Here is a 144,179-nt window from a genome sequence, read left to right on the forward strand (position 1 = left end):
TCACTTTATGTGGATCATAAGAAGCAGGGCAGAGGACCATAGGGGAAGGGAGGGAAGACAAAATGGGAAATCATCAGAGAGGGAGAAAAAACCATGAGAGACTCTTAACCATAGGAAACAAACTGAGGTTGCTGGGGGGCAGGGCATGGGTGTGGGGATGGGGTAATTGGGTGATGGGCATTAAGGAGGACATGTGATGTGATGAGCACTGGGTGTTATACGAAACTGATAAATTGTTGAATACTACATCTGAATCTAATGATGTACTATAAGTTGGCTAATTGAATTTAAATAAAAAAATAGAGCTAATATCTGTTCCAAATACATTCTATGAGGCCAGGATTACCCTGCTACCAAAACCAAAGACACACAAAAAAAGGAAACTATAGGCCAATATCCCTGATGAACACAGATGCAAAATTCCTCAACAAAATGTTAGCAAACTGCATTCAACAATACATTAAAAGGATCACTGGGGTCAAGTGAGATTTATCTCAGGGATGCAAGGATAGTTCAGTATGCTCAAATCAATCAATGTGACATACCACTTCAACAAAATGAAAGATAAAAATCATATGGTCATCTCAACAGATGCTGAAAAAGAATTTGATAAAATTCAACATCCATTCATGTCAAAAACTCAACAAAGTGGTTGGAGGGAACATACCTCAATATAATAAAGGTCATATATGAAAGATCCACAGCTAACATCATACTCAATGCTGAAAAACTGAGAGAGCTTTCCTCTAAGATCAGGAATAAGACAAGGATGTCCACTTTCACCTCTTTTATTCAACATAGTACTGGAAGTCCTAGTCATAGTAATCAGACTAGAAAGAAAGAAAAATAAGAGGCATCTATATTGGTAAAGAAGTTAAACTCACTATTTGCTGATAACATAGTACTATACGTAGAGAATCCTAAAAACTTCACCCAAAACTACTAGAAGTAATAAATGAATTCAGTAAAGTTCCAGGATACAAAGTTAATACCCAAAAATCTATAGCATTTCTATATGCTAACAACAAAGTAGCAGAAAGAGAAATTAAGAAAATAGTTCCCTTTACAACTGCACCAAAAAGAATAAAATAACCTGGGAATAAACTTAACCTAGGAGGTGAAAGACCTATATTCTGAAAACTATAAAACTTGCATGAAATTGAAGATGACACGAACAAATGGAAAGATACTCCATGCTTGTGGATTGGAAGAATTAATAGTTAAAATATACCTACTACTCAAAGCAATCTAGAGATTCAATGCATTCCCTATCAAAATACCAAGAACTATAACAAATAATCCTAAAATTTGTACAGAATCACAGAAGACCCCAAATAACCAAAGCCATCTTGAGAAAGATGAACAAAGGTAGAAGTATCACACTCCCAGATTTTAAGATATACTACAAAGATGTAGTTATCAAAACAATATGGTACTGGCACAAAAAAAGACTTATGTATCAATGGAACAGAACAGAGAGCCCAGAAATAAATACATGCTTATGTGGTCAATTAATTTATAATAAATGAGGCAAGACTACACAATGGGGTAAAGACCATCTCTTCAATAATGGTATTGGGGAACACTGGACACCTACATGCAAGAATGAAAGTGGACCACTTTCTTACACCACACACAAAAATAAACTCAAAATGGATTAAAGACCTAAATGTGAGACCTGAAACTATAAAAGTCCTAGAAGAGAACACAGGCAGTAATCTCTCAGATATCAGATGTAGCAACATTTTTTCCAATATGTCTCCTAAGGCAAGAGCAAAAATAAATTACTGGGACTGCATCAAAATAAAAAACTTTTGCACAGGGAAGGAAACCATCAACAAAATAAAAAGGCAACCTATTAAATGGGAGAAGATATTTTCAAATGATCTATCCAATAACAGGTCAATATTTAAAATATACAAAGAACTTATACAACTCAACACCAAAAAAACAATCTGATTAAAAACTGGGCAGTCAATTATCATATGGTTTCACTTATTTGTGGAACATGAGGAATAGCAGAGAGGACATTAGGAGAAGGAAGGGAAAAATGAAGGGGGGAAATCGGAGGGGGAGACGAACCATCAGAGACTATGGACTCCGAGAAACAAACTGAGGGTTTTAGAGGGGAGGGGCCTAGGGGGGATGGGTTAGCCCGGTGATGGGTATTCAGGAGGGCACGTACTGCATGGAGCACTGGGTGTTATACGAAAACAATGGATCGTGGATCACTACATCAAAAACTAATGATGTATGGTGACTAACATAAAATAATAAAATAAAATTTTAAAAAATGGGCAGAAGCCCTGAATAGACATTTTTCCAAAGAAGACATCCAGATGGCCCAACAGATACATGAAAAGATGCTCAACATCACTCATCATCAGGGAGATGCAAATCAAAACCACAATAAGGTATCACCTTATACCTGTCAGAATGGCTAAAATAAAAAGGATAAGAAATGACAAGTGCTGGCAAAGATGTTGAGAAAAAGGAACCCTTGTGCACTGTTGATGGAAATGCAAATTGGTGCAGCCACTGTGGAAAACAGTATGGAGGTTCCTCAAAAAATTAAAAGAGAAATATGATATGATCCAACAATTCCACTACTGGGTATTTTCTCAAAGAAAATGAAAACACTGCTTTGAAATTTGTAGCATTATTTACAATAGCCATGATATGGAAGTAACCTAAGTGCCCATCGATAGATAAATGGGTAAGGAAGATGTGATATGTACACACACACACACACACACACACACACACACACATACACACACACACAGGAATATTATGTAGCCATACAAAAGGGTGAGATTGTGTCATTTGGGACAGCACAGATGGACCTAGAAGGTATTGTGCTAAGTGAAGTAAGTCAGTATGAGAAAGACAAATATGACTTCAATCATATGTGGAATCTAAAAAACAAATAAGTGAATAAACAAACAAAAAGCAGAACCAGACCTATAAATACAGATGGTTGCCAGAGGAGAGGGGGAAGGAGGGTTGGGCAAAAATAGGTGAAGGGGGGGTGCCTGGGCGGTTCAGTGGTTAAGTGTCTGCCTTCAGCTCAGGTCATGATCCCAGGGTCCTGGGATCGAGCCCCGCATCGGGCTCCTTGCTCAGCAGGGAACCTGCTTCTGCCTCTGCCCCTCTCCCCAGTTCATGCACTCTCTCTCTCTCATTCTCTCAAATAAACAAATAAAAAACCTTTAAAAAAATTGGTGAAGGGGAGTGGGAGATTCCCCTGGAATGTTATGGAATGAATAAGTTATGGGAATAAAAGGTATAACATGGGGAATATAGTCGATGCAATTGTAATAGCGCTCTATGGGGACAGATGGTCGCTACACTTGTGGTGAGCACAGCATAATGTATAAACTTGTCAAATCACTATGCTGCACACCTGCAACTCATGTAACATTGTCAACTATACTCAAATTTAAAACAATTTTAATTAAATAAAAAGTAAAATTTCTACAAATGATTTGGCACTTCAAAAAGTGGAGCCTAACTCTTTTTTGAGTTGCAGATTGACGTAACGAGTCACTCCTGATGAAGAGAATAAAGTGTAAGTGATGGCTTGTGACTTCCAAGCTTTGGTTGTAAGAGATCTTGCAGTTCCTGCCTTGTCTCACTCTCCTGGGTCTGAGAGAAGCCAGCGGCCATATTGTAAGCAGCCCTGAGGAAAGGTGGTGAGGAACTAAGACCTCTTGCCAATGGCCATGTCGGTGAACCACCTCAGACGTGGCACCTCCAGCCTCAGCCAAGCTCCAAACTCTACTTCAGCCCCAGCTGACATCTTGACTGCAACTCATGAGAGACCTAAGCCCAGCCATGTAGCTTGGCTGCTCCTAAATTCTTAACAGACAGTAACTTGTTTTAAGCCACCTATAGGGACTGGGGCAATTTGCTATGCATCGGTAGATAACTAATACAGCCCTTGAGCCTAATCATGTCTGGGGAACTTTGAGAACCTGACAACAGCAAACATACTACTTAGTGTCTCTTACGGCCATAGTTCTGCGCTAGCACGAGGTGGTGGTGGAGGTGTCACCTGAGAAAAATACTGCCCTTTTTTTTTGGATCCTAACCACCAATTTGGAGAGACAGAAAGATACAGAATCAGCTTGAATAGTAACTACTGACTATTGACCCTCTGGCTTTAGCAACATTATCTCCTGACAGCGATACTTACAAAGTTACATAACCTAGATGCCAACTGAGGTCCCTTTACTTTCAGCCCTGGATAAGATGGCCAGAATCCTCCTTCTACTTCCTCCTGAAGACAGTGTCCTCCCCAAGATTTCTGTGAATTGTGGGAGGTTAAAGGGCAAGGTTCACATTTTTATGGTCTCTCTCACTTATTTTCCCCTGTCATATTTCAGTTCATAGATGATCTCACTCTTGCATTTCTGACTTGGGTTATGCTACAATGCAAGGTAGAGAGAGTGCATTTAATGCACCTAGACAGTGCCTGGCACTCAGCAGGTGCTCAATATTTCCCAAAGTTCTGGGGAAGCAGATCGACACCGACAGCAAGTGCCACCTCTGTACTGTGACAAGCAAACATAGAACTCGATTCTTCCCTTGACTTCCTCAAAACCAAGTGGGTAGCATATCTTACTGAAGATCTTAGAAAGACAGAGAGGAGTTTACATTATAGAAACCCAAAACACTTTTAAACAGAATAGATATTCCTTTGTTTTATAAATCTTTTGTATCATCCACATCATAGAGTTTAGGAATCTCCCTCTTAACCGTCTCTGGTTTCCACATCTACTCCACATATCTGTTAATTTCTAATGCAGATCAGATTATCTCTCTTAGTCTCCTTCTTACTCATCAAGCTCTCAGGACCTACTTACATCTCACAGGGCTTATCCAAGGTGGAGATTTCAATACTCCTCTTTCAGTAAGTGACAGAATAAGCAGGAAGTTTGAACAACACAGTTAAACTTAACACAGTTAATGTATAGAACAGTGCCCCAAAGCAACTTCAAATTACTCATTCTTTTCAAGTGCACATGGAATATTTACCCAAATTGATCATGTACTGGGCCAAAAAAACAAAATTCAACAAATGTCAAAGTATTGAATTAATACAGAATATATTCTCTGATGACAATGAAACTAAGCTAGAAACAAAAAGATAATGAGAAATCCTTAAATATTGGAAAGAGAATAATAAATTTCTAAGTAACCCATGGGTCAAAGAAGAGCTCACAATGGAAAATATTTTGAACTAAATAGTAGTGAAAATATGGCATATCAAGAGATACAGGTAACTTAAATAGACCATTGACCCTCTATTGAGCCAAATGTTTTACCAAAATTATTTCCTATTAATGAGCATCATCCAATCCATACAGATAAAACTGTATCTGTCGCTATCTATATCCATGTACCTATCTATCTAACCTCTCATCTTCATCTATTGTTCTGTTCTCTGGAGAGCCCAGACTAATACAATATCAAAACTGAAAAGAATGTTAAATGAAAGTAAAATTATAGGCCAATCTCTATCATGGGCATGGATGCAAAATTCCTAATTTTGCAAAACCAAATCCAGCATTTTATAAAAAGATAATATGTTATAACTAAGTTAGGTTTATTCCAGGGAAGCAGTCTCAGTTTAACATTTGAAAGTCAACCAATATAATTCTCCACCTCCGCAATATATGCAAAGATATATCGAAGAAAGCATTTGATAGAACTTGATACCCATTCATTATTTTTTTAAAGATTTTATGTATTTGAGAAACAGAGAGTGCAAGCAGGGGGAGGAGCAGAGGGGGAGGGAGAAGGAGGGGAAAGAATCCCAAACAGACTCCACACTGAGTGTGGAGCCCCACATGGGGCTTGATCCCATGACCCTGGGATAATGATCTGAGATGAAGCCAAGAGTTGGACGCCCAACTGAGCCACCTAGGCATCCCCCATTCATTATGTTTTAGAAAACATCTTAGCAATCTGGGAATAAAAAGAAAACTTAATAAAGTAGATGTACAAAATCTTACAGTGAACATGACAACAGTGAACTACTGAAATTTTTTTTCTTGAGATCAGGCATGGCTTTTTTGATGAGATCAATGAATGCCTGCTATGACTACTTCAGTTGTACTAGAGGTCCTACCCAGTGCAATAGGGCTAGAGAAACAAAAGATATAAGAATTGGAAAAGAAAAAATAAAATTGTCATTATTTCAGACCACATGATTGCTTATGTAAGAAAATCCATCAGAATCTACAGATAAACTTTTAGAATTACTGGAAGCAGAAATCAAATGGAAAACACCCATGTTAGGAGAAACTGGAAATAAGTCAGCACTCAAAAGAACTGCAAGCCTGCTTCAAGTCATTCTAAGTCCTTGCTCCTTAAAGTATGGAACCATGGACCATCAGCACTGTACTAGGGTTCTCCAGAGAGACAGAACCAATAGGATGGAGATTAGATAGATAGATAGATAGATAGCTAGCTAGCTAGCTAGCTATAGATATATCCATCTATATAAATGGATTTATTATATGAAATCTGCTCATTCAATTACAGAGGCTGAGAAGTCCTATAACCTACTGTCTGCAAGCTAGAGACCCAGAGGAGCTGGTGGTATAATTCAGTCTGAGTCTGAAGGCCTGAACCAGGAAACCCAATGATATACATTCCAGTCTGGGTTTGAAGGCCTGAGAACCAGAAGTGCTGAAGGCAGGAGAAGATCTACGTCCTAGCTCAAGCAACTGGGCAGGAAGAAAGAAAGGGTGAATTCCCCCTTCCTCCACCTTTTGTTTTACTCAAGCCCTCACTAGACTGGATGATGTCAACCCATACTGAGGAGGCAAATATACTTTACTGAGTCCACAGATCTAAGTGTTAATCTCATCTAGACACACCCTTGTAGAAATACCCAGAAATGATGTTTAATCTGAGCATCCCATGGCCTGTCAAGTTGACACATAAAATTAACCATCACAAGTACTGACATCGCTGGGGGGGGGGGGGGCGGTGCTTGTTAAAAACATGGGAGTCTCAAGGTTTGCCCCAGTTCCACTGAATCAAAATTTGCACTTTAACAAGATCCACAAGTTATGTCAGTTTGAGAAGCCCTGATCTTGATGGACCAAAAAAATCTCAAGCCCTGAACTGAGGTTGAGATGATTCTGGATGGCTGATGCCCGTAGACACCTGGTAAAATAAGTAAATACAATACAATACAATAAAATGAATATAAATAATGAATAAATAATGAATAACATGAATATGAATAATCCTCTTAGGAGGGAGATAACAGATCTCAAATGATTTCTACAAATAATTTTCATACACAATGTCCACTACACAACCAAAGATGACTGAGCACAATAGGAGATAAGACACCATAAACCATGATCAGCAGAAACAATAGAAACAGACACACTGAGGCTTCAGTATGAATTTATCAGATATAGACTATAAAAAATTATGCTCACTGGGCTCAAGGACATAAAAGCCATGCTTGAACATTCTGACAGGGAATGAAAACTATAAAAAGTGACGTGGCAGTTTTGAAAAAAAGAAAAATTCTAGAATTCCCAAAAATACTATAACTAAAATTAAGAGTTCAGTGAAATGTTTTTTTAAAAAAAGATTTTATTTATGTATTTGAGAGAGAGAGAGTGTGCAGGGGGATGGGAAGAGGGAAAGGGAGAAAAAGAATTTCAAGCAGATTTGATACTGAGCAGGGAGCTCCATGCGGGGCTTGACCCTGAGATCATGACCTAAAATGAAACCAGGAGTCAGAAGTTTAACTGAGCCACCTAGGTGCCCTCAGTGAAATGTTTTAATACCAGAATAGAAAAATAGCAGAACTGGAAGACAGGTGAGAAGAAACTCAGATCCAGAGATGGAAGTCTCCCAGGAAATAGAGATAAGGGGAAAATTCAAATGCATAAGTTTTATTTTTGCAAAGACACTATCTTTTGTCTACATATAAAGAAAAAGATATTTAATAATCTCTTTACACCTTTACAGTAGTGTGCTTCAAAGTAGTGTGCTTTATGCAAGTCTAAGGATACACCTTTCATTAGTTTTAACAGAAAGTACACGGAGCATTGGTATTATGTAATCCCCCTTAACCTGATGGTTATTATGCTATCGCAAGTTTAGTAATTCAGAGTGCCTCGAACCATGTGGTATGGCACATGCTTGCGGTTGCTGAATCCTGAGGTAAAATAAAGGCCTTGTTGTTTGGGTGGGCTGAGGGTGTGACTGACCACAATTTCTCTGACTGCTGGGCCCTCTGAGCAGACCCGCTGGCCTGCCTTGGAGTAGGAGGCTTAGGCCTGTGGTAGATTGGGGGAAGGGAGCTCAAGGGGACTGCTCTGGAGACTTTGAGAAGGTGGCTAAACTTAATAAGTTTAATAAGATTAATAAGCTGGCGACCCAGCAAAATACAACATGCTCTTTGCTCTCCTTATTTTTAGGGGTTCTGAGGAAATCTATGGATTAGAGGATGTCTGGGTGGCTCAGTTGGTTAAGCGACTGCCTTTGGCTCAGGTCATGATCCTGGGGTCTCAGGATCTAGTCCCGCATTGGGCTCCCTGCTCAGCAGGGAGTCTGCTTCTCCTTCTGACCCTCCCTCCTCTCTCATGTGCTCTCTCTCTCATTCTCTCTCAAATAAATAAAATCTTAAAAAAAAAATCTATGGATTAGAAATTAAATCAATTCTATGGAAATTTGGGGTTCCTGTTAATGATAACACCAGAGTTCATATTCTATAATTGGATACCGGATGACTGGGAGTCATTCCTAATGACTAATTAGGGGACCTAATTCCTCAATTTTTTTTTTAATAGAAAGTACACGGAGACCTAATTCCTCCTCAATTTTAGCTTACTTTGTAGAGAAGGAAAAGTGTAGAGATTCCTCATGTTTGCACTGCTTCCTGGCAGAGTAAGATACTATATAAACATTTTTTTTTTCCATAACAGAAACTTTCTAACAATATCCTTGTAAACATTTTCTAACATTTCTGGCAGTTTTCCATTTAGATTTATTTTTTCCCCTTAAAAAATTTAGCTAGCTAGCAATATGTTGAATCTGGCTTTTGTTTTCTTTCTTTTTTTCCAGATTCCTTTTAAATTTAAGATGAGAATTCACTTGTTTCTTGAGTATGCCTCTAGGGGAGCAGGTATTATGGACTGTGTATGCCCCAAAATCTGTACATTGAAATCCTCCCTAAGGTGATGGCATTAGGAGGTAGAGCCTTTGAGAGGAAATTAGGTCACAAGGGTGGAGCTGTCATGAATAGGATTAGCGCCCTTGTAAAGAAGAGACTCAAGAGCTTTCTCTCTCTCTCTCTCTCTCTCTCTTTCTCTGCTCTTCACTATGTGATGATACAGGGAGGAGACAGCCATCTAACAAACCAGGAAAAGGGCTCTCACCAGATACTGGATCTGCTGGCCCCTTGATCTTGTACTTCCCCGTCTTCAGAACTGTGAGAAATATTTGTTGTTTAAGCCACCCAGTCTATGGGTCATTGGTTATAGCAGCCCAAATTGACTAGGAGAACAGGTCTGATAATCCAGTGACTCAACCCGCGGTGGGGGTGGTTGGTAAAGAGAGGAAGGGAGTCCAGTGGGGAAAAATGGAAACATCCCAATCTCTGTCCCTACTTTACAGTGGACACACTCATAATAGCTGATGTCTCCTCTGTTCTGGAGACCAGGCTCTCCTTTCTTCTCTCTTTGCTCTCCAACCAAATTTTCACTTAGTGGAATTTGGCAATTCAAGAGTGGTATTCTCTTGCCTCCCGTTTCTTATTTGCTTTTTTAATTCCAGTACACTTTTTAGATGATCAGATGGATTCTGGGAACAATGGAAAAGACAAAAAAAAAAAAAAAAAAAAAGGAAAAGGAAAAGTGCTTATCTGCTGCGGAGTAGAAATTTATCTTACTTTAATACAATTGGGTCAGTAGCTGGTTTCATTCCTGTGCATTTGGGAAGCATCTGATTACTTTAGTTATAGCTTCCTATGAGCTAATAATTCCATCTCTTACTCTCTTTTTCTCACTCTCAGACTACCTAATCTCTATTACGGAGCTCTAGAAGAATTAATGCTTTGAGCTGCCCTCAGGATGTGAACAGCAAGTAGGAGCAGTAACATAGCTGTTACTTCAGAATAAAGACATTGAAGAAGACTCTAGAACAGGAAACAGTCAAACACTGGTAAATAACCAGATACGCTTAATAAGCTGTAATTCTTCCCTGTGCTCAGTTTTTAGGCAGAAGAGGCAAATCGTAAGAGAATATGCCCATTTCAGAATCCTGGAATTCACAGTCACAGGGCTGGAGGGGACTCCCGGGACCAGGTAAATCAGCTCTCATTCTTTATGGGAGAAAATGGAATTCAGAGGCACTAGGTGACTGATAGAAGGATACAGCTAAATAATAGAAAAGCCAGAAAAAGAATACAGTTTTCTTGACTCCCTGGCCCAGCATTCCATCTTCCTCATAATCCTGCCCCTTATTAAATTTGTTGGGGGAAAACGTTTCTAGGGAGTATCATGAAGATCCGATAGACAGTCCAAACCTCTATCCTATAAAGCTGATGTTCCAAATTGAGTTATGTCTGCCTGTCTTACACACGTCTCAAATACACAGATGGCGCCCTAGTCCTGGATTCACCACCCTGCTAGGGCAGAGCTGATCTCCCCACCCACTGCTTGCCTTTCCGCCCAGGCACTAATGCAGGGCCTACATCTCCGGGGCAGATTTCTTTCCCAGCCACCCCCTGTCCTCATTTGTCTCCTCCACTTTGTCAGACCCAGTGTCAGCAGCCCTGTGGAAGTTCTACTTCCTCCATCTCGTGAGGTTCCTTGACCAGAGGGAACCCATGTCCACTGACTGGCTAACTTTGTCACCAATGGATTACCTAGCCGGCTGGCTGTTAAAGAGTTCATCCCACTTTCTCTTACTTTCCCTCTCTCTTCTGCCCCTCCAACATCACTCCTGCCTGAAGAAGGCAGGATTTTGCCTCTGCTGGAGGCTGGGGGATAGAGACTCAAGAGCCCTCTTGTGGCTAAGGACATTAGCTCCCTCTACCCATTGCTAGGCTCCTTCTTTGAGGTCAGGGTCTACCACTGCCCTTGCTTCTGTTCCAGTGACTTATTTGAAGGATCAGGCCAGTGCTCTTCAAACATTTTGATGTGTACAGCTGTATTATTTAAAATTTAAACACTGAGCAATGCAGTGTGTACTCTCAGTGTATCTCTTTATAACTTACATATATGCACTCCTATAAATCCATATATCAAATATAAGTAAAGCTTAATTTACCTCCAATATTTTGGGGTAAAAAGAAATATACATAGAAGTTGTAATAGTTTCTCCTTGCACTTCCTCCCTCACCCGCCACTCCCCAGAAATGCTGAAGTAGGCAGTGGATGGAGACACAAATGGGATATGTGGGCATTCAGTAACAGTAATAATTGCTGCCCCTTTTGGAGGACTTCCTGTGTGCCAGGCATGGTACAAGCCTTTCGTCAAAATGTTCCATGGAATTTTTGCAGGAGCACCATGTGGTTGGCATTACTGATTCTCATTTTATTGTTGAGGAAACGGAGGCTTACAGATGCTGAGCTCTGCTCATGGTTGCCACTAGCAAGAGGCAGGGCAGAGTCCAAGCTTGGTCTCTCTGATTTGAACCATGTTGTAGTCTCTATACCCTGCTGCTTCAGGGATCAACAGCAGACAGCTGCCGAGTGCTTCCTGGGGATGGGCTCTGTGCTGAGCTCTGGACAGACCCAGGCAACAGGACACAGACGCCACCTTCCTAAAGCTGTTGCCCTCCTGGGTGGGCTCTGACATCCTGCACACTCCCTTAGATCTGACAGAAAAGGGTTTGATAAGGTGGAGCATATTTTATGAGGTTTAAAGAAATCACTACATGGAGTTGGCTGGGGGCATTTTTTTTAAACCTTAAAATATATAATTATGCAGCATTATAAAACATTTGTAATTCTATTGGCGTTGTGTCTTGGAATCTTATTATCATTTGTAGTGTTGTTTCAGGGGGAAAATGCATTTGAAGTTTCAAACACTCAACTTATGAAGTAACTTTTCACAATCTTTTCAAAGATCTTTGATTTCCTGAACAGCTTACTAAGGCAAGAAAGTTATTATGGCATTTTGGAAAGATTTTCAACAAGAAGCATTGATGGCATTTTCAGATACAGTACCACGTTTTTGAATATTCTGGCTAACTGATTTTATTATTTCAAAATACTCTAAGGTGAGTATAATCATAGAAGAAGAAAAGAAATCATTGTTCCAAATTCCTTTATGAAATAAATAACATGAAGCCTGATGGTATATTCTTTGCTTAGCTGGAGTTTGCATTAGTATACCTTACTTACAGAGCCTTGGACCTTATCAAAATAAATATCTAGATGTTGAATGTATTTCTCTTAATCTCCACTACTGTCACCCGATGGCAAGTGACTGCATCCTTAAGTAGTAATGGCAAATGTCACCAAAATTAATCCTTAGTAAATGCCTGTGTTCAGAGACTGTACTTGTTCTTTTATCAACTATTGACAAAACATGTTGCTTTGCAGTCTACAAGTCCTTTTCCATCTACAATCTCTTTTTGAGTCTCACAATCGTCTAATGTGGATTACCTATTATTATATAATAAACTATGTCTCATGATTTTGCAGGTTAGAAATTTGGGCAGAACTTGGCTGGGTAATCGTTCTATGTGGCACTGACTGGGGTCACTTGCTGGCATGTGGATGGTGGCTGGGCTGGACTGGGGAGTCCAAGTTGGTTTTACCATGTGACTGTGTCCTGATGAGGACAGCCGGAAGGCTAGATTTAGCTGAGCCCCTTAGCTGTGTTCTCTATGTTGTTGGGTAGTTGGACTTTATATACGGTGGCTCAGGGCTCCCAAAGTAAGTATTCCAGGAGATAGAACATGGAAGCTTCCAGAAGAGTAAGGCCTAGGCTCAGAAATTAAACAATGTTACTTCTGGCGCATCCTATTCACTATTCCAAGATGGTGAACCAGGACTCTACCTCTCAATTGGAGAGGTGTCAAAAAGTGTGTGGCCATCTTTAATCTGCCACAGCTAGATTTCAGGAGGCCTTATTTGCATTCTCTAGCTGAGAAAAACAATACTCGGGCTAATTCAGTTGACCTGCCCAGAATAGCACATTTAGTAACTGCTGATTCTAAGACTGGCATACATATATTGCAGGACACATCACTGGACTCAAGTAAATATTTTCTGAGGGGCATAATATGCAAACACTGCTTCTTGTTTTGCTCCTCCTCTTTTAAAAGTCATCAGACATGTCCAGGGTATCCGAGGCCCAGATGGGCCTTCTGTGTCTGCTTCTGATGGCACATGTCCCCGGTGCCTCTCTTCTCCCATTTGACCTTTTCCTTTCTGAGGCAGGAATGAGGTGAGGGGCAAGGGGGGAAGGTGGAAGACCTTCTGTGGGAACTGGATAATTGCTCTGTAAGAACTGGATATTGTAGTTGTGCCAGATGATGCCCTTAGTGTACGCTGCTGGATTAACATTACTCTAAGTTCTGAGCCAGCAAGGGCTTAACCCGTGGAAGAAGCGCCATTTATTTGAGATTAATGGGGGTGGAAAACTAGGGAGGAAATAAATAGCTGGGGCAAGAAATGTGCATGAGCCATTTTGTTGATCCATATGCATGAGGCCTTTGGAATCTGGTTTGAAATCGAGACTTTATTCCACAAAAGCCAGAGCATGGGTCACAGCAGTCTTCCCGTACAGTACAAATGGCTTTTTGCAAAGCACCTCTCAGTCCATGACATTTGCTCTATTGCTCAGATTTGGTCACAGGAAACTCTGGGGTTATCTCTGGGAGAAGGCACTTTGTCTTTACTAGTAAGTTACGCTTCCACTTGCCTTTATGTTGAAATTTCAAAAGATGCTTCTTTTCTCATCCACTGAAGCAATGGCTTTTTTTTCGTTTTTCTTTTATAGTACAGCCTATTGCTATAATTTATAATATTTATAATATATCTTAACCATATCATACATTATTTTATTTATAATATAATTGTATTGCTACAATAGCCTCTTGCTACTATAGCCCATTGCTATAATAACCTTTAGATTTAAATTTATGCACCAAGGTTTTGCAAATACCTTGTCTCTTCTCTTTCAAAGTGCTGGGACTGGTTTTATTTACAGCATATAAGCCTGCCTCATTTTTCACCCAAACAGCAAAAGCACTGAAGAAATCTACAAGACCACCCTGGAAATCTACATCATATGTGAGTAGGGAAAAAATCCCCTTCGGAGTGCTTCTGAAAGTAACCATGCTGCACAGCACATCACTTATGCAGAGCCAGGACTTCAAAGCGACAGCAAAATTAAAGTTCAATCAAAGCGTCATTCACTCAGAACATTTTTGCTTTGTGGATATCAAGTACCACATGTACTTGCAGTGGCTAGAATTTCCATAAAAGGAACAACAGGGGTGCTAGATTGTATTACCTGAAAGTGATGGTAGCTGTTATCACAAAGGGGAAAAAAATTAAGGCAGAGGAAAGATGATAGGAGTAGAGTGTGCTGAAAATGAAAGGCAGGGTGCTTGAGCACAACGGGGGGATGTTAGTGGGACCAAGAGCTGTGCCCATCTGATGTGTCCCTTTATTATCTCCTTTATTCGCAACGTTTGAGGTTTGGGAAATTTCTGTGATTTCTGAAGTGCTACCTAGCCTTCCTCTCTGACAAGGAAAGCCAGTGTGGCTCAGTTCAATGCACTGGTATCCAAAATGGGATCTTCCACTCCTGGAGCTGCATACGACAATTATCTGGTGGAAGGAAAAATATTAATTAGATTTGCTATTTTATTCCATCATATTTTAGTGCTTCAAATGTCTGCCTTGGGGTTATGCTGATGGCAAAGCTGTTGAAAGCCAGGTCCGTCAGAGGCTGCATCGACATCCCCTGGGAACCTGTTAAAAGTACAAATTCTTGGGTCCCATCTCAAACCTACAGGATGTCTGGTGCTCTGGGGATGGGGCCTGATGAGCTGTGCCGGAATAAGCTCAGCGGGTGATGCTGGTACCCTCTAAGGTGTGAAGAGCAAACTGGTTTCTAATGTATAGATTTATAAATAAATACATAGGGGAGACACACTCAGATGCTTTTCCTGCTGGGATGCGCAAACACAAATGTTTGAAGATGCTCTGTGGTGGAAATGTGTTCATTCAAGAACCACAAAGATCCTTGTCGCTTTTCTTCTACTTTGCTAATTGACCCTGAGTCAAGGAGGGTCAGTTAGCCTCTTTTACTTCCTGGGTGAGCTTAAGCAGGTTCCTTAATTACTCCGGAGAATGAGAATAAAGGGAGATGTCACTCTCCCGCGGGACTGTTATGAGCATTACTTGAGCTTGTGTACACCAGAAGCACGTGGTGAGCCCTGAGCATAGAACAGAGGCTCACTTCCTCTTTCCCCGTATAGCTGTGGACCCCACAGCACAGCAGGTTATGCTCTTCTGCCTCCTAGGGTAGATCTCTCCGTCCCCAGCCCATCAGTGTATGTGTGGAAGCCAAAAAAATCTCTTACATCTACAGACTACAGCCTGGTATATTACACTTTGGGAAGCCTGCACAATAAAGACGGGGGGAGAAGGCAGCAAATGAGTTTATTTGACATATTGACCTTCCAAGAGTTGCTTATAATCTTCCGTTGAATTTCAAGCCACAAAGAATAGCAGTGTTGGTGATGCAGAGGTAGATGGTAGCAGTTCAACGTCACACTGTTGTGAGGGACACTTGGTAAAACCACATCACTGATGATCATGATAGAGCCGGTAGCCTGTGCCTCCAGCTGCACCAGCAGCAGCCCAGCAGCCAGACGCGGCTGAATGTGTCCACGGCAGCCTGGGAAAAGTGCTGGCCAACGCTTTTCCCTAGGACACCTGGAAGTACTCCCAACCTCCAGTGTCCATAGGAATCACCTGGAGAGCTTGTGCCATTGGTACATTTCTGGGCCTCACCCCCAGAGATTTTTAGTCTACGGTATGGAGTGGGCCTAGGACCCTGTATTGTGAACAAGCTTCCCAGGTGCTAACACTGCAAGTGGTTCATGCAAAAGAGAATTTATATGCCCTGAATCACACGTTTTCAAGCTGATAAGCACTTTTCGAGCTCATTTGGTGTAAGACTTCTTAACTTTTTTCCCTTCGTAAGAACCAACATGATTGCCATTAAGATAAATGCATGACGCTTTCTTACTAATATATTCACACCGGACAGAACCACAAACGTTGGTAAGGACTAACTATTAGCAGCAGTAATTCCCTGCAGACCGAGGCACTGAAAAGACTGTGTTTTACTCAATTCCCTACTGTTGAATTAAACACTGCCTCAAAAAGAAAACTCATCAAAATATAAGGAAGCAAGAATAGGTGTTAATATAGGGATGACCTTGAATCCACTCATGGTTCTAAAATAATTCATTAGGAATCCTGAGTACTTACTTAGTAACAAATACAAATCACCACTGAGGCACACCACCTTGGCAGAGCCTGTGGTTGTCCCCTGATGTTTCTTTTCCTCTGGCCTCTGTAAGAACCTTCAAATTTTAGCTGGGCACATGGACACCCAGAAAAAAAAGACTACATTTCCCAGCCTCTCTTGCAGCTACAATGATCATTGTAGGGGTTAGAGACAAGTTCTTGGGGACAGGATATAAAAGGAAGTGGTGTGTGAGGCTTCAGACAAGGTCCTGAAAGGGGGTCATGGCCTTTCCACCCTTCTATGGCTGAAATGTGGAGATGAAAGCTAAAGCAGCCATCTTGGATGATGTTGCAGAAAGTATATGTTGGGGATGGCAAGGGAAAGAACCAAGTAGGAGAAGCCTGGGTCCCTGAAGATGCTGGGGCTGTCATGAGATCCTTGGGCTGTCTATTTACATGTAGAGAGTTTTACTTCTATCTTACTTAAACCATTGTTATTTCTGGCTTTTTGTCATATGTTGTGACTCCAAGGTTGACAGCCCCTAATCTGGCCAACCCTCTTGGTTTTCAGATGAGAACAAGAAGCCTGGAGAAGTGAGTGGCTCAGCTAAAATTACAGAGCTAGTGAGGCACAGACCTGGGAATGAAATCTAGGTCTCTTGGGTTCTGGATCAATGCCCTTTTTTTACCACCCCAGGCTTTCTCAAAGTCACTGTTAGAAGCCATGCCTAGAATTGAGATCAGAGTTCGGCTATTGAACCGAGATGAGTGACTAAACACATGTGCCTACCTATCTCTTGTCCAAAGTCTTGCTGTAAAGTCAGAGAAAACATTTTTAAAAGGGTAAGTCCAGAGTAGTGTGGGAATACAAGAGATAGTACTATTAGCAGATCAAAGATTTGAGCGTTCCTGGAAGGAAAGCAGAGGAGTCCACCTTCTGTCTCAATCTGCTCAGGCTGCTATAACAAAATACCATAGACCGGTGGCTTCGAGCAACAGATATTTATTTCTCACAATTCTGGAGGCTTGGAAGTCCAAGATCAAAGTACAGGCAAATTTGGTTCCTGGTGAGAGCCCTCTCCCTAGCTTATAGACAGCTGCCTTCTCACTATGTTCTCACATGGTGGAGAAACAAGCTCTGGTGTCTCTTTCTCTTTTGTAAGGACACTAATCCCATCATGGGGGCTCCATCCTCATGACCTCCTCTAAACCTAATTATTTTCCAAAAGCCCTATCTCCAAATGCATTGTGGGTTAGGGCCTCAGCATATGAATTTTAGAGGGACATAAACATTCAGTCCCTAACAATTCCCCATGCTAGAACTAAACTCAGGGAGATTTGAAAAAATGTTATATCCATAAAACAAGGGGAGAAAACCCTTCGCTAATGGGTTATTAAATAGCACATAGCTGACAACTGAATTACTGAGTTGGAAGATGAACCCAAGAGGTTGGGTTAGAACTCAAAATGAAAATAGCTAAAGAGGGAAAAGAGTTAAGACGCATGGTGGATAGATCTAGAAGTTTATGCATTTGTGTAGAAGTGAATAATGAAGAGACTAGAGGGGAAGAAATAAAGAAATAGTAGAAGAAGAAAAATTTCCAGGGCTGAAAGAAGAGGAATCTTCTGACTGCACATATCCTCTAAATCCTGAATAGGATGAAGGAGACTAAATCCACATCAAGAGACACCCTGGCAACATTTCAGAAATCACAGTCCTTGTTGCTACAGGATCTAGACACACTTCAAATTGCTTAAGACTGTGGGATTGTTACTGCTTCAGTAACCTAACTCCTGAAATAACTCTCCTATACTCTGTTCTCAAGGTGTATAGAACAAGCAGCCAATGGATGTGTCTTGATTGAAGTGCCTCAAGAGGAAAATGCCCAGAAACACTATAAATTTAGATTCTAGGGAGAGTATCACATAAAACAGAATGCAAAATAACAGTAAGGGAGATAAACAATTATTCATAGAAGAAAATAACAATTTTATATCTGTGCCTGCTGTTGAAGTCCTACAAAAAGAACACCAAGGAAACCTGCTGCTTATAAAGCTGAGTTTATTGAAATTGCTGAGCAAGGGAAAACATGACCTGACAGTCTCGGTAGGGTCTCCAAAGAGGGAAGTTAGGGAAGGATACTTATAGAGTGTGTAGGACTGGAGTTAGGTCAGAATTGACAGAATTTGTAAATTTGGCAGGTTGCTGGAACGTCCGTGGTCTTTGGAACACATAAATCCATGTGATGTTACTGTGACTATAGTCTTATCTTGAAATATATGGATCTGAATGAGCTAGTGTTAAAATGATTTGAGTTTAGATAGTTTATATTGCATAGTATGGTTTGGTACTTCTGAAAATCAAAGTACAGGTTTTTTGATTTTTTTGTTTATATGTTTGTTGTTGCAAATTGTGGTTACCATTCCTTTCCTCACCTTAGTATCTAGGCTACTGCCTGGATGGGCACTCAATGTTGAATGAATTAGTAAATTAACTATTAGAGAAGAATCCAGAACAAAGGTAAAGGTCTTAAATGTCTACGTGCAAAAGCATATGGCAATGCTTAATAAAAATGCAGATTCCTGGGGCTACCCCCCAGATAATTTGATTCAGTAGGTCTGGATTTTGGGTGAGGTGATTCTGATGCAATTGGTCTACAGCTTTCACTTTTGAGAAACTAGTGTAGTGGCACGGGGACAGACAAAGTGGGCTTGAGATGTTAACAAGTACAAGGAAGTAAGACCTACAGGTACCTCTGAGACTTGGTCAGATAGGATGGAAAAGTGAACTAAGGTAATCAAGAGCTATGTCCCCCTCAAAACAAGCCAGCCGATAGAAAAGGGAGCAGAATGAATCTGTGCAGCTATAAGAACACGCCTACCTACCAATCCACGCATCTCCATGTGATACACAGTGGCAAGCGTTTAGCTGAGTGTTAAGGGGAAATCAAAGTAGATTACTGGGGGAAAAAAAAAAAGAAATGGTATTGCTATGGTAGAGCATTTTAGATTACAGTGTCTTAACAGATATGTTACTAGGTTATTTCTTATTAATAATAAAAGGCCTAAATTTGAATGTGTTATTATGGTTTTTTATTGAGGTAAATTAAGATCAAATTAACCGTTTTAGAGTGAACAACTCAGCGGCAGTTGGTACATTCACAATGTTGTGCAACCACCACCTCCCTCTAATTCCAAAACATTTTCATCATCCCACAGTTAAAACTCTTTCCCATTAAGCAGTTACTTGCCCCTGTCTCCTACCCCCAGCTCCTGGCAACTGCTGATCTACTCTGTCTCTATAGACTTACCTATTCTGGATGTTTCACATAAAATGGAATCATACAATATGTGACCTTTTGTGTATGGCTTCTTTCATGTAGCACACGTCTCCCAAGTTTCCAAGGTTCATCCACGTTGTAGCACGTATCAGTACTTCATTCCTATTATTAGCTATTAATATTCATTCCTATTATTAGTTATAAGCTAATAATACTCCATTGTATGCATATGCCACAGTTTATTCATCCATCCATGAACATTTGGGTTATTTCCACCTTTTGGCTATAATAAATAGTGCTGCTATTCATGTGCATGTATTTGTTTGAGTAGCTCTTTTCAGTTGTTTTGGGTATATATACCTAAGAGCAGATTTGCTGGGTCATATGGTGATTCTGTTTACCTTTTGAGGAACTGCCAAACTATTTTTCCCAGTGCCTGAAACATTTTACATCCCCACCAGAAATGGACAAGTGTTCCTGTTTCTCCACATCCTTGCCAACACAGTATTTTTGTGGGGTTTTTTTAATTTTTAAATTATAGCTATTTTAGTGGGTGTAAAGTGCTATCTCATTGTGACTTTTATTTGCCTAATGACTACTTTTTTTGTTTGTTGGTTGGTTATTTGTATATCTTCTTTGGAGAAATGTCTAGTCAAGTCCTTTGCCCATTTTAAAATTTGGTTGTCTTTTTTTTTTTTTTTTTGCCTTACTGTTCATTCTGTCAACAGTATTTATTGTGAACCTAGTGAATGTGGTACATTTGGGTACAATGCAGAGTTACAAACCCAGTAGAAAATATGTCCTTTTCTCCCCTTAGGTCTCAATGGTATCAGTTAAAAAAAAAATCTGAATATAGTTGACATGGTTGTCTTTTTGTTATTGAGTTGTAAAAGCTCCTTATATATTTGGGATCCCAGGCCTTTATCGGACATATGATTTGAAAATACTTTCTCCCATTCTGCAGGTTGTCCTATGTTTTTAAAAAAATAAATTGAATAGATCCAAAATTATCTTTATACTAACATTAGTTTCACTCCCTTTCATTCTGATATACTTTCTTGAGTGGAAGACTTAGTTAGGACTGTGTACCTATATGCAAACCTATGGTCTATGTTACCTCGCTCCTAATCTTAATGTCTGTGGGAACAAATTGCTCATGGGAACATATTTTTCAGGAGTATCAAGGCAGAAGAAAGATTGAGAATCACTTTCCTAGGCCAGGTGTCCAGGTTCAAGAACAGGATGATGTATTCCTGTTTCCTATGTACCAAAAACTGGTATAAGGTATAAAACAATATTAGGAAGGACACCAACTAACCTAACATATATAGAAAGTCTCCACAGCCACACTGACTTTGCTGTTCATACATATGATTGGGATTTTCCTGCCTCAGGGCTTTTGCACTTGCTGTTTCCGCTGCCTCGAGCACTCTTTCTCCAAATATCCACATGGCTTATACCTTCATCTCCTTTAGGTCTCTGCTCATATGTAACCTTCTTTGTAAAGCCTTCAACAATACTCTAGTTACAACTGCAGCCCCCACCCACCCTCTGAAACACCCTATCCCCCATTCTGCTTTATAATTTGCTTCAGCAACACTGAAAATATCATATATTTATTTATATATTTGTTTGTTTTCCTTATCTCCCAATAGACGTAAGCTCCACGAGGGCATGGATTTTTGTTTAACATTGAGATATAATTCACATACCACACAATTTATCTACTTAAAGTATACAGTTTAATGGATTTTTTAATAATCAGATTTGTCTAACCATCATCACAATTTTAGAATATTTTCATTCCCTCCTCCCCCCAAAATACATTCCCATTAGCAGTCACTCTCCTTCTTGCCACCCCCCATAGGCAATAATTAATTGACTTTTTGTCTCTATAAAGTTGCCTATTCTAGACATTCCATATAATTGAAATCGTACAATGTATGGTCTTTTGTAACTGGCTTCTTTTGCTTAGCATGTTTTCCAAGGTCAATGTTGTAGCATCTATCAGTATGTCATTCCTTTTCATTGCTAAGTAATATAAAAATAGATATACACATTTTATCTATCCATTCATCAGTTAATGGATGTGAATAATGCTGCTATGAACATTTGTGTATAATTTTTTTGTGTGTATATGTTTTCATATCTCTTGGGTATACAGCTAGGAGAGGAATTACTGGGTCTGGGTCATATAACAACTCTATGTTTAACCTTTAAAGAACTGCCAAACTATTTTCCAAACAGCTGTACAGTTTTACATTCTTACTGGCAATGTATGAGGGTTCCAATTTCTTCAACACTTGTTCTCCAACACTTTTGCTGAGACTTGTTATTATCTGCCTTTTCCATTATATTCACCCTACTAGATGTTAAGTGTCTTTCATTGAGGTTTTGATCTGCATTTCCCTAATAGCTAAGATATTGAGCAACTTTTCATGTTCTTCTTGGACATTTGTATATCTTCCTTGGAGAAATGTTTAACAGATCTTTTGCCCATTTTTTGATTGGGTTATGTATCTCTTTTTTTTGTTTGTTTGTTTTTATTTAAATTCCAGTTAGTTAACATACAGTGTAATATTAGTTTCAGGTGTACAATATAGTGATTCAACAATTCCATACATCACCCAATGCTCCTCACAAGTGCACTCCTTAATCCCCATCACCTATTTCACCCTTCCCTCCACCCACCTCCCCTCTGCTAACCATCAGTTTGTTCACTATAGCTAAGAATCTGTTTCTTGGTTTGCCTCCCTCTTTCTTTTCCCTTTGCTCATTTGTTTCTTAAATTCCCCATATGAGTGAAATCATATGGTATTTGTCTTTCTCTGACTTATTTCAGTTAGCATAATACTCTCTAGCTCCACCCATGTTGTTGCAAATGGCAAGATTTCATTCTTTTTGTGGTTGAGTAATATTCCATTATATATATATATACCACATCTCCTTTCTCCATTCATCAGTGGATGGACACTTCAGCTGTTTCCATAATTTGGATATTGTAGGTAATGCTGCTTTGAATTAGTATTTTTGTATTCTTTGGCTAAATACCTAGGAATGCAATTGCTGGATAATAGTAGTTCACATCTAGAAAGAAATTGCTACAGCTGATGTCAAAGAGGTTTCTGCCTCTGTTCTCTAGGCTTTTTATGGTTTCCTGTCTCACATGTAGGTCTTTAATCTATTTTGAATTCATTTTTGTGTTTGGTGAAAGTAAGTGGTCTAGCTTCATTCTTTTGCATGTTGCTATCCAGTTTTCCCAACACTATTCGTTGAAGAGGTTGTCTTTTTTCCCATTGGACATTCTTTCCTGCTTTGTTGACGATTAGTTGACCATAGAGTTGTGCGTTCATTTCTGGGCTCTCTATTCTGTCCCATTGATCTACGTGTCTGTTTCTGTGCCAGTACCATACTGTTTGGTCACTACAGCTCTGTAATATAACCTAAAGCCTGGAAATGTGATGCCTCCAGCTTTGCTTTTCTTTTTCAAGGTTGCTTTGGCTATTGGGCATCTCTTGTGGTCCCATACAAACTTTAAGATTGTTTGTTCTAGCTCTGTGAAAAATACTGTTGGTATTTTGATAAGGAGTGCATTAAATGTGTAGACTGCTTTGGATAATATAGACTTTTTAAAAAGATTTTATTTATTTATTTGACAGAGAGACACAGCGAGAGAGGGAACACAAGCAGGGGGAGTGGGAGAGGGAGAAGGAGGCTTCCCGCGGAACAGGGAGCCCGATGTGGGGCTCGATCCCAGGACCCTGGGACCATGACCTGAGCCAAAGGCAGATGCTTAACGACTGAGCCACCCAGGCGCCCCGGAGAGTATAGACATTTTAACAATAATTGTTCTTCCAATCCATGAGCATGGAATGTTTTTCCACTTCTTTGTCATCTTCAATTTCTTTCATCAATGTTTTATAGTTTTCCGAGTACAGGTACCTTTTTAAAGGTGTGAGAGTTCTTTATGTTGTTTAGATACAAGTCCCTTACTAGATAAATGATTTGCAAATATTTTCTTCCATTCTGTGGATTGTCTTTTTACTTTCATGATGGTGTCCTTAGTAGGAAAAAGTGTTTAGTTTTGATAAAGTCCAATTTATCTGTATTTTTCTTTTGTTGCTTGTGCTGTTGGTGTCATATCTAAGAAAGCATGGTCTAATCCAAAGTCACAAAGATTTATGCCTATGTTTTCTTATAAGAGTTCTATAGTTTTGGGGCACCAAAACTGGGTGGCTCAGTTGGTTAAGCAACTGCCTTTGGCTCAGGTCATGGTCCTGGGGTCCTGGTCTCAAGCCCCACCCCAGGCTCCCTCTCAGTGAGGAGCCTTCTTCTCCCTCTCCCCGGCCCCTGCTCATGCTCTCTCTTGCTATCTCTCTCTCTCAAATAAATAAAATATTTTAAAAAAAAGTGTTCTGTAGTTTTATCTCTTACATTTAGGTCCATGATTCATTTTGAGTTCATTACTATATATGATGTGAGGGAGCAGTACAAGTTTATCCTTTTGCCTGTGGACATCCAGTTGTCTCATACAATTGTTGAAAAGATTATCCTTTTTCCATTGAATTGTCTTGGTACCCTTACTGAAGATTACTTAAACATAAATGTTCATAATTTTAATTTATACACTCTCAATTCTATTCTATTGATCTGTCTATCATTATGCCAGTACCACACCGTCCTGACTACTGTAGCTTTGTGTTAGGTTTTGAAATTGGGAAGTGAGTCATCCAACCTTATTCGTATTTTCAAGATTGTTTTGGCTATTTGGGGTTCCTTGAATTGCCATAGATGAATTTTTATCTGTTTTGTTAATTGTAGCATCCCCAGAGTTTAGCACAGTGCTTGATACACAGTAAATGCTAAACAGGTACTATTTGAACAAATAAATAAATTCTCATAAAATTACAACAATAATGATTACAAAGTAGACATCTCTAAAAAATACCCTGCTTAGCATTCCTTCCCTCCATTCTTTGGGAAAGAACACTCATACTGTCTTGGAAAACTGCCGCTTACTAACTTCACGTTGTTCTTTCGGGGCTTCATACCATAGTATCCCAATACCCCCTTGCCCCAGAAGACAGTATATGATTCAGAGCTGGCCAATTCCATTCAGTCTCCTGCCATACTGATAGGCTTTGACGATCATGTGAGTCAGGCCCTGACAATTAGAGTTCTCTCCTGAGATCACACGTTTTAAGGAGTGACCCCCCCCCAACTGTAAGAGAGTGCATCCTGCCAAATTGGGAAACATGCAAAACAACAAACAAAACCACCACCATAATAAAGACAGGTCAAAACAGATGGGAGTGGCAACAAGACAGAGTTAGGGAGAGCATCCTGCTGAGTTCTAGTTTCTGAATACAGTGGACCCTGAAGCTATACTATCTCAGTTGAGCTTAACGGGGTTCTCAGCTGCACACAATGCAACTACTCTGGTTAACTTATGCAGACAAGGAATTCAGTGGGAGAGCATTGGGACGCTCACAGAATGCATGGGAAGTTTGAAAAACCTAGCTGAAGCAAGAGCCAAGTAGGGTAGAGCATGATCCAGATCCTGCCACAGAAGTTGTGTGCTTAGGATGCCAGAGCCTTCCTGTTTGTGCTAGACTCTGCTACCCCTGAACTCTTTGTTCTGCCCCTGGACTCAACCTTGCTGCAGTCAAGAAACTATCTCTAATTCATCTTTGTACCTCTGCACCATTCTCTCTCTCTCTCTCTTTTTTTCCCCAAGTAGGCTCCACACTGGGCATGGAGCCCAACACAGGGCTTAAATTCACAACCCTGAGATCAAGACCTGAACTGAGATCAAGAGTTGAATGCTTCACCAACTGAGCCTCCCAGGCGCCCCTGCACCATTCTCTGAAGAGGTAAAGTCTTGGGCAGGAGCATTTTCTTATGTGGCCCTGGGTCAGCCACCAGGGCCCCCCTTCTCAATGCCAGGACCAGCATTCAATAAATAAATTTGCTTCTATTATTACATTTGCTTTGCCTTTTTTTGATTATAGGAGCCAAAAAATCCCCCCTCTCCCTTTTTGGCCTAAGCTACATTGGCTGAATTTCTGTCATTTACAACAAAAGAAATCTGATTCAAGGAAGCAAAAATAATAGTAACAGCCACAATGATTTATGGTATTTTAGCAGGTCCTGAGATAAATGCTTTACAACCTGTATTAGTTTCCGATGGCTGCTGTAACAAAATGCCATAAATGTAGTGGTTTAAAACACACATATTTAGGGACGCCTGGGTGGCTCAGTCAGTTAAGTGTCTACCTTCGGCTCCGGTCATGATCCAGGGTCCAGGGATCGAGCCCCGCATCGGGCTCCCCACTCAGCAGGAAGTCTGCTTCTCCCTCTGTCCTCCCTGCCCCCCAACCCCCCATGCGCTCTCTTTCTCACTCAAATAAATAAATAAAATCTTTAAAAAAAACACACATATTTATTGCAGTTCTTGAATCAGAAGTACAAATGAATCTCATGAGGCTATAAAGTCAAGGTGTTGTTAGGGCTGTGTTCCTTCTGGAAGGAATTAATTTCCTTGCCTTTTCTAGCTTCTAGAAGATGCCAGCATTCCTTGGCCCTTGCCAGTAACTTCTTCACTCGGACCCCATCACATGTCCTTCTCTGACGCTGACCCTCCTGTCTCCCTCTTTCGCTTATAAGGACCCTTGTGATTACACAGGGCCCACTGGGAGAATCCAGGATAATCTCCCCATCTCAAAATTCTTAGTCATATCTACCAAGTCCCTTTTGCCGTGTTAAGGAACACATTCACAAGTTCCACAGATTAGGGCATGGACATGTTTGGGGCACCACTGTTCTGTCTACCACACATGTATCATCCGTTGAGTCCTCACAACACTCCTGTGAGGAAAGTGGTGCTATTGTGCTCATTTTAAAAATAAAGAACTCTTGCACAGAGAGTTCGGACAATGTGTCCTGTGTTCAGCAGAAGAGGCCATGTTCAAGCCTCGGCTGCTTTTCCAAAATCTGGTGTGTTACTCTTTTGCAACCCTACCACCTGGCTCTTTGATAGACTTGCTGGTTTGGGAGTCTTGGTGAAGAAAATACAGATAGGATCTGATGGATGCATCATCTTTGTGTTTCCCTTCTAAACTGATGAATTGTGAAAAGAATGGCAGAGTCTCTTGAAACCCTTGGATCTTGAGATACACGTGAAGAAAAGCAACCTAATTCTATGAATCCTATTTCCAAACACTGGCTTATTCAGCAGCCTCCATAGGACAGCCTGCATCTCAAGCCAGTAGAGCTTGACTTATTAAAAGGGGACATGAGTCCCAAAAAACCCTCAAATACCAGCTTCTCTAACAAAACTAAGAGCAACAGTGGCATGAGATATAGTATGAAGCTGAAATACTTCAGGTCCTGGAGTTAGAGGGGAAGGATATACCCAAAAGAGTGATGGTCCTTAATTTGGGAATAATATAAAGATCAATGAAGAAAGTAGACTGTTTTCGGCTGACAAAACCACAGAGGACCTCAAGTAGCCTGACACCCCTAGACTGGGCCTTAGTAGATATTAAGCACAGGGTGAAAACCATCTTTTTTTTTTTTTTAAAGATTTCATTTATTTATTTGACAGAGAGAGAGAGCACAGGTAGGCAGAGCAGCAGGCAGAGGGAGAGAGAGAAGCAGACTCCCCGCCAAGCAGGGAGCCCGATGTGGGGCTCGATCCCAGGACCCTGGGATCATGACCCAAGCCGAAGGCAGCCACTTAACCGACCGAGCCACCCAGGCACCCCGGGTGAAAACCATCTTTAATATTCAGCTCTAGACTTTCAGATCTGGAAAACGCTTTACCTTAAAGGTAGCCCACTAGCACTCAGCATGCAGTGAGAGAATAAAAGCTGCTGACTTTTCCTTATGAAATCATTCCCGGGGTGCCTGGGTGGCTCAGACGGTTAACCTTCTGCCTTCGGCTCAGGTCATGATCCCAGGGTCCTGGGATCGAGTCCCGCATCGGGCTCCCTGCTCAGTGGGGAGAGCCTGCTTCTCCCTCTGCCTCTCTCTCTCTATCTCTTACGAATAAATAAATAAAATCTTAAAAAAACAAAAAAGAAATCAGTCCCATCAGCTCTCCACAGCCAAATTCTAAACAAACCAGAGCCATTTATTAACATAAGCATAAGCTGGAGTCTGCATATGCTCAGCGCCAGTAGAAACCATGGGTGAACTGGTAGAGATGAGAGACGTACAGAAAAGCTACTCTGTACTCCAATATTCACACTTCATCCAGGCCCAGTGGGCAAAATGACTGCTGGTAGAGAGTTAATCAAGTCTTGATTCATGGAATGTTTACTGAGTTCCCGTTACACGCTGGAGACAATACTAGATCATCAAAGACAGAGTTCCGGCTCTGAAGGTGAGGTGGCCTGACAGAGTAGAGGTTTCTTGCATGGAGGGATGGGGCCCGGCAGAGGGAGGAGGCCCCATGGACTTGCGAGGAAGGAGAGCTGGGCCAGCTTTGCTCTGTGAGCCAGGACTCTCCAGTTGCAAGTGACAGAAACTAATTTTGAACTACAAATAGGAAATGTAATGTCATGAGAGCAATCCTCTGGGAAGGCAGATCAGCCAAGCCTGAGAAGTGCCTGGAACTAGGGACTAGATAGCCATCATGACAAGGCCACTGCATGGGCTCTTTCTGGTGTCTGAAAAGCTCTTCCTTCCTACTCAGTTTATTACTACTCATTATTCATGTGTCTCCAGTCACCTCCTCAGGGGAGCCTCCCCTCTTTCCACTCATTTCCCTGACTGAATCACACCCAGGGTCCCGGCTGGTTGATTTGAGACTATGGGGCAAATTAGAAAAAGATGACCCTTTTGGGTGGACAGTGCCAGTGTGTGAAGAACAAGGTGCCCCTTCCTCTGAGCAGACACAGCTTCACATCAAGCCCATGGATCGGTGAGCAGACTGTAAGTGGTACTCCAGCCCCTCTGTCCCCTTGGCTGTGCTCCTTTGCGCAGTGCGTAAACTGTACAAAGTAGCTGAGTTAGCTCCCCTGTTGTATGCTCTCAAAAACTGTGTACCTTTTCTCCTTACTACTTGTCAAAATAGCAATTTTACTTTGCTTGCATGATTATTTAAGGATTGCCACCTCTGCAAGCTCACAAGCCCCATGAGGGCAGCAATTGGGTCTGTTTTTGCTCAACGTGTTATTCCTAGAGCCCAGCAGTGTCTGGCACATGGAAGGCCCTTGATAATGGTTATTTCATGAATAGATCAATGAGCAAGCAAGAGATCACGTGCTCACTGGGAGTGGGAGGCACCCTGATTGGCTATCAAAACTCCATCTGATGAATGGTGGGGTGAGCAGTTCCCCCCAAAGAAGCAGGGCCCTTCCTAGCAAAAGAGAGGAAGGCCAGGCAGGAAAATGTCCAAGCGGCCCAACCCAGCCATTGACTTGCCATGGGCCTTGTCTGACCAGACTCTTCTGTGTCTTTGTCTCCTCACAGGTGAGATGAGGGAATGTGCCCAGCTCACCCCTCAGACTGTCCTGCCCAAACATTCTATTCCCTTTTGTTCTGGTTCTGTTCTCTCCTGCCAAGTTCCGGTCTAGCGCTGCAGGTGTTAAGTGGAAAAAAGACATGACTGTGGGCAACCTCAGTCAAGGAAGGGCTTAATGGAGGTGAGCCCGAAGCTGAGTCGCAAGGGGTGGGGAGGAGCCATCATGGAGACGGGGAGGAGGACAGACTTAAGGGTGGGAGGCTGGCTGGGGGACGTACGTTGTTGGTGTGGAGCCCTGTGTTTGTTAGGAGTCTTTTATTTCAAGTGTAAATATCTTTGCAAGGGGTACTATGTTGACACATGTATATTTCCCCTGGATCAGCTTATCGGAGAACAGCAAGCCAGTCATGCACAAGGAGCTGAGGGAATGAGACATTGGACGGGTAAGTTCTGATCATCAAAACCGGTCCCAGGTACAAGCATCTCTGGGGTGCGTGAAGCAGGCTGATGGTGCGGGGATCTATACTCTGCGTGCGTGCTGTGGGGAGCCGGGTGTCGTTTTGCTCCCATAGTGGCAGTGACTCAGAGGCCGGGGAGAAAGAAGTGTCTCCATTTTCTAACCCAAAAATGGCAAGAGGAATTGAGAATTTCACCCTTCCTGCGACCACTGAGTACCACAACCTCTCAGCACCAGTCTGGTCTCCTTCCGATTCTCAGGCAATCCCTCTGTCTTTCCTCCGGGATATTGTTTAAACTCGTTTCAATCTTGCTCTTATTAGGGAGCAGAGAGGTTTGCCTTCACTCACTGGGGATGAACCTTGTCCTGAAAATAGCATGGGTCTGTCCAGGAGGGCCGGCCACCAGGCACCACGACTGGAGCCCTGGGATCCTGGAAGGGGAGCTGGGAAAGGGGGAGGAGGGGGCAAGTGGCAGAGTTTTGACCCACATGCAATGGCAACCCTTTAAAGCTGAATTGCCTGTAACAATACTCTGCTACTTTGAGCCCCATGGAGCCCAATATGGGGCTTGAACCCACGACCCTGAGATCAAGACCTGACCTGAGATCAAAAGACGGACGCTTAACCAACTGAGCCACCCAGGCACCCCTGAGCACTACTCTTACATACGCCAACAGGTAGTTCTGTTGCCAGATCCCCAAATCGTTTCAACAAGGAAGAGAATAAAATTCCATACCCTGGAGTTGGGGAAACTGTGTTTCATGTTGCCACAAATGATGGGCAGAGTGAACACGGGACCTTTGCCCTGTCCCCCTAGAGTTATGTTAGGTGTGACTGCCTACAGGTGCAAGAAAAATAGGTATATAGTCTCCATAATAAAGGATTTGGAATGTGTGTTGGGGGGGTGCAGAGGGTGGGCAAATAGCCCTTTGTACAATGCCAAACAAAGAAGTGATATAGCAAAGTGATGAAAAAAATAACAGATCTGAAGCCAGGTTGCCTGGGTTTAATTCTCCCAGTTTTGCCATTTACTAGCTGTGTGACTTTGGGGAAGTTACTTTCTCTGTGCCTCAGTCACCTCACCTGTAAAATGAGTTTAACTAAAGTTTCTATCTCTTGGGATTGTTGAGAGGATTAAATGAGTCGATACGAACACTAGAATGGTGCCTGGTGCCAAGTGAGTGGTACTTAAGTGTCTGCCAATACAGTATTTATATCCCCTAGTCTATTATCTGTGAATTGGAAATGTTTCCCAAAGCTACAGTTATATAAAATTTGAATGGAGGTTTAGAACAGATGAAGGTTGTAGTGAGAGAGCTTTGAAGCCAGAAGAAGTGACTGTGAGGCAGAGGGATGAAGAATGAAATGAAAGCAGTTGCAGGGGCTCAAGGTCAGACTTGCCCAGTAAACTGACCAGACCATGGGGGCGGGGCAGAGCAGCGGGGCAGCCTGAGCCCAGTGGGAGCTGATCAGGGCCTGGGGTCAGGGGTGAGAGGATGAAACGATCAGATGAGAGGGAAGGCAAAGGGTGACTGTGGGCAGGGGAGGACCCAGAGTCTGGGTGTGGGTGGCTGCAGAAAAAGCAGCTTTGACTGCAACCCAGTTTGGAACCGGAGGTGAGCGAAATTTGGAAACAGAAGCTTATTTTTGGCCTCTCCTCTCCAAAGAGCAATGCTTCGCTCTTGCTCTTTGTCCGATAGTCCAATACCTCCATACTGCCTTGAAAATGCTGCCCCCCAGAGCCAAGCCTTCCCTCCTCTCTACTGCTCCACCTCCTGGAACCGCTCACCTCACCCACCAGTTCCCATTATTTGAGCACAGGGGCAGACGACAGTCAGACTGGGGAGGAGGGTGTGGAACTCCTCTCTCACCAACAAATTAGCGAGAGCCACTGACTAGTCCCTCAATGTCTGCATTTTAAAAGGGAAGTACTTGTAAACGCAAATGAATGTCTCATCTAGGAATTCTTAATATAGGGGCTGATGGGGTGGACATAGGTAGATTTCAGGCCTTTGACAGGGAGTCATCATTTTCAATGTTTCTTAAACGGGTCCTGTGACTCCCAAAATGTTAAGGGTATTTGCTTTAACCTACTTTGGTGAAGGAAGTATAACAAACTAAAGTGTAAGCATTCAGGTTAGTTGGAAGGCAATACTTTTCCAATTGGGTAAATCAGTGATTTGTGTGTGTGTGTGTGTGTGTGTGTGTGTGTGTGTGTGTGTGCGTGCGCGCGCACCTGCACGCGTGTATGTGCACGCCTCCAAATTCTTTCCTTTTTCTATTTTGGAACCATAGATATTTTTCTGAACTACTTGGATTCATTACTTTCTTCCCACAACATGGCTTCTGTGGTGACTTCAACTGGGGGGGTTCAGGTGTGTCAGGAGGCTTGTGGTAGCCGAGGCAGACGGAACCAGGTTGTAGGAGCTGGAATCTGCTTAGTCACCGGCTTCTGGCATCCTACATCCCCTTCCTTTCTAGAACAGGAAGTTCTTACTTCCATGACATGTTATCACCAAGGAAGTGAGCATATATTTTCCTCAGCTCCTGTTCTCCTCCTCCCTCCCCCACTTCCTACTGCTGCCTGCCGGCTCCATCCACTCTCCCAGAATGCTTCACTTTGCCATAATGAGATGCTCGGCTGTGCAGCCACCCGACGTCTGGAGATGGATGGGGCCTCCGGTATGCCCTGAGAGGGATGTTAAACAGACATTGTATTCCTGGAAGCAGGCTAGAAAAGGCGAGGAGAAATGAAGAGCCTGACCGCACGCAGACGCCACTGTACAAGGAAAATGGTTATTCTTTCTGCCCATACCCTGCTAGCTGGAGTAACTGAAGCAATGGTGTATTTATGAAAGTCACTCTACACGTCATGCATTGTTTAGATTCGATTGGAAAATTATACCTTCTGAGATCGAATTTAATGCCACATCATTAGGACTTGATTAGCTCCATGCGAATAAGGTGAAATTCAGAAAAGAACATGTGGTAATGAACACAGTTTTATTCAAATACTTTGTTAAATCCCTAGGCAGGTGTGATTTCCAAAAAATAAAAGGCCCTGGGTAAAAAAAAAAAGAAAAGAAAAGTGCCAGTTTAAGTATGCTGGAGAAAAAGATTAGCACACACAAAAAAAAGAAAGAAATTGAAATTGAAATTGAAACACTGATATCAAATCCCAGCAGAATTGGAAAATTCTTAGCTTTTCTGAGAGATCCCTAAAATGGCAGCTTCATAAAGAAGGAAACCCGGATTTTCTAGATAACTTAAAAACACAGACTCATTTTTACTTGAAATAGCCCCAAGCATAAAAATTAGCCAACTGTACTTCACAAGATTGCATGAAGTTCACAAGGAAATATGTGAAAGCATCACATAATTGGTGCTCATGCATTTATTCCTGCTTCTCTCTCCCACTTTTATAAATGCTTGTACATATTTTATCATATTTATCCCTTGAAGATATTATTCCCATGTTTGTAGATGGAGGAATGAAGGCCCAGACAAGTTTAATGCCTGCTTAAGTAGGAGGGTCTGCATCTTATTCCAGGCTGGCCCAAGGGTAATACCTGAAGACACTTTGCCTCTGGTATAGTAGATTAAAAATCTGTGGCACTCAGGGAAGGGTATAATATTACTTCAAAGGACAAGAAAGAGAAATTAGTCGCTATGGGAACACAATATGTGCTTCTATTTATGTAGAATCCCCTGTAGTTTACTACAATCTGTTTAATTGTTTAAGAATTTCTTATGTACATCTGAACTTCCAGTAGTAATCAATTTCCATTAAGCTAGTTTTCAGAGAGTTTGAATGACACAGCGTTGATACTGGGTACTCATTTTTTTTCTTTATTGTGTAAAGTCTCACATTTCAGTTTCAAACTATGCTAATTTCACATTGGTGGCATGTCTTGGTGAAGAATGCTTTTGTCCCTAACTCACTGTTCACTGTAAACTCTAGAAAGGAGAAAGGAAGCCAAGTTAATAAGACATAGTGACTGTGGAGTCAGGGACCAGCTTAGAGGAAAAGAAGGATTTGTGATGACAAGCTGGCTGTGAGGGGGAAGGGTTGATTCAAGAATATGATGAGTACTGCAGCTAATAGGTATGGAGCCAGGTATTTTTATGTGCTTTACTGATACTTACTCATTCACTTATTTCTCACAACGTACCTAGAAGGTAGTTCCTATTATTTTCACTATTTTGCAGATGAGGAAACCAATACACACAGAGATGTGAAATAATTTGTCTTCGGTGATGGACTGACTTCTTAAGCCAATGGGTTTTTAATCCAAGCCATCTGGATTAAGCCTATGTTCTGCTTCAGAAAAAAAAGTCAAAAGTGCTGCCATGGCTAAAAATGCCCAGTGTAGAGTTGGTTCCAGAAAGTTCCATCTCTTATGGTCTCTCTCTCTCTTTTTTTTTTTTTTTTGTGGGAGTTACATTATTGCCCCAACAGAGGTTGATGAAAAAAAAAAAAAGGAAGACCTTTTAATGTACATTATAAACGCACATGACAGGATATCAATTCTACAAAGTAACCTGGAGTGATTAGAAAGAGGTCACTTTCTTGTGTGTCATTTTCAGTGTTCTAACCTCTAGCATAAGAGGGGCAGGGGAAAAGGAAGCGGATGAAAGAAAAAGTGTAGTGAACAAGATATATGGCAAACGATGCCATCTTTTCAGCTTTTTAATCATAACCAGTTTGAGGAGAGACTGTCCCTGTTGGTGAGAATGGAGGAAAATGTCTACTTCTGCGCTTTTTCCATTAACCTAGTAATTGGGGCATGACTATGTACAGGTATTGAAAAACAAAACCTACATTTTTATTACCTATGAGCATTTGGTAAGTGGCTATTGCAAAACTGTTCTATGTATATATGTGAAAAGCACCATAAGTTAAGGTGGCATTCTTATGAAATTCAAAGCTTAAGAGCTGAAACTGTTTCCCAGTAGCACAGGCCTCAATAGTTAAAAGGTTCATTCCAGAAGGCTGAAGAGGCTGCCTCCACCCACTGATCTATCAGAGTAGGGAACGCATTATATTCAGCAGAGCCTCATTAGATACTCTAGATAAATAATCTCATTAATAATATACTATGAAGTCAATAGTTGCTATTGAAATAAGGTCAAAAAGGATAAAATAGATAAGGATGGAGTAACCTGGAAATCATCTTTCAGACTTGTATTTTTCATAATATATATCTACCAAGGCAGCCTGAGTGTCTATATACTCAATTCTAGAAAGAGGCCAGGTTTCACCATCTTTTAAAAACAGATTCACCTCCATATATCATTGTATCCTTCTGAGTAAACCTCTCAGGTATGGAGGGCGTACATTAACCTGATTAAGAAGAGAGGGAACATTATAACACAGGGAGTTTGACCACGTAGGGACACGATTCCTTATTAGCTAGGTGGCAAGATACTGAACGGTTTCAACCTCAGTTAACTTACCTGTAAATTGGGGATAATATTAGTACCCTCCTTGGAGTGTTGTGAGGTTAAGTGGAATACTTTAACAAGCAAAGCACTGTAAGAGTAACGCCTACCACATGGGAAGCAACAACAACAAAAAGTCGTCATTTGGATTAGCAAACTGTCAGTTGGTTATGAGTTTGAAGAAATAAACTATCCTGACCTCTACTGATATATTTACTTTTTTTGGTTTGTTTGTTTCCATGTAATCCCATCTAGCCTGTCTTTTGATAACTAGAGGAGTTCTACATACTCTTTCACTGCAATCTGAGGCTGAATTAATTCCTCCCTGACATGAGTTCTTTCCAATTCTCTTCCAATTTTATCAGGGGCATATTTATCTATTTGTCTAAGCAGGCCCAAGTTTATTTCAGTCTTAGGACTATGCCATTCTCCACTCTGTAGCCCCATCCCCAACACATGCAGAAAAGCACGCTATGGTGGGATGTGTGGAATTTGGGGAAAAGTTTTACTCTACCAACACAGTCCCAAGACACTAATTTCCCCCCCAAGGATCTGAATATAAAGGCACAGAAGTGTAACATTATTACCTCAGTAAACATCCCCACGGAGATCAAGTTATTTGGAGATGGTACCATTTAGAAAAAAGTTAAATGTTCTATTACATATTGAAAAAATTTCCTGTTGAATTTCATAAAAAAGAAGGCAGTGTTCCAGCTATGAAGTACAGAATTTGTATTAGATGGCTGTAACAACTCTCAAATGGCAAGGAAGAGTACTTTCCCCATCTTCGGAGTTTGAAGCTTTGATACTGGTACAGGAGGAAAGACCTGGTCTAGGAGTTGAAAAACCTGAGTTTAGTTATGGCTTTGTTATTACTAGTTGAGTAACTTGGATTAGACATTTAACTCCATTGGACCTCAACTCTCATATTCTTAAAATGAGGAAGTTGGATTTTCCCAAGGCTTCTCCCAGATCTAAAATTTCACATTATAGTCAACATTCAGTTCACTTTAAGGAACAATTAAGGAGTGCCTATTATTTGAAAGCACTGTACTAGATGCTAGGGACATAAAGATAAATACAAGAAAATTCCTGCCCTCAAAGGTTTATAGTCTTGTGGATTATTAAAATGATGGGGTGATATCTGCAGAATATTATATATATAAAATATTATGATTTGTGTAAGTTCTATGTAATTTATTACTTCCTAGATAATGATAGGCTGAAAACGTAGATGGGATAAAGAATGCAGGAGCTGCTCTTCAGTTTCGAGTAAGGAGGGACTTTCTTAGAATTAGATCCGCCCAACAAGGAATGGCCTATTTCAGAGTCCAGAGGTACTTACCCATCTCTGTGAGGCCCAGCTGACAGACCTGTCAGGTTAAAGGTCACCAATATGGACGAGAATCTTGAAACCTAAAGTGGATAAATTCAGGTCAATTCTGAGATTCTATGATTAGGCGAAGTGATTCATAAATATTTGAATGATAGAAACACGATAGATATAAAATTATAAGGAAGTAATTTACCCATGAGACATTAGGGATTAAGAGGGATGGAGTATACTACAACAGGAGTGGTGTAAGAGGAACTGGTTTGATCCTGTTCTTTCAAAATATACTGGTTTTGGCGTGACATTTATCCCCTGACTTGAAACGTAAATTTCAGAACCCTGAAACTCAAAAGCCTTGGCTGAAGAAATCTAAAACCAAATGACCAATGTTTTGTTACCAATTGTTTGTGGTGTAATCCTGTTCCTTGAGGGGGTGTGTAATGCTCTTCGCTGTAGGTTGGGGTAGGGCCTTGGAATACAGGTAAGTGGTGTAGGTGTCCTGTGATTGGGGTAGGAGGGGGCTATCCTCCCTAAATATCTCAAAATATTATTCTGCTACATTATGGTTAAGTGTGATGAGTTGGTTGGAAAGCGTTGAAAAAAGTGGCTGCAACTCGTGAAAATGGTGCGAATTCCTGCCTTAGGAAACTCAAGGTCCTAAGAATTCACTTAAATTAACACCCTCTTTTTCAAGTAACAGCCAAATGAGGCCCTCTTAGCGTCAGGGCCCTAATTTCCTGTATCCTGTGTGGGGCGTATGTGTGTATGACGGACAATGCCTGTAGCACTCGAAGCCTTTAGGACAGCCCACTTTTGACCAAGGGGATAGAAGTGTGGTGATTCTGAAAGAGATGAACGTTTCGAAAACGGAGAGAGGATGTAATTGTTGTACAAGAAATGGGAATTTGTTCCTCACCCGAGGGTTTGCTGGAAACGAGGACACGGCGATTCTTTATCCAGTTTCCTGTAGTAGGGAACACCTAGCAAGAGAAGTCCCAGTCCAAGTTCGGCGCGGACTGGGCTCCTGCTGAGAGCCGCTCTGAGGCATGCGAGACAAGTGGGAGACCCAAGTAGGGGGGGACTCCCCTACTCCTTGTAGTGGGACACAACTGCCCCAACGGTGCTTTCCCTTCTCGGCTCTTCGCGGAACACCACGCGTGCTTTGTTTCAGAAGCCGACCCATCTTTCTCGGTTGGTCTGCAGCTCCACCAATCCCGCCCGCGACGGGGCGGGGCTTCAGGGTCAAGGTGGACCAATTCCCCAGCCTCGCCCCTACACGCGCTCTCGGACCCCCGGGGATGAGTGACAGCAGCTGGGTCCAACCTGCTGCTCTGGACCGTGGCCTCCGCCAGGGGCGTTACGGGGACGAGGCGCCGGGCCAATCGCATTGGACTTCGGGGGGCGGGGCCTCTTTGCCAGCTCCAGACCGGCGCCCTCCGCACTCCTTTTGTCAAATGAGAGACGCGGAGGGGCGGTCCCTCAACCGAGGTTCAGCCAATGGTTGGAGCCGAGGTGGGCGGGCCGGGTGTGCTGGCTGCTGGTCCTCAGCTCCGAGCCGAGGTGCGGCGAGCCGGTGGGGGGACCGCGAGGCGAGCGCGGGAGCCTGGGCGGCGAGTGGGGTGTGAGCTGCCCGAAAATGCACTCGGATGCCGCCGCTGTCAGTGAGTAACAGAGCGAGCGGGCCGGGGCCGGGCGGTTGCCAACACTCTCCACTCAGTTCCCGCAGTCCCCGCCCCCCGCCTCCTGTCCCGAAACGCGCCGGGAGCCCCTGCCCGGGAGCCACCCCTTCCCCTCCCGGGGCCGGGGCGGGCGGTGACGCTGCGGGTGGCGCGGGGGCGGGCGTGGGGGGGGGGAAGGGGCTGGCCTGCCGGGGGAGGGCGGAGGTGAGGGGGGTGGGGACTGGCTCCTTTTCAGTGTTGGGGGCAGGGGGGGCGGGACGTGCGATGAAGGGCTGGGACCGGAGTGCCTGGGGTGAATGGAGGTGGAGGCGGCGGCGGGCGCTAGCGGGCAGGGCCGGGGGTGGCACCGGCGCGGGCAGAAAGAGAGGGAGCGAGCGAGCGGGGCGCAGGGGTGAGGATTTCCTAGGGGCTGAGCGGTGCGGGCGGCTCCGTGAGAAAGGCGGGTGAGTGCGAGGGGAGCGCGGGGGCGGGGACAATGGGAAGAAGGGCTGGATGGCGGGGGTGGGGGGGGAACAATGCGGTGGGGGAATGGGGGTAGCGGCCGAGTGGGGCAGGAGGGCGGGCACGGAGATGAGGGCTGATGTAACGGGAGAGCGAGGTGGTGGGAGGGATTGGGGTGTGATGGGATAGTTGGGGAGTCCGGCGGGCGGGAGAGGCATAGGAAGGGTGGTGGGGTAACTGGGAGTGGTGAGAGGGGGCAGACGTTGGGGTAATAGGATTGAGCAGGTGTTGGGAAGAGAGGGTAATTGGGAGTGAGGAGGAGAAGGAGGGGAGGGTTTGGGGTGACAGGATGGGGGCAGGGGTAGAGGAGGTGCGGTGGGGGTGTAGAGCTAGTTGGGAGGAAAGGGGGGTTGGGAGGGGCCAGGGCAGGGGGAGGACTGTCAAGTCCAGATTCGGTCCGCGCGGGGCTCGGCGGGGGGGAAGGTGTCAGACTATGTTTTCTGGGAGGTATTCTCTCCCCACGATCAAGACAGGGTCCGTGGAAGGGGGAGACCTGAGCTTCGGGGTGCGGGGAGTGGAGGGGGCGGGGCTGAGGTGGAGGGGGCGGGGAGGTGCCCTGAGGTTGGCGCTGGCCGCGGTTCCCCCAGAGCGGCGGGAAGCGAGGTCAGCGCTGGCGCGGGCTCCGGCTGCGGGACTGGGAGGCGGGGCCGGGGTGCGGGCTGCGGGTTTTCCGCGGCGGGATCCGGAGGGGTCGGGCCCTGGAGACCGGGTGGGGGGTTTTGCGCAGGGGAGGTGTTGGGGTCCCAGGCAGTCCGTGGGATTGGCAGTCTGTGACGCAGTTGTCTAATTTCTGGTCGTCAGGTGTGGACGCTGGTGCCTAGGGACCCGCTTCCCTGCAGGGAGGGCCGGGCCAGAGGCCCCGCATAAGCGCTCGCGGGGCGCGACCTCTGCCAAGCTTGCGGGAAGGACGCTTTAGGGGTTTCCTTTAGGGTCTGGCTCCAGTGGCCGGGTGTGAAGGGGAAAGGCGGTCGCGCGGAATTCTGGGACTTGTAGTCCGCGCCGCGCGGGGCCGCGGTTGGGTTGGGTGCACGTGGGTAACTGTGGAAACGAGTCCCAGAATGCAGCGCGCCCCTCCGAGCCTCCCGGCTCTGCTAACTCGTGCTTTATTCCCAGCGGACCATAGCGTGCTCTTGGGAGCCTCTCTCGTCCCCTGGGACTGGAGCGATTCACTGGACCTTCTCCTTGTGTCAGCGGGAGGGGGAGAACCAAGCCAAACGCAGTCCTTTCACACTTGGGTTCTTGATTCCTGAGTTGATTACTTCCCCGTGCATTTGGTGGCCTTATTTGTAGAGTAAATGCTTAGTCTTTTACCATCTAGCACGTAGGCTTGGAGAAACATTCAAGATGCAGCACAGTCTAAAGCAGAATTTAGGATACTGTATTTATTGTGGCATCCAGTGTATGTAAACAGTAGGTTAAAAGATTTCGTCTTAGGTAAATCTGGGAATGTAGTGGAGACCCATGTAACCCTTGTGAAGATAACATGGATTATGTGTTTGTATTTCCTGGGCTGTTTGAACTGCCCAAAGATAGGACTTTTTGAAAGATGGTCTTGAAATGAATTGAATGATGGAGGTGGCTTAATGGAATTTAGGGTGGAACTGTGCCCATTCATAAAGCCAGCATGAAGATGAGCAAAGGGAATATAGGATGTTTTCAGTTTTCAAGGGAACGTGGGAAGCAAATGAGGCTAGCAGAACGTAAACTCAGTGGACGACCTTAAGAGGTTTTTGTTTTTAGCTGGGGCTGTAATTCTTTTCTCTTTGCCTCTTTTATATTAGAGACCATCCTCTCAGTCTGTAGATGCCCCAAACACCATATCCTTTGCCAGTTCCCATTACCATTTATATACTGAATTTGTACATTGCAGAATCTGTTGTGTAGAGGGCTATAAGATTAGCTCAGAGATAACACTATTTTTATATGATACATAAGGTATTATGAAACTATTGGTCGCATAGTCACTGGAAGAATGTTATAATGACCCTAATGATAAAATTTTACCAAAAAGTCATAAAATTTGGAAACCTTTTAGTATAGTTACAAATATACTGAACTTGATTAAATGATTAGTGATTAAATTGTGGCCGAAAAATTGAGCGATGTATGGTTTTTTCAGGAAAAGATTTCTGTCCATCTTATGTTTTACTTAATCTTATTGATGAAATATTCAGGAAGCCCTTTGTGATATGTAAATATGTAATATGGACATGTTTTTAAAAATATGCACTTAATGCTGGAATTTGTTCATATAAAACGTAAAGTGTCCAAGGTTGAAAACAAGAGTTATAATTGTCTTCAAGATAGTGTTTTAAAGAAAATATTAGGCCAGTAATTTCTTTCCCTTTTTATTTTTGTTACATCCCAAAGGGTAGGTACCTTTTACATGCACACAGTCCCCCTCTCCTCCAGCCCCTTTAGAAACCCTAGGTTTCTAAACATGATCAGCTTCTACTTTATGCTGTGGATTTTAGGGTCCTCTTTGATTTTTGCCTTTGGGGACATCCCTTATTTTCATGTGAGCTTAGCTATGCATTTAAACAGATGTTTCTTATGCTTTACCCAGAATTTTTTCTCTGTTTTATATTGGGAAGGATTTTTAGGTTATCTTGTTTATAACATTGCCAGAAAAGAAAGTCTCCCTCATTTTCTCCATCTTAGAGGACTTCTATACATTTACTGTTTCCTTCCTTTGTTCCTGCCTCCAAGCAGTGCCCCTATCAGTACTTGATCATGCTTTTTCAAATAATTATTTATCATTACATTCCTTTCTGTTTTTATCTGTAGCTGCTCCCAGCAGCTCTTATAGCTTACTGCTTTTTTCCTGACTAATAATACATGTTTGCATTTTCTCATCTCAAGAATAATCTTGTTAACTCGGCAGAATAAAAGTCAGTCTGTCAGAAACTGACCTCATGATTTGACTGTGTTGTATCCATTATTGGCAAGTAACAATACACAACTAAAAATGGCATAAATAATAGAGTTTATTATTGTCCAGTAGCAAGAAGTGTAGAGAATAGATGGTTGTAAGGGTGGTACGGTGTCTGAATGATGTGCTTGAAGACTTTAGGCTCTTTCCATCCTTTTATTCCTCTATTTTTAGTATTTGGCTTATGGAAAGCCTCAGGCTCATTGCTTCGTGTTGGCAATGTGGTTGCTGTGGCCCCAGACATCATGCCTGTGTGAGACAGGGAAGGAAGGAAGGATATTTTCTTACAACTCCCTCTTAGCAGAGAGAGGAGTCTTCTGGAAGGTCACCTTGGAGACTTCCCCTTCAGTTTCATTGGGTAGAACTGATTTCATGGCACTGCTACTTGTAAGGAAGGTTGAAAAAGTGGAAGTCTGGCATTTTTCAGCTGCTTTTGTGAGATGTGGCCTTTGCTAGGGTAGAGGAGCAGTGAGGAGAATGCTCTGGGTTGGCAGCCTACAGGTTATATCCCTGAGCCAGCTACTTTGTCCAGCTATCTCTGGCTTGGTCTCAATCTTTTCTTAATCTGTTGATTTATTTTCTGCCTCATTTAAAAATAATTAAAGGTGACTTACTAAGTACAGATAAAAGCCTGTGAAGAGAAGGAAAATAGGGTCGCCGGGGTGGCTCAGTCGGTTAAGCGTCCGACTTGATTTCGGCTCAGGTCATGATCTTGGGGTCATGAGATCAAGCCCAGGGTCAGGCTCCACACTCAGTGTGGAGTCTACTTGGGATTCTCTCTCTCCCTCTCCTCTCTCCCTCTCTAATAAATAAATTTTAAAAAGAGAAGGAAAATAAAGTTTAGATTCACAGGCTGCACGTAAATGCTTGCCGTATGTTAGAAATAGGCCAAATATTTGGCTCTGAGCTTCCTAGTGGTCAAAACAAGACTAATTTTACGCATTTAGTGAATGAAGCCGCAGTTCATTTAATAACCCAAGGTGGAAGCTAAGACATTTCTCATCCTCTCTTTCCCTGGCTGGTGGTAAGAGCGGGACTGCATTTCCTCCCGTGCCTTACTACCTCTTGCCATCGCCCTAGGGCTCACCCATCTTTCTCACGTTGTTGTTGTTGTTGTTGTTAATCCACAGTAATCCTTTTGCTAGTCTCAGCCTCCTCTCATTTTGTCCTCTTCATCACTAGTTAAATCATCTTTGTCCTTAGGATTGCCCTACACAAAACCTCGAGGGCTCCTGTTTGCTTAATGAAATCGACTCCTCAGAACCTGGGGTTGAATCAGCCTTATGCATGGAAGCTCAGAACCCGCCCCCCCCCCCCCAACTGCAGCTTCCTTGGGAAAACACTTTTAATGAGGCATTTTCAATTTAGGAAGGTAGGCTTGTAGTTTTTGAAACTAATATACTGAGTACAACACTACTATATGAAAAGGACTCTCCTACTTCTGGGGAACTGTTCTTTACTGGGTTCCTGTTCCCTCTCAGGCAGAGTCACCCTCTCCCTCCATTGAATCTTCGAAGTAGGGTTTACTTCTGTTCTCAGTTCTATCTAATATAACAATAGCTGCTCGTTTCCTTATTTGTCCCCTCCCCAATTAGATTATTATCCCCTTGAGATCTGGGACTGTTTAGTATCCATTTTATCATCCAGGATGGCGCTTTGTCTAGGTCTCCAAATATGTATTGAATTGCACTTAAATGGTCAACTGTTAAATAGTGAATTATCTGGAAAATTGTAATTCTTCCTCCTGCTATTTAGCATGCTTCTGAGTCGTTTTTCATTATCTTCGGATTTTTCTTCGGGGAATACAAACTTTCACTTATTCATTCTGTCTTTTTTGACAAAGTCAGCCATAAGCAAACCAATTTAAATAATATTTCTTTTTAAATATGTGCAGATACCAGTTTTGAAGAATGTGGCATAGAGAAATTCTGAAGGAGAAAGTAAAATGCTGGTGATGTACTAAGGGGCCAGGAGTCTGTATGAAAATGCGTGCTTCCATTTCAGATCTGGTGTGTAAGTCTTGTGGAGATAAGGCAAAGCAGGACTTGACAGGTCTGATATTATCCCTCTTTTTGTTTTATGACCAGATTCCGGTCCTTAGAGTTTATTTCATGTTAACTGTACATTGAGATTACTGGAAGGCTTTCTTCATTTAGAAAATGTACTTTGCTAGTTGGAGGTGAATTTTCTGATTATCTGAGATTGATATGGATATCTTTCTGTAGTTGGTCATCTTGAATTAGTGTTAATAGCTTTTCATAGCTTGTTCTTTTTTCTTATTCTGAGATTCAGGTTAGGAGAAGTACCTCTTGAGAATTATTCTTCTAAGCAGAACATACGTTTAAAAAATATGCTTTAAGTAGAAAAAGATACTGAAATGCATTTTAAATAGAATCATGTATTTTAGCGATCATTGCATTACCATTTCGGATCTAAGGACTTTTTTTTCCTCTTGTGTTCTTTATTCTAGCAAACAAAGTATTTGTTACTCCAGATTTGAATTATTATTTTTTTTTTAATTAGAAAACACTTTTAATGAGGCATTTTCAATTTAGGAAGGTAGGGTTGTAGTTTTTGAAACTAACATACTGAGTACAACACTACTACATGAAAAGGACTCCTACCCTCCCCAAATAGCATTACTCTGGATATGATTCCTTTTAGTTTCCTCTTTGAGGATTTTTTTTCTTGTAAATATTTTTTTGAAAGCCTTTTATTACTTGCCTGTATCACTAGTATTCCCAGAGATGGTGTGTCATCCATTTGTGTTTATGATGGGAATCGTTAGTCTTCAAGGGCCCTGGCTCTTTCTCTGATTGGAACATTCCTACCTTTGCCGGCCAAGCTGCTCAGACACACCCACCCGAGTGTGAATCTGAGGCTGGAGGCAAGTGTTGGAAAGAAGCTGTGAGTGCCTGGAGGCCATTTGGAGAGAATGGGCAGTTGGGGCAGGACAGTGGGGGGCAGCTGCAGGCTGTGGTCCCAGGGGCCAGGCCAGTTCTGGCTGTGTCTGTGTGCTCTGCTGTGTGCCCTTAAGTTGTGTGACTTGGTTTTCTGGATTTCCTAGACGTTCTATGAATTATCCAGTGGCCCTTTAGAAAAAGAAATCACTATCCTGTTATATTAGCTAGTTGGTTTCTGATGTTCAAAACTAAGAATTCTGACAAATTCAACATCCATACCTGTCACTGGTCAGTACGTGGCAGAGGCCCTTGTGGAGAAGACCAGTGATGTGCCCTTCTACCCTGACTGGACTCTGTTCAGGGTCCTAGAGTCCTGGTCTGAGGTTACCCAAAGGACGGAAGAAGCACACAGTCAATGTCCATTGTGGGTGCTCCTTTTGCCAGTGGCCAGGCAGGCTCTGAGCCACACATCAGCCACCCTGCTGGATCTCATTATACAGAGCTCTTCACTGTCTTTTTCTAATCACCTCTTTGCCCTTAAAAAAAAAGAGAGAGAGAGAGACAGGTGTGATGCTCAGGAGCTAATGCCTAGCTTCTAGTGTGTCTTTTTGGATCTAATTTGGGAGTGTTAGCATGGAAATATTCTTTGTGCCTTTTTTGGGTAGAATATTTAGTTAAAATTACTGATAGTCTTTATTGCTTTTTAGTATTTATTGAGTATCATACACATAAGATTATCCCTGTTTTAAGTGTCAGCTTGATGATAAATTTTGATAAATATCTATACTGGTATAACCACTACTAAAATTAAGCTATAGAACACTGTCATGACCCCCAAAAGTTCCCGTGTGCCCCCTTGCAGTCTGTACTTCTCCACCTCCTACCACAATTTTTGGCTTTTAATATATGTCATCGTAAGCCACCTCCATGTTAGTTGATGATCTGTCATTTTGCTGTTCATGGGGATATTACAGTACTAAGAGGTGTGATAAATCTCCTCCTCTTTTTCCTGAACTATTAAGTACAAAGAAAAACTATCGGTGCTGTATAAATTATAAACCTGATAATGCTTTACCATATGGAACTGTCTAGAGTGAAATGACTTGTTCTTTTGAAGTTTCCCAGTGGATGGCTGTTCTTTATGGCCCAAAGACATAGACTGCTATGATTTCCTCCAGGGATATGATGATGTTTTTTATTTGTTTATTTTTTTTTATTTTTTAAAAAATTTTTTGATGATGTCTTTTAATTGTTGTCTGGGTCAGGTTGGGAGACAGATAATAGTTAAGTGTGGGCCCAGGAGTCAGATTGCCTAGATTCAGATCCTTGCTCTGTTATGTCTTAGCTGTGTGACCGTGGGTAAGTCACTCATCAGCTCCTCTGCGTGCACTCCAGAGTCCTCACGCATAAGACATACCTACTGCAGAGTATGGAGTTGTTCAGTCAACGGTGTTTATTGAGCATCCTCCAGGTACCAGGCCCTGTTCTTCATCTCTTGTGAAGTTCTCAGTCTAGCATAGGGGAGAGAGCCTATACGCAGGTAAATCATATAGTGTGTCGGATGGTTGTAAGTTCTGTAAAGAATAAAGCAAGGGGTGGGGTACACAGGTGTGGAGCAAGGAGGGGAGGGGAGTGAAGGATGTAGTTTTTATTTTTTATTTTTTTAAGATTTTTATTTATTTGACAGAGAGAGACACAGCGGGAGAGGGAACACAAGCAGGGGGAGTGGGAGAGGGGGAAGCAGGCCTCCTGCAGAGCAGGGAACCCGATGTGGGGCTCGATCCATCACCATCCGAGCCAAAGGCAGACGCTTAAGTACTGAGCCACCCAGGCGCCCCGATGTTGTAGTTTCAATAGCAGGGTCAGGTTTTAAGTTAAGACCTGATGGGAGTGAGGGGCATTCCAGGCAGCGGGAAGATGATGCAGCGGTTCTGAGGGGGAGCAGGCCTGTGATAGGAGTCCCAAAGAGGCTGGTGTGCTTGGAGTGGAGTGGGGAGCTGGGCAGAGAGAAAGAAGTAGGAGGCAAGATCAGAGCGATCCCAAGGACTGAATGAGGAAAAAAACACAGAAGTGCTTGGCTCTCTTCTGTTTTTGTTGCTGATGATTGCTGTGTAATGACTCTGTCCTCATTAGGCTTTAAAAGGAGACCCTTGAGAGGAAGAGAGGTTATCAGAAAGAACCAAATGAGGCCTTCCCTCACTTAGTCATTCACCAAACGTGCGAGGGTTTCTTGTTGCCAGGCATTGCTGTAACCCACGTGACTGGGGGTGGGGGGGGGGTTGGTTCCCTGTGTCTAAAGAGCTTCCAGTGGGTTTAGTGGTGCAGACAGAGAAGTAATGGACAGCTGAAGTATGCACGATGGCAGCTAGGTTAGTTGGATGCCCAGAGTGCTTTGGAAATGCATGGGAAGTCATAAAAATTAGACTTCATGGAAGGGTTAGCATTTATCATGTGGGTTTCGCTTTTGAAGTTTTCCCCTGTGAAGAACAAGATTTGTGTGTGCCTGGGGGGTGAGGTGGGAGGGTGCTTTGCCAGAGGAGGGGACAGCATGGGTGAAAGTACTGAGAACTGGGGCGGTAGAAAGGGGGTTTGGTAGGCCAGAGTGAAGGGGGATAAGGTGGAGGGTGGGCAGGAGTCCTGTGGTGAAGGGCTGACCAGAGGGACCAGGGAGAGTTTATGAGTAGGAAGGAAAGGAGAGGAGGAAAGCAAGAAGTCAGGAAAGGTGCCGCGCAGGGAGTGAGGAGGAACAAGGGGGGGAGGGGCTGACACGTGTTTGGTGATTATTCTTGGGCTGTTCCAGCTGCTTTGGCTGCATTAATGCATTCAGCCCTCATAACAACCCTCTGAAGCAGGCTGTGTACTGTTATTATCCCCATTTTACAGATGAAGAAGTTGAGGTGTGGAAAGGTTAAGGAATCTTCTCGAGGTCACACAGCTTCTAAGTGGTGAATTGAGATTCTAACTTGGGCATTCTGACTCCAGGGTCTAGGTGCCCCACCACTGCCACTGGAAATAATACTCAACATTCTGTTTCTGCCTTTGGTTTAATCCTTATGGCAGCCCTGCAGGTATGATGGAGTTCCCTCTTTTGTCTTCGGCCTATGAATGATGATGGCAGAGCCAGCTGATCAGATCATCTCCATGTTGCTTTTGGTTCTTTTGTTCTTGGAATGGGCCCCAACAGCATCAGGATGTAGGAGGAATTCCTTCTTCCCCATCCTTCCTCTCCCCTCGTTTTTGCCATCTTCCTCTCAATGACAGTAGGCATTTAAAAACCGATTCTAATTGGGGACCTGATCATGGCAAAGAAAAGTATTGCATACCTTTTCTTAACTCACTAATGACAGTCATTTTAGTTTTCTTAGGTCTTAATTTTAAACAGACTTGTGTTAATTACTTCTTAAATACACTTTTTATATTATTTTTAAATATAGGAGATAACCTGACAACATTTCAGAAAAGCTAGAAAACGTAAAACTTACCTTTTAGGGGTGCCTGGGTGGCGCAGTTGGTTAAGCGTCTGGCTCTTGGTTTTGGCTCCGGTGGTGATCTCAGGATTCTGAGATCGAACCCCGCATTGAGCTCTGTGCTCAGCAGGAGTCTGCTTAAGATTTTCTTTCCCTCTCCCTCTGCCACTCTCCCCAGTTGGCGTGCTCTCTCTCTCTCAAATAAATAAATTAATCTTAACAACCCCCCCCAACAAACCCCTTACCTTTTAGTAGCACTACTGACATGTTTTTGTGTAACATCTTTGAAATTATTCTTTTTTTTCTGTAGAGATTAAGTCTTTTTTCCCTTTAATATCCCTTTCTACAAATGCCATTCCCCAAAATTAGACCACAGATTACTTGTTCTTAATTAAATAGGAAGTTGGAAAGGATAGTTGTACATTCAAGTCCAGGCAACTGTCTGTTGATGTCATACTTTTAAAGACCTGTCACCTTGTCATCCCTTCTACCTTGTCTTTACTTCTTGATCTTCTAGGTTCAGGGTGTCTTAGTCTCTTCTGTGTTCTAATAATAACAGGGAGGAAAGCAATGAACCTTTTGGGCGTATAGTATGGGCATACACTGTGCTAAGTGCTTGGTAGGCACCGTCGTTTCATCTTCGCAGTAGCCTTGGGAAGGGGGGCCCATTAGTCCAACTGTACAGATGAGGACACCGAGGCACAGTGAGGCTGGGTAACAGGCAGGGTCACTCAGCTAGACTGTCACAGAGCTGAGACTAACTCAGGTCTTTCTGATGCCAGAGCATCAGAACTCTTGTAACATTAGTGAGATTAAAGGACGATTTTCACTCTGAACTATCGAGTGGATCTGTGTTCTTCAGTGGGTGAGGCGGGGCAAAGGGAGTGAATCTAGGGCCCCTTGTAGCTTGGCACACTTGGAGTGCAGCCACACGGGGTGTCCTGAAGTGGCCGACTCCTTTGAGATGGCACCAGTAGGCAAAGGCCGGGGAGTGGATGACGGTGCTAGGTGACACGCCGCCTCTCTGGGACGGATGGCTTCTCCTCGCAGCCTCTTTTATGGGTCCTGTGAGAGTCAGAAGGAGAAAGCCAGCAGCGGTATGCGTGGACTGCTTTAATTTGGGATCTTGTGTTCAGTGAAAACGCTGAGTCACCTACGATGACCTGCTTCCCACTGCTTATCGAGGTTCCCCTTCCCGGGCTTCACCTTTTGGCTTTTGTGCCTTGTAAGTGGCGAATATTTATTGATCAGGAGAATGATGTTAATATCTTCCCACTGCTACTTTGTTTCCTCTCATTTTCACCTGGCTTTTCAGTTTTATAATCTTTTCCCTGGATCTTGATCTTTTTTTTTTTTTCACGTGCTGTTGGGGTACCAGTGAATGAGTTAGATTCTGGTCTGTTGTGTGCTGAGCTTGTTTCATTAGTGGATTGACTGCCAGCAGGTTGGGGACTGAGTGTCTAGCCCCGAGAGTGGGGCTAGAACTCCCTTCTCTGGCTGCATATTAGAATCATCTGGGCTACTGAGAAATCAGTGACCCCACTCCCATCTGGATGGCGACCCTGGCCTATTTTTTCAAGCTTCCCAGGTGACTCTGATGTGCAGCTGCTGGATTAGTTTTAAGAGGCTTAATTAGCAGGGTTTGGTTTGGACTGTGGGGAAGAGGGCGCTGGGCAGATAGCAGATCATTCCTGCTCATTCTGTGGCATCCCAGCCAGCACCCAGGTAGTGCTTACCTCGTGCCAGGTACTATTCTAAGCCCATCACATCATTGACTCCTTCAGTCCTTGCAGTATCCCTATGAGGCAGGCGCTGTTACCCATTTTATAAAGAAATTCCTATTTCTAGCACAGAAGGGGCATGTCGTATGAAGCTGACCCACAAACCTAGCACACAAACTTAGAGAAATAAAATAAATCTAAAGCTCGTGGGGGGTGGAGGTGCTGCTTTTCATAGGGAGTCAGGAGAGACCTCTCTGATGAGGTGACATTTGAATAGATAGTGAAGTCAGCTGCTAGGCTTTGTGAACACCAGAAGTCATTGACGCAGAGAGCATACTAAATGCAAAGGCCCTGAGGTAGGAGTTCACGTGAGTCTTCAAGGACGAGAGTGACTGGAATGGAGTGAGCAAGGATAATGGAATGAGATGACTTAGGTCAGATCATGTAGGGCCTTGTAAGGACTTGTTGAAGACTTGGGTTTTTTTTTTTTTTCTTTTATGCTGCAGTAACAAATCTAAAATCTTGTTGACTGAAATCAAACATTGCTACATGTTCTTTACAGGTTGGTAGGGGTCTCCTCTTGACTTCATTGGCATTCTCATTCTGTCCGTCTGAAACCCACAGGAAAGAGGGCTCCTGTTTATAGAAGGAAGGAGACAAGGCAAACCTAAAGAATACATTTCAACTACCATACACCCTTGACTTTAACAACAATTTTTTTCTTTTTTCTTATCACTGAGTAAAATTGACATTTCAGGAGAATGGGCCATATAACCTGTAGCTCTTAGAGCCTCTAAGCATTCCATATTGAACCCCAGTTTGAGAGCCTGAGCTCTGCTCTGCAAGATCATGTTCTGGTCTGTCCGAGAAACATTCAGGGTGAATGCTGATTTTGATGACCTTTAATTTTTGTCTGATTTTTGTTTCACTTCTTTGTCAATAACATGGTCATTCTGCCCCTCCCCTCCTCAAGAACCTTTACTGCTTTTGTTCATCATTTTCATTGTCATCAAGAAGCATTTATTAAGTACTTATCTGTGCATGGTGCTGCATTAAAACCTTTATACCCGAGAGCATTGCTCACTGATGGGCCAACTCGAGTTTAGCTAATAATAAAATATTTTTAGGGACGCTTGGGTGGCTCAGTCGGTTAGGCGTCTGACTCTTGGTTTTGACTCAGGTCATGATCTCAAGGTCCTGGGATGGAGCCCTGTGTCAGGCTTGTCCCTCTCCCTCTTCTCCGCCCCCTGCGAGTGTGCATGTGCTCTTTTTCTCTAAGATAAAAAAATCTTTAAAAAAATAATAAAATACTTTTATCGATCGTTAGTGCTCAGAAGAAAGAAGTGTACTTGAAATCAGAATAACATTGGTGGTGTTGGTGGTATTTTCTCTGCACATCTCTTCCCTTTAAATAAAGGTGGTAGGGACGCCTGGGTAGTGCAGTTGATTGAGTGACTCTTGCTTTGGGCTGAGGTCATGATCTCAGGGTCCTGGGATCGAGCCTCCTGTGGAGCTCAGTGTGGAGTCTGCTCAAGTTTCTCTCTCCATTTCCTTCCTCCCCCGCCCCGCCCTAAAGTAAATAAATAAATAAATCTTAAAAGGTCGGTAGGTTGTTTTAGATTTAGCCAGTTTTAGTAACTTTTAAGAAAATGTTACTCTAAGTTTGTTGATTATTAACAACTTTGAGTGGGAAAGGGTGTTGCTTTTTTCCTTTTATGGAGCGTGAAGATCCGTTTTTGCTCTGATTAGAAATAAGCTAGAATGGAGGAATGGGCTTTGGATTGGGAATTAGAGGGTGTGAATCGTTCCCAGCTTGGCCACAGCCAGCTGTGTGATCCTGCCTGAGCCAGGAAAGGGAGAATTGGACAAATGGACATGAAACGTTGAACTCCTCTGTGTCGTCTCCTGAATGGCAGTCATAGTGGCTTTTCCTTATAGGGTAATCACATTTTATATAGAGGTTAGTTCTGAGTCCATATGTAAGGTCAGAATCACCTGTATTAAAAACATCCCTTGGGGATACTTTGGGAAGGTGCCCCACTGGAGGTTGCCTCAGATGAGTCCAGCACAGCCGGTCCTTCCCTCCAGCCCTGGAACAGATCTCTGGCTCTTCAGTGGGGCACCAGTTGAAACAGCTGGCTTGCATTTAGGGACCATGTTTTATGGAAAATACATTTTTAAATACTAGACCCATCCAGTGTTGTGAGATGCACAAAATGTGATTGGCGTGGGGAAACAGACTCACCAAGCGGCTGTCGGATTTGTGGCTCATTCAGTAGAATGGTGGGCCGTTATGGGACAACTGAAATTTCCTTTGTTCTCTCTTCCTCCTTTCCTTTTTTTTTTTTTTTTATTTGGCCAAGTGTATCAGGTTGAATTTGGGTGAGTTAAATGTGGATATTGTGCAGCCCCACTGTACTCAGCATTGCTCCCCTCCACTGGTACTGCCCCTGTCTCACACCAGGCCCTAATCCTTCTTCGCTTCAGTCACTTCAGTAGTCTTCATGAGAGGCCATTCTGAAGCCAGACCACCCCGATCCGTGGCACACATTTGCTGCCGAGTGATCCTTCTAAAAAAATTCCCAATTTAAACACTGTGCAGCACCTGGACTCACAGCAGTACTCCTCAAAGTTCTCCACCAACATTCTGCTATGGCAGAGGTTCAGTGACTTAAGTACTCACAGGATCCCGGCAGCATAACTCTGTATGGTGAAGCCGCTGTGAAGTGCCATACTCGTGTTTTTGTGTTCGTATAACACTGTTTCAGGTGAATTACTATTGAGTAGAATTGATGCTGCTTGAATGTGCCATGTTTGTTTGATTTGCATACCCCCGAGTGGCCCAGTTGGAGATACAAGTCATTAAGAGATTAAACTGGTAAGCAGGGTTCACGGATTCTTTATGTTCTGACCTTGGCCTTCCTTACGAGTTTCCTCTTTTACCATGCTACTTCTCACATTTGAAGATCTAATGGTGTGGATGCATTTGAAATGCCCTGAACATACTGAAATTAAGGTTTGGTGCCTTTGATCTGCATTCATTCATCAAGTATTTATTGAGTGCCTATTAGGTGCCAGGTATCCTTTTAGGTACTAGGGATACAGTAGTGGACAAGACCAAGTCCTGGCTTCCATGAAGCTTACACTTTAATGGGAGAAGAAGATGACAAATCTGTGATATAAAGAAAAGAAAAAGGAAAGGAAAGCATGGGAAAGTGATAAAGATCAAAGAAGGGGTCCTATTTGTTGGTCTGGCGAGGTTGTGTAAGAAGGCACCTGGTGGTGCAATCTGGTGAAATGTGAGAGCAAACCATGTTATTATCAGAGAGAAGGCAGCTCAAGGCAAAGCATGTGTAAAGGCCCTGAGGTAGGAGTGTGCTTGGAATATTCACAGAATAGCAGGAAGCTCACTGTGGCTGAGGAGAATAAGCCAGAGGAGGATGGGTAGGAGATGAGATTGGAGAGATGGGTGGAGGCAGAGAGCATGCAGGGCCCTGAACCCCAGATAAGGGATTTTCTTTTGCCTTGAATGCCTTCCCCTTCCATCTGTAACTTTTGGGTGAGGTTGGAATTAACTTTAATCTGTTCCACATGCTAGCTAGATGCCCCTCTATTTACTGAATGATTCGCTCTTCCTCATTGATTTGAAATGCCATTTTATCATATATTAATTACATGTCTGTTTACACAGATGTACATGTTGATCAACACTCTTCCATTGGCTTATCTTCTTGCATATGTACCATTCTCTTGTAATTATTGTACCTTTATACCAAGCATTGGCAAATTATGGCCCCACGGGCCAAATTCGGCCTACTACTTAGACTTTATAAATAAAGTTTTATTGGAACACAGCTACCCTCATTTGTTTATGTATTGTTTATGGCCACTTTGAGCTCTAATGGCACCAGTAGTTGGCAGAAGCGATGGCATGGCCCACAAAGCTAAAAATGTTTACGATCTGGCCCTCTACAAAGAATTTACCAACCTCTGCTTTATATTATGTATTGCTATCTGATAGGGCACGTTTTTCCTCATTCTTCTTTTTCAACAATTTCTTGGCAAGGCCAACATGTTTGTTCTTTCAGATGAACTTTAGAATCAATCTGCCTGACTCCCTTCCTTTTCTCCACCTCTTTCGGGGTGGAGATCTGAGAGGCAGGAAGAATAGGAATTTGATTGCATTTAATTTGTAGTTTAGTGCAAAGGGGAAGTGATTGCTTTACAATACTGAGTCTTTCCATTCCAGCGGTGTAATATCTCTGATATCTCTACATTTACGTCTTTCAGTAAACTTTTATTGTTTTTTCATTTGTATGTTACATATTTGTTTATTCCTGTATGTATTATTGCTTTTTGTTGCTATTACAATTGAGATCATCTCCCAGCTGTATTTTACAAGTGACTATGGTATGAGGGAAAGGATTTGATTTTTAAGAGTTTAAATTGTCTCTGACCTTCTTCTGGAAATTAACTCCTATTAGGACTGTTAATTTTTAAATTTGATTCTTTTGGTTGATGGTCATTGTCTGTACTTATATAATTGTTTTGTTCCTAATGTTTATGTCTGTTTATATTGTGCAACTCTAGACCTAGGGTAGTTTGGGGACATGGACTTTGGCCCCCCCACCCCGTCATTCATTTTTTTTTTATCATATGTAGGTCACAGCAAACGATAATTACAAAACAACAAACAAAAACCCAGGAAACTTTATGCCCAGTCAACGTTTGTTGATCGTTTTAAGAATACCCAGAAGATTATTTAGGCATGCTGTTTATTAAGCGGGCTATGCCTCTTTGCAGAGCCAGTTTTTGCTTTTAATACAGGATAATAGGGTTTGCATGTCACACAGGAGAGTGAAACCCAGTCAGTGGTTTACTGTGGAGTCACTTGATCATGGAATAAAGGTGACTTAACCTAGCATTTATTCTTTGGAATTGAAATATGAGCAGAAGGAAATTTTTATGAATCAGTTAGTGTTTTCCTAAATATGTTCTCTGTAAGGCATTTGATCTTTACCCTTAACATCTATTCCTTAAGGATGTGAAATCTATTTTAGATTTCAAGATCTGTTACTTGCCCTGAGCACTAAACAGATGAACCATAAATTCAATATATGTTAACCTTTGTGGATTTATCTTTTAAGGCCATTTTTTTCTTTTTTTCTCTGAATTTGTCTCTCCTTAGCTGCTTCTTACCTTGGCGAAGCTAAAGAGAAATTATTCGCGTTGCTGGTTTCTTTTTCCTTTTGGTGAAGAAATGATGAGATGGTGATGATAGTGGATGTGGAAATGGAGAATTCCTGACTTTATTGTGTGATTTGTGAAATAAACCTAGTTATCCGTGTTGCCTGTGAAGTGAAAGTTCATATGTAGAACCTGGTCTTAGATGCTCTTGTCTTTTTTTTCTACTATGTTGAGATTATCTTTGACCGTCATCGTGAACATCGGTTGGTGGTATTTGAATATAGAAATGCCATCATAGGCTGTAAAGACGTATCAGGCCACATGCCTCAATCACAGAAGGAGCCCCAACTTCAGAGTTTTTGTTTTGGGGCTTGACTTGGACCTATGGAAATTAGAGACCATTTTAGATGGAAGTGTGATAATGGAAAATAATATAAGCGAATGTAGTGATAATTGGTCTCTTTTATTGGACACTTAATATGGACCAGGCATTATAATGGATGTCTGCCACATCTAGGAATTGTAATCTCATTTTATAGATGAGAACATTGAGATTTAGGTTAAATAACTGGTAGACCTGAGATTCAAATCAGCTTTCAGTCTCCACAGAGAGGTTGTAAATTGAAGTGGCATTTTGGCTGTGATTTTTGTACAGAACTGTGTGTGTGTGTGTGTGTGTGTGTGTGTGTGTGTGTGTGTAGAAGGATTTAGAAATTGTAATTCATGTAGATTCTTTTTTTAAGGGGGGGGCAGAGGGAGAGGGTGAGAGAGAATCTTAAGCAGGTTTCACACTCAGCCTGATGCCAGGCTTGATCTCATAACCCTGAGACCATGACCTGAGTTGAAATCAAAATCAAATGCTTAACCAACTGAGCCACCCAGGCGCCCCTCATTTAGATTCTTTTATGTGAATTTTGACAGTTGAATTAACATCAGAGTGGTGAAAAAGTGTACCATGGTTGGGGGGGGCATCTGGAAACCTCCGTGCTTGAATAATCTTTAGCAAGCCCCTTTTTCTGTCCCTCCCTCCATGTGGCCTCAGTGAAGAGAGAATCTGGATCCTTAAATTTTTTCAGTTTTTTTTGGGGGGGGGGAGACCCAGGAGTTTATTTCAGGATTTAATTTAGAGATGATGATGGAATGTATCATTTGTCTTCCAATTTTGAAATTGAGAGAGTATGAAAAGGGGAGGTTATGGTGTGGTGGTAAATGTGGGTCACGGGGGCTGCGTGTGTTCAAGCTTCCCCAAAGCGTCTTGTGGATCAGGAGAGTACTGTTGCGCCTAGCTTTAGAGACCCCATCAATGTTTATTAAATAGACACGTAAGTAAATAGACGCACACACATATGTACACATACTCCAAATTCTTTCCTAAACCTTCTCAGTGCAACTGCACTAATTAAGATGGAAAATCAGGATTCTGGGCCACATTATGTCATCATTTATTTACCTTAAGTATGGCTAAACCATTCAGATGCTAAACAAGTAACACTTGTCTCTAGTCAAAGCCCATTTAGAGTCTGAGGCCCTGCTCTGGTTGTCTCTCAGCCAAAAAATCTGGTTAGTTGGGCAGTTCTCAGTGGCTGTGAGCGGAGCGTCTGACCATGGCTGCCACCAGGTGGGTCGGAGCCGTACACGTGTGTGTGTGTGTGTGTGCGCGCGCGCGCGAGTGTGGCCTGCTGCCCCTGACAGTGACCTGTGAATGCCAGAGGCTCTGCTGCCTGCCAGCCCAGAACTGGATTCCTGGCACAATTTCGAAAAGAAAGTAAAGCTTTCTAAATACTGGCAGGGCAGTCAGCTTGCTTTCCAGACTCAGAGCGGCAGCCGAGAGTCCAGCCCAGCACAACTTGTACTGTAGCGTCTGCTCTTTGGTCTCTTTGCACCTAATACATGTCCCAAGGAAACTATTCCAGTGAAAGGGGATTTTTTTCCTCTTTTATCAGAATGGCCTAACTTGGGGGAGTTACAGTATCTTTTCAAGGTTACTTTCAAACTAACCTTTGTGATGGTAAAGGAACTAGTGTAAATCTTGATATTTTGTGAAAATACTTTGATGTTTATTCAAATATAAAATTATTTATAGAATTTTAACTTATATTTATGTAGCCTAATACGTATGCAAGCCATAAGAAACATTTGAAATTAGAGATTCAAAAGCCTAACAGTTGAAAGTTTTATGTTGTGTGGGATTCCAAGATGTATGTATGATTTAGCGGGTAATCCTGAAATTATTAGAGATGATGGGGGATAACGTTCTTTGATTTGGACAGATTTATGAGCATGATTTCTGCTTCTGTGTTCCAGGGTTTGTGGCATTTTTTAATATTGCAACGCAAGTAACTATAGGCTCCATCACTGGGCTCTGGGCTCATGGACTCAGCTTGCAGTGTAGTCCTTTGATTTGTCTGCTTGATGGGAGGGGAGGGACTTAAGTTCCATTTTTGCTCTCTTTTTGTATAAGAGCCAACAAAATAAATATATTACAAGAAATGCCAAATGGTTGAGATGCTTTTCTATTCTTTTCTTGCCAGGAGCTTGATTTGATACTGTATTAGTAATTCTGGGGAAGGGAAAGAGAAAGAGAAAGTGAACATGTTTCTTTTGAGATCTTTCTTCTATTTGTGTGACTTGTTTAATTTGCTAACATTATTGACATTTTTCTCTTACGTTCAGGTTCATTGCTGGTAGGATTTTACAACTACTGAGGGATTTTTATTTTACCTTACAGTTCACATGAAAATTTCATGAACTTAAACATTCGGTTGGGAATTTAACTTTATAGCCAGACTTCATTTCTAAGAGATAGGTCAGTAGTTGCATGTTGTATTTTACTTAATAAGTATCAAATTAATGGAGAATACTATTCAGTGGTATCAAAACATTTGTTTTTCTTCACTTCCGAGTTTTCTCCTTTTACACTGTTTTGGCAGCTTGGGAAATAAATGACACTGAATTTTCTTTTTCTTTTAAAGACTTCCAACTGAACTCTCATCTCTCAACACTGGCAAATATTCATAAGATCTACCACACCCTTAATAAGCTAGTAAGTCAACCTTTTAAAGACGAAACTACCAGCTGTTTAAAGTAGTTGTTTTAAGTGTATTTGGTAAAAATTTAGATTACAGATATTAAGATATCAGCTGTTTATGAAAATGTTTATGAATTTTCAAACTTGCCGTATGGTGTGTGATTTCTTGGTAATAATGAACATATTTCTTGCAGAATCTAACAGAAGACGTTGGCCAAGACGATCACCCAACAGGTATCTGTAAATGCTTGCACTACTTAAATTTAAATAAACTTTGTAATATAAAGTTATAAAAGAGAAATACTAGCTGAGAATGATCTGTGTTGTAATACACTAACAAGTTGTTACTTGGTTGAGGGTGTTTTTCAGGGTGTATGAAGGAAGCCGTGTTCTAGCTCCTTCCCAGTGTCCTATCTCTGTTGGTGGGCCTCTGGTTTATGTCAGAGTACTTCAGTCCCTTTAAAGGGGCTGGGACCTCCCTAGTGGTTTCATGGTACCGTTTCTTTACTGAAGTATTTTAGTTCATACTAAAAACTTACTACAGTAATGCAGTTTGAAGAGTACTCCACAAATGCTTGTTGAGTTGAGATGAAAAATAATTTGATAGATGGGTGGGGTGTTAGATGTATGTGTTGTATAAGTCTTGAGGATTTATGAATTGGAAAATTGAAACAATTATTATAAACAGTTCTCTAGTCCTGTGGTTCTTAAACTTTAGCTAGCTTGTAATCCTCTAGGGAGGGCTTGTTAAAACAGATTGCTAGTCTCCACCCCCAGAGTTTCTGATTCTGTAGACTTGGGCTGGGGCCCCAGAGTTTGCATTTCTCACAAGCTCTCAGATGATGCTGATGCAGCTGGTCATGCGATCACACTTTGAGAACCACTTCTCTAAACTGTTGATAATCCCAAAGTTCAGAAACTTTTACTTGATCTGTGGTTACTATATCTCCCAGCAAAAATTATTAAAATACAAAGTTTTTTGAAAATTACCACAGTAATATGGGAACACATGCTTGTTGGTGAATTTTGAATAGTACAAAAGTTAACGGAGTACAAAGTGGCAGTCCTCTTTATTCGTCTCCCAATCCAGCCTTCCCCCAGGACGCTGTGTAATGTTTATTCTTTCAGACATTTTTATGCATGCATATACTTTTATAGTACTTTTAAAAATTTAGCATCTGTAAGATCATAATGTACATATTATACAGCATCTTTCTTTTTCTCATTGAATGGTATATCTTGGAGGTTTGGGGGTTTAGAACTCTCCCACCTTCTCCAGATTGGTTCAGAATCAATTGAAAATTAGACACAAGATGGAGATTGAAGTAACGGTTTGTTGGAAAACACAGCTTGGATGTATAGATAGAATGCAGAGGCTTTTCTGTATTTCATCTGAATTAGCCTGACGCGCAGTCGCCACCACAACTAGGTAAGCACAGGCCAGCACGCCTCCTGTCCCCCCTCCAACCCACCCGTTACGACCGCAGAGGAGTCTGAGCTTCTGCTGCTAGGCCAATCTGAAAGGGAGTCAGAAGGGGCTGGGCCCTTCTCAGCTCTTTCTCCCTGGACCACTAATGAGATCAGACACTCCTTCCAGGACAAGGAGTGAGAGAAGTGGGGGGCGTGGGGGATGTCAAGGCAGAGTGTGTGCCAGGAGTGTTCTAGAAGGCGAGGCCACAGAGGCTCCCTTCCCCCGATCTTTCTGTGTCAGTAAATCAACTCAAGGGCAATCAAAAGCAATTTGCTTAATACATTTTGAAAACAATGTATGCACATGGTTTTAAAAGAAATACAGAAAATGTAAAAAATAAAAAATGAAAGTTTCTGTTCCGTTTTATTACCCCCAGCTTTCATCCCCCACTAGTACTCCACATTTGACTCTCCAGAGGTAACTCTTATATTCTTATGTTTGTTTCCTTAATGATGATGATATTTTCCCCCCAAAACAGTATATATTTGTATGTGCCTCTTGTGTTTGTCACTCAGTATATCTTGATCTTTTTATAGTAGCACATTTATTAAAGCATCTGCTTTATATTTTTTGTCTCTGCATTTTTAAAGTTCATGGATATATCATAATGTGCTTCTGCAGTCTCCTGTTGATAGACATTTAAGTCTGTTTGACTCTGCTGCTACCAGTATGCTGAAATAAAATTTTCAGGGCCAGTTTTAATAGTCAGAAGTAAAGCACATTTCTCTCCAATTCTGAGCCAATATGTTGGTGGGCTCTGAGGATTTGTAAACTTAAGAGTTAGTGTAATTTTGATTTAAAACTGAATTTTGTGTTGGCACAGCCTTGAGGTTGTCTCTTCTTTAGCTGAGGTAATAAGACCTCTTGAGTTCTGAATCTTGTACATTATGTAGTTAACTTTGAACTTTAGATTTAAATGAATATTGTTACTATAGTAATTTTATGTCTAAATATTTAACCCAAATGTGGCAATTTAATAACTGGAAGCTGTAATTAAGAAAATGAAAGTGGAAAATGTATTTGGCCTCATGCCTCCTCTCTCACCCTTGAGGACAGTGGACATGTGTGATGTTTGGTATGTAACGTGCTGGTGCAATGCCTGGTACCTCATACATGCCTGTCAGTGTCAATTAGCATTAGTAATTTCTTAGAACAGTCCATTTCATTAAGATTTCCCCATTTGGTTGTAGCATCACTTGTGATTACCATACCTGACAGAGTATGCTTTAAAAATTAAACAACATAAAATCTGTTATGTTTGGAAATCTGAGAACATTAATCACCATAATGCTGCTTTGAATCTTTTGAAGCCCAACGGTAGTCTCAGCAACATCTGTAAGAAACTGTATGTGGAAGAGCCAAACCTAAGTGCAAGAGAGGCTGCTGTGTCCCTTCTAACACTTTTCTTTGGTGCTTTCAGTCTTCCTCCCACCAAGAAAAGAAAAAGAGAGAGAGACAGAGTTAATCTTGGACAAGTAGCCCCAAATCCAAATTATAGGGAATGAATAAAAAAAGTCAAAGGGAGAGGACAAAAAACAATGAGTAAGAAAAAGATGATAGATGTCAGAAGTCAGTATTTAGAGAGAAAGGCACGGAAAAATTTTTTTGTCTTAAATAGTAGGATAAAAATTTCACATTTAGATACTAATAGTTTCACTCAAACAAGCAAGTAGTTCAATGATCTGTTCAAGGAAATGAAAGAAAATATTAGGTACTGGAAAGGTGCTTTGAAATGTGATCTGTTTATCAACCCGAAATCACTATGTCTTTGTGACATTGTTCAGTGAATAGTGAGCTGAAACAGCTATATAAAAAGTACTGAAGTGGCAGAATGAGCCATGTAAAATGTTATTAAGTGAAACAAGGGTATGTTACAACAAACTCAGTAAAATGAAAAATCAGACAGAGATTTTTGTATTAGAACATGCACTTGGGTGCCTGGGTGGCTCAGTCATTAAGCGTCTGCCTTCAGCTCAGGTCATGATCCCAGGGTCCTGGGATCGAGCCCCACATCCGGCTCCCTGCTCAGGGGAGAGCCTGCTTCTCCCTCTCCCACTCCCCCTGCTTGTGTTCCCTCTCTCGCTGTGTCTCTCTCTCTATCAAATAAATAAATAAAATCTTAAAAAAAAAAAAAAGAACATGCACTTACACTAAGTTAGGAAAGGTCAGACAGATTCTCTAATTTTATGGACCTCTTGAGGCCCCAAAACAAAAAGATTAAAAAAGAAAAGGCAGTGGAGCATCTTAGATACTTAGATACTGTTTATTAAGAATAACAGGTTTAGTTAAATTATCATCAAAACAACAAGCTGGATAGTCATTAAAGGGCCTTTGGTCTGATCCCCACTCAAGTTGCTCTTTGAAATAGATTTTGTGGGACCAAATATTAAAATAAATAAGCTGAAAGATGTTGGCAGTATTTCTAATTGTTTAATGTGGGAAGACTTCATTGACTACCTGATTTATTTGAAAATATAGGCAGCGAATAGAATATTTCATTTGTTCTTTTTAGCATCTTAGATCACTTTAGATCCACTTTAGTGATCCAAAGTTCTTTTAACACTAAATCAAAAAGAAATGAACCTGAACTCAAGTTATAACCCTTGGGTAAAAAAATATAGCAATTTTTATTGCCTTCTTAAGGACTATATATAAATACACACACACACACACACACACACACACACACACACACACACACACACACACACCCACACACCCCACCCCCACGCCCACCCCCAGCATCAGGGTAGATTTCAGACCGATTGTCCACCTACTATAGAAATATTGAGACCGAACACCAGAACATCAAGATAATATTAAGGGGTGTGAGTTATAGTTTGGGATTGCTAGTTGGGATTCTTCTCCTCCTCTTCCTCTTTATTATTATTATCAAAAGGTTTTTCTTCTTTCATATGTATCTGCCAAATATTTCTCATGATGTAAGATGAATCTTTAAAATCTTTTTCATCACTGCTTTTTCTTGGGTGATTGGCAAAGAATGAAAACTTGCAGCTCTCTGATCATTTCACATGAATTTGGGGTTTCCTAAAGTTCATCTATTGGAAGTTGCTTTTTTTTCTTAAGTAATCATTGACCTAGGAACTTTCCGGTGCTCAACTTTATCGGCCAATTTTCTCATCTGTAGAATTAGGATGGTAGTTAATACCTCTCAGATTTGTGAGGATAACTTTGGAAGTGCTTCAGCGTTATACTTTATAAACTATCAGCCTTAACATTTTGCCTTGATCTGTAATGTCAGATTGATTGTACTTAAGTAGATACTTTTAGGGGGTTAAAATAGTCCATTCTTTGAAGTAGATAACATTTCATAACATTTTCATAAGTTTTATTTAAAGATAAAAGTTTAGTTGAAGTAGATTAATTGATATAAATTCTGAGTCACTAAAACCTAAATTTAATGATACAAATAAATACAAATTTGTAAAACATTCATTTAAATGAGTGTAATTTTTATTATAAAAAGACATCACAGAGTTATTTTAAGAAGCAAACAGTGTCAAATATTTTTGTTTAAAAAAATCCTACTTGCCAGGAGACTTAAAGTCGAGTGCTTATTTTACTGACAAACAGGAAAAAAAATCTGAAATGATATACTATCTATTCATTGGTATTTTAAATATCTGGAAAGGTATTAAGGAAGTGTATTGACTTTTTAAGTAGAATTTGATTTACACATGTTTTAGGAACACATTTATTTCACAAATATTTATTGAGAGTGTTCTGTAGGATTCTCAGTAATGTATGTATCTTATTATTACTGTACTAAGATGCTCTATTAATTGCTGTGTATGCACAGGTGAACCAAGTGGGGCCTTGCAAACCAATGTGTACTTTTGCACATGCACTTAAAAACCCTAGTTGTTGCTCTTGCTCAGGTAGGATCCCTGGAGCTATGTTGGGGAGAAGGGGAATGGGTTTGGGGCACACAAGCCTTGGATTGTGTGCTCTCTGTGTATTTTGCTGATTTGGTTCATGTTGGCAAAGTATTATAAGTAACCTTGTTTTCCTCAGCATTAAAAAATTGCTTTTCATGTAGCCTGAAACTTTTCACTGTCATTATGGGTTCTAGGGTTCTACCTCTGGAGCTGTACTGTGTAGTCCTTTGTATCTTCACTGGGGGCTGAGTTTGACACATCTTTCCTCTGAGGCGGGGTGAAAGGGTCAGTAAGCCCATGAGTGCCTGAAGTCCAGTGGGCACCGGGAAGGTGAGCAGACACCATTTCCTTGTGAAAGGTGGCCCCATCATAGCCACCTGCTTATGCCGACCATCAGAGTAGAGAGATCTAAGCAAAAGCCATGGTTCTTAGCTAGAAGATAAAAGGTTTATTTTTATTTATTTATTTATTTATTTTTTACAGATTTTATTTATTTATTTGACAGAGAGAGACACAGCGAGAAGGGAACACAAGCAGGGGGAGTGGGAGAGGGAGAAGCAGGCCTCCCGCCGAGCAGGGAGCCCGATGCGGGGCTCGATCCCAGGACCCTGAGATCATGAGCTGAAGGCAAACGCTTAACGACTGAGCCACCCAGGCGCCCCTAGAAGATAAAAATTTTAAATAAATAAAAGAGTAAAATGCCAAATTGGGGCTCAAATAATGAGTGCATTTTACACAAACACAAGAAAAAGTGATTTGTGAAACTTTTCATAGAAAACATTCATCAATAAGGAAGAGAATAAGAGAAAGTTGAAAAAGTTAACTTACAATGTTTGTATGTTTACCAAAAATGTGATACTCTTGATAACTAGGACTCAGTGAAAGCTAGACGTTATACCAGTTTGTCTATGAGGAAGCAGATAGGAGAGGAGCTAGTGGATTAACCTATATTGGTGAAGACATTATTTTAAACAGTGTGCATTGTTCCATGGGCTGAGGCACTATAGTGCATTTTCTTCCATGTTCTGCAGACCCTGGTGTAAGAGAGAGGTTATTGCCATGTGAGATGCTCAGAACCAAGCCATGACCAGTACTGGAAGGAAATGACTTTTTTTTTTTTTTAAGAGAGGGAGAGTGAGCAGGGTAGAAGGGGGCAGGGAGGGACACGGGGAGAGGGAGAGAGGGAATCTTCAGCAGGCTCCATGCCCAGCGCGGAACCCAATGCGGGGCTCTCTCTCACAACCCTGAGGTCATGACCTGAACTGAAATCAAGAGTCTGATGCTTAACCAACTGTGTCATCCAGGTACCCTGACTTTTCTTTATACATAGACATCCAAGGAGGGGAAAGTGAGCTTTGACGTTTAAGACAGACCACTCGTCCTTCCTTCCTTCCTTTCTTTTTTTAAATTGTAGTTGACATACAATGTTGTATTAGTTTCAGGTGTACAACATACTGATTTGACAATTCTGTACGTTACACGTTACGTTACACGGTGCTCACCAGGGTAAGTGTAGTTACCATCTCTCTTCATACAAAGTTATTACAATATTATCAACTGTGTTCTCTATGCTGTACTTTGTTTGCATCCCTGTGACTTATTTATAAGTGGAAGTTTGTACCTCTTGATCTCATCACCTATATAGCCCATCCCCCTGGCCCACCTCCCCTCTGGCAGCCACCAGTTTGTTCTTTGTATTTATGAGTCTGTTTCTGTTTGTTTTTCTCATTTGTTTTGTTTTTTAGATTCTACATATGTAAGTGAAATCATATGGTATTTGTCTTTTTCTGAAATACTGTCTAGGTCATCCATGTTGTTGCAAATGGCAAGACTTCATTATTTTTTTATGGCTAAATAATATTCCATTGTGTGTGTGTGTGTGCGATGGACACTTAAGTTCTTTCCATATCTGGGCTGTTGTAAATAATGCTGCAACAAACATAGGAGTCCATATATTCTTTTCAAGTTAGTGGGGGTTTTTTCCCTTGGGTATAGACCCAGCAGTGGAATTGCTGGATCACAGGGTATTTCTATTTTCAGTTTTTTGAGGGGCCTCCATATTGTTTTCCAGAGTAGCTGCACCGGCTTGCCTTCACCAACAGTGCACGAGGGTTCCCTTAGCTCCATCTCCTCGCCACCACTTGCTATTTCTTGGACACACTGTTATTTCTGAGCAGTGTGGCAAGCTTTCCAGCTAGGCAGGACAGACTTTTACATTCTGCAACCCCCACCCCAAAGCATTCATGGACAAGAATAAATCTTTTTTTTCTTCAAAAGCTTGGGTCACTGTGAAATTCTTTGGCCCTTTTTGTGTGCTTTAGTGTTGTTTATAAACAGGACCATTTTATAGGGAAGATGGGGTGTGTGTGGTGGTGGGCAGCACTTTCTCCACCTTTCTCTTCCAGTTACTGCTGCTGTTGTGGGGGAGAGAGATACGGTGTGCCTTGTGTCTCCAAAAAACTCTCTGCTTCCATCCTTGGAAGGACAGGATCTGGTAGGGACCTGGAGAAGGGTGATCAAGGGTTGTCTTTTTAGCCCTGTTTGGGGTCTGCTTCTGTGCTATAGGAGGAGACAGGATCCTTGCGCTCATGCATCGTTCAGTACCTGGCCCTGGGCAGCCGCCTCAGAGTAGGTTTCTAGAAAGAGCTGTCCACGTGCACTATGTTGGCTCCCTCACCCACATCCCTCCGCAGCCCGTTGCAGCCTGGCCTCCACCCTCGCCGCACCCCTGCTGCGGGCCTTCATTGCTCAGTCTGGTGGGTGCCTTTGCTCCTTCCCTGAGCTGACCTCGCGGTGCACTTGACCACACCTCCAAACGCTCTCTTCTCCTTTGGCTTGTAGAACATGACACTCTCCTAGTTTTTCTCCCTGCCCAGCTCTTTCTCAGCCCTTTTTACACATCCACCCTCGCCGGGGCTCTGTCCTGAGTTCTCTGCTTCTCAGTCTCTGCCTTGACGGCCTCAGGCGACAGTAAATAGTGTCTGAGCGCTGGGGCTTTGCTGCCGAGCTGCTTGGCTTCCATCATCCACTTCACCTACTGCTTTCTGGCTGTTACTTAATCTCTCTTCTTCAGTTTCTTCATCTGTAAAAATGGGGATGCTAGCAATAACCTACAGCGCAGGGTCACTGGGAGCACTCGGAGTGCTGAGGTCCAGCCTGAGCACTGTCTGCATACCTCCATTCCAGCAGTTAGAACGTGTTTCTATTTATACCCCCAGCATCTATCTACACACAGTGCTTGGCATCTAAGCACTGATGGAGTAGTTGTTTTTCTTCATAAAAATCCTGAGAGGGAGGTATCACAGTTCTTACTCTTTAAAAGATGAACCGGAATAGGTCAGCGATTGACCAAGCCACATAGTTAGGTGAAGAGCTAAAAATTATTCATCGAGTGCAGATCATTTAAACACCAGCACCCTTAAGCTCTCTCTTGTCCTCTGACTCAGGGCCTTCTACCAAGGGACTAGTGGAAGGAGGAGAGACATGGGGGTCCAGAATTCACCCCTAAACACTTTTGGGACCTTGGAAAATCACTTGGATGTCCGAGCTTTGGTTTTTCCCATCTGTCAAGCAGAGATCATGATCTCTGCCCTGCCTGACATTCGGGGTTATTATGGGACCCAAATGGCATATCTGGTAACACCTGTGCCAGGATGGACACATTTTAATTATCTTATAATTGTTTTGTAATTTGTGATGGTTTTAGACAGTCTGAAGCAAGACTGTCTGGGTTTGAATTCCAGTTTTGCCACTTAACCTCTCCCTGCCCCCATTCTCTCAGCGGCATAGGCAGTAATGAGGATTTTCTTTTCATAAGGCAGGTAGGAGGTGAACAAGTGAAGGCATCGTGTAAATGTTAAGAACAGGGCCTGGCTCACAGTGAGGTCCCTGTACGTGTTCCGTGTTGGGATCGTCTGTTAGTATATTTTAATATCTTTAACCAAATGAAAGTTTGCTTCTGAAAATTCTGACCGAAAGTGGCAGAAACAGACTAAAAATTATTATGGAAATTTTGCTCAAGATCCTGTCAGCCTTCTGTCCAAAAAAATCTAAATCCTGTTCTTCTAAGATCAGATATCCCTTGAAGCTTAAGAGTATTGGGACTGATGTGCTTGTTTGTATTTTAGATTCAAGGTTACTGGTTGATCTGGCCTTGCCTAATGAAATACACAAATGAGATAGCGCAGTTCCTTTTGAAGGAACACTGACATATAAAAGAGACTGAAGCTTTGATGATTTACGTTAGTGTTTTTGGAGAGTAAATGGAAATCGTGGTAACTTCTATTTCTAATGTGGTTTTGGGGGTAGGGGGGTATTAACTTACTTGTGTCATTGCAAGGTTTATTTCTTGACTATAACATTTTCCCAAAGAAGAGCTAATAACCTTTTTTTTCACCTTATAACATTTACAGATAACATCTAAACCCTTTACAGTTATAAGCCACGACTGTTCTCAATTTGGCGGGTGGCGTTCTCTGGGAATGTTAGGATGTGGCTAAACGTGCTGTTGTACCCTGTGACTCTTTGTCCCTAGGAAGCCTGCGGTCTTGCAGCTCTTCAGACTGCTTTAGTAAAGTGATGCCGCCGAGGAAAAAGAGGAGACCTGCCTCCGGAGATGACTTATCCGCCAAGAAAAGTAGACACGATGGGTATGTCGCAGAGACAATAGATCAGACTCAGTGACGTGTATCAAAGAGGCACGCTTTCAAAGTGTAATTATCTTGTGATACTTACTTTACGTGTGGGTTTATAAAACCAAGCCAGATTAGGTAAGTCGAGTTCTTAGAAATTGAAGTTTTGTCTTAGTCGACTTTTTGTTTTAGTGGATCTTAGTTGATCCACCAAAACTGGTGTAGAGTTTCTTTCTTTCCTTTTAAGGGCTTGCCATCTGTGCCTGTTGAGGACCACAGGATTTGTATGTATCTGTCTTCTAAGGGGTCTCACTCACCAAACACAACCACAGGAAGCCGCAGTTGCTTTTGCAGCGGCCCTGGGCCGAGTGGCCTGAGGGTGCCGTGGGGCCTGGACACTCTGAGCCTGCCTGGAGTGGTGGCCGAGCAGAGGTTGAGTCTCAGATGAGTGAGGATTTGTTAGAAATCATGAAAAAGAAGACTCTGCAAACCACTTCTCTTTCAGACAAGTGAACTGCTTAATTGGGTAACTCGAAAAGTCGTTAGACTTGTTTATTTTAGGCATCTTTAATTCTTTCACCTCGATTTTCATGTGTCTTTTTTACTTTGCTCTTTTTGTTTTTTAACAACGAACAAACATCGTAATTTCCTTCTTTTCTGCCTTTTTTCCATTTTCCTCCATTCTGGCTCTGTAGGTTACTTCACTCACGGGCCTGAATATTCACATCTATAAATCAAGGGGATTAGATGAGTTGTTTCTGTTTTTTCCTTGCCGTGACACTTAATATGCTCCAACTCGGTGGAAGGATAGAGAGATGGACTCTGAAAATGTGAAAATGCTATCACTCTTCTCTACCAGATGAGCAGAAAATGTGATCTGTGAGAAGATAGCAGTGACTGAGAAGACAATCACCAGCAATGTTTAGACCAGTGATTTTCAGCTTTGGGAAGCCAGGTCACTTGGTCACTTCTTTGGTGGTGTCACCGTTCTTGTCATGGAACTGTTAAATGCTAATAATCACATAGCAGTTTGTGACTATATGTGGAGCACTTGTTACTTCTCACCACAGTCTGGGATAACTCCGAATGAGAAAGCTGTGTAAAAACTGGTGGCTGCCTTGCAGGAGGGGGTGAGGTCCTCTTGCCAATAGCATTTCATTGGCCACCCAAGGGATAGGGGTCTGTAGCTTTAGATGAGTTTCATTCTTTGTCTTTTTTAAAAAACAACTTTATTTACATACCACAGCTTTCATCCACATTAAGCATACAATTTAGTGATTTTTACTAAGTAGTTAAGAGTTACACAACCGTCACTGCAAACCAGTTTCAGAAGACCTCTACCACCCCAATGAGATCCCTGATGCCCATTCACAGTCCGCTCCCCTGTTCCCACCCCCAGACCCCCACAACCCCCTATCCAGCTTCCGTCTACAAATTGGCCTTTTCTGGGCATTTCCTGTGAGTGGTGTTTTTGTGTCAAGCTTCTTTCACTTAGCATGATGTTTATGAGGTTCATCCACGTAATAGCATGTATCGGTATCTTTTTTTATTTACTGAATGGTATTCAGTTGTCCTTTTTTATGTAGAGCACTTTGAGGCACTTCGTTACAGGCCAATGAACCTGTTGCTTTTCCCCCCTTTCTTGAAGTGGAGTATCGGAACTTTACAGTGTCCTGTGTAGGTCTCCATGTTGTTGACCAGTTACAGCCTGTGAGCTGAGAATGTCTCGGCCCAGGATTGGAAGCTATATGTTTGAACCCTTGGCCAGTCCCACCTTTGTTTCTGGGTAGTGTGGCTACCTCTTATAGAAGAAATACAAAACTGGTGGGGTTGCAGTTTTGGTCTCTGAATACCCTATAGCCATGCTCAGTATTAAAACCCAGAATCTCTAGTCAGGGGTATATGCAGATATTCTGGTGAATGTCTAGGTCATGAATAAATACTAAAATGTAATTATGTATGATTTTTGTAATATATAATATAGAAATTAAAACTGCATTCATAAGTGTTTACATGTATATATGCATACACACACCTGTTTAGGCAATTTATGTATAAATGAGGGAAAGAAAAAGTATATACTCATAATTTTTCTATTGAAATGACTACTTTAAAGATCCTGCCTTCTCTCCCCTCCCCAGATAGGGAACATCTTGGTTCTTAGCACCCCCGGTCATCATAAAATACAGAATTCCTGCAAAGAGTCACTCTTGCAGGAGGAGACTGCCGTGCTTCCTGACTCGGTTGTGCAGCTTGTTCTGGGTGTTTCCACACCAGCGGGGCACAACAGGAAAGGGCCAGAAGCCAGGCTCCTCTACTTCTCTCTCCTGAGGCTTTTCTCCCTGGACGCTTGGACATAATTTGATGTTTTTTATTTGCTTAATGTTCCCTTGACGTGTCCAATACTGGCAGGTTCTTCCTTAGACTGTGGTTCTGTGCCCACCCTGACTTGTAAGACATGAAAGTCAGGAGAATTGGATGCAGAGCCAGGAGTGAGTTCTAGGGTCTTCGCTGGAAGGAAACACCTTAGCCATTTCTGGCTGTGTCTCACTGTATCACTCTGTAGTTCGTTCTGGCTAGTGAGGTAGAAGGGGGGATATTAAATCAGTCCTTACTGATTACATGTTAATGAGAGTAAAACGTGTGTATCAGGTATTTACCATTTAATTCTGTTTTGGGTAAAACTGTAGTTATAAAAGCTGAAGCTTCCAAATGCAGGAAGTAAAATGTTTAAAATATACTGGAAATACTGATTGAAGAGATGTCTGGTTTGGGTAAAAGAAGAAAAACTGTCTGCTACTTAACAGAAACTCCGCATCTTTAAATAATTTCAGACTCCTTTTTCAATTTCTAGCATGTATAGGAAATATGATTCAACCAGAATAAAGACTGAAGAAGAAGCCTTTTCAAGTAAGAGATGCTTAGAGTGGTTCTACGAATATGCAGGTAGGTCCTCATTTAGATGATCTGAGACCGTCCCTTATGAAAATAAGGACTACCTTAGGGAAGATTAAAGAATTTTAAAATGTGTACTTTTCTAATGTGGTTTGTGTGCCGTCTCTTCCCGTTTGAGGGAGGGAACATAGTTGAAACAAATCACCAAATGTCCTATTTATAGCCAGCAGCTAAGCCAAAGAATTCAGAACACTAGAAGGGAACTGAAAAGATGAATGCACTTGGGAGAAATACTCAGGATTGCTAGGAAACCTATTTAGAATGCTGGTAGTGGGTGACTCTTTGGATTGGACATCAAAGTTAAAATAGGCTTTGCTGCTTTGAACCCTTAGGTGCAATGGAATTTCTTATATTAAGTGTCTATTCTGAAAGATGATTTGGCAGAAAATGTTTGTTTTGTCATTTAAAATGTCTTAAATTCAGTCCTATTTTTGCAGCTTACAATAGCTGGTTGGATAATAGACTGCAATCCAGGGTTGTTCGTCACTGTGCGGTATAAAAAGAAAAGGAGTGTTTCCAGACAAGTTTGAGCTGCAGGCTCTTCTACCCCTCTTCTTTGCTGTGTTTCTGGCGCTCTCATAGCCTCTACATTTGATGATTTCAGCCATTTTCAAACTGATTTTCTTGTCCTCTGTCTCTGCTCCCACCTAGGTTTCATGGGCCTCCTGTGGTCTTACCTAACAAACAAAACAGATCAGACAAAGTCATTCCCTAACACTCCGCTCCAGGCTCGCCTCCTGCTGAAAAAAACTCCCTGCTCCCTCCGGGTTGAAAGAGAACTGACAGGCTCACCGCTGCCCCTCCACCTGGAGTGTTTTCTCGCCGCTTTGCCATCAGACAGTTCTTGCTGTACATCTTCAAGGCCCCTTCATTAGCTTACTCCCACAGGACATTTTCCTACCTGGCTCGCATGCCCTTGTATTAGGTGTCCAAACGGGGGTTCCTCCTGTGGTCTGATCTTGCCATTCCCTCCCCCTTCCCCCGCCCCCCCCAACCAATCCCCTACCTCACCCTATTCGTTTTTTGCTAAGAGCCTTGCCCCTTTGGCCACAGAAGTTGTTCCAAGGGCTGGCAGGTAACTCAGGCCAGGCCCATCAAGTAAAATTCCCTTGGGATTTTCAGATTGCTGCTAGGAGAAGAGCATCTTTCTCTTCTGGTGGTAGACTTGAAAGGATGTGATCCTGATTCCTGTAGGTCTTTGGATTTTTGTGAGCTACTCCAGTATCTTTCTAGTGAATTAATTCTTCTTCATTACTTGAACTAGTTTGAGTTGGATCTTGTTTGCAGGACAGCAGCCTTAGTACAAATACTTACATAGGGGCGCCTGGGTGGCTCAGTCGTTAAGCGTCTGCCTTTGGCTCAGGTCATGATCCCAGGGTCCTGGGATCGAGCCCCACATCGGGCTCCCTGCTCCGCGGGAAGCCTGCTTCTCCCTCTCCCACTCCCTCTGCTTGTGTTCCCTCTCTTGCTGTCTCTCTCTCTGTGTCAAATAAATAAATAAAACTTAAAAAAAACTTACATAGTATTAGAATGTATGTGCTTCCATGTTAAATCACAAGAAAATGAATCTCTCAAAGACGTTTTGTATTCCTAGAAAAAGTGGTTGGCACTTTGCCAGGTGTTCGATACATGGGTGCTGAATGAATGGTTTTCTCATATTTGTATCACTTTGTGAAGGTTTTTGCTTTCTTATCTTGGTTCACATTGATTTTTATGAAGTGGGTTATGAAAAGGAAGTTTTAAACAGACAAAAAGTACACTTAATTCTACCATCGGAGCACAGCTATTTTGATTTGTGTTTGTGTGTCTTCCTTTATAAGCAGACATCATTTTTCCCTGGTATGGCCACATTTCTGTGTCCTTTAAAAAGAGAGCAGGCTACAGTTTTCCATCTTGTTTGCTTTTCTCTGGCTCAGGAAGGTGACATTTGGGATAAAGATTAAGCCACATTCTTGAGGTTCCTGGAGATCCCTGCCAGGTGGTTCCTTGCAGTTCATCCCTGCAAAAAGGTTTTGTGGGTGTGGCTATCCCTGTTTTTACCCCCACCCCCATTTTGTCTTCTTTTCCTGTGTTAGTAGGGGAAATGGCTTGAAATTGGGAATAATTAGGAGCTCCAGCTGATACCTGCTTTCACTTCTAATAGCCCAAGCACATGAATAAAAGCTGTAGATTATTACTGAAGAAAAGCAAATGGTGAGATGACCCCGGGCGACTGTCAGGTTGTGCTGTGGGATGAGTCTGCCGGGGCAGGCTGTGAGGCGGGGGTGCTAGCTAGCAAGAGGAAGGCTTTACGGTGCTGATACCCCCTGTGGTGAGTTCTGTTACCTTAGGGAAGAGCTAGCTGGCCTGGGCTGACACCCTGCACTTTAATCCGAGGTGGGTGGAGGGGCGGATGGAGGGTAGGATGGAGGGGCGGGAGGGCCCTGGTGGTGCAGTTGTCTCACATGGGTGCCCCTTCCCTTCTTCCCAGAGTTCTCCGTTCCACTCCTTACCCTGTCCTCCACTGCCCGTGGCTCCTGCAGCCTGAGCCCTGCTCGTCCCCGCTTCTCCCGGGCCAGTTAGCGCCAGCGCTCCTTTACACATTCTAGGGTGCAGCCTCTCCCCTTTTCAATCCTGATCAACTCCATTTCTGGTTCTTAGAGATTTAATAAATGAAACCTGCTCCACCGGGGGCTCTTCTTCCGGGTCTCTGTGGCTAGAAGTTTGCTCCCTTTTTTACTTTGGATTTGAGTTCTTGGTGACTTGAGAAAGGAAGGTTGGGGGAGTGTTGTTTAGTCCTCCATCTGAAACTGGAGTCCCATTTCTTTTCATTAGGATGAAAATAACCAGTTTTACAGAAGCAATTTACCTAATTTCCACTTTCTGAAGTATATCTAAGAATAAGGAATTAAGCCAAACACGTGCCAACGTTGATGTCAGAGTTACAGGGAAACTCACATAGATGTAGATCATAGACGTTCTCCCGAGTCCTGACTGACTGTGGGCCCTTAGTTTCTGTTTGGGATTAAGTTCTATGACAGGATCGTGTTTTGGTTTTCCAAAATGAGATTAAGGACCAGGAGCAGATGCTAAGTGACCAAGTGGTCTGTCAGCAAGGGAACTGAGGCTAAGGACGACGCAGGGGACAGTGTGGCCTCGTTTGCCTCAGGGATGCAACGTGGTGGCCTTATGGAAGCTTTCCCTTGAGGGCCTGGGGCCATGATGAAAAATGTATTTATGAGGGGCCCCTGCTTAAGGTGGCGGGGGGAAAGTGGGAGGACTACTGTTTTTTAGATGATTGTCAGCGTATCTGCCTTCCAAATGTATCTCCACTAGCTTGTCACCAGAGCATTCCACAGCTCGGGATTTTAGATACAACTTTTTAAAAATTCTCTCCTTCGTGCTTCACTTCTGACCCACTTTGTGTTAGCCAGTTACATACTCAGAATTAAGAATTCTCAGTTTTTAATGTTAGAATTAAGATGGCTAAATTCTATGAGTGAGTTGATAAATTTAGCGTAAATACAATCTTAACGCCAACGAACAATGTGATTACAACTAAATTTAAATGTGTGCACGAGAAAGATCATGCCAAAAAGAGAAAAGTTGTTTTAAATAGCAGAATTATGGGTATCTTTTAAATAATGTTGATTAGCAAGCTACATTTTACTATTTTTAGGATAGAATACTACTTTTGGCAGTCATGCCACTGTAAGTCATAGGGTTAAAAACTTGCTCTTTAAAAACAACAAATGCAAGTGTATATCGCTAACATGACAATGGCACTGCACGGAATCTGGAAGAAAGGAAAAACCCTGGAGAACTTAACATGACTGCTGCATGGTATACCTCAGCAAACCTCCTTTGAGGGCTTGCTGTGTGCCAGGCTCTAGGGTGCACTCAGCTCATTTTCTAGGGTAGCCAGCAGACCGACCGAGAAGCATCGTCTTTAGGATGAATGCTGGCAGAGAGCCGTGTCGGTGGCCAGGCTGGAGGGACGGACATTGGGGGGAAAGGGGGGAGGTCAGCCGGGACACCAAGGCCCCGTGCACAGGCCCGGGGAAGTCAGGTGCCTTGCAAGACTCAAGGATAGATAACAGCAGAAGAGCTTTTTTAAATCAGGAGGAATTGGAAACCAAAGACAGGAATTTTAAAAGAATTATAAAGTAACTTTTTCTTTCACATCTGCAACCACCTCCCAAGGGGTCCTCTCAGTAGATACCACAAAAAAGGCATCTGTTCCTAAAAACAAAACCTCTTAGCAAAATAGGAATAGGTGGATATTTCCTCATGAGAAGAATTCTTGGATCTCGTAGCCGGAATCTTTACAGTAGTAGAACCATGGAAAGAATGGTGACCCATACACGTGCTCCCGTGCTGTGGGGTAATGGCAGATGGGCCCACGAGCAGAGCGCGTGGGCGGGCACTCGCCCAGGGAGACCAGCAGGCACATGCAGGGACAAAAGTGAGGTGCAGGATTTATAGGCCTAGTATGAACCCTTGTGTGTAAACAAACTTAAAAGTGATTTAATTGTGTATTTGCACATACCTGAGTACAAGCATAAAGGTCTGAGAAGATATATGCTGGACTGGTAAGGAAAGGGTGAAAACACCCTTTTCTTTTTAGTCCATTTTGTCCTGACTTTGTCCATTGGAGTATTTTCCCGTGTGGTTGTATTCATGTGTCATTTGTAGAATAGACACGTGACTGCACGTGTGTGGGTATATGTGCCGTCAGAGCCAAAGCTAGCGGCCTATCAGATGGTAAATGCTAGATATATTTTCATTTGAGTGAAAACTGAGGTAAGGCTGCTTACCCTTGTGATGCTTATTTGCCATTGTTTTGGAAATGATGAGCCAGGGCTGTTAGACAAGACATAGAAAGAATGGAGAATAAATAACTGGAAAGGAGGCAAAAATGAACATTGGTTGGAGATGAAATGATCAGATTCTCCCTGGAAAGCCACAGAGAATTTCATGGATGAACAGAAACAGCAAATAAACATGTACTTATTCCATGGATGTAGAATTCTATAAATGACTTATTTGGGGAAGGATATTTAAAGGAATATTTAATAAATGATTGTCTCTGAGGAGTGGGGAAGGGTTGGAGGGGAAACTTGCTTTCTAACTTTTTTTCACTTTCGCTTTTAAATGAAATTTTGTATCATGTTTATATATTAATGTAGCAAAAAAACTGGATTAAAAATGCCATAATCTTTTATTTGGATAATAGCTTTTATTATTGTCTTAATATTTAAGTATTATATAAAGATTTCCTTAAATTTTTGTTTGAACAATATCTTTTCCCCTAATAATCAAGATAAGAAAATTAGGAATACATAGAAAAACTTATAAAATAAAAGGAGAATAAAGAAAGTCCCAGAAAAGGGTAACAGATATGAATATATGAAACAAAACATCTTGTAACAAAAAGGCACATTTGTGATTAAAAGGAAAATAACAGCATGCAGAAAAAATATTTGCCGTGGCCACATTGCAAGGGGAAAGGCCTAAATTTGACTTCAGGGGAGCCAGGGCTTTGAAGCAGAGAAAGGACATAAGACTTTCCAACAAGCCCTCTAGGTGATTTTAAATATTCATCTTTTGAGGACAGCCACCTTACACATTTATTGTGGTTTATTATTATTTTTTTAAGTAATCTCTACGTTCAACGTGGCACTTGGACTCAACTGCAAGATCAAGAGTCACGTGCTCCACCGACCGACCGTGCCTACCAGGCACCTCTGTTTATCATTATTTTATATTGAAATTACTCCTGGGGTGCCTGGCTGGCTTGGTCAGTTAAGCGTGCAACTCTTGATCTCGGGTTGTGAGTTCAAGTCCCATGTTGGGTGTAGAGATTACTTTAAAAAAAAAAAAAAGAAAAAAGGAATTATTCCTATGCCCTGTCTCCCTTCTTGGAGGGGAGGGACCATGTTTTCTTAATCGTTAGCAACGACCACAGTGCATAGGTCCACAGTATGTCAAGTAAATGTTACCTGGATGAAACAGACCTAAGCAGATGGTGGATTCTGCAGGACTTGGTAGATCTAGAGCTGTGCAAAGATTAGAGTGACTCCTGTATTCCGGTATTCATTCATTCATTTAATAAACTTTCTAAAAGCAACTGCTCCATGCCAGGTGGAATGCTGAGGTTCCACTAGAAATACAATAGCTCTTACTTTGGACGAATTCAGAGGGAAAGACAGAGGAGCTGGGACTTAACGCAGATGTACCCCATGTGAGAAAACCACTCCTGGCATTGTTGGGGGGTCTCAGAGGACTGCCCCTCCCAGCCTTTGTAGGTGGGGGTGGGGAGGAGTGGAGGACTCCCTGTCTGGTGTCAGTCTTCAAGACTGAAAACGAGTTGGCCAGTTAACATGGGGAAGGGAGAGGAAGATGGGCTGAGGCCACAAAGAACAGTCTGGTGTTGGGTGTGTGTCAGGACCTGTGTGCAGAGCAAAGCACAGGTAAGTGTTTCTGGGGCTTTTATTCATTGAGTACTGCTTATTGATTCATTTATTTTCACGAAACTTGATTTGAAGGTGGAGAGGTTGGAGGCCGAAGAGGAAGGGAGGCTCTAGTTCATAGAGAACCTTACTCGATATGCCAGACTTTGCACTTCATCTTCAGGGAGTGGGGAGCCACTGAAGGACATGATGCCAGCATGGGATTTGTGTCTGGGATGGCTCCTTTAGGTGGCCATGTGCAGGATGGGTCACAGGTTACGGGGCTGTGGAATTCAGGAGCTCCTGAGGAGACTGCTCTGGTCATCAGCGTGAGAGAATGATGCCTGAACAGGCCAGCACAGGATAGGTACAATTAAGAAATATTTGGAAGGAAAAACTGGGATTGCACCTGCTAGTTGACCGGATGTGGAGAGTGTAGGAGAAGGGAAGAGTCCAGGAGGACTCCCAGGCTTCTGTTTCCTGGTGGGGCCACCAGTTGAGACAGACTATGGGAGGATAAGCAGGCGTGGCATGGAGAGATGATCCACTCAGTGAGGTGGTGGCTCGGGGCAGAAGAGTTTAGCTGTGGCCGTTCAACAGGAGGTGGGGTAGCCAGGCGGTGACGTGGTAGACAGTCCCAAGGTAAGAGGGAAAGTGTGGGCCCGAGAGCTCAAGCACCGATGAGACTTCGTTGGCAGAGGGTATAGAATGGACTAGAAGAGGTTTCAAGATGGAACTCCTCACACCAAATTTAACAAGTCGGGAGAAAGCAAAGGAACACATTAAGAAGCCAAAAGGGAAGTAGGAGTAAAACCAGATGAGAGAGGGTACTTCCAGAAGCTGTGGGAGGAGGCAAATTTTGTGAAGAAGGAACTTCAAAGTTTCAGATTATCACAGAGGGGTCAGATAAAATAAAAACCAGCTGACTGTTAGATTTGGCAGCGAAGGTGTTATGGTGACCTTGGAAAGAAGAGTTTCAATAGAGAGAGGAGCAGAAACCAAATTGCAGTGGTTGAAGAGTGAATGGGAGATAAAGGAAGGATGGAACATGTAGGCAGTTCTTTCAGGAGGAAACAGAGCTGAAGCCAGAGTGGGAAGAAAGAGGCTTTATTGCCTTGTCAACAGAAAGACTACTTGCTTTTTTCCTATGTAAGAGAAGCAATTATGTTATTTCCCAGTTAATTTTGTAAAGAATATTATGTGGTTCTCTGCTAGGTTTCCAGAGATTATTGTATGTATTGAAATTATTACCAAAATAAGATAGAGCTGTAAGCTACTTTAAAGAGCAGGAGTTGAACTCAGGTAGCCTTATCTTTAGACACAAATTATGTGTAGCCTGTGTCCATAGGTTGAAAGGCATGGCAATAAATTGACTTAAATGATTGTGCAGAGCCAAATCCTTTAAAAAGTAACGGAAATTCCAGAATATTTTCTAGTTTATACTTGGTGATTTCTTTTCTCAGAAAGGATTATGACCCGTAAGTGTTACTTGATTTTAGTTTACTTTAAAAATATTTTAACGGTATAATACTACTATAGGAGTAATAGCGTACATGGTAAGATTTAATTTATATAAGGTTGCATTTCATCGCAGGTACTGATGATGTTGTAGGTCCTGAAGGCATGGAGAAATTTTGTGAAGACATTGGGGTCGAACCTGAAAATGTAAGTCTAACCTATTAAGTTGGGCAAATCAGTTGACTATTTTTCTTAACTCTTTTGTCCCTTGACAAATAAAGCAACAGTAAAGAAGTAATGGTGTGTTAGTTTTGTGAGGCAATCTGAGTAATAAGTTCCAATTCTAATTTGATTTCTAAGCAAAAATTTTTGTTGTAATTGGTATGGTGTAACCAGTCATTTTTTTTCTCTTGTTTACGTTCTTGTAAATACAAGGCATGGTAATAAAGTAATTAAACTAGATGTTTAAAAAGTGGTGTGGGCATGTGTACCTCCACTGAGAGATCAGCTGGGAGACTGAGTCACAGTCTGTTCTCTATTTGTCCCCCTCTATAGTTAGTCCAGCCTAATGCAGAGTTTGTCCGGATCTTTGAATAATTAATTGTTCATAAGGGTTTTGAGTAGGTTGTAATTATCAAGAATTTTTCATAGCTCTTTCACTTCTGATTGAATTTAACACAGGGGTTGCTTTTTAGTATATAAAGGCCCTAAGTATTTCCTTAAAAACATTTAATCAGAAGTTATTTTATATGCTTAATGATTTTTTCCTAATTCTTATCATGTTGAATATTTTTTCCTGTTCCTACATCATTTCTCTTACACTAAAATGAAAAATGATGCTCGTGCAAGTGCCTTGGCTCATTAACTATGCAGTTTAATATTGCATTAGCCTCCAATTTAACAAATATGTCTTCGATCCTAAATGAATTTATGATCTAGAAGAGATCTCAAGAGCTCATCCCCCTCATTCACTCTTCTTGGCAAGATAGCTGGTGCCCATGTATATATCATGCTCTTAAAGACAACTAGAAATTAAGACTTCACACTATTTTCTTAAAACTTTTCTTTACCCTTAATATTTCTATGCTTCTGTCCTCCCCCTTACTCACCCCAGCACTACATTTTCTAAAGAGCCTTTAGCTCATTATATGGATTTCTGTCTTGTATTTTTTATTTTAATGTGATCTAGTTCAGGTATCTTAATAAATTATTCAGCTTGCTATATAGGTTTAGGGACAACTGGGCCAATAGTATTTGCCTGATGTGGTCCATAGACTAGTCATAGACAGAAAAAAGAACATTTCACTGGCTTTATGAAGGAAGTTTCCTGATGGCAGCTGGGCCAAGGTTGGCAGAGTGTTTTCTGGACTGAATGGTAAGAAGGGTGAGAGTGAGTTGAGCCTGAGAGCGGACCTAAAGGTTTTACCCAGAGCACAGTCGTCAGTCTAGATCGGAGGGAACCAGCGGGGGCCAGCAGGGCCCGGAGGGGAGGAGATCAGGAGGCCAGGGTCAGGCTGCCAGTGTGAGAGGCACTCCGGGAGCATTTACTCTCAGGGGGAGGGAAAGGCCTGTTGGTGGGGGGCAGGGAGTGCTGGTGTGGATTCTAGTTCTTCAAATACCAGTACTCAGTAACGGAGAGCTGCTGTTATCCTTTTGGGGAGCAGTGATGAGGCCTTTAGTGCTCGGTTTCTCTAGGAAAAGAAATAGTCTTGAAGTGTTGAATCACACTGAAGTCCAGGAGACCAAATTCAGAATATTATTCTAAAGTATTTATTACTGTACTTCATTTCTAAGATGCCACTAACAGAAGTTGTATTTTATATCATCACTAAGAAAGAAAAAACATTGCTAAGTAAACTGATATGCATCAATTGTGAATGCATCCCAGTATCGGAAGTGTTAACATTTGAAAAATAAGCAGTAAATTCTTTTTTAAAGGCTTGTCTGCACTGTTGACTTAGTACTTTAAAACACTTTAAAGATAGGCTTTAAAGCCCTCACCTTGCCTGAAGACTTAGAGCTTATGAAATTGAAGCAGGCTTGTAAAATTCAAATCTGCTGTCATTTACTAAGGCAACAGCAAAATCCTTTAAGTAATTAGCATCCTGATTAGCTACGGTAAGAAAGGTCCATTTTGTGTAAAGAAATACTCATTGCAAATATCAACTTGGCTTTTTAGCCACATTTCTTGCGTACTTGTGTGTGTGTGTGTGTGTGTGTGTGTGTGTGTGTGTGTGTGTGTGTGTGTGTGTGTGTGTTTCTGTGTCCTAACCATTGTTTTAACTTAACAAGTATTTATGTGGAACTTTAAGTCTTTCTGATAGAGGATTGAGTATAGATTTTTTTTTTTTAGATATTGTTTGAGAACATACCAAGTTTGAATTAGAAAATGTGGGTTATTCCACCTAGGTAAATTGATATGTATGCCAGAGTGAGAATTCCAAGAAAAGCTGAGGGATGAGGAGAAATCCACTAATGTGTAAATATTTGGAAGAACATATCTTTCTGGGAAGTTTTTCTGAGTAGCCCCCTGGTCTCTTAAGTTAAAGTTTTTTAACCTATTAAGGGATGATATTTTGTGATGATGTGTATGATATGTAGAAACATTGGTTTACTAATCAGTGCTAGTTAATCTACCTAGTAATCTAGATTTTTTAATCTAAAAAACCTAGTGACTTTAAAAATCGATATGTACTGATTTGAGATTTGATGAAAGGGCTTAGAGACTCAGTGGGTTCTCATGGATAATCATTTCCAAGGTGGAAAACCATAAAGTCAGCATGAAGAGAAAGCTTTTCATTAATCTTGCAGTTATAAATTAGACAAAGCTGGACGTTTTTAGTCTATAAACTACCTTGTTGGCAAACAAAAGGACAGACTTTCTGAATCTCCCTCATACCATTGTTCTGGAGTACTTAATGTGTGTGTTGGCTCTCAGGGGCTAATTAAATCATCTCAAGTGATTTCTAATTGACTGCTTGCCTTATTTTTTCATGTTCTATCATCCTCTTACCACCATCACCATCTGATCCAGTGGGGCCACGTGGATGGTGGATTAATGTTTGGGGAAGTTCTAGTAGTTGAAGCCTTCATGTCCTGTGTAAAGAAATAAAATTAACTGCCAGATGTGGACTATGCTAGTCCCTGGCCAATTTCTGCAGAAACATCTATTTTCTTCCCATTGTTTTTATTGTTGTTGTTGTTACAACAAATGGAGATGTAGCCATTCAGCAGTGTTTATGCGATCCCCAGTTCAGGACTTGGGTGTCCCTTAGGTATGGACAACTGTCCAGAGATAACCAGCCCACACCCAGAGTGGTGGGATGGTCCTAGCAAAGCCCTGCCCCTCTTTACCTGTCTAGGGCTGGCCTACTTTCTTTTTTAGTTATTCCCCATTTTATCTTGGGTCTCTGAGGTAGACGAGATGGGAAGGCTTCCTCTTCTTGCCCAGTCACGAATGGGTGGACTCAGCTCTGTCCCTCTGTGGAGTCCTGGACAATTTGAAGCTGGATGTACCTTTGAAATGTAATTTTGTCTTTATACCTTCAAGCATTTATTAAATTCACCATCAGGATCTCTGGGCCATCTTTTCCCTAAAGCAGCTAAGTGATAAGCAGTGCCGGAAACTAGAGTTGTCACAGTTCCTGATGCTTCCAGAGTTTCCGAAGACTCCCTCGAAGCCAGAGTGGTGCCCCACTGAGAAGTGATGGAGCTGGGCCACTCAGCCTGTGCTCAGTCCAGGCACAGCGCTTTTTAAGTAGAATTTTGGGCCACTTTCAAATAGTTTTCCTCCAGTGTATACAGTTAAATTCACAAACATTAATGTGTTTGTGATACAACGCCATTATTATCTATGACCTACCACTGACCTTTTTATTTTTTTTAGCCCTCTGCTCTGCACCTGCTCTGTTCACTTAATAAACCTTGGAGATTGTTCCCCGTTTCTGCTGATAGCTCTACTTCATTTGTCTTAATGGTGGCATAGTATTTCTTTGTGTGGAGAGCATTCAGCAAGGAAATATTTAATTAGGCCCTTATTGACAGATGTTTGGTTCTCAGTCTTTTGCTACTGTAAATAAGACTGCCGGAATATTATTGAATAATACCATCTTTATGTACATGTGTGGTGTATCTATAAGATAACTTTCTGTAAGTGGAATTGCTGTGTTGATAACTGGTTTTAATTTTGGTGAATATTGCAAAATTGCCCTCTGGAGAGGTTAACGGCTTTACATTTCCACCATCATGCATCACAAGAGTTCATGTTCCTCCAAGCCTTTGTCAACAGACTAATTATCAAACTTTTTATATGTTTTCCAAACTAGAACTCATTTTTGAAGTTACCCTGTTCATATTTCAGTGACTAAACTACCGTGAACAGAAGCATTTGGAAAGTTGTTGATATGTTTTAATTACTGAGATCTGTCATTCTGATTTGATTGGTCTTTCTAATTTTTTGTTTGTTTGTTTTTATACAGGTAGTTATGCTTGTCCTAGCTTGGAAATTGGATGCACAAAACATGGGTTATTTTACTCTACAGGAATGGTTAAAAGGAATGACTTCTCTACAGTAAGTCCTGAGGCTGTCCTGGGCCAGGGGTTTGTGGGGAGGCATCCACGCACTGCCCAGCTGGCTGCTTCCTCCCTGGGATGTCAGGGAGCCCGGGCTGGGTGACTGGAGGAAGCCAAGTGATCTGGCAGACTTCACCTGTGGCCATAGGTGTAAAGACCAAATCCCATTTTTATGGTGAAGAGAGGACATTATGCATACATTTTAGCAATTAAAATGTTTATATAATATATATTGTTTATTTTAGTATTCTTCTAGAGCATATCTACCCAATAGAAATAGACCAGCCTTTTCTCATAGATGTGAGCCACATATGTAATTTTAAACTTTCTAACAGTCACATTAAAAAAAGTTAAACAGGTAAAATTAATTTTAATGTATTTTATTTAACTCCAGATATCCAAAATGTTGTTATTCCAACATATAATCAGTATTTTAAGAATTAACAAGCTTTTCTTTTTCTCATATTATATCTTCAAACTCTGGTATATGTTTTACATTTCTGATCCACCTCAGTTTGTATTAACTTTGTCTGAAGTGCTTGGTAGCCACGTGCATCTAGTGACTACCATATTAGCACAGGCTTAGAGCTTAAAAAGCAAAGGCATATTAGCATCTGGTTTACAGGTAGGGAGAAAAAGTTGACTGAAGTTTAACTTAGAAATGAAAATATTTGATAGCTTCTATTTTATATATTCTGATTTTAGCTTTGGGCAAAATTGGAACTTCATTACTCTAGTGATTAAAAAGTAATAATAGCAATTCTGTTTGTGTTACTTGAGCCAGAATAAGAAAAAAACCCAGTGGTTTCATGAGTTCACTTTGCACGCATGTGTGTGCATGTGTGTGTGTGGGGGGGTGCACACACTAAGTTTCATTCAAGAAAACAGTTGTTACTCTATTATTGGGCATTGAAGGATACAGTTGGGATGGGTGATAAATATTTCAGTGGTACTGGAAGATGAAGTGCTGATTCTTAACATGGTAACTTTGATCTAAAATACTCGGAAGGACTCTTTTTTCACTTTAACTTGGAATAATAGACTTTGATATTTACTGGATTGAAATTGGAGTGGAAATGGTTTTTAACAATTTGGAATTTGCCAGCTTACTAGCATTGTCCGTTTGTTATTGATAAAAATGCTTTCTTTGTCCCTGGCCGTAGTAGTTGGTTATGCACTTCACTGCTCGTTCATTTGAGCCCATTTGAGGCTGCCGGGTGAGGAAGACCGATCAGGCTTTGTCCTGCACATTTTACCAATGAGGAAACTGAGGCTTAGGGATACATGATGTATCGAAGTAAGTGGCAGAAAGGGGAAGAAAATCCCAGACTTCTGATTCTTTAAGTCATGTTCTTCCTCTAGCAGCTGTTATCTGATGGCAGATGAGTTTTGGGTAAAAGTCAAGTCACCCTTTTACAAGTACACTTTCCTGACAGCATGCTCTAGAATTTTAGGGTTAAGTCCTCGGAAATCTCTTTAAAAATTGTGTTTGTGGGGCGCCTGGGTGGCTCAGTCGGTTAAGCTTCTGCCTCTGGCTCAGGTCATGATCCTCGAGTCCCGGGATCGAGTCCCACATCAGGCTCCCTGCTCGGCAGGGAGTCTGCTTCTCCCTCTGACCCTCTTCCCTCTCGTGCTCTCTCTCTCTCATTCTCTCTCTCAAATAAATAAATAAAATCTTAAAATAAATAAATAAATAAATAAAAATTGTGTTTGTGGTGTTGGGTGCATGTCCTTGACAATTTCAAGTCTGCTCAGTCTGCTCACTCTCCTCGTTTCCCTCACGGCCTTCCTGTGCTGCCCTCTGAACACAGCGCAGGGTGGCTGCTCTTTTTTAAGGGTCCTTGTCATGATGAATGCATGGCCACATCAAGATTTTATTTCAAGGTTTCAGAGAAGCCACCATCAATATTTTTCAGGCACATTTTCATTTGTCTTCAGAGGGGGAGGGTATAATACCCATTTTTATGTCATTCTAGATTCTTTTTTACATTTGCCTTTACCAAAGAATGTTACACAATGCCAGGCCTTTCCCATATGAGGGCCACACTGCCTGGGAAGCGTGCAGTTCCCTGGAAGAGGTCTGTGTATGTTCAGGAGGTCCTGGGGGGATTGCAGGGACCCTGCCGGTTCTTTTTTTTTTTTTTTTTTTTAAAGATTTTATTTATTTATTTGAGAGAGAGAGAAAGAGAGATAGCACGAGAGGGAAGAGGGTCAGAGGGAGAAGCAAACTCCTTGCTGAGCAGGGAGCCCGATGTGGGACTCGATGCCGGGACTCCAGGATCATGACCTGAGCTGAAGGCAGTCGCTTAACCAACTGAGCCACCCAGGCGCCCCAACCCTGCCGGTTCTTTATTGGGAACCCCACTTAACGCTTGGTGTGACGCGCTTGGTGGCAGATGGGTTCCTGTAGGAGACGGCCACTTGGTCCTTGCAATTCAGGGTGAAATGACAAGCCACCCACTCTAAGGACATTGAGGAGCCTCCTTTCTTTTTTTGGTATGAAACTCTGAGATGGCTTTCCCCATCACTGAGGAAGAGATAATTACTCAGAATAACCTTTAAGTTTCTTTATAGTTCAGAATAGTCCAATGTCAAGTTGTAAGAATCTCCACTCCCCCTCCCTTGGGCCTCCCTAGATGCGTGATTTGTTCAGCAAGTGTTTGAATGGCCGTGACGTGCCAAGCACAGTGTTCTACATCCTGGTGAAACAAAATCCATGAACAAGACAGTCCGTTCAGGTCAGGGGTTCGGAAGCAAAGTGCAGGCAGAAGATCCAAAAGTAATAAGGCCACTTCTCTTTAGGCTTCTTGAATTGATAAAATAAGTGCTGTGTTTGTAAGGTATGCATGCCCAGTAAACAAGAATAAGAATGCTTAGAAGCTAATCACTAATATGCTGGGAAGATGGAAAGTGGTCCCTCTTCTGAATTACCTATTTTGGATTTTTTCTTCTTTTTTTGCTCTCTTTTGGTTTTATTAAACCTGTCCAGTGAAGTGTTTTGAACTCACACTGGAATTAAAGTGTATATGACAATACCTGTATTTATCATATATTAGTATATTTGATTAAAATGCAAAGTGTAAAAAAATGGTTACTGTACAGTGGGAGTGTGCCAGAAACAGAAAGCCCGTGGGTTTTGGAGCCAGAGGTTTGAAGCCGCTCCGCCACTCCCTGGGTGTCTCTGGCAGCGCCTCGCCAACCGGGAAGGGGAGATGATGCACTGTGGTCACACCTGGGCTCTCAGCCCCGCTGGGGCCAGTGTTCTGTGAGCACCGGAAGGAATGACGGCAGTCGGGGGGCACACTCCTTTCCAAGCTCTGCAGATCATTCTCAGCCAGGAGAAGGCACCGCTCATTTCAGTTGACTGTTCTGTTATTTATCGCCTTGTTCCAGCACGTGGGCTTAGGCTTACTTCTGATGAATTAAGTTTATAGGGATGTTTACGCTACACAGAACAAAAGTGTGTTAGAGATGTAGCCAACTTTGCATAGAAGTTAGAAGGTGCATAGAAGTTGATGGGCTAGAAACATACCTTTGGCTAAGTGAAGGGGTGAAGGCCTTTCCCCCGGTAATGGAGAACTACTTTTCGTTTTAGAACCTTTGAGGTTTATTGTCCTGCTTCCTGGTGCTTCTGAATCTGTTACAGGAGCAAAACTCATAAGAAATGACCCCGCGGGGCGCCTGGGTGGTTCAGATGGTTAAGCATCTGCCTTTGGCTCAGGTCATGATCCCAGGGTCCTGGGATCGAGTTCCGCATCAGGCTCCCTGCTCCCTGGGAGCCTGCTTCTCCCTCTGCCCCTCTCTCTCTCTCTCTCTCTCTCTCTCTGTCTCTGTCTCTCATGAATAAATAAAAATCTTTAAAAAAAAAAAAAAGAAAGAAATGACCCCATGATAGGTTCACATTTTGTTTTGGGGAGAGGATGCCTCTGAGCGAAGTGGCACGGTCTGCCCTTCTCAGGCCGATATGAGTCTTCTCACATGTGCTACACCGAAAAGCAGGGACGGGCTGAAGATGTGGCTGCTTTCTGGAAAGTCTCAGGCTGGTTGCTTTAACTCCCCAAGCCAGTTTCTTCACAGGCCCTGTTAGAAGGCAATCCCTCTGCACTTGCTCTTGTGGAGTGACCACTAGATGGCAGTCTGTGGTTCGGATGGGGTGACTCAGCGGCCTGTTCCCTGATGGGGGTGGGTGCAGAGGCTCTGTGGGGCAGGGCCCCTTTTAAAGCAGATTAAACTCTTTATTGATATTAGCTCTAACCTATGTCACTGTCTTCAGTACATCTATGAAGGGAAAGTTTTACTTTGGGCATTTTATGCTTTACACTCCAGACAGGAGCGCTGATCGTCTTTCAAACAGGACACCTCTGTCCAGGGTGGTGCTGGACTCCCAGGCATGCTGCTGAACTTCGTTCACGTTTGGCCTTGCGATTCTACCTGAGGACTCACAGCTCCTTCCTTTTCTTGCAGCTGCTACAAGTGTAGCAGCACTTGTCGAAATGAGTGGTCCCTGCCCTCGAGTCTGTTGGGACAAGCATCTGTTCTTCTTCCTCTCATTGGGCAGGAGTTAGCCAGATCACCTGCTGCTATCAGGCCAACTTCCTGTGGTTTTGGTCCTTCACCTTCCCTTCCAGTAAAGAGCAGAGACCTTGGCCTTAAATGTTTTGGGGTTAGCTGGTTTCTCTCCTCTTTGACCCTCCCCCATATTATTAATAAAATATTATTAGTTACGTATATATACAATAAAAAAATCAAATCATACAGTAGATGCAAAGTTAGCCCTGCTCCCCTCCAGCCTCCGAGACTCCCACTTACACTTCCTTGGATGTCCTTTTAGCCTCTGTTTACCCCACATTTGGGGTCTGGCACTAGATCTCTAATAGGCTATCAGCATCTTTTTTTTTTTCTTCCCCCACCTTTCTCCACGGAGATCCAGAGTGAGCTTTCCAAGGTGCAAAGCCCAATGATTGTGGTCTCTCCCATGGTAGGGGGTGACTTCAGTTGTTTCTAGGATTCAATTAAAAAAAAAAAAAAAAACAGTATGGACCACAAAACCCTTTATGGCCTGGCCCAACCTCCCTTTCACTTCCCCTCTTCATCTACCCTGTCTAGTCACAATGGTTTCCTTTTCATCTTTGAACTTGGCATGCCCCCTTCTGCCATGGGGCCTTTGCACCTGCTGTTCTTTTTATCTGGAAAACCCTCTCTTCTAAAAATATCTAGTGTCTGCTTTTAGCTGTCAGCAAACATTTCAGGCCCTTAAGGAAGCCTTTTCTGCCTTCTAAAATAGTCTAATTGTTATCTTTTTGTACTTTTCAAACATCAGGAAGAAATAGAGGATATTCTAAATTGTTGTAGATTCGCAGAAATGAAACATTTACTCTGGTTTTTGACTTTCAGATATTTTATTATCTCAGTAGATTATGGGAACTGTTTTGTAGTTAGCTACAAAAAAGAAACCTTCACAAATTTATTGCTAAAAATAGATCAGTGTGCTCTAGTATGAACCATATTTTAGTTTATAAGGTATATAAAATATTTACATTGATATTATTTACAATATGTATTATACTTAGTAGTAGTAGGTAAAAGCTCTACAGAGGAATACAAGGAAGCACATCCAGCTTTGAAAAGGTTAATATTGCTGGTGGAAATGGTGACTCTTGGTTCTCATTTTTAAGGGCTAGATATTAGGAACAGAAAAATCAGTTTGTAAAAATAGCCAATTAGTCTACTTCCTTAGGAAAAATAAACAGCGTGTCACTTACCTGTAAAAATGGGTTTTTATCACCAAAGCTCCCTGGAGAAATAGCTGATTTCAGGTCTAGGGTGGAGAAAGTACAAAGTGATCTGGGATGTCTTGTGCCAGAAGCAAGGACGTGCTCAAAGACTTGACGGGGACATGTCAGAAGGACAGTGGCACCAGCTTGAAGGGGCTGCTGCCCAAATGAGGACAATTTGTGCATCACAAAGAACAAAGGCAATAAAAGATGCTAACACTGAATAAAAGCAAAAATCCTTAAGTCCAGAAAAGAGGAAAGGTGGTGAATAGAACTTCTGTTTATGGAAGAACTCCAGCCAGTAGGGGCACAGCCTGAGAGAGTCAGAAAAATCACCATTTTATGTCTTCAGATGTAAAGTCGATTCGAGCAGGTATCACCAGTGGATGCTGAGACCACCAGGTGAAAGGTTGTTGAGGAGCAGGATTCACAGTCTCAAGATAGCATCCCATAAATTATATACCATTTCAGAGGAGGGCAAGTACCTGTTAGTGGAGAATCTGGGGGATGTTACTTTAATTGAATGAACCAGTTTAGTATCACTCATAGTGGGACAGACCGACACGGTAAGCCTCCTCGTGGGTTGCAGAGAGAAGGACATCATGAGTAGTGTTCTTAGCGTAAGTAGCCAGCTTGAGTATAATCATAGGGCAATTATCTGACAAATTGGGATTCTGCAAAACAACTTTTTTCGAAAGTGACATTGTCAAGAAAGAGGGGAAAAAAGGAAGGACACCCTTCTAGAGACTAAGGAGATAGACAGCTAAAAGCAATACATGAGCCTTGATTGGATCCTGGATCAAGAAAAAGCATCTATAAAGAAACTCAGGGGAACAATTGGGAGTTTCGTATGTGGGCTATATATTCGCTAAGAAAGCTTACACTGGTGAAATATTAAGAGTGATGATGGTATTTCAACGTCTAGGAGGGGCGCCTGGGGGGCTCAGTCGTTGAGCGTCTGCCTTCGGCTCAGGTCATGATCCCAGGGTCCTGGGATCGAGCCCCGCATCGGGCTCCCTGCTCCGCGGGAGGCCTGCTTCTCCCTCTCCCGCTCCCCCTGCTTGTGTTCCCGCTCTCTCTGTGTCTCTCTCTGCCAAATAAATGGATAAAATCTTTAAAAAAATAAATAAATAAATGTCTAGGAGTGAAGTGTCATAACGTTGGCAAGTTGCTTTCAAATGGTACAGAAAAAAGTGCATGTATGTGAGAGAGCACAAATAAGACAGACAGTATTGGTTACGACCCCAGGGATGGATATGTGGGTGCTTAGTTACTATTCTTTCCATTTTTCTGTACATTTGAAATTTTTTTAAATAAAAAATGTAGGGAAAAATAGATCAGCATGAATGTGTTCCAACTCAGGGTTTTATTCTGTCTTTTGGTATTATGTTTTATATTACTGCCCCAATTAAGAAAAAAACTCAGATTATAATTTGCCTTTATTCTGTTTCTCTAGATGTGATACAACAGAAAAACTCAGAAATACTTTGGATTACTTAAGATCATTATTAAATGATTCTACAAACTTTAAACTTATTTACAGATATGCATTTGACTTTGCACGGGTGAGTTCTCTGGAGCCTATCCAGATGTTTCCCTCTCCTCCCTCCCCTCCCCCTTTCTTTTTATTGCCTTTGAGGTTTGTTTTTACATGCTGCAAGCAAAAAATTTGAGTAAGTTACTCCCAGGGTGCTAGTTAGAATTTCTTTCTACAGGTACTCTTTCTAAACTGATTCTGGGCAAAAAAGGTAGTAGGTTAGCAAAAAGCTGTGGTGGCAGACCTTTAAAAGCTCTTGCAGTTGGCTTAGAAGTCATTTATAAATGGGCATGTAATAGATACTTTTTTAAATGTCTTTTAGATAGGCTTGGAAAAGCTTTTCATTCTCATGAAACAACAAATCTTCACTCATTGAATTATTGGAATAAACTACTCAGATCTAATCCAGTTTCACTTTGGGTGCTGTGTTGTATTTGGAAATCATTTGAACTTCAAACCCAAGCGAATTTCAGTGAACATGATTCAAACATAATTTCTAGTCATCGTTTTGAAAAGTGAGCATCTTGTCACATAGCGAGGCCCGTCTAAGTGTGTGACTGGTTCTACTGGAGTGAACAAAGTCTTATTTTTTCAGCCTACTCACCATAGGTGGTGAATTCTGAGGCTCCAGTTGGCATTGTATTCATTCACACACAATCCACAGCCCATGCAGTTATACTCTACTCAAGAATGGTGTTGTGTTTTCTGTTAGGCTTCTGTGTTTGGTGGATTCAGGTGACAAGGCTTTCTTGATTGATTGTGTTTTAAAGCAGAGAGTTCGGGGAGAGAGAACTCTTTTTTTTTTTTTTTTTTTTTTTTATACCACCATGCTGATCTTTTCCATTTTTTACATGCTTTGGCTCTGGTAGTTGAGCACCAAAGGTTTACTTGATGGTGAATTCTGGTACATTTGCAATAACACATTAGTAGTTCTCTGTGGTGTCCTCATTTGTGAATTTTTGCATTTTCATAAACTTCGAGTAAAATCACAACACATGAAAGTTTACAGACATTAGAAATGATAATGGTGAAACTCAGATACAGTGTTCTTCTAAATGGCATTTGTATATAGATAGGAGTTATTTGCCAGATGCTTTTAGAATAGATACATAGTTTCTAGGATTGAATATTTTATTATGTGAGACTGGTTTCCTCCCATAGTCAGCTGTTTCTTACTGTATGGGTGAAGTTTGTTTAGAAGCATTATAGCTTCTCACCAAAATAAGCCCTGTTTTCTAGCTTTTCTGTTTGGGGGTTAGAGTTTGCCACAACTTTAGCTCCAGGTTCCGTTTTACTCCCCTCCCCGGCTTGCCCCATCCGTGGTGCATCAGCGTGGCCCGTCTCAGAAGGGCCCCTTTGCTTGCCTCTTTCTTGGTATTTCCACCATAGCCTTGCCGATCGAAGCCCTGGTTACTCTGGGCCTGCTCTGCCACAGTCATCTTGTTTCCACATTCTGTCACTTCTCGTCCAGCGTCACATCAGCAGGGTGTCCCGCATCTGCCTTCGGCCCCAGGGTCACTGGGCCACCTCCTGGCTCAGCAGAGCCTTCAGTCCCTGGTGCCTTCGTGGTACGTAGTGTTTCACCATGTGTTTGGTGCGGCTGTTCCCTCCCCCCTCCCCCCGCCACTCTGCGTGACAAGCAGGGGCAGGATCAGTCTACTTCACAAAAGAGGAGAGTGGGCCGCAGAGGGGTAGAGACATTGCACCATGGTCACGCTGTTCATCAGCAGTAGATCCAGAACTCAAACCCAGGTTCTGGCCCCAGTTCCAGGCCGCGGGTCACTCTGGGCTTCCTTTCTCACAGGATGCCTGTGTTGTGGTGAAGTCCAGTCAACTGTTCCCTGAACCTGCCGCCTGCCTTTTTTGGCCTTTCTGCTTTCTGCCTTTATGACGAAAGGCATGCCAGACCTCTGCCTGGAGCCCTGTTTGCGCTCCCACGGCTTTCTCCCGTGTCAGGCTTCTGGGCCCAGCCACCCGCTTCCATTCGGCCACAGCCCAGGTCTCCAGCCCTCCCGTCCTGGAGGGGGTCGGGCGCCTTCCCTGCGTGGCCCTGCTGCCTCCTCTCACGTGGCTGTGGGGTTTGGGCACGGGCCTTCATTGCTCTGACAGAGCAAAGGATTATGTATTTTCTCTCTGTGCATCCCCGATAACAGCCAGCAGAGAGCTCTTTGCTTTTACTGAGCAATTACCAATGAATTAATAAGCCCTTGTATGTAAGATGAGTAACTACCACCCATGTATAATCATTGCCAAATAGATTCAGTTCAGCTAAAATATGCTCTAAGATGGTTTTGTTATTGAACCCTTTGGTTTGGTTTGGTTTGCTTAGCTGTATCCCACAAGTTTTGAGATACTGTACGTGTTTTCATCATTTGCATTCAATTCAAAATATTTTCCATTTTCCCTTGTGATTTCTTCTTTGACCCATTGGTTAGTTAGAAATGTACTGTTGGTGTTATTTTCCAAGTATTTAGGGCTTTCCAGGTAATCCTCCCATTGATACCTAGTTTAATTCTGTTGTGGTCAGAGAACATACCCTGTGTCATTTCAGTTCGCTTACATGTATGGAGACTTGATCTATGGTCCCGAATATGATCTGCTGTGATGAATGTTTTTTTTGTGTAAAACACGTGAAAAGAATGAGTATTCTGCTGCTGTTTGGTGAAGTGTTTTATGACTGTCAATTAGGTCATGTTGGTTGATAGCGTTGTTCAGGTCTTCTGTATCTCTCCCAATGTCTGTCTTCTAGGTTCTGTCCATTACTGAGAGGAATGTTGAATTCTCCAGCTATATTCCTCCTGTCATTTCTATCATGTATTCTGAAGTGCAGATATTAGGTTTGGATACAGTTCAGATTGTTACATCCTTCTAAAGAATTGACCCTTTAGCATCATGAAATGTCTCTTTATCTCTGGTAATATTCCTTGTTCTGAAATTTACTTTGATACAAATATAGGCACTCCTGCTTTCTTTTGATTAAAGTCTGCATGATTTGTCTTTTTCCACCCTTTTACTTTAAACCCGTTCGCGTCTTTATATTTAAAGTGGGTTTCTTATAGGTAGGATATAGTTTCCTATAGATAACATAGAGACAGTCTGACTGACAATATCTGTCTTGAGATGCTTAAACCATGTACATTTAATGTAATTATCGGTATGGTTAAATTTACATCTCCTGTAGTATCTCCTATTTGTCTCATCTGTTTTGTTCCTTTTTCCCTTTTGTCATGACTTCCTTGGATTGAGGTATTTTTTTTTAAACGATGCCATTTTAATCATTCCATTCCACTATTGCCTTAATAGCTGCCTCTCTGTCTCATTTTTCTTGCGGTTGCTCTAGGCTTTACATACACATCTTTAAATTTTCACAATCTACAAATAATATTGTACCACTTCATGTATAATGCAAGAACCTTTACGACAGTAGACTTTCATTTTGCGTTCCCATACTCTGCTGCTGCTATGGTACATTTTACTTACACATGGACTGCAAATCTCACAGTATATTGTCTTAGTCTATTCAGGCTGTTGTAACAGATGCCAGAGACTAAGCTGCTTATAAGTAACAGAAGTCTGTCTTGCAGTCCAGGATCAAGGTGTCAGCAGGTTAGGTCTCTGGTGATTGCCTGAAGCCTGATCCTACGATGGTTCTCTGCTGTAACCTCATGTGGCAGAAGGGAGGAGAGAGCTCTCTGGGGTCTCCTTTTATAAGGGCGCTAATCTGCAGCCTCATGACCTAACCCCCTCCTAAAGGCCGCACCTCCTAATACCCATCACCATGGGGGGTAGGATTTCAACATACGAATTCAGGGGGCACCACAGACATCAGACCATAGCATACATTGTTATCATTTTTTCTTTAACTAGTCAAAAATATCTTTTATAAACCACTTTTGTGCTCTTTATTTCTTTTGCGTAGATCCACATTTCTTCCTGGTATCGTTTGCCTTCTGCCAAAAAAATTCCCTTTAACATTTCTCATAGTATAGATTTTCTGGTAATGAGTTCTCTAAGCTTTTAATTTGCCTTCAATTTAGAAGGTGGTTCTCTGGATAAAAGATTATAGATTGACTATTACTATTCTTTCTTTAATGATCTCTTTCCCTTGTCTTCTGTCTCACATAGTTTCGGATGATAAGTCTGATGTTCATTTTTCCTTTGAACATAGTGTCTTGTTTTCTAACCGCTTTTATTCTTTTTCGCTCCTTTTGGGCAAGTTGATTATGATGTGCCTTGGTATAATTTTCCTTATATTTATTCTGGTTAGGGTTTGTTCAGTTTTTTGAATGTGTGGACTTACAGGTTGTATTAAGTTGGGAAATTTGTCAGCTGTTATTTCTCCAGTATTTTTGCTGTGTTCTCTCTTACTGTCTTTCTGGGACTGCAGTTGTATCTATGTTAGGTGCTTGGTATTGGCCCACAAGCCGGTGATTCCATGTTCAGTTTTGGGGTCCCCCCTTACCCTTTGTAATATTTCTCACTATGTCTGCTGGTATTAATCTTTTCTTCTGCAGTGTCTAATTCTGCTGTTAACCCTAGCCAGTATTTTTTTCATTTTAGGTACTGTATTTTTCAGCTGTAGCAGTTCCATTTGAGCCTTTTTTATATCCATTTCTCTCCTCGTTATGTGACAGTGTCTTCTTCTGCATTCTTGAACATCTAGAACATGTTTATAACGGGTGTTTTAACAACTTTGTGTTCTGGTACCATCACATCTGTCATTTTTGGGTCTCTTTCTATTCCTTAATTTTTATCTTGCTTGTGGGTCATATTTTACAGGTTCTTTGCATTCCTAGTTTTTGTATTTTTGTTTTTTGATCGGATGCTGGATGTTGTTGGTTCCTGGGTTTTGTTGTATGCCTTTAAATAAGGTTCAATTTAAACATTTTCCTAGTGTATAGTTATAGTTACTTGGAACCAGATTGATCCTTTGAAAGGACTGGGCTGGAGCAGCCTTCAGTTTTGGGATGATTCAGCACCACTGGTAAGACTCTTTTGAGGATTCTACCTAAGGCCATGTATATTACGTCTTTCTACTGTAGCCAATGGGAACACAGGGTCTTCCCCAGCCCTGTAGGGGGTCTGGGAATTTCTGCTAACTCCTTTGCAGTGAGTGGTGCCCTCCCTGGACTCCGTCTCCTCTCACACTTAACACAGATAAGTCCTTGGCCAATGACTAGGGAGTCACTTTGTGGATTTCCAGATATCTCTCTGTGTAGCTCCCCCCTTGCTGGTATTTTGTCCCACAAATTATAGTCACCTTTGCCTCCTTGAACTACAACCTCTGTCCTTTCCAACTCAGCAAGACCACAGGGCTCGCTTTGGGTTCTCCCCCCTTGTGCTCTGGCCTGGAACCTGCCTCCGAACAACGAGCTGAGATCACCCTAGGGCTTCTGTCCTGTCTCCTTTTTCTCAGCAGTCATGGTCCTGTGTTGCCTGTTGTCTAGTGTGTGACAGCCATCATTTCAGATAATTGGTCCAGTTTTCTGGTTTTTCAAAGGGGAAATCTGATTTCTCTAACTCCATCTGGGTTGGCAGCAGAACTCTATTTCCTCTTTTTTCCCCTCTAATACTTATTTTTTCCCTACTAAAAAAAGGACTCCTAGAGGTAACAACATATAATTAACACAGCAGACCTTTTAAAATCAAACTTTTAATAGAAATTAAGCTTTCTTACAGTTTTAACATCCTAAATATTCCCTACTGTAAATAACAGTAGCGTATGTTAAATACTTTCAATTACATTTTAATATATAAGGAGAGAAGTTATGATACAGTACCAGAAAATGATAAGGTGACCTCTTTGACATCTCTCCACCAAGATTATATAGCTCTATATGTGGGTGTGGTTGTTTTTTCCCTCACTTTCAGGACTTGTAGCCAATTAAAAATAGTGGTTGGCTATAAAGTTATATTATTTTTCTCCTAATTTCATTCTGACTTGAACTTATTTATAGTCTTATGGATCAGTCCGAGAATTGTGAAACTTTAGAGCTGAAAGAAGCCATAGGAGACCACTTGGTCCGGTGTTGTCATTATGCAGCTGATGAGACCGAGAGCCAGAGAGGAGGGGACAGCGTGAGGGCAACGTGGAGCTCTCGCAGAGCCGCACTGCCTTCCCCACCTTGAAACCGTCACCATCTTGTGGGGTCTTGGTAGAGGAAGACAGTGGGACACACATTTAGCGGCGGAAATGGCCAGTTCTTTAATACAAGTGGGAATTTATGCAGAAAGGTTTTTTCCCCCAGTGTAATATATTATCATATAAACAAGTAGGGTTGTATGGACTCATTTAAAATAAAACAGCCATTTTTTTCCCTTCATTCCTTTTTTGAAAAGGACCTAGCGAGAATAAGATTAGACAAATGGAATGAAACTACAGTAATTTTTGTTGATCTGGGAATAGTTATTAAATACGTTAGGTTTGATGTTTCTCTGTTCTGTGTGGCGGAGGCGGGTAGCGTGCTGAGGTCACAGAGCCAGTGGACTCTCGGGAGTTTTGAGGAGGACAGAAGTCGAGCTGAGGAGGGCACTGCGGAGGGGCGCAGGGAGGAGGCTGTGGCCGTGGGGGGCGCCTAGAGTGCCTGGGAGGGAGGGAAAGGGGAGGCGGGAGGAGCCACCTGCTGGAGAGCAGGGAGGCCTTCCCGGTGAGGCCAGTTCTCTGGCGGGAGTCCTTGCCCTCACACCCCTCGAAGTCCAGCTTGAAGAAGTTGTCACGGAGGGTTCCATGGAGGCAGGAGAGCCCACGCTCGTCTTCTGGGAGGTTGCTGCCCCGGGGTGTGCTCCCCGCGGGCAGCGGGCCCCAGCGCCTCTGGGCTGGCTCCCGAGGAGGTGCCTCGGGACAATGGCAGAGGGCACACGGCCTAAAGCTCCTGTGTCTTCCTCTAAGTGAAACAGCCACTGAGTCATTTCCATGCAAACCAGAAACGACGATGAGTGTTCTTCGTAGAATCTGCTAAGGAAAATTTTCCAGACCTTGTTCAGCAGCTTATGTTGGCAGAGAATTGGGCCTGACTCTAACCTGTTAGAGTCTGTTGCCATCATTGGAGCCACTTCGGCTTCTCACGTGGGTCAGTCTCTCACCACTTAAGCGACAGAATTGTCTAGTTTCCCTCTCCACACGCCCCCCCCCCCGAACCCAACACACACCCACCTTCCCTCCACTTTGTTTCTCCTGTTTTCTTTGTGAATTAGGAAGAAAAACAGAAGGTGGTCCTGGGCCAGGACAAAAGTAGGAAGAATGGGTAGCCGGCTAACCCCAGGTTCGTTACCCTGAACATCTTGTCCATTTTATCTTTAAGATTACTCTTTGGTTGTTGGGTCACACACGTTTGCTGAGCAGCTCTTTGTAAAGTTAATTGGACTTCTATGCCTCTGAGTATTTCGGCTTCTCTCCCCTCATTCCTTCTCAGGGAAGTCCTGTGGGACTCACTGAAGAGCTCAGGCTTGGGCTTGACTACCTGGTTCAAGTCCCAGCTCTACCACTTGATGACTGTCATTTAGCTTCCCGTGCCTCAGTTTCCTTATCTATAAAGTGGGGGTTATAATAATGCCTGTCCTGACAGAATTGTTGTATTAAAAGAGTTTAAGTACAAGGCACCTTAAACAATTTTTGGTGCAGATGAAGTTTCTCCATAAAAGTTACCCATAGAATTAGGAGTAGTTGAATTATTCTACACTGACATTATTTAAGTTGTCTGCAAACCTCAAGTTTCAAATAATGACTTGTTTTCCAAGAGTAGTGCTTACAGTAATAGAATCTGTGCCAAATAAAATGACAAGGAAAGACTGCCTGTTGGCAGATTTTTTCTTTTATTTTAAAGGAAGTGTCAATAGTTTAGCTTAATTAAATAATTGCCTTGCAAACATTGTTATCTATAAATGAATGCTGAGTAAGTTCTAAGAGCAAAATTGTTTCATTTTTCCCAATGGGAGGGCACTCTTGGGTTTTTTGACTTTTTGCTTGTTTTTAATGTGCATATAAAAAAACTGACTCCCACTCAAAAAACTGATTTATTGTATTTTCAGTTTTATAAACTGAACCATATTAGAATTCGAGTTCTTTAGCGCAATCTTTACCTTGCATTTGTTTTCTTAGGTAGCTGTGTTAAGGAGGACTGCATTTTCTCTTTATTTTTTATAATCCCTGTGGTGTCAAGTAAGAATTGCAGGATGTGTATCATAGATCTTCAGTTTAGGCCTTTTGATTTCATATACCCACTTCTGGCTTGGCCATTTATGTTTGTGAATTGTGGTTACATATATTGTTTCTTGAGTTCGTGTAGTCTCTCTTAAAAATATTAGGAATTTTTTGAAGGTTTTCTTCTTAGAATTTTAATAATTCAGGGTTCCTCTTTTCACATACAAGTTTTAAGCTATTAACACTGTGAAAATTGGAAACAGATCATCTGGAATGGTTGGGGACCTCTGATACAACATATCTGGATACCTATGTGTTGAAAGATTCATTTTGTAATACCATATTTACATATTTAAATTGCTTTGTTTCTGTTATTGTTAAGTCATTTGAGCCATTTAAGAAAAAAAATGCTTAATTATCACATTTTACAAGAAGACTTATACGGGAACGGTCTTACATAAACAAAGGTATTTTATATAGATAGGTAGTTAGATATTAGAACTTTAGATCAGACCTTACTAAAGCTTCATCCCTTCCTGCATTAGCTGGTGTTAGACTTTAGCTTGAGGAATGCATTTATTCCATATACAACACATCACTTCCTCAGATCTTCAGAGTACATTCCTTTGGTTTTACTAAGAGGCCTGATTCATCTGTAACTGCTCTTTTCAAATCTGTGTTTAGGGAAGACAGCAAGGGAGAATCTAGTTGTGTATTGTAGGGAGTTAGTATGTCTTTGGTGTATAGAACCTGTTCAGTTCTTACTATTACTTGAAAAATAAAATTGTTTTTTAAGTTGTTATCCTAGAAAATGAAAGTGCGTGAAATACATACCTCCACATCTTGGGTCAGGTCAGGGGTAGGCAGGAAGGGAAGTTTCATTTCTTCTCCTTTAATCTTGATGGGCTTTCGGGGGGTGCGGATTGACTCTTGACAGTCTGCCTCAAGGGACTTTCTGCTTAGATTCCGACCTAGAGATGCAGAAATCGGTCCTTTGCTCCCTGCTCCCCCAGGAGCAGGGCTCGTAGGGCCGGTGTTGACAGTGTACTGTTCAGTTTCTTTCAAGGGGCTCCTGTATGCCTTTGCTGTACTCCTTGAATTTGTTAAGGTGATTTTTTTTTTTTTTTTTAACTGCCCATGATGTTGATGGCTGCCTCAGGGCATCCTCGAAGATTCATTTCACTTTTGATTGGGAACCCTTTTGCAGAGCCTGCCATTAGGATCATTGTCCTAGAACTCCCTGCGCGTGTCTCCGATTTCGCTGTTTAGGAGATGTGTGCCGTGGGGGCTCCCAACTGTGCTGTTCCCAGGAATTCTGAGCGCTTCCGGGCACGGTCCTTGGCACTTAGTCCTCTCCCCGCACCGGCAATATTGGTTACCCGCGAGATGGCACTGTTGAGACCGTGAGTGCATCCGTAATGTCTTTCTCTTATTTGCTAGGCAGAAGATGGTGTTAGTGATTGCGAGCTGCCGGCTAGCACCCTTGCAGAGCAGGAGTCAGTGAGTGCGGTTCAGCTTCCGGTCCTGTGAGTCTGATGCCTTCCCTCCATGTTTTGGCATCACTGCCAAACACATGCATTGAAATCCTTCATGACCATCAGTTTGTCGGATGATTATATTGTTGCAGAGTCTGTCCAGGTCTTCTGTATCTTTTTTTTTTGTCACCTTAGTGTATGTCCATTGTGATGGGGACAGAGGCGTTGAGGTTGGAAGAAGGCACAACTGTAGTCAAGGCAAGACTAGCGACATCAGGTGTAGTGAATGAGCACAAACTCGTCAGAGGGAAAGCTTTTGCAGGATGCCAGTGGCGTCAGCCCTGTGCTCCATGAGCGGTTGTTCAACCGGTACACTTCGGGCCCAGTCCTGCGGTGCCGCGTGTGTTTTCAACAGTTTGCTCGTTATTTAATTGATTTATTTCTTTGTGGGTTGCTTTCGAGCGTAGTGTGCTGTTGCCGTGTACCACACCTACGTTACAGGGTAAGAGGAAGTTTTCCCTTTGCTTGCACGGTGCATCACAGAAGTCTGAGCCCCTGAAATGCAGCAGACCAATGAGGTGGTTGGCAAAAGGTGGGCAATCTCGGGAGCACCTTCTCTACTGCCCTCCACTCCCTGGGAGTGAGTCCTGCGGCCCCGAGCAAGACCATATGCGTGGCCAGGAGACAGGCAGAGAAGGCCGTGGACAGGAGGTCCCACCTGTTTGCACTGAGCTGTGGACTCGGGCCCCCCACCACCATCAGACTCGGTTGTGTGGCCTGTAACGGAGCAGGGTGACGGGGAGCCATCTGACCTGGTCTGTTGGTGCACGGTCGTTAACGGTTTACGACTGGGACCAAAAGACAGACCTGTTGCACATCTTCCTGTATCTGCATCTGCTTTTGTTTGCTGTTGTTGAGTGAGGCCCTCACATTTGCTGTATTGTTCAAGTCCTTCACTTTTAAATCCAGTGTCATGGCCAGAAATTCTGTGTGTACTAAAGAGCACTTCAGCGTTAGAGGCCTTGAGGTCACAGTTAATTTGATCGGAAGGTACGTGTGGCTGCATACGTGGCTGACTGTGGTGGTCACAGCATCATCCCTTAATTTGACGAACGTGGAGATTCCACCCCAAGTGGTGGGATAGCCAGGCACTCTCTCCCTTTGTCGAAAAGTACCTTTGCACATTTCCACTGTAGTTAAAATACCACGAGGAGGCTAGCCTTGGATTTGTGAGGTTACTGCTTATGGTCCCAGGTCCTCTGCCCCTTCACCTAGAAATAGCCTGCTTGTCGTTCTGGAGTGGAAACTTGTATGAAAGGTGAGAAGGAGAAAGTAGAATCCTTAATTGCAAATATAAGTGAATTTGAACTTAATCTGCCCATATTCAGGTTTATGTAGTATTGCTTTTCTGGTTTCCTTATAAAATGTTGTCTTTCACTTGGCTACTAGTCAGGGGTGTTCTGCTAAGAGATTCCACATCTAATAAATCCAAGGTAAGGAGGACTGCAGTAGGTTAGACTGTTTTCCCCTCAGTGGGTGGATGAGTTTATCCTCTCAGAATCTCCAGAGCCCCAGCATTTATTAGGAGTTGAATTTAATTCCAACATTTTTAGGTTCAAGAAAAACACTTACTATTGAAATAAAATTGTTGGAAAAAATGATTTTTCTTAAGGAAACCTGATTCTTAAGCATGGAAATTGAAATCTTTAAATTCCATTTAGTTAAGTTACAGGCTTTGGGGTCAATAATGATGGTTTGGATAATTATCATAAATGTCACAGCAGGTGACTGAGTTGTAGATTTTTCTTTATCCCATGAAATAATCATAGATACATGACTGCATAACTAATCGATTTTGCATTAGGGCGATCACTCAGTTGACGTGAATCTTTCCCATGGTAAATTGATACAGCACCGAACCGATTAAGCCCTCCATTGTATCTGACCGCCTCCCCTCCCCCCACCTCAGGCTTGGTTCAGGGTTTTTACTTTTACGGTGTATGATAAATGAGCTGTTTACTAATTTTGTGTTGAAGTGAAATAGAAATTTGGATTATTGGAATTTATTATTTGGGGGCATCTGGCTCATCCTTGTTTTTGTTTGTTAAACAGGAAAAGGACCAGCGCAGCCTAGACATAAACACTGCCAAGTGCATGTTGGGACTGTTATTAGGAAAAATCTGGCCCCTTTTTCCAGTTTTTCACCAATTCTTAGAGGTACCAAATTGTTATTTTATGGAATGTATGTTTGCTTGCTTAGAACTACCAAGTATACTTTATTTAACCATTTCACATAATTTTCTGTTTGTTGTACTTTCCTGCCTGTAGGAGTGATGGTGACGTAATCGCTGTCCATGAGCAGTCCCCCGTTTTCTCTGGGTGTGTCTGGGTGGGGGTGGTGTATGTGCCGCATCACTTCCCGGTGCGGGTGCATCCCAGACAGCCACAGCTCTGTCCTTTCCGCTCTCTTGCCCCACTGGAAAAACGTGACCTCCGTTAGGGTTTCCTGCTCTGTATAAAAGTAGTAAAACAAGATTCACTTTTTTTTGTGGCTGTAGGTGAATTTCCGCTTTTATGAAGCAAGGGTTAAAAAACAGCCATCTACCTTATTAAAAGAAGTTTGTCCTGTGTTGTTATCTACTCTTATCCCCAAGAATGTGGGCACCTAGGTAAATCCAAGTGTTAGGCACACCTGCAGCCTCCCCCTCAGTTTCTATTTTATGTTTGCGTTAGAAAAAAATCCAGCGCTTGACTCCACTGTGGTTTGTTTGCTGTAAGTATTAATGATCAAACGTTTTGAGCTGCCAGTTATCAGGAGCTCGTTTTGATGCCGTGTGGTACTGTAGGAGACCTGGAAGTATCTGAGATGTAAGTGTGAGCTACTGGGGTTGTCAGAGATGGCATCCTTCTTGCCCTGCAGACCCAAACCCCTTAAAAAGTGCCCTTTGCCTAAAAGGATGAGTGAGGGTCCTGGGTCTTTGAGACAAAGCTTGGGCCCTACCCTGACTCCAGCTTCACTCTTGTCATAATCTTTCTTAGAATTCACTCTATGCAGTGGTCCAGAAAAACTTCTAGCTGATCTGATTCTTTGAGGACTGTTATTAAAAATTGCTTTTAACGTTACTAACCAGGACTCCTCAAGACGGGTCTAAAAACTAGTTTTACTTATAAGAAGCGTTTGTTGACGTGACAGTCCATGTCTACAAATGATCTGTTCTCACTTCTCTGGCCATCCCGTGAAATGTTAGCTTTGTTTGGAAAACGAGTAGAAATAGGTCCTTGTTCTCAGAGTGGAGCAGAATTTGAGCCCAGGTGCGAGGAGTTTTTTAGCTGAAAGACCTTGCCACAAGCAAGTCTGACTTTGCACGATTCCAGGAGCATCTTCAACTGTTTCCATGACTGATGTTTGCTTTGAGTTGCCTCGAAAGTTAAACTTGTAGTCTGTGCTTTGTTCTCTTTTACATTAGTTTGCTTTTTTCTTTTCAAAGGACACAGGAGCCTTTCATTTGAGCTTCTCTTGTGTTTGCGTCCTCAAAACCATGGGCTCAGCTCTCTCTGCTTTTTACGTACTCGTATTGTTTCCCAGTGTTCCTGATTTTTAGTGGGTAGGATTTAAAAACTGTTGAATCTGGGCTTTATTTTTCAGTCTTTATACAGGAATTGTGTACTTTAAAAAAAATACCTGTGGCATATTTCTTGTCTGAGAGGAATAGGAAAAGTACTTCATGGGTCTTCTAATCTATTACTTTTATGATCAATATGATTAGAACAGTAAATTTCTTCAACGGCTAGAGCACCTAGTTCTGAGACCGCTGGTAGCCCTTAGTAAGTTCCTGGAGAGTAACTCCCTGTTGTGTGTACTTGACAGTGAGCATGCTGATCAGGGCAGGGATTATTAATGGGAGCTACTCTATTTAGCACCTGCTTTCTGCCAAGCACTGATTGAAGTACTTTACATAAATTACCTCTTTTAATTCTTGCAGGATCTTTATGAAGTAGGTTAATTATCTCTCTCTCTCTCTCTCTTTTTTTTTAATAAAAGGGCTTTTGCAGTCTAGAAATTTCACTTCTAGGGATAAAAATCATGTTTCTTTGATGTGCTTGTCATTTTGTGTTGAGCCCTCATAATATTTTTCTAATGGAAATTGTCATCTTAAGTTCTACTCTTGCTCTCTCTCATCCTTCTCCTAGATTGGTGCTTAACATACCTCAAATGGAAAGAGTTAACCTTCATGAGCTTTATTAAGTTGATTCATACAGCAGTTGAAACCGTGCGATTTGTTAATTGTGTCAGTAATTCATATTACTTTTCCCTCCATCAGCAATCAAAATATAAAGTTATTAACAAAGACCAGTGGTGCAATGTGCTAGAGTTTAGCAGGACAATTAACCTTGACCTCAGCAACTACGACGAAGATGGAGCATGTGAGTACTGGGCGTTGGGTGTTCTCCCACGCACACCCCAGCCGCTCTGCCCCAGCCCCGCCCCACTCCGCCCCCTCCGCCCCAGCCCCCCCCCCCCCCGCCTGACACCGTCCATCCGCACACCATCCTCACTGGCATGAGCGTTATAGCCACTTTATTTTCTCTCTCTCTGCAGGGCCAGTTTTGTTGGACGAGTTTGTGGAGTGGTATAAAGACAAACAGATGTCCTAGGACTTTATGCATAGCAGCGAGAGAGTCACTGTTACCACAGATATGTCAACCATTAGCCATAAATTGCTGTTTGTATCGAAGCGCATGCTGCTTTTCTTGCACTGTCTCCCTTTTGCAGGGACGTTGTGGTGTTTGCTGTTGAATGGGCCAGCTCTGCTTGCTGTGTAGCATTGTTCTCTTGGAAGGCTGCTTCGCAGTTTGTATTTACACTACAGATTGGTGAATTTGCCAACGTCCTCACTGTGATGATGTGTATATTGCTGTTTAAATTTTGTATATGTGTATAAAAAGAAAAAGCTTCACCTAGAGATTATTTCTGCAAAACTGTATTGTAAAAATAATTTTTGTGGCATATTTCTAGTCCCTTTTTTCAAATGAACCAATTATACTTTATTTGGTCTCCAACGTAGCATTTCAGAACACGAGAGAACAACTGTTACCATAAGCGAATGTTGCCAGAATTAACCTCATTGTTTTTAAGAGGCCAACTTTTGGAAGGAGGTGGGAATCAGAACTTTTCAGAGGCATTTGCCAAATATAATTTGGTTTACTTAAATAGGAGTGTTTTTAAATGATGAAAGGTACAAATTATTTGAACATCCGGACATGTACCATGCCACAAATCATTTCCACCACGCAAGGTGTAGGTTTTTATTCTCTGATGTTAAAGCCGTAGTAGTTTGAATATAGGTACAAATGAACAAATTAAAGTTGCACCTTTTTTAAATGAGTTTGAAACTCTCGTAAACTTCCTTTACTGTTTTTTTTTTTTTTTTTCCCTTTTGCCTTCTCCTGGTCAGTGTTGGGTCTGCTGATGCTTCCGTGCCATTCTAAGTAACATTGATTTTTGCCTCCTCTGTGGAAACCTAATGGTTCGCTGGCAATTTGTAACCGCAGAGCACTTTTAGTTGTGGTTTGGATTTTTAGTTAAGCTTTTGTGGTGTCTAATCTTCTAGTTTTTTGGAAAAAGAACTATACTATAAGTGAGAGGTGTTTTGTTTTGTTTTGTTTTCTTTCTTTCATGCTAGGCTTTTCCTGGCAGAATGTCCATTGCAGGCAGTGGACACGAAACCACCAGCACTGAGCTCACTTTGTCACACAGTAGGACCTTTCCTGGAGGGGCCACTCGTCATTCATTACCTGAGTAATTTGTACAGAAAGGTGATAGCCATTATTTATGTGGATGAGGAAACAAGAGTAAACAGGACGGTATTTTTAGGTTTGTATTTTATGTCTTTTTTTTTTTCCCTTGCCTTACCCTTCTTGAGGAAATGTATAGATAACATGTTTTCCCCTCAACTATCTGGTGCTATTGAATGACTAATTTAATCCCTAAAGTTTTGTGAAAACATAAAGTCTAATGATTTAAACCGAGTAAAAAGCTAATGGTGCATTTGAGCAGGTGAATGCCGCAGGTTTGAGCAAGATCCATGATGGAATAATGATTGGAAGAGGTTTGGGTTATTGCAAAATCTGGCCAAAAAATCTTTTGGACTAAGTGTGAACCTTTAAATGGCATTAAATGAGTAAAGCACACAGACAATGCTACTCCTGACCACTATTTCACAGTTTCTTTGCAAACAGTGTTCAGATTTTCATATTATTTTTTCCCTAACTGAACCACCAAAGACAGAAATTTTGTATGTATATACGGTGTGTGTGCATATACAAAATCATGATGTGGTAGAATGAAATCACTTCCTTTTTCTACCAAACAGAAAGGTTTGGTTTGCTGTGAAATAAACCAGAAGTGTGAAAAACTCTGTAGTGATTAAGCAGACTTAATCATTCCTTGCTTAGGAATGGTAGACTCGCCTCTACCTTACAACTTCATACCAGTTTGCACAAGTTAATATCCGAAGAGAATAGAAGATGTTGATGGCAAGCACAACTCTTGGGACCGATGTGTTGCAAGGGGTTCCATCCCAACAGGTGCCTGGTATTCCAGTGGCGGTGGGCCAGAGGCAGGTGTGAGTTTGTGAAGAACTTGATTCGTTTTCAGAAGTATCCCATAAAGTTAAAAAAGAAAAAAATCACACTTTAAAGGCAACAGTTCTTAGATTCACTCAACTATAGTTTTGTTTAAACAAATATAAATCATAGATGAAATTATTTTAAAAGTTATGGTTAGGAACTGGAGAATGTTTTGAAACACTAAGCACAGTTAATCGTAACATAAAGGGATTGTTACGGGGAGATGTTACATCTCAACCACAGTGAACATTTTGATGATAAGGGGAAAAACCCAAGGGAAACCTATTCGTGACCTAGAGTATGGAAAGTGAGTATTCCAAAGTGATGATGATCTTGTATATTTGGAAGACTCCAAATACTTTTTGAGCTCCCTGGAAAAATAAACCTCCATGACTGTGGAGTGCTTGCCCTTGGTTCTTGATTTTATGCAGTTATTTTTAGGGAGAGGAAAAGGGGCCAAACGAGTAATAAGATACTTTTCTCTTAACCATGTCCCTCAGTTACATAAAATTGAGCAGTCACCAGACACCTACTGGCTAATGTTAAAGAAATGCGGGTGCCTTCCTCTGGCTTTTCTTTCTTACCTGTCTGCACCCTTTGCCTTCCCACTGTGTCTTGAACTACACATTGCAACACGGTGTCGTCATGGAGTACAACATTTCGGTGTTTACTGGCAGGTCAGGAATTTCGTGATTTGATTTGCCATAAACACCCACTGTAACGTTACATGCAGCTGTCTCGAAGCATGAACTCCGAATTAAGTTTTTACAAATCTGACTAGACAAACCTCTAGCTTCTCCTGTAACAACACACATCTGTTGCCTCTCCGTCTCCATTTTAATAGTGCTTTTGAAGTTTATACAGAAAGCTTTCCAAGTTAGTTTGTGCCCTTGGTTTTTATTCTTAAAACTGCTAAAATACCTCTGTAAGCCTTATCTTTTATTCTTTCATATGTTGTATAATAAATGTATAGAAGTCATTGACCAGCTAAATGTTGGGTGTCTGTAAATGAGACCAAAATGTGGGTTGCTTTTTATCATAAGCTCTTTTCCCCTGGGGGTTACTGTTAAATGGACAGCAGCCAACCTGTAACTGTGAACGCTTCCTGTCGTCAGTAGCTGCATTCCACCCATAGACATGTGCAAGTCCCGTGACTCCGGCTTAACTAAAACACTGTTATGCCACCTAACTGAGTGCAGCAAACTGGTTTTAGGTTTTAATGGAATTGATGTAAAGTGATATCCCATAAATAAAAAGTATTTGTGTTTGGTTTCAGAACTGATTTGTGAATTCTTTCTTCTCTTCTTGGGATTTTGCTTCAAAAACCACTTAAGGTAGTTTTAAAGTATTTTCTCTTTTACTTTTTTGTCCCTCCCCCCCCCCAAACTCTCTATATTGGGGAATTTCAAAGCTACAGAAAAAAAAAAAGCAAGAATAATATAACGAACTTCAACCCATCCATGTACCTGTCACCTAGATTTTCTGCTTGTCAACATTTTGCCACCTTTTCTGTGCCACTCTGAGTGCGCGCGTGTGTGTGTGCATACGTACACTTCTCTCTGTGGATGCGCTTTTTTCCTGAACTGAAAGTAAATTACATTATGACGCTTCATACCTAGTATTTCGAAACAAAGACTTTTTTTTTAAAGTATTGATGTTTTTGTGGGTTTTTTTAAATATTTATTCATGAGAGACAGAAAGAGAGAGAGGCGGAGGCAGAGGGAGAAAAGCAGGCTCCCCACTGAGCAGGGAGCCCGAGGTGGGACTCGATCCCAGGACCTTGGGATCATGACCTGAGCCGAAGGCAGACGCTTAACCATCTGAGCCACCCAGGCGCCTTTTTTTTTTTTTTTTTTTTTTTTTTGAGAGAGAGAGAGCATAAGAGGGGGGAAGGTCAGAGGGAGAAGCAGACTCCCCGCCGAGCAGGGAGCCCGATGTGGGACTCGATCCCGGGACTCCAGGATCATGACCTGAGCCGAAGGCAGTCGCTTAACCAACTGAGCCACCCAGGTGCCCGAAACAAAGACATTTTTATAACCACAATACAGTGCTCACACTCAAGAAATTTAACATTGATACAATTCTATAATCTAATATACAGTCTAGGTTAAAATCTCTCTGTGCCAATATTAGCCTTAATAACAATTTTATTCATAATCCGGGGAAAGGCACTGTACCTAGCTGTCCTGCCTCTTTAGTCTCTCTCAATCTGGAACAGGTCCAGATATAGTACAAACACCCCTCAGCCAGACAGTGAGTTAAAAATATATACAACCATATGCTGTGTATTTCTAAAATACTGCGCTAACAATTGAGCACTTGCAATGTGCCAGAGCCAGGCAGAAATGCCCATTTTTACTGCCTCCAGCATCATCCAGTTAGTCTCTAGCATGTATCAGCCCTGGTTACCACTCTGAAATTGTCTTACATATCAGCTCGCTGATGGCAGGATCTCTGGCACAGAGTAGGTGCTCAGAAAATGCACGTGGAAGGAAGCAAGTCACAAGTTCGTGCTGGGCAGAGAATTGGCAGGACCCGAGAAACCTCACATAAAGATTAGAGAACCCACAAGGACCGATCCAGACTTTAAGACTCCCAGACGCTTGAAAGCAAGGCAGGAGGCAGAAGACAAGATTCCTAAAACAATCTCCAGGTACCCAGTTTAAATTGGTGATGTAGATGGGCTTTCCACTATAATTTGGACCGAAGCTGGGATCAACTCAAGAAAATACTCTTGCAGAAGCCTACAAAGATGGTAGGTGGAGATAAAGAAAAAGCTTAGCAAACAGCAGGAATTCATTCACGAGGCATTTCATCCAGCGCTACAAAACACACACACACACACACACACACACACACACACACACACACACACACACACACACACACACACACACACACACACACACACACACACACACACCAGCTTGAGGCAGGACATGCTCTCCACGGTGCAGTGTGCACCACGTCATCCTGTATGACTCGCTTGAACGTTATAACTTCATGTGAAGAATAACTTCCAGGCAGGAGATGAGAGAAAAGCTTCTGTGATCCTTCAGAAAAGAATTGCCTGTGAAACTTGGTTACGGCTAGAAAGGGGAAAAACCTAACGTGAGGAAATAATACATGAGCTTTCTGGCCCTGTCTACTAACCTAAGCTCGTAGGGCAGAAGGTAATCCAAAATAGAGCACGTTCACCACTTTTGGCACATTCAACAGAAAATAGTTTGGTTTATTTTCCACCAGAATTTGTTCCTAACAGTTATCTTCAATTGCCATAACAAAAAATAAAACCATCCCGTGTGTATAAGTAAGTACTTGCTTAGAAATTATAGTAAGTAGGGTATGCTGAGAATAATAATTGGAAACTGAAAAACATAAATTGTCTATAGTAATTAAATGGAAATTTTTTAAAACATCATTTAAAATGTAATCTCTTCTGAAGAAATGTATTCAGTCTTTTGGAAAAAATTCCTTTGCAATCACTCTGAAGCATGTGGGTTGTGAAGAACCGGGGCAATAAGAAAGTAAGCTGAGGGAGGGGTTTTTTTTGTTATTTGTTTTTTGTTTTTCACCTCTGGCACTTTCTAGCAGAGACATCTCAGAATTGCCTAAATTTGAATATCTGAAATTCAAACTAGTGTTCTCTAGAGATCTTGGGATAAATGTGATGATGAGGAGAGCTGCAGCCGTACTCACAACCAGTGAACTAGCTCACCACCAAGTTGTGGCCGAATTTCCATAGTATGTGAAAAGCCACTGCATTTCGGGGCGCCTGAGTAGCTCAGTCGGTTAAGCGTTCAACTCTCGATCTTGGCTCGGGTCATGATCTCAGGGTCATGAGATTGAGCCCCATAGCGGGCTCCGTCTTGGGCTTGGAGCCTGCTTAAAATTCTCTCCCTCTGCCCCTCCTCACTTCTCTCTCTCTCTCTCTCTCTCTCTCCCTCTCTAAAAAAAAGCCACTCCAGGGCGCCTGGGTGGCTCAGTTGGTTGGGCGGCTGCCTTCGGCTCAGGTCATGATCCTGGAGTCCCTGGATCGAGTCCCGCATCGGGCTCCCTGCTCGGCGGGGAGTCTGCTTCTCCCTCTGACCCTCCCCCCATCTCATGTGCTCTCTCTCTCAAATAAAATAAAATAAAATAAAATAAAATAAAATAAAAAGCCACTCCATCTTGTGTCTACTTGCTTATTATTTATTTTGGCTTCATTACCCATGGGGGCTGCTACCGACACCTTCTTGAGAGTGGGACTTGGACAAGAGTTACGAGCCCATCTCAGATAATCCCAACAGAATAATACATGCCTTTTAGCACCCTATTCTGCATGTCTCAGAGTGCTCATAAATGCTGCAGATTCTTATTCCTCCTTTATTCCTCCCATCGAGGTTGATTTTCAAATCTGCAGTGTGATCATTGTGTCAACAGACTTCAGTTGTATGTTAGGCCCAACTCTTATGTGAAATTGGGAACACAGGCATTAAAATTTACAAGTGTGCAGAGTGGGGACTGGGGTAAAAAGAAAATCAACAGCTTGAAAAAAATTTGGAAGGACCTCTGGGCATCGGGGTCTTGTGCCCATTGGCTGTAAGTGGCATGAGCCACTGATAAGTGGTAGACCAGAAAGACAGTCAGTTGGTGCCAAGAGTTCCTTTGGAGAGTAGGGCATTATAGGGATAGATGGGGACTCGGCATGGGACAACTTTCAGGGACATCTAGCGGTGTACACAAGGATGGCACATAGGGGCAACAGAGAGGTTGGGCTTTTCAGGACGAGGGAGTTTGTGGTTGTCATCAAGAGATAGCAATATAATTGATGAAAAGATGCCAACAGAAGAAATCTCTCATGAAAAAGGATATGGAATGTACTGAGGCAGCTACATCAAGCATGTTCCTTGGTGGAGGACTGGCTTCCCAGATCCCCAAAGTTCACTCTGGGGATGTCCAACTATAGTTGAAAACTCCCACACAGTGTGAGGCTTCTAGCAAGTGAGAGATGCCCCCTTTTCCCTCTCCCGGAGGGTGGACCCCTCTGCCATCCTCTGGAGACCAGATGGAAGTAATGGGTGCAGAGCACCCCAGCCAGCTCCCCACAGGAGGGAGACCGGAGGTCAGTCTTCCAGGAGCATCCTTCCCCAGACCCAGCCACTAGGCATTTTCATATAAGGGAGGACACCCATGGGAGGAAGACCCCCAAGGCTCTGCAAGGGGAGTGGGAAGCCGAGGTCCTGGGAGGCAAGAAGGGCCAGACAGTGTGGCAGAGAGATTTAGGGGAGGAAAACCTCCAGGGGGAGCGATGAAGCAAGCAGGGCCGCGGTGTGGACAGTGCTCGGAAAACAGGGAGTTCACCTACTGACAGGTTCCGAGACCCCAGTCTCAGGTGCAGGGAGAGCTTGTGGGCTAGCAGAGACCATGGGCTCTCCCCACTTGCTCAGAATCGATCCAGCCTCCATACAGCATGTTTTTCTGTGCCATCTGTCAAAATCTTTGCAGCTAAGCAGTCGCATGACTTATGTCTGCCCCCTGCCCCACCGCCACCCTCCCTGTGAAAAGAGTAAGTTGCTAGAAGGCACCTGCAACCATCTCCCTCTTGCTCCAGTGTGGAAATTGGGGATATAAAGGTGCAGGCTTTTATGGGTCCTTGAAGCCAAGGGCTTTTTGAATTCTGACCACAATGAGATGACACTGCGGGTGACAGACCCATGACAGTGAACAAGAAAAGAAATCAGACTTTCTGGTTCAACACAGTCATCTCGGCTACTTTATACACTCATGTCATGTGTGTACTCGTGCATTTTGTTTTGAGAGTTGATTGCCAGCAAGCCGTAATGGATTCAAGGGATGTGGACAGGAAGGCCAGTTGGTGGCTTACTGGCATTATTTAGCTCCTTTCAGAAGAGAAGGCGGCCAGTGAGGTAGTGTGTTTTACACTGGTCTCCTGAGACACCTTTCAACAATCATGGGAAGTATACAGAAGAAATTGAGGTTCAGAACGTTTACGTAACTTGTGCTAAGTCACATGGCTGGAAGGTGGGAGAGTGAGGGGATGTCTCCACCCCCGGCAGTTTGGTAGGGGGCCACGTGGTATAGAGAAAAGGTTGCAGCGAGGAGGGGTGAGGCGTGTAAGCCCTATGTGTGCTGCTTGGGCCTCTGATGAACTTACTGGTGCCCCTTTTCTGCTAATTTGATCGAGTTCTGGGGAAACATGGACTTCGGGGATTGGCCGATTTTTTGGAAGTGGGAATGTATGGGTTGGTTGCACTTCAGCCATGGAGTTGAGGTCACTGGACTAAGAATATTGCTGATTGGCCAACTCAGAAGTGTGGGGCTGGCTTTCAAAGGCATCACAGGGTTGGTTCCCCAGGTAGCCAGCCCTATCCTCAGGTTACCTAGGGACTTTCTAAAAGTCACCTCATTAACATCACAAAGAGCATCCTAATTCTCTCATCACTTAGGGAATTTCTTTTTTTTTTTTTTTTTTAAAGATTTTATTTATTTATTTGAGAGAGAGAATGAGATAGAGAGCACGAGAGGGAAGAGGGTCAGAGGGAGAAGCAGACTCCCTGCTGAGCAGGGAGCCCAATGCGGGACTCGATCCTGGGACTCCAGGATCATGACCTGAGCCGAAGGCAGTTGCTTAACCAACTGAGCCACCCAGGCACCCACTTAGGGAATTTCTAAGGGATTTAGGAACTGTGCCAGGATCTGGGACCAAGACCAAATATATATTTCTTACCATCAATCACAATATCATACATAGGTACTGATGATACAAAGCTATCGTTGATCAATGACGTTACTATGGCCAATGAACCTGTTGCTTTTCCCTCCTTTCTTGAAGTGGAGTATCGGAACTTTTCATCCTCAAGATAAAGGGGAGAAAGGAGATGGTGGTGGAATGAGGGACTGGAGGAAGCAGGAGTAAGGACCCTACAGCCAAGTGGAGGTTGAGGGCAAGGGACCGGTTTTCCCCTGAGACAAGAGGGGAGATGTCTGTAAATGAGTAGGAGGTAGTTGAGAGGTCTTACCTTATGGCCTTGGTTTTCTCAGGGACTGATTCAACGATTTCTACTGAGAGAAGGGAGAGGTAGGAGGTTCAAGGAGAGAGAGAGAAGTGTGGAAGAGCCCCTGAGGGGAATGAGAAAAGATGATGAAAGAATAAATTTCATTGTCCCAAGAGAAATAAAAATAAGACTAGGCTGTGTAGCTGTGGCATAGCAAGAAGTTGTGGTTCCAGGACGTCAACATTAGGTCTAGATGACATGGCTGACAGACTCCAGCCCCCCGCCAAAATTGGGATAAAAGACAGCAGGCCTTGGGCTTTGGGCTCCTCTGACCCGGGAAACTCCTCTCTCTTTCCAGACTGCAGAGACCACCCATCTCTGGAGATGCCTTTTGAACAATAAGGGAAACCCAGTGAAGCCACGTCCAGTGGCTTGAACTATCAAGTATGCTTGAATGCTTACATACACTTTGCATCGTTTTCTGGGTGAAGAGATGGTGAAACAAAGTGGAAGTTTCCATAGTTGAGTTGAGACGCCATTCCTACTAGTCTTCAAATCCAGACCAGGCTGTGGTCAGCCCTGTCCCTGTAAATGGTTAACAGACTTGGGCAGAATGACCTCATGTGTAAGAAAGTAGCAGAGAAAGACTAAGTTCCTAAGTTACTGGAGTGGTGCCATCCAGCCAGTGGCTTTCTGTGGCTTTCGAGCTGCAGGCACAATGGATGATGACATTTGTGTGATGATTCTGGGATACTGGAGTGGGTTATCTAGTGGATTAAAAGCAAAAATGGGACAAGGGAGCACATTGTGTCTGAGTTGCAATATGAGGAATATCAGACTGCTCCCTACTAATTTGGAACATCAGAGGAGGTCAAAGTTTTCCAAGAATACAGTAAGCCCTACATAGAGTGAGCTGCTAAGGTAGAAGGACAATTTATGACCACTTAGGTAAAGAGGACTCACGCAGTAGTGCTCTAATTTCTTCCTGTGGGCCCTCTCCAGGGCTAGATTCCCACCTGACAGACAGGAGATCTTGAAGGATGTTCTGGGGGATGGAAGTGTAGGAGACCAAGGGTCTAACTAGGCAGGAGGTAATCACTCCGGTGGGGAGCAATCTAGAAATGGAACTGATGGTGAGTGGGAGGAAGCTGAAGAATGGATCTGGGTGGGCCTTACTCCAGGACTCTGACATCATTGGCATGGCAACACATTCAAGAAATAGACAAAGAAGTAGAAGTTGACTTTCCCCATCATTTTCCAAACCCTGTACTCCCCAAACCCTAGTTTTGGAGACTAGGTGGAATAATTCCATAGACCTAGGTGGTCCTACTAGCAGGCCCATCAGAAGATGGGAGCCTATACCTCAATGTGATAGTCAAATAGAGGGGTTGGAAAACATATTCTGAAGGTTCCCTCAATATGAGAAATCAAGTGATAGCTGGGTAACTCCTGTCGCTTTCCAAATGTATCTCCTATTTGATGAGAGAGCTAAATGACACCTCACGTAAGAGCCAGAGAGTCCTTGAGAAGCCTGGCCATTGGTGTTTGTGATTGTAGGAGACCAGCCAGAATGCTCTGTGGACATATTAGGAAACAAAGGGAGAGTTGATAGTTTTTTTCTTACGTAAAGACCCATGTCCTGGTGGTGGATAGGGGTCCACTCAACGTCTCACTTTATCCCAACTGTCCCATTAGCTTAACCCTTGTCATTACCCATATGCCAGGCAAAGTGGAAGAAATCGCAACCCTCATCAAAAACAAAAGTGATGGCTGGAGTAAAGGAGGACATGTATATCACACTAGATAACCCTTTTCCACCTTCAGGAGTTCCTTATGCTGAACTTGGGGTCTCTTTGAGGCAATGGGGCAAGAGCAAAGAAGGTGCCATAATGGTCTATGTTTTCAGAAAACTTGAGAAAAACCATCAGGTGCAACAATTAATGTAAAAGTTAGCTATAAAATCTTCCATAATATGGAGGGACCAAAGGCCCTGGGAAATAAGACCAATTCTCATTCTAAGTTGGTGACATTCTTGGGGAAGTCTGTGGATAGCATATGAGGTTTGCTTCCTACAGTGGCTGTCTTGGACAACCTCCTCATAAGGATAGCTTAAAAAGTTAGGCAAAATATTTTTAGAATCTGTGTGAACATTTTTGTCGGGCAAAGATCTAGAAGAAGAAAGAAGCCAAGAGAGATGAGCTAGTAGTATTTGAGGCCACGTGTTCCCTTCAGGAAATAGTCCATTTTGAAAGTGAAAGCAGAGACTGAGGGGCTCAGAAAATCTTTTGAAGGTCTCACTGGGATGGGGTGACAAAATCTGAGTTTAGAGTCTGCCAAGGAGGATGGGCTCTGGTAAACCCCCAGACTTATGGTTGGGACTCTGAGAAGCTAGAAGGGTTTACAAGTAAGGATGAGCTAGAAATAGACCAGTACTCACAGGACTAAAGCTCAGCTCCAAATCAGTTCAAGCCCTGATGTGATTGTGGTGAATGCGCTGAGTCTAACTGCCTGACAGAACCAGAAGTAAGTTCTCTCTGGAGAAAAATATGTCATCCATGGGTTATACACATATGAAGTAAAACTCCATTCACTCATGAAGAAAGGAATTCAAATTTAAAACAGTGAGATGTAATGTATCTTCAGTAAAGCTAATAGATGAAGAAAATAACACAAAATTTAATAATGTTGACGTGAATGCTTTCAGACTATACTAGATAGGATGATCTTTGGTTTCTGCTGAGGATACTTTTTTAGGGGGGATGGACAGAGGAAGAGAGAGAGATAATATCTTTTTTTTTTTTTTTTTTAAAGACTGTATTTATTTGAGAGAGAGAAAGAGAGCATGCAAGAGAACATGATTGGGGGGCAGGGCAGAGGGAGAAGCAGACTCCCTGCAGAGCAGGGATCCCAACATGGGCCTCAATCCCAGGACCCTGAGATCATGACTTGAACCGAAGGCAGACATGTAACTGACTGAGCCACCCAGGTGCCTTGGAGAGAGAGAATCTTAAGCAGGCTCCACGCTGAGCACGGAGTCCAATGCAGGGCTTCATCTCGTGGACTTGAGATTGTGACCTGGGCCCAAATCGGGGGTGGGATGCCCAACCAGCTGAGCCACCCAGGCACCCCTGCTGAGACTTACTTCTAGGCCTCATCTTGCTGCACTTTTTGAATATCTGAGTTCACACCTATGGGTATGGCTATGGCTGACTAGACCAGGGGTACACACCCATCCCAATGGGTACCAGTCCATAGACTTTACTGAGCCTCTCGTGTTCTCTTCTTCAGGAATTTGAACTAAAATATATTGGATCAGTCAGGAGGAAATAGGTGGGTATGAGATCTATAATGTCATGATGAATTGGGGGTAGACTGCCATTTTACATTGTTTATATGTCAAGAAGTAAAAAGTTGATTGGCACAGAGCAGCAGTAAGAAGAAGCTAGAAGACATGCAGTTCCCTGAAAGACAGATGGAGCCGCTTTAGTCCGCAAAGTTCCAAGACCAGAACTCATTTCCCCAGCAGTCTTTGCTCTACTTTTTGATGTTTGTTTTTAGATATCTGTAAGACTATTGAAACCTTGAAATGATTTTTCTTTTATTAAAGGAATATCATGCAGAACTTTACGCTAGGTCTATAATTTCTTGTACACAATGTTATTTAATGTTAATCGTTCAGAAATAACCAAGCCTACAAAAAGGACAAGACTTTTTTTTTTAAGAAAGGAGAAAAACCAGTAGAAGAAAGGCCCATAAGAAATTTAGATATTAGGCTTATCTGATGTGGACTTTAAATAACCGTAAATTATATTTATGAGAGAGAATTTCAGCAGAGAAGTGGAAACTATAAAAAAGAATCCAGTGGAAATTCTAGAACTGAAAAATTTAATAGATGAAATTAACTCAGTGGATAGGATTTAACAGAAGACTAAGCCCAACAAAGACAGAATTCATGAATAGAAAATATGTCAGAAAAAATCTAAACTGTAGAACAGAGAAACTAAAGAAAAAAAAGTGGAAAACATAGAGAAAAGTCAAGAGATTTACAGCACCATGAAAAGGCCTAAAATACAAATAATTTCAGACTTAGAAAAAGAGGACAGAGGATGTGGCAGAGGCAATATTTTAAAAACAATGCTTAAGAATTTATTAAAGATAAACTAAATAAATAAATTTATTTATTTAAGAATGAGCTAATGAAAGATAAGAAGCCCCGATTCAAGAGTGCTACAAACACCAAAGCAGGACAAATACAAAGCAACATACAAGTAAGACCTCTGAAAAAAACAAAGAGAAAAGCTTAAAAAGCAGCCACATGTATAGGTAGAAACTATAAAATACTGGAGATAAATTAAAGACAAATAATGACCTGAAAGCACTGGAGAGTAAGCAAAAATAGGCAGAGGCTGAAGGTCAGCTGACACCTGGATTAAGAGAATGGCACAGAAAAAGTTTTTCATTTTGACAGCTTTTAGTTTTAATTTTCAGCTTTTAGTTATGCCACAGTCTGCACCACTGCACCACTGGGATGAGTAAAACTCTCACAGAAACTCTGCAGCCCTTCTAATAACCAGAAGACAGATTTAAGGGCAACCACAGCTTCTAGAAAGTGAGGGGGAATCCCAGAAATAGAGCCAGAAGGGAGAAATCCCAAGTTCTGAGTATAAACTCTGCCCAAAAATTCATCTAAGCCCTGAATCATGCATAGGCAGGGCAGACTACAAGTAGCCCAGATAAAGATAAAACTACTGAAATGCATTTTGAGGGGCCACACAGTAGACAAAATTTGCTATTTGCATCTTAGCAAATTAACCAACACTCTGCGGAGGAATTTAACAGAACCCAGAGTTTCCACAATAAAACAATCACAATATCCACGATACAACCCCAACTGACTTAACTTGTGAAGAATCAACAAAATATAACCAAATCTCAGAAAGATAAGACTATCAGTGGAGATTGGTCCTGAGGCGATCCAGATGTTAGAATTAGCAGATAAGAATTTTAAAGTCGATATAATAACTGGCTCAAAAACATAAAGGAAAACATGATCATGATAAGGGAAAAGATGGGAGATCTCAACAGAAAAATAAGAACTATAAAATACAGCCAAGTGGGAATTCTAGGAGTAAAAAATACCTGAAATTAAAAATTCGCAAGAGAAAGATTCAATATAAATGAAGATAGATTAATGGATCTTAATCCAATATGAAGAACAGGGAAAAAATTTTAAAAAATGAATAGAAGCTTATGCATCTGTGGGACACCAGCAAAGATCTAACATAATATGATTGGAGTTTCAGATGGAAAGAATAGGAAAAATGAGACAAAAAGAAAAAACAAAAAACCCACAAAGAACCAAAGGCTAGAATATCCCCCAATTTAGTATAACACATACATTTACAGATTTAAGAAGTTCAGGAAACAGGATAAAAATGAATGAAACCATGCCTAGGCACATCGTAGTCAAACTGCTGAAAACTAAAGAAAAAGAGAAGATCACAAAAGTAGCAGGGTAAAAAACCAAAACACTATATACTGCAGAACAACCATTCAGCAACCATCACTCCTCATCAAACACTAAGAAGTTGAGAAGACCTTGGACTAATACCTTCAGAAAGCTAAAATCAATAATAAGGTTGTTAACCCAGAATTTCTACACTCAGTGAAAATATCCTTCAAGAATAAAGGCAAAGCTATTTTCAGATAACTGAAAATCAAGAAAATGTGTTCCCAGCAGTTTTGTAGTATGAGAAATATTAAAGGAAATTGTTCAGGCTGATTGAAATCCTATCAGATATAAATGGTAAAGAAAGTAGGACATGTTAATAAAAGGGAAGCAATGTAGAGTAATCAAACTAATTAGTGGAAATGAAGATAAGACAAGAGATAGGCAAAAAAAAAAAGAAAAGAAAAGAGATAAACGCAGGGTACATAATATAATACAAATAGGAAGATGGTACATGTAAACGCAAATATATCAGTAATTAGATTCATTGCAAATGGACGAACTGCACTACTTAAAAAACAAAGATCTCCAGAACAATGACAACATGACCCTAACATACACTGCTTGCAAGAGGCAAATTTTAAATACCAACAATTTTAAATAATAGGGTAGATAAAGATGGGTCATTGCAAACATTAACAAAGTCATGGCCGGTAAAGCAATTCTAACATCAGACAAAGTGGATTTCGAGGCAATTAACATTATTGAAGATAAGGAGGGATATTTCATAACCGTAAAATGTCCATCAAGAAAATGTAACAATTCTAAATCTTATGAACCTAAAAACATGACTTCAAAATATAAGAAGCCAAAAGTGACGGAACCAAAAGGAGAAACTGACAAACCTACATAGTTGGAGATTGACTGAGAGAACCATCTGACAAACAGACATTAAAGATACTCAACATTTGAACAACACAATTATCAAACTTGACTAAATTGACCGATAGCACACTGCTTTCAGCAACTTCAAAATAGGCATTTTTTTTTTAAGTGAACACAAAACAATACCAAAACTAACCATATACTGGATCAAAAAGTAAGTCTCAACAGATTTCCAATCAAGTACCAAAACTGCGAAACTAAATAATGGTCTCGGAATTCAGGATAGCGATTACCCTTGGGAAGGGGGCTAATGGCTGGAAGAAGACCAGAAACAGGCATCTGGAATGCTGATTATGTGCTGATTATGTCTGATTATGTTTCTCATTCTGGGAGCTGGCCACATGGCTATATACTTAGTTTGAAAATGTACTGCAGTATACTTATGTGCACTTTCCTGATGTTCCGCCTAAGTTAACAACAGCAGTAAAACCTTCCTACAAAGCAAAATTCAAGCCTAGATGTCCCCGCCAATGAGTTCTTCCAAACACTGAAGGAAGAGATACAGTAACACTTTGAATCTTGTTTAATAATGTCATTGTAACTTAGGAACTTTACAAGAAAAAGTATTGTATGTCAATTTTTTTTATGACATGGGCCCAAAAACTCTAAATTATCAAATCAAATTGAGCAAAAATATAAAGATCATCAAATTGGGTTTATTCCAGGAATGAAAAATTAGTTTCACTTTTGAAAAATCAATGCAATCTACTGTATTTATAAAATAAGAAAAAATCATGTAATTCATATAATAATCTTACTAGATAAAAGATTTCATACAATTAAGCATCTGAGATTCATTAATTAAGCATCTGATGATTCATACAGTTAATCATCTGAGAAATGCAAACTAGAATCCCAGTGAGACACTCCTATTCTCACCCTAGAATGGCTAACATTAAAACTAAAATGATTGACAATACCCACTTTTGGTGAGAATACGGAGCAACTGAAACTTACATGTGTCTAGCATGAGTGCAAATTGGTTATAAATACTGTGGGAAATTGTTTGTCATTATCATACACATACCCAGTGATTAATCATTTCCCCACTAGGTATATACTCATCAGAAATGCTTACATAGGGGCACCTGGGTGGCTCAGGCAGTTAAGCATCTGCCTTCGGCTCAGGTAATGATTCCAGGGTCCTGGGATGCAGCCCCATGTGGGGCTCCCTGCTCAGCTGGGAGTCAGCTCCTCCCTCTCCGTCTACCTCCCCCTGCTCATGCTCACTCTCTCTCCCTCAAATAAGTAAATAAAATCTAAAAAAAAAAAAAAACACACATTAAGTGTACCAAATGACATTGAAATCAATATTCAGAGCCAACTACATGCAATAGCATATGTGTGATTATTATAATTCTAATATAAAATGAAAGAAACAAGTTGCAAATTCATTCTCTGCTATTCCATGTATGTACGTTTCAAAACCAGGAAAACTAATTTATAGTGTTAGAAATCAGGACAGTGGTTACATCTGAGCAAGAGGGAAGGAGTGGTCATTTGGAGAGAGAATGGGTCGGGGTGAGGTCCGCAGGTTCTGGTGGTGACTTAGGATGACAATAATACAGGTTTCTTCACTTTGTGATAACTCATGAAGCGGTACACTTACAATTTGTACCCTTTTTTGGTATATGTATTCTAGGTCAATAAAAGAACTTATATTAACATGATAGCATAGGAAATAATCCATTCTCCTGAAGTTCTAAAATCTTTGAATTGCCTGGTTCTTGTTCTGAAAGACAGCAATAATTTAACCTAGGAGTGTACAAACCCTCACATAGCCCAAGCATCAGGCCAGGGGGCCCAGTGTAGAGCTGCAGATGTGATATAGAAAGCAGATAAATTCCTCGGCCGGCAGAGCGGAACTGCAAAGCTCTCACTGACCTCAAGGACCAGGAGATGATTTAGGAAAATCCTTTCTGGGGCGGGGGTTTGGAAGAAGGCTCCGTTAACAAATACCCTATGGGAACTCTCCAGTTTGTCCTCTGCGGGTGGGTAGAGGCTGCTTCGTGGATCACAAGCAATTGAGACAGGAGAAATTTGCCACCAAAATAATTGTAGGTACCATCTGCTGAGTGCCTTGTACGACCCAGGCGTTGTCTTAAGCATTTTGTAGGCAATAACTCACTTAGTCCTCACTACAAATGTTATTATTCTCATACACAGATGAAAATATCAGAGGCGCAGACCAGTGTAGCGATTTCTCCAAAGTCACAAAGAAGTGAAGAGACAAGATTTGAACCAGGCAATCTGGCCACAGATTACTTCTAACCACACGGCTCCTCCAGGTTGGTTAGCAGCTTTACAAACTGCTCTTGCATATATGCTCAGTAACGATCCAGAAGGAATACAGCTTTTTATGCACTGGAATAATGTCCTTCCCACCCAAAGAAAATTTTTTTCCCCCTCTGCTCGCGGTGGTTAGAAACTCATCTGTGTGGAAAGCCCTTAGCTTTGGCAGCATTGCAATAGAAAACTCTCCCTCCTGCCTAGTAAAGCAGGAGGCTTGGAATTAGGGGAGGCTGCTTACCGACTAGAAGCTTTTGACCCTGGGAGAGCTTGGCTGTGACAATGACTAACTCTATCCATTTCTGGAAGCAGTAGGAATCCTCTCTTTGCAGAGCTCTGTTCTGCTCAAGCCCCTGTTTGTTCCAAACCCTCATCCCTTAGGAAGAAGAGCGATTATAGCCTGCATATCATTTTGTAACATGAGACTTTTCTCAGTGGGACTCCAGTATGTTTTTTGTTAGAGCTTATTGGTTTTGATTTATCTGTGTCTGTGAAGATAGATGAAATTAAATGAATTTGGTTTTTTGTTTTTCTGATGAGCCACTGGGCCAATGTGGAAACCAGCAATCCAAATGTCGACAACCTCTCCCTTCCTTTAAGCTGTGAAGATTGTTCTGCATTTCCAAAGTTCCAAATTTCTCCTTGGTCCAACTTCACCTTATAGTAAGTGAAAGCTAGTTACTTCTTCAAATTAAGTTCGAAGCAACTGAAGGAAAGGGTCCAAAGAATTCTCTAAGAGCTAAAATATTACATATTGTATCATTATGACCCATTTCTTTCTGGAAATGCTCGACTGAGAAAAATGATTTCAGACCAGTAGAACCCTGACATGGCTCACAGTGTTTAGGGGTGCTGGGCAGTCTGGGAACTCTGATGCCAGCCCAGGTAACTGTTGGGTGTCCACAGATAGCAAAGCGTCTCTTGGCTGGAATGAAGCTTGACTGAAGCCAACATGAATCCTTGTAACCGCTGTGGTGTATCTGCTTGTCCGGGCAGCCACCTCAGGGTGTGAAGCCTGCTACCCATGGTTCATCTCATGCAACTTAAATATAGGAAGATACATTTTAGGGGTATTCTTAGATGCTGAGTTGGTGTTGCTGCAACTAAGTCATAACTAAATCTAATGACAACTAAGTCATCTGTAGACTCATTTTTAGCTCAGTCTACTCCTTATCATGGTTTCTCATTTCCAAGAGGAGGCTTTTATTGCTGAATGGTTTGTTCTCTCATGTCTCTGTTCACTGCTGAATCATTTCATCCAGTTGGTTTAGCATGGCCTTTCTCTTCAATGTTTTGGGCCTGAATCAAACAAGTGAGGGTCTGCCAAAAAATCTGAAAACTCACCACTTTTCTTGAACTTATCAGAGAGCTGAGGTCGCAGGTCAACCCACAAACTTGAAATCTAAGGGAAGACAGGCACCTCCCAGGAGGAAGGGGCCATGAGCCCTTGCTTGGCCCGGACAGATGCTGCTGGATGTATACAAGCCAGTAACAAGAATTTAACGAAGATTTTTAACGAATTGCTAAAGGCTGAGTGTGACTAACACAAGAATACAGAACCCCTCGGAGCTACAATATTTGTACCCATTTGCAGGTTCTTCACTGGTCTTCCCATGTGCTCACAAGAAAGGCTGGGGACGGGGTGGTGAGAATGGTGTGGGTCATGGTCAGCGAACACGGAGTTTAGGGAGGCACCTCTCTTAGAGCAAGCCTGCTCTTTGTCTGGGGCAAGAGGTGACCTCATCCCTCAGGCTGCTCCCTGCAAACCCAGCCCTGAGAAGTGGCCAGGAAAGGGGGCAAGAAGCTTTGCTCGCATTCTTAGCACACCCAGGAAGAACATGGTGCGTCGCCTCTCCCAACGAGGTCAAGAACCAGTCTCGGAGGACCCGGCCCAGGGAGTTCCTCCACTGAATGGAGAAGATCCTTCTCTGCTCATCATGCCTAAGCCACAGGCTTGCTGTTGAGGACGGGAGGATCTGAAATAGTGGAAGTGAAAAGTTGCAACCTGCCCCCGCTGGTCTGAGGGACGGTGGGAGGCAATGAGAGAGGAAGTAGGAAGGCAGGAAGGAAATGTGCTTCCTCGGTATGGAGGATGATGAGACCAGGGTCCCTCAGTACAGGTGAGATGAGCCCAGGGAAACGCTGAGGGCATCAGTCAGGACTCTGGGAGGGGTATCCCCTCAGACACCCCCCTTCCCCCCACAGAGCTGGGGCCACCCAGAGCCAAGAAGCAGACTCAGCCATGCAGCATGGTTAGGAGACGGCGGTGGGGGGGGGGGGGGTGGCTGGAAGTTAGCTTCCCAGAGCGGCTCTTCGTACCACTGTGGTGTGGCTCAGACCCAGCCGGTCCCGCCATGACCCAGAAGGGGTGTACTGGACCTAATGTATGTGCCTCCCCGGCCTCCTTGGGCCACGTGCTCCTGGGCCCAGTCGTGGGGCTGCTGCCAGTCATGGGGACCCTCCCCAGCCTCTGCCACAAGCTAGCAGCACATCATTGCCTGTAAGCCTCACTTTCTTCATCCATGTCATAGGGATAAGAACAGCACCTATCCCATTGGCTTATAGAACCATTTTGTGCCTCAGTTTCCTTATCTGCAGGATGAAGATGATAATATTACCGATTTCTTCCCCGCCCCAATTTTATAGAGTTGTAATTGACATCCAGACTGTATAAGTTTATGGTGCACAGCATAACGACTTGACATACATATATTGTGAAATGATTATCATAATAACTTTAGTTAGCCTGTATCATCTCATATAATGTCACTTATTTCAAATGATTGCTGTAAGGATTAAATGGGTTTTAATCCTTTCACATAGGTTAGCCCTTAAAACAGTGTCTGGTGCTAATAAGTACCATATAAAAGTTTATTGTTGTTACTCTATTTTCAAGTTAGAGTTGCCTCATCAGAGTTTCTTCGTGAAGCCCAGGACTTAGGAAATGAATATATTTAAGTGTCACAGAATTGCAGCCTTTTAGAATTGAAACGGATTTTTAAAAAATTAACCTAGTCCGAACCTTTTGCGTTATAAATGGTAAAAACAGGCTCAGAGTAGCATACCCGAGATTGGCCAGCCCATAACGGCAGGGCTGGGACTAGACTCCTGTCCAGAGCTCTTTCCAACATGCCGCACTGCTCCACGCTGACTGAATACAGACCATGTGCCAATGGCCCTGATTAAGCCAGAGCCTTTGCTACGACAGTCAAGCTTGGGTCCACAAAGCAACACAGAAGCCTAATGGCAGAATCTGGAGATTACCCCCACCATCCCCCATCTTTGGCTTGGGAATGCCTGTTGAACCCTGATTCTTTAATCCCATGATATGAAGAGATGTTCCAGAGCTCCCCCTTGGGTCTCCACCCTTCGGCCAGAATTCCCGGGATTATATAGGAAAGTTCTTCCGATTCTTCCTAAATGAACTCTCTCTGTACCACCCCTTAATTCTCTCTAAGAAGTCTCTTGCTCAGGGAGAGTTTATGTAATATTCTGCTAAGGTCAAAGCATGGTTCTTTTTGGCAGCTGGACGTTAATTAGTCATTGATCTTTGAGCTCTGCTTTTTTTCGGGCTGCTGGGCTGCAACAATGAAAAACAATTGTCTCTTAGAGTGCTTTCTGCAAAACCCCTCATTCATTGTTTCCTCCCCTTTGCCACTGTCATCTCCCCAGTGCGGGCCCTTTTGACATCTTGGTGATCTAGAAGGGGTGCTAGAGTGCATCAGTGAGAAGGGTAGTCTGCAGTGAGCCTGGGTTCGAGCTCTGGCTCTGCCACTCATGTGCAGGCGAGCACTTGTGGGGAAGCTGCCTAACTCCACTAAGCCCACCTGTGCTAGAGCTGCCTCGAGTTGGCACGTGCGAACAGACTTGGTGCATCTTTTCCCAGCTCAGCGTTCAGTGACTTCCTGTTGGCAGCTTGACATTGGCCATGGTGCTGCTTTACACCAGGGACATTGACAAATGCTACAGATTAGCACCCTCCTCCCTCCCCAAGCTGCTTGTTAAACACTGACCAGCACATCTCTGCCTCTGAGCCTTCATTTCTTCATCCATGTAGTGGGGACGACAATAGGATTTACCCCATGGGGCTCTTGTGAGAGTTAAATGAGATCGTGTATGACAACACCATGGAGATCGGCAGGTTCGATTCCAGATTGCCACAAGAGAGCCAGCATCATGATAGAGCAAGTCAAACGAACTTTTTGGGTTCCCAATGCACATAAAAGTTATGTTTACACGATACTGTAGTCTATTAAGTGTTCAATAACATTATGTCTAAAAACGATGTAAATATTTTAATTCAAAAATATTGCTAAAAAATGCTAAACCTCATCTAAGCCTTTAGCAAATCATAATCTTTTTGCTGGTGGAGGGTCTTGACTAGAGATTGAGGGCTGCTGACAGATCGGGGTGGTGGTTGCTGAAGGTTGGGGTGGGTATGGCAGTTTCTTAAAATAAGACAATGAAGTCTGCCACGTCTATTGTCTTCCTTTCACAAATGATTTCTCTGTAGCACGTGATGCTGTTTGATAGCATCTTATCCACAGTAGAACATCTGTCCAAATTGGAGTCAGTCCTCTCAAACCCTGCTGCTGCTTTATCAACTAATTTTAGGTAAAATTCTACATCTGTTGTTGTCATTTTAACAATCCTCACAGCATCTTCCCCAGGAGTAGTTTCCATGTCAAGAAACCACTTTCTTTGCTCATCATGAGAAGCAATCCTTCATCTGTTCAGGCCAGATCGTGAGCTTGCAGTCATCCAGCTGTCTTCAGCCTCCACTTCTCATTCTAGTTCTCCTGTGATTTCCACCACACCCGCAGGTCCTCCCTCCACTGAAGTCTGGAACCCCTCAAAGTCCTCGGAATCCACATCTTCCAAACTCCTATTCATGTTGCTATTTGGAACTCTTCCCATGAATCATGAATGTTCCTAATGGCATCTTGAATGGTGAATCCTTTCCAGAAGGTTTTCAAATTTACTTTGCCTGGCTCCCTCAGAGAAATCATTGTTTATGGCAGCTATAGCCTTATAAAATTTCTTAAATATTTCTTAACTAATAAGATTTGAAAGTCAGAATGACTCCTTAATCCATGAGCTGCAGAATGGATGTTGTGTCAGCAGGCATGGAAGACCGTTAACTTGTGGTCCATTTCCGTCAGAGCTCTTGGGTGACCAGGCGCATTGTCAGTGAGCAGTCACGTTTTCAAAGGAAATTTTTTTCTGAGCAGCAGATCTCAACAGTGGGCTTAAGGTATTCAGTCCATGTAGTAAAGAGATGTGCTGTCATCCAGGCTTAGTTGTGCCATTGCTAAAGCATAAGCAGAGTCGATTCAGCATCATTGTTAAAGGCACTAGGATTTTTGAGATGGTAAATGGGCATTGGCCTCAACCTGACGTCACCAGCTGCATCAGCCCTTCACAAGAGAGTCAGCCTGTCCTTTGAAGCTTTGAAGCTAGACATTGACTTCTCCTCTCTAGCTATGGAAGTTCTAGATGCAGGGTTGCCACGAGCCTTCAATTTGTCAAAAATGCAATATCTGCAAAGAACAATCAAACAAAGCACAATAAAACGAGGTATGGCTATATGTAAAATACCCAGGAAGCATCTGGCCTAGAGGACTCGGTGTAGTTGCTGTTATTATCCACCTCCTAATTAGTCTAGTGCCTCCTAGCTATTTCCACTCTAGCCCATCACTTAGTCACTCAACAAACACTATATTCAGCTCTGCCATGCTCCATTCTCCCTACATCAAGTTTCTCCTCCTTTCCTACAGCCTGTGATAGTTTTTCCCAAACCCAACCATACTGCAGACGTATTCTGAATCACAGTTTCTCTGAATGAGGGGTGAGAAGGACAGAAGATTCGAGTGAGAGGAAGGGAAAGAGAAAATGTAGCTGTAAACAGCAGCCTCACCACTCCAGAGGCTACGTGGCGGAGTGCTTCCACTAATTATTTGCTGTCCTGGAACTGACATTCCCACATCCCTGTGTTTATGCATCACCAGAACATGAGCAGCTGCACCTGTGTGTGTGTGCATGAGCACGGGTGCGTGCACACACACACGGACACACACGGACACACACACACACACACACACACACGGCCCAGGGTGGGGAGGATTTCTCAAGTTTAAACCTGATGATAGTCAAAGGTTCTCCAATGGTAGGTGCTGCCTTCCATTCAGTTCTTCTGGGATGTTCTCCAGGCCCTTTGCTGTCTATTCTATTTCCCGTTTGGCTTCCAGCGTTCTTGTCTGTCAAAATCATCACCTCTTGATGGAAGAAGGGAGAGGAGGTTACGAGACTGTGCCCACGAGATGCCAAAAAGCCATCGAGCCTGACTGCGTACAAAAACTAATTTTTTCCTGACCTAACCAGCTATTTATGTGGTTTGCTGGCTTCAGAAAATCTGCTTTGTGATTTGGTCTGAGCTCCGACAGAGTGGTGGGAGGAAGCTGAAACTCTTAACTGTTTTTACTTTTAAGGTTGACAAGGTTATATATTGAGACCAAGGCTCCACACACACACACAACTTTGAAAAGAGGGCAGGGAGACGTGTTTTTCCACTCACTCTTTCCAACTTCTTTTTACCCACATCCTTACCACAGCTTACCGGGCTCTTCCCTGATTTTCCGGCTGGCCAGTTCACATCCTTCCCCTGACTCCCCCCTAAACCCATAAACCTCATCTAGATCACTTGGTTGCCTTCCGAGCTGCCTTGCTCCAGATGCAGACAAATCTCCTCCCTTCTCAGTTCAGTGCAGCAGAATTTGAAAGGTTTTAGGAAGAGCTTCAGTAAGAACCTAAAGGGCAAGCTAGTATTGAGTTGGTATTCACTAGTACGATTCTACTCATTATAAAGATATTGAAATATTGTGTGTGACACCATCTTATATAGAGAAAACCCGAAGTACTCGAAAAAAAACTGTTAGCAGTGATAAAATTCAGTAAAGTTGCAGGATACGAAATCAACATACAGACATCAATAACATTTCTATACAGTAATAGCAAACTATCCAAAAATTAAATAAGGAAAACCATCCCATTTACAATAGCATCAAAAACCATAAAAGACTTAGGAATAAATTTCACCAAGGAGATTAAATAGATGTACACTGAAAACTATAAAACATGATGAGAGAAATTAAAGAAGACACAAAACAATGGAAGATATCCTGTGTTCATGGATTGGAAGAATTAATATTATTGAAAATGCCCATCCAACCCAAAGTGATCTACAGATTCAATGCAGTCCCTTCCAAAATTCCAATGGCATTTTTCATGGAAATAGAACCAAACAATTCTAAAATTCAATACAACTTCAAAAGACTCCAAGTAGCCAAATCAATCTTGCACAAAAAGAACAAAGCTGGGGGTATCATACTTCCTGATTTTAAAATATACTACAAAGCCATAATAATCAAAACAGTGTGGTGCTAGCATAAAAACAGACCTATGGTACAGAATAGAGAATCTAGAAATAAACCCACGCATTTACAGTCAGTTGACCTTTGACAAACGTGCCAAGAACACACGAGGGGGGTGAAAGGAGAGTCTCTCCAATAAATGGTGTTGGAAAAACTGGATATCCGTGTACGTAAGACTGAGATTAGACCCTTCGCTCACACCATATACAAAAATCAACTCAAAATGTATTAAAAGACTTAAACATAAGACCTGAAACTGTGAGACTACTAGAAGAAAACAGGAGAAAAGTTTCTTGACATTGGTCTGGGCAATGATTTTTTGGACATGACCCAAACAGAATAGGCAGCAAAAGCAGAAATAGACAAATGGGACTGCATCAAACCAAAAAACTTCTGCGTAGCAAAGGGAACAGTCAACAGAGTAAAGCAACAATCTACAGAATAGCAGAAAATATTTGCAAACTATACATCTGATAAGGAGTTAATATTCAAGATATATAAGGAACTCAAACAACTACAGCAAGAAAACAGGTAACTCTATTAGAAAATAGGAAAAGTACCTAAATAGACGTTTCTCAAAAGAAGACACACGAAAAAAAACCCACTTCTGTCTTCTTTGGAAGAGAAATTTTAAAATGTTCAGCATCACTAATCATGGGGGAAATACAAAGCAAAACCGCAATGAGCTATCACCTCACACCTGTTAGGATGGCTGGTATCAAAAAGACAACAGGTGAGTGCTGAGATGTGGACAAAGGGGAATCCTGGTGTGCTGTGGGTGGGAATGGAAATTGGTACCACCATTATGGACGACAGTATGGAGTTTCCTCAAAAATCAAAAATAGAACTACGTATTATGATCTAGCCATTTCCCTACTGGGTATATATACCCAAAGGAAAGGAAATCAGGATCTCAAAGAGCTATCTGCCCTCCCATGTTCATTGCAGCATTATTCACAGTAGCTAAGATATGGCATCAGCTTATTTGTCTATCAACAGATGAATGAAGAAAATATACACACACAGGAATATTATTCAGTCTTGAAAAAGAAGGAAATCCTATCATTTGGGACAACATAGATAAACCTGAAGGACATTGTGCTGAGTGAAATAAGGAAGGCACAGAAAACCAAATACTGCTTGATCTCACTTGTATGTGGAATCTAAGGAAGTCAAACAGAAGCAAAGAGCAGACTGGCAGCTGCCGGGGGGAGGGATGGAGGGAAGGAGGTGCTGTTGGTCGAAGCATACACAGTTGTAGTTACGCAGAATGAAGAAACTCTGGAGATCGAATGCATAGCATGGTGACTATAGGTAATAATCTGTATTATACACTTGACATTTGCTAAGAGAGTAAGTCTCAAATGTTCTACACACACACACACACACACACACACACACACACACACACACACACACCCCTACGCAAACATTAACTATGTGAGGTGATGGCTATGTAAATTGAGTTGATTATGGTTCATTTCACCCTGTGCACATACACCAAAACATCACACTGCACGCCGTAAATATACTTTTTGTCAGTTATGCCTCAATAAAGCTGGGGGGAAAGGGGGAGAGATTGAAACGCTTGTGTACCAGCTGGTATTCAGCGGCTTCCCCAAGTGCCCTGAGAGGCCCCGACCAAAGGCAGGGCCCTTAGTGAAGCAGCCAGGAGAGCTCCGGATCCCTGCCCCAACACGCGGCAAGCATCCGTTTCATTGATTGATTCTTATCTTTAAAATAGTTGATGGGGTGTCTGGGTGGCTCAGTCGGTTAAGCGTCTGCTTTTGGCACAGGTCATGATCCCGGGGTCCTGGGATCAGAGTCCCATATCGGGTTCTCTGCTCAGCGGGGAGTCTGCTTCTCCCTCTGCCTCTGCCCCTCCCCCTGCTTGTGCTCTCTCTCTGACAAAGAAATAAAATCTTTTAAAAATAATAAAATAAGGGGCGCCTGGGTGGCTCAGTTCGTTGGGCGACTGCCTGCGGCTCAGGTCATGATCCTGGAGTCCCGGGATCGAGTCCCACATCGGGCTCCCTGCTCGGCGGGGAGTCTGCTTCTCCCTCTGACCCTCCCCCCTCTCATGCTCATTCTATCTCATTCTCTCTCTCAAATAAATAAATAAAATCTTAAAAAAATAATAATAATAATAAAATAAATTTTAAAATAATTGAATATTACCCCATGCTAAGGGGACTAAATAAGATCACATGTTCCAGAGCTCTGATTCCTCCTCTGAAGTTAAGAGTGGACAGAGACTGGCAGGCTTCCAAGGGCTGGGGGGCACATCCGGGCTCCTCCCAGAGCAGCCCTGTCATGGGTAAACTCCCTTGCGTCTGAGGCCAAGGACACTTCACTTCTTCTTTTCTGTTTCTAGCCTATAACTTGTCCCCCCCCCCCACCCCCCACACTCCTAGAAGCAGGAGATTCCTGGCCCAGCGGTTCCCAAACAGCCCCTGAGGATTAGGCCCATCCGTGATGAAGGCCTTACCCACCTGCTGACACATGATTCATGCCAGAGGCTCATGTGGGGTGGGTTTCATTGTGTTTTGTTCTGTTTTAAAGAGGAGAATGATGGCTTCATTTTGTTTATTTTTTTATTTTTTATAGTGGTGAAATACGCATAACAAAATTTTCCTTAACCATTTTTAGATGCAGTTCAATAGTGTTACATACATTCATGTCACTTTGGAACCTATTCCCTGAACTGTTTTATCATGTAAAACTGAAACTCTTTACCCATTAAACAACTCCCCAATTCTCCCCTTCCCCTAGCCTCTGGCAACACTATCCCCCACTTTCTGTGTCTGTGAGTTTAACGACTTTAAGTACCATTTATCTGTCAATGGACATTGAGATTACTTCCAAATTTCAGCTACTGTTGAATAATACTGCTACGAACATGAGGGTACAAATATGTCTTTGAGACCTGGCTTTCAGTTCTTTGGGGGATATGCCCAGAAGTAGAAGAGCTAGGTCAGATGGTAGTCTTGTTTTTAATTGTTTTATTGCAGACCATTCAAGTTCCTGTACCTTGTTCATAATTCTTAGCACCGGGGGGTGGAGGGAATGATTGAGTTCATGTGGCAAGAGATAATGTCACAGTATCACTCAGAATATCCAACCCAGGTCAAATGAGGTGGCGCTGTATATTAGTGCCTGGTTTTTTAACCAGTAAGACTGTGAGGAGATGGATTGATGTGTCCTTTTAAATGCCGTTTTCTTGAAGGCAGTACACATATTTTAATGATGCTCAGAATACATTCTTGTGAACGATTTCCTGGGCAGTCAGTCGCCATGCATTCAGAATGGATGTGATTTCTGGAAATAACTGAAAGTGATTCAGAGCCACATCTGGCGAACATGATTGGAATCATGCCGGGGAATGCTAGTTTCATCCAAGAAGAAGATATGGCTACAAAATAATAGACCTGACTCGTAAACCTTTCTGAAGGCAATTCCAAGAGAGGAATTCAGAAATATTTTGCGTAATGGAAGCCTTGCGGGTAGAAGAGGGTAGGTGTACAACCTGACTACTTTGAAGGAAAACTGACAAGTTTAAACTCTGCTGTGAATATGTGGGGGGAGGGGATGAAAAAAAAACCTGCCTTTCCAAGGATACATTGTAACTTACCCCTCTTGGAACACCACACACAAAACGGCAGCTCACAGGCTGTAGCTTGGCCCATACTTTGGTTTTCTTTGGCTTGCAGAGTATTTTTTTTTAAATACTCTGAGTATTGAAATTGGGAGATATTAATTTTTTTTGGTCTCAATTTCTGACTAATGAAGAATCAGCAGAACTGGGTCATATGAGCAGGCATGCTCTGGAGCCAGACTGCCTGAGTCTGAAGCCCAGCTCTGCCCCTTTCCACTCATTTGACCTTGGACTTACTTAACCTCTCTGTGCCTCAGGACTCAAAGTAGCCCAGTGAGGAGTTATTTTTCTCATCTGAAAAAGAAGGACAATAACAGTACCTGCTCCTGGGGTTATTGCAAGCTTCAGATGAGGTTAGCTCTCTGCCCCAATAATGTAAGCTACACTCTGGGGGCACTGCACCCTCTTTTCTACAGGGACCAACAGTGGCTGGCCTGTGTATGCAGGGCAAACAGACTCCTGTTGGATACAGTTCCTGGAGAGTCCCCCTCACCCATCGATGTCACCTGCCTGGCCCCGGTGGGCATGTGCGGTCGGCAACCCTCCCTTAGAGTCGTGGACGGAGCCAAACAGCTGCATTTCCAGAGAAAGAAAGAATGACCTCCCCTTCACTAAGACCATCTGGGGTCAGTTCCAGTGCCCCTGAGCCTATAATCCTGGCCCCGCGGCCAAGGCTCTCACCCAGGGCTCCAGTGAATTCTAGCAGTGTCACACACGCACTCACAAGCACCCAGACTTGCAGAGCAAAGGGAATTTCTTTCTTTCGTCTTGGGACGGATATTCTTTCTGGGATAGTAGGTGCAACTCCGCCTTGCCCGTGAGAAATATCGCTATCTCTTCCAATCTTAATGGCCTTCTCTTTGTTTAAAATTGTAATCTGTTGGAAAGGAACTGAACTCTCTATCGGGACTGGTTGAAGCATCTCACTGGAGTGACTTCCTCTCTGATTTTTGTCTTCGTTCTGTTCATGTCTGCCGGTTGGGATCTGGGTACTCTGCCTTTGAGGCTTTGGGGAGAAAGGATTCTCAAGTGCGGCTTTGCAGGAGGTGACCCTGGTCTGCCCCGGGGCTGCTCATCTTGTTATTCTCTGGCTGTCACGTGGCGTTGTCTTTGGTCTGTCCCTCACTGGCCCGCCCCCACCCGGGCTCTCACAGACCCCGAGCCTGCCTGCGCCCCTGCACCGCCGTCTCTAAAGCCCCACACTGAGGGCCACCCAGCCCCTTCTCTGTGATCTTCTTGGCAAGGTCCCCAAGCAAGCCCTCAACTCACCTCCATACATGCTGCCTGAGCCGGGCGTCCCTAGAAAAGCAGTCGGCAATAAAACTGAAACGTTAGTGTGTTATGGGCCGGGAGGGGTGAGGCTGAAGAGCAACCCCAGGGAAGCCAAAGCGAGGGAAAAGGCTAACTCAAGCAGGGGACAAGAGGCGGCAAGTGCAAGATGACGCACCAGGAAATGCAGGCGCAGGGATGCCTCTGCAGAGGCTGCAGGGCACGGGGCACGGGAGCACCTCTGGAGAGGCTTCCTGAGTCTTGGAATCATTGATGGGGTGGGGGGAAAGGGGAGAGGCCGAAGGGCAAGGAATAGATCTCCTGGTTCCTTCCCAGTCCCTGTCTCTCCCGGTTCAAACTTAACAAGTCAAAACTTTTCTGCCCTCCTGGGTTGTGTTCCCAGCTCTCTGGGCAGCACTTGAGAGAAGTCAAGTCCGTGTCAAGTTGTGCCGCTTCGGAACTTGAAAATGGTTAGGGTTCTGGCTTCAGCTACAATGGCTCCCATGGGACCCCCATTTCAGACAGAGTAAGGTGAAGAGCACAGCCTGGCTCAGGCCATGTGGCTGCAGGCTGCAGGCTGCAGGCTGAACTGACAAAGTGGCCTCGTTGCTGGCCCCAGCTGCCTACAATGAGAAAAGAGGGACGGAGGCTGGGGAGGGTCCGCATGACTGGCAGCAGCCCCACGACTGGGCCCAGGAGCACGTGGCCCAAGGAGGCCGGGGAGGCACATACATTAGGTCCAGTACACCCCTTCTGGGTCATGGCGGGACCGGCTGGGTCTGAGCCACACCACAGTGGTACGAAGAGCCGCTCTGGGAAGCTAACTTCCAGCCCCCCCCCGCCCCGCCCCGTCTCCTAACCATGCTGCATGGCTGAGTCTGCTTCTTGGCTCTGGGTGGCCCCAGCTCTGTGGGGGGAAGGGGGGTGTCTGAGGGGATCCCCCTCCCAGAGTCCTGACTGATGCCCTCAGCGTTTCCCTGGGCTCATCTCACCTGTACTGAGGGACCCTGGTCTCATCATCCTCCATACCGAGGAAGCACATTTCCTTCCTGCCTTCCTACTTCCTCTCTCATTGCCTCCCACCGTCCCTCAGACCAGCGGGGGCAGGTTGCAACTTTTCACTTCCACTATTTCAGATCCTCCCGTCCTCAACAGCAAGCCTGTGGCTTAGGCATGATGAGCAGAGAAGGATCTTCTCCATTCAGTGGAGGAACTCCCTGGGCCGGGTCCTCCGAGACTGGTTCTTGACCTCGTTGGGAGAGGCGACGCACCATGTTCTTCCTGGGTGTGCTAAGAATGCGAGCAAAGCTTCTTGCCCCCTTTCCTGGCCACTTCTCAGGGCTGGGTTTGCAGGGAGCAGCCTGAGGGATGAGGTCACCTCTTGCCCCAGACAAAGAGCAGGCTTGCTCTAAGAGAGGTGCCTCCCTAAACTCCGTGTTCGCTGACCATGACCCACACCATTCTCACCACCCCGTCCCCAGCTTTTCTTATGGGCACCAGGGAAGGCCCAGTGAAGAACGTGGAGGTGGGGAGAGTGGTTATTTGTAGCAGTTTCCTCTTTTCCTATTGTAGGCAGCTCTGGAGCCTAAACATGTGTAAAGTCAGGTGGCTAACTGTTTCCAGAAACACCCAGCTATTTGTTGGCTTCCTGGCTCCAGATAATCTAATTAGAGCTTTGATAGGAGCTCCGACAGAGTAGCAGGAGGGAGGCGAAACTATTAGCTGTCCTTACTTTTAAAGTTCTCAAGATGATTCATCTCTGCCAGGTCTGGATGCACACCCTATAAAAGATTTTTTAAGGTAACAAGAGAGATTTAAAAAGTCACATGATTAGATGCAGGGAGGCTCTCGGTGGGCTGACTGTACTCATTGTCCCTGTCCTATAGACGGAGGTGTTGTGCTAAGAGGATTCTATAAACCCGCTCCTTGCCCTTAAAGAGTGCTAAAACTCAAGATATGCTCTTTGATAAGAACAAAGACGATTATGATAAAAGGCTTCCATTGATGAGTGTCCCTTGGGCACTTGGGCCATATGGAAACCGAGGTGGTGTCCTAGCATGGGGGCAAAGCCAGGCCCAGTGCAGGACTTCGGCTAAAGCACTGAAAGAGGCCAAGGAAGATATGTCAAACTGAAGAGATGAGAGGCAAGTGTAGCTACTGCCAGGGACCCAGAAACCCTAGGAATCCTTACCCAGCTCCTTTTAAGATACACTTAGAGGTGGGTTTCCTTTCTCCAAAGCATATAAAAGTTGGGTAGGGCACCTAGGTGGCTCAGTCAGTTAAGCGTCTGACTCTTGGTTTCAGCTCAGGTCATGATCTCAGGGTCATGAGATTGTGCCCCTCCATCAGGCTCTGCGCTGGGCTTGGAGTCTGCTTCTTAAGAGTCTCTTTCTCCCCCTTCCTCTGCCCCACCTCGTGCACACGCACATTTGTGCTCTCTCTCTCTCTCTAAAATAATAATAATAATAATAAAGTTGGGTAAAAGTAACCATCTTTCCAATGGTGAAAATTGTCAGAGAGGCAGTTCTTGGTAGCTCCATCTATTGAAATTTTATGAAAATATTTTAAGTGAAGAAAAAGACTGGAAGTCAGGAATAGTAAACATTCTTCCCCTTATTTTATTATTATTTTTATGTATTTGTTTTTTAAGTAAGCTCCATGCCCAGCATGGAGCCCAACACAGGCCTCGAACTCACGACCCCAAGATCAAGCCCTGAGTTGAGATCAAGAGTTGGACGCTTAACTGACTGAGCCACCGAGGTGCTCCTCTTCTAATTTAAATATTTTGTAGAACATGGGAAGAATTCCCATATAAATCACATATGGTCGTTATTAGGAGAGATTGAATGCATTTTTCTTTAGTTGTTTCTGATGGTACAGTGTGGGACCTGGTTCTCACCATTAATATGTGTGTCTTTTCTAATGTAAGTATGTTGAAAAGCACTAATCCTGGTTTATCTGGACTTGAAACGTATTTGTTCAACCAACAAATGTTTACTGAGCACCTACTCTGTGCCAAGTACTGTCCCTGGCCCAGGGGATGCTATGGTGACCAAGACAAATAAGATCTTTGCACTTAGAAATACAAGTCAAAACCATGATGAGATATCACCTCACATAGTTCAGAATGGCTAAAATTAACAACAGAGGAGAGAACAGGTGTTGGTGAGGATGCAGAGAAAAGGGAACCCTCTTGCACTGTTGTGGGAATGCAAACGGGTACAGTCACTCTGGAGAACAGTATAGTGGTATAGAGCAAAAAGCTAAAAATAGAACTACGCTATGATCTAGCAATTGCACTCCTACTAGGTATTTACCCAAAGGATACAAAAACACACATTCAAAGGGGTACATGCACCCCGATGTTTATAGCAGCATTATCAACAATAGCCAAACTCTGGAAAGAGCCCAAATGCCCATTGACTGATGAATGGATAAAGAAGGTGAGGCATGTATATATACAACGGAATACTACTCAGCCATCAAAAAGAACGAAATCTTGCCTTTGGCAATGATGAGAATGCAGCTAGAGTGTTGTGCTAAGCAAAATAAGTCAATCAGAGAAAGAAATACCATATGATTTCATTCATATGGGGAATTTAAGAAACACAACGGATGAACATTCAGGAGGGGGAGAAAGAGAGAGAGGGGGAAGCAAATCATGTCCCTTAACTATAGAGAACAAACTGAGGGTTGATGGAGGGAGGTGGGAGGGGGACGGGATGGATGGGTGATGGACCTTAAGGAGGGCACTTGTTATAATGAGCACTGGGTGTTATATATAAATGATGAACCACCGAACTTTACTCCTGAAACCAACATTGAACTGTATGTCAACTAACCAGAATTTAAATTTTAAAAAGTATATATATATAAAATAAAAAATAAAAAACAAAACAAATGAACAAAGGGGGAAAAAAGAGAGAGAGAGGCAAACCAAGAAACAGACCCTTAATTGTAGAGAACACACTGCTGGTCACCAGAGGGCAGGTGGGTGGGACGATGGGTGAAACCGGTGATGGGGATTCAGGAGGGCACTTGTGATGAGCACCGGGTGATGTGTGTCATGTTGAATCACTAAATTCTACACCTGAAACTAATATTACACGGTATGTTAACTAACAGGAATTTAAATAAAAATTAAAAAAAGATGTTTGCCTTTATTGGGAAGACAGACACTAAAATGACAATTTTGTAGATAATTCTAGGAGGTATGAAGACAACACCAAAGTGTGCTAAAGAGTGCTTTGCATGGGGTATGCTACTTTACACAGGATGAGATGGGCAGGCCCCGCGGTGAGGGGGGAGACGCAAGCTGAGGTCTTGATTGCAAGAAGCACCCACGGTCAGGGGCCCGGTGGTCCCCCCAGAACCACACCCAGCAGCCCCCTGCGCAGAGGAAACAGCACAAGAGGGGCCGTGCTTGGCGAGTTCTGACCAGTGATGTAGGCGGATTTGGGGAGGGGGTGCAGCAGAGGCGGTACAAGGGTGCCCGGCGCCACGGAGGGAGCGGAGTTGGGAGGTTTTAGGGGGTGGTCACGGGACCTGGATGCTGTATGGGAACGGAGCCTGTCCCAGCGATGTTTTCATGGAAAATAACAAAAGAGTAATGAGTGCGTTCACTTCTGGGTCAGGATTCACATTTTTTTTTAAAAAACAAACCTTTCATGTGGAGTGGTAATCTTATTCATAGACAAATGTACATTAGCGTTTCCTCCAGTGTGTTGAGTTTTGCTCCCACCGTGCAGTTTGTAACATTACGCACTCAAGGACAAGATTTCCACACGCTTCCCTCTGTAGATTTAGACCGCCGGAAATGGTCGGGCCTTCATAAGTAAATGTAAATCGAATCTTGTTCATGAATTCGAAAATTGATTTTTCCTCTACTGACCCGAGTCCGGCAGTGGCCCATTTCATCTTTGTACTTTTGAATTCCATCTAACATTATTTATTTCGATACGTGCTTTAAACAACACATCGCGATTCTTTCTGCACGCCTCCATACCTTACCGCCTCCCTCCCTAGCTTCTGATCCCTGCCCCCTGGCCACCTCCGCGCCCTCCCCAAACTCCGAATTGATTTCTCCGGACGGCTCAGGTTTGCACTTCGGGTGGAGGAAGCTCGTCTTCCGGAGTCTTTCGCTCTGGATCTTAAGCCGTCGGAGGGCACGACTGTGTGGGTCGGGTCCCACCCCAGCCTCCCTCAGCCCCCACACCCCCTCCTCCCTCACCCCTCGCCCCCACACCCCCTCCTCCTTCCCCCCCACCCCTCCCCCACCCCTCCCCCTCCCCCCTCCCCCCCACACCCCTCCCCCCTCCCCCCTCCCCCCCACACCCTCTCCGCACGCGGGAGCCCGCCTGGACAGCCTTCTGCGCGTCAGAGCCATTCCTTCGAAGGGCCCGGTAACGACAAGACTGCTTCTGCGCATGTGCGCGCGCAGTTCAAGTCCAAGGAGCGCTAACGGACTTTATTGTAAGTGTGCCGCGGGCTCAACTGCAGGTCGTCCGTCGCAGACTGCCGCGTCAGCCAGAGGAAAAGCTGCTGCATTCGAAGCCATGTGGCCGGGAGTGGTTGGACTGGAGTGTGTGCGTGGTGTGACCGCTCGTGGCGGACCCTCCCGAATGCAAGGGTCCCAGGAGGCTCTCCTTTCGGAAATGGCAAGCTTTTGCAGAACCCACTCTCCCTGTTACAAGTAACTCTTTGCTTCTGTGCAAAGAAACACTTTTACAATTATTTGGTTTTGTCACCGTTTATTTTGTGGGTTTCTTGTTGCTTGGTTTTTTTCCCCCTCCCCTCGGTAACTGCAGGCAGGACTTGATGTTCTCGTTTTTCTCCCCCCTGGATCTGCGTGTGAGGGAATTTCCATTTTTACTGCTTTGTCAGTCATCGCCGAGGCTTTGAAGGAGGCACTTCCGTAGTAGGCCCGGGTGGCAGGGGCTTAATGCCTAACCTACTCAGTGCTCTGCTGCAGCAGGTGGATCTCAGCAATATCCGCTCCCCCCGGCCCCGCCCCTTGCCGGAACTGCAGACCCTATCTTGCCTGGGAACATTTTCAGTTCATTTTATTTGAATATTAAAATAGGGAGGCCAGGTAAACTCCAGGTCACCCAGTTGAATCGGAATTTCAGGTAAACAATAATATCTTAGTAGAAATAGGTCCCAAATATTGCACGGGGCATACTTAAATAGTAAAAAAGTATTTGTTGTTTACCCAAAAGGCAAACTCAACCGGGCATTCTGTATTGGTATTTCCTGACTCGGGCAGTGCTAATTAAAATCGCGATGGCAGCCAGCACTGCGGACCCGTAGTCCCCTTCGGTAACTAGGGAGATGTTGAATGGAGCATTTCTCTCTCTCTCTCTCTCTCTCTCTTTTAAAGTGGTCTTCTTCTGCTGTACTGTCTTGCCGTGTGCAGCCGCGATGTGGGGCTGGAAGGAGGCAGGGAGGCCGGTCTCTGAGCAGACGGGCCTCTGCCGCTGGGTCACGGCTGCTGTAGCAGGAACAACTCCAGAACACCTTCCAAGTGCTTAAAGTAAAAAGAAAAAGAAAATAATAAAAGGATGGGGGGTCCACTGCAGGCAGTTTTAGCAGTTACCGCTCAGGTGGCGGTAGAGGTCCCCGCTGCCTGGCCATCGGAGGGAAAGGGCATTGTGGGCATGGGGGACGGGGAGAGGTGCAGAGGGAGTGATGGAGAGCGAGAACGTGGGAGCCGGACTGGAAGATGGCTGCGTGTGGCCCCGATGGCTGGCAGGTGAAGGTTAACCTCGAAGGGTGGAAAGCACAAGGCTACCCCCAACTGCCGGGGCCACCCCGTCCCAGCGAGTGGAGCGGTGAGGTCGCAGGCCGGCATTTGCTGCATCAGGCAGATGCTTTTCTTCGGAAGGAGTGTCTGGAAGATGCTGTGACATCTTGGGAAGAATGTTTTCTAAATCTCCTGGGTGGCAGGGCCTCCCTATCCGGCAGGGCTGGTAGACCAAAGACAGGACTGTCTTCATGGATGGGGGATGTCCAAAGGGAATTCTGGTTGCAAACAAAAGCTAGCTAAGTGACCTTGGGCGCATACATTGACTAATCTGTGCTTCGGTTTCCTCATCTGGGGAATACGGTTGGAGTACATGGTAGGCTCTTCCGGCTCTGATCTCATTATTCACCTGGAAGCTGTTTCAGATTGGAAGAAGCGCCCCTAGAGCCAGGCCAGTTACTTATGCCACGTGTAAGAAAGAACAGAAGGACAAATTTGGAAAAAAAAAAAATGGAGGGGAGGTGAATTTGCTATTTCCTGTATATTATTTGCTATTTCCTGCACAATTATCAACATTATTTCTCATCTTCCTCCAGAATCAGTGGTTCAGCCCTGTTGCTGAAGGGTGTGGGGATATCATTTAGAGAATGTGACCAACATTAGTAGACTGTTGCTAAGGCAAAATGCAAATGTATCTAAAGTGATAGTGATAGGTATAGAGAGTCTGGAAACATAGATAATACCATTTTACTGTTTTTCACATTGAAGATATTTGTGACGACAGAGCCCTTCTGGGTAGAGCCTAAGTATATTCGCTCATGTTTCTGGGTTTTATATACAAATATAAATGTAAATATCTATCTATATATGAAAACATAGTGTGTATGCATTCAAGACAGAAAGTAAATATGGCTAAATTGTTAATAATTAGTGAATCTAAAAATAGTGGAAGTGTATGTAACTCTCAGTTTTTCACAATTGTATCCAGGTAGCCACTATTTAAACCAAGCACTGCATTTGAGTGGAAAATGAGCTTTTAAATCAAGAAGATATAAGAAATGACTGCAATATTTACACTAGATATTAAGGACACTAAGTATAGAGAAAGACTTGACTTTATTTGAGTGCAAAGAATTGTTGGGAAATCTCTAGTATTAAAAAAATTCTCTTTTCCAAAAATGGACACCAAGAGGTTATTTTTCATTTTTGTCCCTTTTGGTACTTTACATTTGATTTGAAAACATTTCTCATTTCTGCACCAGATCCTAGGTAAAAATTTACAGGAGCCCCTGGCTTCACCCCTTCCAGTGGAATTGCTTAAGGCCGTGCTAATTCTCCTTGTTTATTAGCTACACCTAACTACTTTTCATTAAAACTGAAGAGTCAACTTTATGTTTATTTTGATGAAATAATTCACCAAATAGGAATTATTTGAAATTTGACTTTTCCTTAAGTTCTGTTCTATTTATACTGGAATGTAGGGGGGAGGGTGGGACTTATGTATAAAACAGGATCCCTGCTCAATGAGCCTATGGTCCAGATGCCACAGGACACAGGTTGCTTTAGGACTGACATTCTGATTCCAGGCATGGAACTGGAAGTAGATTCTTTTTTCTCTAAAGGAGTGGATTTTTTTTTTTAAGATTTTATTTATTCATTTGAGAGAGAGTGTGTGTGTGTGCCATGAGCAGGGAGAGGGGCAGAGGGAGAAGCAGGGGGTACCCTGGTGGGAGCCCGGGATCATGACCTGAGCTGAAGGCAGACGCTTAATGACTTACTCACCCAGGCGCCCCTAGGAGTGGATCTTTATGCAGCCCCACGAGGTCTGAGTAAAACCCCAGTAAGCTTCAGTGCCATCTCCAGCCCTTCTGGGTAGAGCACAGAGTGTGGTCAGCGAAGGGAAGGAAGAATCAGTTGTTCTGATAGCCCACAGTCTCCACGCTGTACCCAGTGCATCTCCCCGTGCACATCCTGTTAACTACACTGCAGAAAAAGTCAGAGGGCTACCCTGCAGAAAAAGTCAGAGGGCCCTCTCTGTTGATGGGGTTGGGTGTAGTCCTGGCCTGTATCAAGGGAGGCCAGCTTGAAGGGCCCGGGCTGTGCTGGTACAATAGCCCACTAATCCTATAAAAATAAATGGCAGAAAGTGAGACCCATGCTTACATTTCAGGCACAATATCGGGGCCCGAATTTTAAACTGCTATTTAGCAATCAAGTTTCATCAGCCAGCTTTTTTGTCTAATACTTTGGGAAGACAAATGACTCAAGAAAGCATGGTGTTTCAAGGAAGGGGTAAGCTCCTGAAGGAGATGATCCCGGGACCTCTTCCAAGACACAGCTATGTCAGAAAAATAAGGTAGTTCAAGCAGAAAGAAATAACGTTTAAACAGAATTACAAAGGTGTGCATTTAGGGAGCAGAGAGAGAGCAATGAGGAAGTTTGATGCTAGAACAATCAGGAGAGGCTTCATGAAAAGGGGAGCAGACTTGGAGCTGGGTCCTCAAGTGCAGGTGGGATGTACACAGGCAGAACGGAGAACCA

General features: G+C 42.8%; 1 protein-coding gene across 7 annotated transcripts; it reads left to right on the top strand.

The window, feature by feature from the left end:
• Positions 1-29,245: 29,245 nt before the first annotated feature.
• DCUN1D4 (defective in cullin neddylation 1 domain containing 4) lies at positions 29,246-108,131 on the top strand. Of its 7 annotated transcripts, XM_027598692.2 has the most exons (13): positions 29,246-29,418; positions 29,620-29,680; positions 57,833-57,903; positions 58,083-58,122; positions 67,793-67,907; positions 70,744-70,835; positions 78,870-78,940; positions 83,212-83,303; positions 90,536-90,644; positions 100,197-100,256; positions 102,344-102,448; positions 104,554-104,656; positions 104,832-108,131. In XM_027598692.2, exons 1-13 carry the CDS (start codon positions 29,413-29,415, stop codon positions 104,885-104,887), a joined length of 981 nt encoding a protein of 326 aa, XP_027454493.1. In that variant the 5' UTR covers positions 29,246-29,412; the 3' UTR covers positions 104,888-108,131. The 7 variants fall into 7 exon arrangements, 6 of the variants coding, with proteins under 6 accessions (XP_027454493.1, XP_027454495.1, XP_027454494.1 ...); XR_003520746.1 differs by lacking the exon at positions 104,832-108,131 and having other exon boundaries at positions 100,197-100,282; XM_027598693.2 differs by lacking the exons at positions 29,246-29,418; positions 29,620-29,680 and adding an exon at positions 37,978-38,131.
• The last annotated feature ends 36,048 nt before the right edge of the window (positions 108,132-144,179 follow it).

The sequence above is a fragment of the Zalophus californianus genome, chromosome 2 (assembly GCF_009762305.2).
Source record: "Zalophus californianus isolate mZalCal1 chromosome 2, mZalCal1.pri.v2, whole genome shotgun sequence".
NCBI classification, from domain to species: domain Eukaryota; kingdom Metazoa; phylum Chordata; class Mammalia; order Carnivora; family Otariidae; genus Zalophus; species Zalophus californianus.

What these genes read in the sequence shown, in the direction of transcription:
- DCUN1D4 (XM_027598692.2), top strand. An exon ending in GGGAATGAGACATTGGACGG is followed by an intron (nt 29,681 to 57,832) that starts GTAAGTTCTGAT and finishes TTTCTTTTAAAG; the next exon opens with ACTTCCAACTGAACTCTCAT. An exon ending in CCAAGACGATCACCCAACAG is followed by an intron (nt 58,123 to 67,792) that starts GTATCTGTAAAT and finishes CTTTGTCCCTAG; the next exon opens with GAAGCCTGCGGTCTTGCAGC.